We start from the raw sequence: 115,597 nt of genomic DNA, 5'->3' as shown, positions 1-115,597 counted from the left end.
GTGTGCATCCAACTTGCCCTTGAAACCCAGAATGGTGGTTTCCGTCACAACCTCCTCCGGGAAAGCATTCCAAGTGTCCAACACTCGCTGCATGAAACAGAACTTCCTGGTATTTGTCACTGAGCCTGTCGCCTCTCAACTTCAGTCCATGGCCTCTTGTCTGATTCATGTTGGATAAATGTTGGAGGTCGGTGCTGCTTGTCGGGACCTGTGGTGCACAAGCGCGCTAATGCCTGGGCCTGGACACTTCCCTAATTGGGCTGGTCGCTGGTGCTTCTCAGGGCTGTGGCCTGCTGATTACCGGCACATCGGGGCCAGCAGCGCACAAGCGCGCTGCTGCATGGGTGGGCGCCACTTCTGAATGACTGCTCAGTTCTACTGTAATCAGCAGGCAGCAGCCCTGAGAAGCACCATGGAAGGGGAGAGTTGGACCCATCCAGAGACAGGCAAACTATATAGAGCAAAACATGTGACAACATGTGGATCATCTCATGTAATATATGTCATCCAATGTCCCTGTCCTAAATTGTATGTGGGGCGGTAATTTATTCCAGTAGCCAAAACAATACTGGATATTCAATACCAGTTGCAGGAATGGCCCAGCACCGAATATCCAGATTTAATGCTGAAGGCTGAATATCAGGCCTATTAAGTTTTAAACTCTTTTTATTGCTTCCTCTTTTGAAATATGCATTCAATATACAGTGCTTCTATTTTATCAATCATCCACTTTTTCTGTATTATCCATCTTTTTGATTATACAACAACTTGCTGATCCTTTAAAAGTTGAATAATTGAAACTCTACTGTAATTTGAACTGGGAATTCACTCATTGATAAGCCAAGCATACAGAGCGAGTCAGGATCCATGATGCTGTTTGCCTTGTATATTCAGAATAAGTAAACCTAATTAAAGCATAATATTTGCTTTAGTGTCAAATAAGCTAAGGCTAACAAAATAAGAGCCCACTCCCTGCTGATACCACCCCCCAATCTTAGAATACACAAATACAGTACTCAAAATCAGGGCTTTAGTAACCATGGAAACTGTTTCACAAGCAAAACATATACGAGCACTTATTCAAACAAAATATGCTTTGCAGAATACACAGCAGATGAAATAATTGACAAAGAACTAGACAGGGCTGCAGTGCACAGGTTAAGAAGTCGCTCTTACAGTGCCTTGTTTTAAGCCTCTTACAGACTGAGACCAATCTACTCAGTCCTACCTCTCTGCGCCAAATATCTCTACTGAAACCCAGACCAGAGTCTCAGCCTATCTGTCCGACATTGCCACCTGGATGTCTCACCGCCATCTAAAACTCAATATGGCTATAACAGCTGCTCATCTTCCCACCTAAACCCACCTCTCCGCTTCCCTCGTTCTCCGTCTCTGTGGGCAACACTCTCATCCTTTCTGTTTTGTCTGCTTGTAATCTCAAGAGTCATCTTTGACCCTTTTCTCTCTCCTTCACATCCTAGATACAACATATCCTCTATAATATTACCAAAATCTGACCCTTTCTCTCTGAGCACACTACCAAAACACTTATCCACACCCTCATTGCCTTGCACTTAGACTATTGCAACTCGCTATTCTGAGGCCTTCTGCTTAGCCATCTCACTCCCCTCCAATCCATCCAGAATTCTGCTGAACTTATATTTCAGAAGAGCTGTTATACTCGCATTATCCTTCTCCTAAAGTCACGTCATTGGCTTTCCATCCATTTCCGAATATAATTCAAACTCCTCTTACTGACCTACAAATGCACTTACTCAGCTGCCCCTCACTATCTCTCTGCACTTATCTCCCCCATGATCCCCCCCCCAGTGAGCTCCACTCAGCTGCTAAGTCCCTCTTATCTGTGCCCTTTTCTTCAACTGCTAACTCCAGACTCCATTCCTTCTGCCTTGCAGCACCATACGCTTGGAACAAGCTTCCCAAATCCCTATGGCGAGCTCCATCTCAGGCAGTGTTCAAGGCCCAGTTAAAAGCCCATTTCTTTGATAGTGCTTTTGACTCCTAACTCCTCTCACCTTGGGTTCTGCATCCCCAACCCTATATGTCATATCTATCCGTCCAAGTTAGATTGTAAGCTCTTCCAAGCAGAGACCATCTATAAATGTCAAAATGTACAGCACTGCATATACCTTTCAGTGCTATATATGTGATAAGTAGTAGTAATCCTGATAGCATGGGTCACTACTGCCCATTCATTATCTCACATTAACTTCACACAATATCTGAATGCAAATTAGTTCTATAGTAAATATCTTACATTGAAAAGTTAGTACAATAGCACAAAAATCTATTATGACTCCTTGGATTGTACTGAGGTTTCGCAATATTTAACCATGTATTTATGGTTAATGAGCTGATCTACCTATGAAAATTATTGCCTCTCTTTGAGGCACTTATATTTACAATGCACATAGCACTTATCGATCAGAGAAAACCAGAACTTCAAGCTGAAAAAAGTACTTTAATGAAAACTATATAGGGTGGAATCTAAAAAATGGACCTGACACGGACCGTGTTTCGGCTAACAAGCCTGCATCAAGAGTCTGTGAAAAAATCCACTTAACAAATGGCCAACATGCAGTTAGGTATAAAACAGAACTCGTATGGCATCTTCACAACTGAAACAATTATTTGGGGAATAATGTGGATGTAATGTATGTTTCCACTGTTAATTTGTATTCCCTGTGAATGCACAGTTCTCTTTGTGTTAACCACATAGCATTGTGAAGTGTTTGCGGTATACAAATGGAGTGTTATGTTATGATGGCCATTTGTTAAGAGTGGATTCTTTCAAGGACTCCTGATGCAGGCTTGTAAGTCGAAACACAGTCCGTGTCGCGTCCGTTTTTTAGATTTCTCCCCATATGGTTGTCATTAAAGTACTTTTTTCAGCTTAAAGGTCTGGTCTTCTCTGCTCCATTTTGTGTTTCACACTAACCAGTTAGCACAGCAGTATTATCACTGCACAAGCTGATTAGCACATCCATGCGCATTCTCCAACCCTGACACGCCTCAGCCCAAAAAGATGCAAAAATAAATACTGCACAGGTAGCACCCATAGATGGCAAAACTAATACTGAATGCTTTAGTGCATCCTGCATTTGACACATGTTAGCGCCTAACACGGCTTAATAAAAGGGCCCATTTGTTACCCTGAATTCTTCTGTTGTGAAACTCCTCTCTGTAGAGCTGTGGATTCACTAAGTCCCACGAAAGCCCTCGCCACAAGCCAATGAATCCACTTAACAAATGGCCAACATGTAGTTAGGTATAAAACAGAACTTGCATGGCATCTTCACAACTGAAACAAGAACTCATTTGAGTCAAGTCTGAATACAAAAGCTTTCCACTGCATTTATTAAGTGGAATCTTTCAAGGACTCCTGATGCAGGCTTTTTAGCTGAAACATGGTCTGTGTTTAGATTCCACCCTATATGGTTGTCATAAAAGTACTTTTTTCAGCTTGAAGTTCTGGCCTTCTCTGCTCCATTTTGTGTTTCTCTTGATTTCGTGCAGAGTATATTGCTTTTTTCTTTCCATAGCTTAGCTCTTATCAACAGTATTTTATAAATTACATGCCAAATTGTCACAGTATATAACTGTCAGAAGAGCATTCACATGTGCATAGACAGGGCATGGCCAGGTGCCCACTTGTGCATTTTTAGGCAATAACATTTACACTAACCGTAGACCTAGCATAACCATTCATAGGCAAAAAAATTAAGAGTGGGAATAGTAAGTAATAACAGACAAAAAAATACCAAAGAACTCCAAACAAGGCTCACCTACTATAAAAGCCCCAGAGCAAGGCTTATTTCTTAATCTCTTTCCAATTTCTTGAGGGAAGGTTTTTATGCCGGTGGCTGATAGGGAGTTTAGAGGATATTTGAGGCTTTTCCTTCCTTCTGTTTTGGCTATCTGGTGGTTCTTTGGTATTTTTTTATAACCATTGACAGTACAACAAAAAGCACCAAACCCTATAATATTAGAACAGTCAAAAGGAGTAGGGCCTGAGACAAGATGGCATTGTAGTGGGAGGATGCTCTGAGCTTCCCTTCTGCCAGAGAAGATTTTTTTCTGCTTTACAGCTTATTTTGAGGTTGCCAAGTGAGTCCTATTATGCTAGTCCTTATTATAAATGGGGATGTGCCAATACTTTTTCTTAGAATTGTTTTCGTTAAAATATCATTTCTTCTGATTGTGAAATTGTCTCTCTCCATGGTGAGGACTAAGGGCTCCTTTTACGAAGCCACATTAGCGTTTAATGCGTGTAACAGTGCGCGCTAATTTGCCAGCCGCGCTAGCCGCTACCGCCTCATCTTGAGCAGGCGGTAGTTTTTTGGCTAGCGCAGGGGTTAGCGTACGCTAAAAATGTGTGTGCGATAAAGCCGTTAATGCGGCTTCGTAAAAGGAGCCCTAAGGGTCTTGATAAATGTTGGAAAATTTTTAATTTGTTTATAATTTCTTTTTTTAACTTTCTAATGTGATAAGACTCTTCTTTTTGTTCAATATGTATTTTGATGAAATATGAATAAATGATAAATAAATGAAAAAAAAATAAAGGAGTAGAGCCAGATAAATGGTCTTCCAAAAACAGGAGATCCTTACACCAATTTTATTGAGTAGCAGATTCAAAGAGCTCTCAATGTCCACCAAGAAAATACGACAACACAGGGCCGTGTTTCGGCACTTTAAAGCCTGCATCAGGAGTCATAATCTTATGGTGATTGTGCAGTTATATAATGAAAATTAAGAGCACAAAACATGGAAGGCACAGACAGGCACAACTTTTGTGGCTGCAGTATCAATCGCTGCTGTTACGGTCCAACTGTGTTCATAGTAACATAGTAAATGATAGCAGATAAAGACCTGAACAGTCCATCTAGTCTGCCCAACAGTCATACTCATTATCAGTTCATAATTAAATTGTCTTTCTTCAGCATGGACTGTAGAAGTCCACCTGGTGCTGTCCTTAAGTTCCAACTACAGGAGTTGCTGTCGAAACCCACTCCATCCTATCCAAATAATCTGGTTGTTTGTGGGATACAGACTGTAAAATGTCTGCTAGGCACTATCCTCACATTCCTCACTATACTCAAATTACTGGAGTTTCTACCAGCTCATCCTAAACCAAATTGCCATATATAGGATACAGACCATACAAGTCTGCCCAGTGTCAGCCTTAGTTCTTCACATCAGGAGTCACCATCTAAGTACTAGTCGACACATCAAACACAAATGCAACCATTTAAGTTGTTTTTTATACCATTCATTTAGACACCCCACTGCTTATGCTAGTATTTTAGAACAATTACGTGTTCTTATAGAACAGGCCGTGGAAGTATGGGACCTGATTCTCAAACCCGTGCCATAAGTTAGGTGGCGGTAGATGCCCTACCGCTGCCTAATTTTATTGGTTTAATTGGTGATAAACAGCATGGCAATTGTATATCCTGTACTTTGGATGGGGAAGGTGTGCAAGATATAGATGTTTCCTCACTTATAGGTAGTGGGGGAAACAGCCCTTTCTGGGGCTAGAATTGCAGGATTCTGGAAGATCCTAGCATATCTAGGTGAATCCTGGGAGAGTTCCAGAATGTGTCTCCTCCCTTATATCAATTTTCTACATGTTCTCTCTCCTTCCACTGCCCCCTTCACCCCACTTTGTCTTCTATTTCCTCCTTTCTGATAAGTATTGTCCCTACTTTGTGCCTCTTTCATTCTTCCACTATCACCCCTACCCTTCACCTCTTCCAGCTGCAACAACTGCTTTGACTTGCTCCTCTAGCTATCATTCTGTAGGAAGTCTCCTCCCCCTCATGCTGACATTATTGGTTCTCTGTCAATCCCACCTACACAAGAACTTAATCATACGGGGCGGGACCTTGCATGGAAGGATGAAAAGCATGGGGGAATCCCCTCTGAAGGCAGTCATAAAGGAAGAGGATTCCATTCTAAAGGTGGTCTGCCCTAGATCCTGGTTTTTACACAGACCCGTCTTTAGAGTCATAATAAAAACACTTCAGCCTGTGCATCAGTTACTGGGCTCTAATATCAAGTCACGAATTAATCAAAATAAAAGCCCCTTTCTGAAAGAAGGGAACTTCAAGCGGCAGCTCTGCCTCCGCCCACCCTCTTCCCCAGCTCATCCTTTCAAGTTAGCTCGGCGTCGCTTATCATGAAGGATCCCGAAACTCCGCTCAACGAAAAGTGAACGGCGCCAGTCTTCTTGTCTGCTGAGTCTGACGCCCGCTCCGGAACCAATGGGACCACGCGTTGTTCCACTCGGGTTTGCATCCTCTACCCACTTCATGGCCCGCCCCCCTCCCTCCCTTCGCCTCGCGGCCGCCGCGCACAATCCCTTCCGGGCGGAACGCGCATACGTGTCACTTATGACATCAGCGCATCCTACGCCGCTTCGTACGTCGTGCAATCTTCCAGAAGGTGGCGGGTAAAGGGGAGGGGGTGGAGGGCGCGTTGGAACCGGCCAGGTAGGCGGGGAGCGGAAGTTCCGGCCAGCAACAGCAGGGCTTTACACGATGTGTAGCCGTCTCCAGGCTTCCTCGCTCTAGCGGGGAGTTGTGTTGTTGTTTTTTTTATCCTGCCCGCACGAACCTGATTGTTAGAAGCTGGTTCACTTCGTTACCGTCCCGATCGATCCGTGCGGTTCGATGGTTGGTTCGGACCGCGATGAGCCGCCCGTCCTCCGCCGGACCCAGCACTAGCAAAGCCTGCGGCAAGCAGCAGCAGCAGCAGCACGCTGCCTCCCCCGCCGTGCCGGCCGCGCTCTCGGCTGCGTCGGCGGCCGCGGCTCCCCCCGCGGCGGCCGCCGTGATCTCGGGGGCTGGGCCGCTCTCCCCGCAGCACCACGAGCTCACGTCGCTCTTCGAGTGCCCCGTGTGCTTCGACTATGTTTTGCCCCCTATTCTCCAGTGTCAGGCAGGACACTTGGTCTGTAACCAATGCCGCCAGAAGCTGAGCTGCTGTCCGACGTGCCGGGGATCCCTCACCCCCAGCATCCGAAACCTGGCCATGGAGAAAGTGGCCTCCGCTGTCCTCTTCCCCTGCAAGGTAAGGAGGCAGCCTCCTGGAGGGGGGGGGGAAGGGGCTACTCACGTGGTTTGTTTATAAAGCCGGCCTTTCTCTCAAAACCCATGGCTAGGTTCGTCAAAACAAACTCAAAAGTAGAAGAGAGAAAAAGTTGTCAAATTATGTGTGAAAAATCTCTCATGAAATATAGAACTGAATCTCAAACAATGACTTTACTCGATACAAAAGCATTTCACTTTTTCACATATGCTCAGAGATATTATGAAGCTCTATAGCAGGGGTAGGGAACTCTGGTCCTCAGAGCCGTATTCCAGTCGGGTTTTCAGGATTTCCCCAATGAATATGCATTGAAAGCAGTGCATGCAAATAGATCTCATGCATATTCATTGGGGAAATCCTGAAAACCCGACTGGAATACGGTTCTCGAGGACCAGAATTCCCTACCCCTGCTCTATAGAAACAAGCTCCTTGGCGGAGCTTACTCACCAATCATTGCATATGACTTATAGGTTAGATGTTTTTATATTGTTCTATTCGTATGCTGATTTTTATTCTTCAATGCTTAAATATGGAGCATCACTAAAAGATGTGTATTAAAATGCATTTTAATTAAGGATAATATTAATTTAAGAAGGAAGATAGAGACATTTGAAAATTTCTCTAGGAATAACAATCTTAGATTGATTAATTTTCCCCAAATTTCAACAGTGACTCCAAGAGAAATGTTAAAACGTTATTTGTTGGAGATATTGGAAGTACCGGAAGATTCATTGCCTCCTTTCACTCAGGTCTATTATTTACCCAATAAAAATCAGGATTTTCAGGGAAGAATTCAAGGACCAATTGATGTATCTGCCTTACTTGAACTGTCTGATAAAGAAAATGCAATACCTGCTACATTGATTGTGACCTTGGCTATCACATTGGATAAAAATTGGCTTTTGAGATTATTCTTCAAAAATAAAGAGAAAAAGTTCCTTGACTTAAGATACAAATGTTCCCAGATTTGGCAAAAGATACACAAAGACGTAGAAAGGAGTTTCTATTATTAAAACCTGGAGTTTTGGCTCTTGGGGGAACTTTTTATCTTCGTCATCCCTGCAAATGTATAGTACAATATAATTCTCAGAAATATGTTTTCTTTGAGCCAAACCAGCTGACGGCCCTTCTCTCCTTGTCCCACCTGGAGAAGGGAAAGAAATGAGGGCTTTAAGATATTAGACGCCTGAACATCAGTTAACCACGTACCTGTAGTTAATATTTTCCTGTTATTCCGTTCATATTACATCATGGATCTTATGGTGGACTTGAGAGATTATGCAATATTTAGTTCCTATGTAAAATTATGAGATTTTTTTTTCTGTTTCTTTTGCTGTAATCACTTTCTGTACAAGTTTTATCTTGATTTGTTATTTGAAATCTATAAATAAATAAATATAAAAAAATGCATTTTTCACTTATCTCAAGTTTCGACTTTGAAACTTTACTACCTATATGACAGAGATTTAACACTGGAGATGGAGGAAAATTGCTAGGCAGCATAACAGGTTTGCTTCCATTCACAGTCTCAAGCGATAGAGCTTTCTCTAATTCAGGTTCCTTGAGGAAGAGAACGAAACGGGGCCACGTCGGGACTCCCCAAACTTGCTTTTGAGATAAGTGAAAAATACATTTATCCCAGGACAAGCAGGCATGATAGTCTCACATGTGGGTGACGTCATCTACGGAGCCCCAGCGCGGACAGCTTTTCAAGCAAACTTGATTGAAGTTTCAAGTTTGCTACACTGCACCACGCATGTGCATGCCTTCTTGCCCACTAGAGGGCGCATCCCCACCTCGTGGTCCTCAGTTCAGTTTTTTCCGCGGAGCCAGAAGCCCTGTGGAAATTGAGCTCTGATAGCATTGCCTTCTGTCACCGCGTCTGGGTGATATCGCTCGGTCGCTGTGCTTTAATTACTTTTTTCAGTCATTTTTTGTTTCAAAAAAAAAAAAACTTTTTCTACCGACTTTTATTTCCTCGGTTCGGCTCCGGGGGCCCCCGTGAGCCGCGGGCCGTTGTTGGTTCCGGCCTTTTCGGCTTTCATGTCCCGTCCCTTGACGGGTTTTAAGAAGTGCACCCGGTGTGATCGGTTGCTTTCTATTACCGATCCTCACCGGTGGTGCTTGCTCTGTTTAGGGCCCGAGCATCCGACAGACTCTTGTGACCGGTGCTCGACCTTCCAGGCCAGAGCGCTCCGCCGACGCCGTGCCAGGATGGCGGAGCTTTTCGCGGTCGATTCCGCGGCGGGGAAGGCCTCGACGTCGGCCTCGGCTTCGGCCCCGGCCTTGACCTCGGCCTCGGGATCCTCGACCTCGCCGCGTCCCTCGACTTCATCGAAGCCTGCTGCCCCGACCAAGCCTGCCTCGGGTAAGTCCCCGCTTCCGTCCTCAGCCCCAGGATCGACGAAGAAGCCATCCTCGGGCTCCTCGACAGCGGGTGGGTCTTCCTCGGCCCAGCCCAGGGTAGCCAAATCTAGTGCCCCAAGGGAATACTCGAGACCGAGGTCGCCCTCCAGGGAGCACCCCCCGGCCTCGGATCTACCGGCCATGATGGGGATCCCGGCCTTCCAAGACTTGCTCCGAGCGTTGATTACCTCGGAGCTGTCCGGAGCCATCGAGCATTTGCAGCAGGCTTCGGCCTCGACTGCACCGGTCTCGACGGCCCAGGCCTCGGCGGCCTCTGTCTCGGTACCCTCGACTTCGGGTGCCGGGACGGCCTCGACCCCGACCTTGCCCTCTACTTCGACCTCGGGGGCCCAGCCTGAGAGGAGCGTAAGGCCTCAGGACAAGGTGCGCCGGGTGAGGAGGATATCGTCGTCCTCTTCTTCGAAGTCCTCCCGGGGCTCCTCGCCCTCGGGCCGGCCTCGGGCGAGGCGTCGTCCGAGGAAGCCCAAACGTTCTCGGGGTTCTCCTCGGGGACGTGGTCGCTCTTCGCCACTCGGGGGCGAGAAGTTGCGTGTCTCGGAGCTCCGCCTCGACAACCCACGTCTGTTTCGTTCCCCCGCGAGAGGGGGTTCGAGAGACTCCTCGCCGAGACGGATGGGGCGTGCCTCGGTGCCTCGGACCCCGGGGGCTTCCCCCAAAGGCTCTTCGGGGCGTAGGCGCTCCCCGACCCCTTCGAGGTCGCTAGATGTGGCCTCCTGGGGATCGGGGTCTGGCAGGGAACCGCGGTATTCCCGCGAGGCTTCCCCCTTCTGTTCGGCGGGGAGGTCACTAACCCCCTCACCGCCCGCCAGAACATCCTCCTTCTCCAGGTTCGTGCACGATATGGCACGAGCCTTGGGTCTCGACTTAATGGCAGGTTCTCAATATACTAAGGAGTTCCTGGAGGAGCAGGACCTTCCCACTCCTCTGAGGGAAACTCCTCGCCTTCCTTTGAATAAGGTCCTACAACAAACCTTCCTCAAGAACTTGGACTCCCCTCTTACAGTCACTGCGGTGCCGTCTAAAATGGAGTCCAAGTACCGGACCATTCCATCTAAAGGGTTCGATAAACCTCAACTCTCGCACCAGTCGTTGCTTGTGGAGTCGGCGCTTAAAAAGACGCAACCCTCCAGAGTCTCGGCGGCGGTCCCGCCCGGTAGGGACAAGTTTGGTCGTCGCCTCTATTCTAATTCCCTCATGGCGACCAGGGTCCTCAATTACGCATTTATGTTCTCATCCTATCTGCGTAGCATGCTGAAGGACTTGCCTCAGTATCGGGAGGTCATGCCTGATTCCCATCGAGAGGGGTTTACCACGTTCATGTCCAACTTGTCTCAATTGCGGCTGTACCTGTTCCACGCGGTGTACGACGCGTTTGAGCTCGCTTCGAGGGTGTCGGCCTTTGCGGTGGCTATGCGCCGACTGGCGTGGCTCCGTACCCTCGATATGGATCCTAACCTGCAGGAACGCCTGGCCAATTTACCATGCGTGGGTTCGGAATTATTTGATGAATCCTTGGAGGCGGCGACCAAACGTTTGTCGGAGCAGGAACGCTCCTTGGCCTCCTTGGTCCGTGCGAAACCTCGGGCCCCATCGCAAAAATCATTCCGGCCGCCCCCGAGAAGATACCCGCAGAAGTCTACGCCGGCCTTTTCTAGACCTCCGGCTCGGCGCCCACCCCAACAGGGTAGAGGGGGACAACCGAAACCTCCGGCGCAGGGAGCGTCCAAGCCGGCCCCGTCCTTTTGACGGGCTGTGCGGATGGGGGCAGGCCCCCTCCGCAATATCGCCCGACCCCCTCCCGATCGGGGGTCGACTCAGGTCCTTTTATGTGGCTTGGACCGAGATTACATCCGATGCATGGGTGCTCCGGATCGTCTCCGAGGGCTACTCGCTCAATTTCTCAGCCACGCCGCCGGACCGTCTGCCCGGAACTTGTCCGTGCAACCGGAGCCAACTTCCCCTTCTCCTTGTGGAGGCCAGGGCCTTGTTGAGCCTACGGGCGGTGGAACCGGTACCCCCAGAACAACGGGGAAGGGGGTTTTACTCCCGTTACTTTTTGGTCCCAAAGAAGGCAGGGGACTTGCGTCCCATTTTGGACCTCCGGAAGCTCAACAAATTCCTGGTCCGGGAGAAGTTCCGTATGTTGTCACTTCCGGTTTTATACCCTCTGTTGGAGGAAGGGGATTGGATGTGCTCCCTGGACTTGAAGGAAGCCTATACTCATGTTCCGGTGCATCCCGCTTTCCGCAAGTTTTTACGGTTCCAGGTGGGGGATTTGCACCTTCAGTATCGGGTCCTCCCCTTTGGTCTGGCTTCGTCCCCTCGAGTCTTCACGAAGTGTATGGTGGTGGTCGCGGCAGCCCTGAGATCTCGGGGGCTGCAGGTCTTTCCCTACCTCGACGATTGGCTGATCAAGGCCCCAACCAGGGAGGGGGTTATCTCAGTGACCCAACAGACTATCATCTTCCTTCAACGTCTGGGGTTCAAAGTGAACTTCCCCAAGTCTCAGTTGGGTCCGACTCAATCCCTGCAGTTTATCGGAGCCGTGCTGGACACGGTTTGCCTCCGTTCCTTCCTCCCTCCTCCTCGGTTGGAGGCCCTGCTTCGATTGAGTCGCCAGGTTTTGCTGATGCCCGCAGTTTCTGCTCAGCGCATGATGGTGCTCCTGGGCCACATGGCGTCGGCGGTCCATGTCACTCCGTTCGCCCAGTTGCATCTGAGGCTTCCTCAGTGGACCTTGGCCTCTCAATGGCGTCAGGATTGCGATTCAGTCTCTTGCCCGATAACGGTGACTCCTTCTTTGAGACGCTCGCTCCGTTGGTGGACAAACTCTTCCAATCTTTCAGGGGGTTTGCTCTTTCTCGTTCCATCGCAAGGTCCTCACAACGGATTCCTCGGAGTACGTGTGGGAGGCTCATGTCGACGGTCTGCGGACCCAGGGTCTATGGTCGGCAGAGGACCGTCTTTGTCACATCAATGTGTTGGAGCTTCGTGCCATTTTTCTGGCGGCTCGAGCGTTCTGCCACCTGCTCCGCGACCAGGTAGTCCTCGTGCGGACGGACAACCAGGTGGCAATGTATTATGTAAACAAACAAGGGGGAACGGGTTCTTGGGCCCTGTGCCAGGAAGCCCTGCGCCTTTGGGAATGGGCGGTCTCCCAGAACATCTTCCTACGGGCGGTTTACATTCAGAGAGAGAGGAACTGTCTGGCAGACAAACTCAGTCGTCTTCTCCAGCCGCACGAGTGGTCGTTGAACTCCCGGGTTCTGCGCGAGGTCTTCGACCGCTGGGGGACTCCTCAGGTGGATCTGTTTGCCTCCCCGGAGACTCGCAAACTGCCCCTCTATTGTTCTCGGATGTACTCCCCGGATCGTCTCGAGGCAGATGCCTTTCTTCTCGACTGGGGAGGGAGGTTCCTTTATGTGTTCCCTCCTTTTCCTCTAATCTTGCGAACGTTGGTGCATCTCAAATCGACCAGAGCCACTATGATTCTCATTGCGCCTCGTTGGCCCAGACAGCACTGGTTCTCCCTGCTCCTTCAACTCAATGTCAGGGACCCTCTGCTTCTGCCTGTTTTTCCCTCTCTGCTGTCTCAGAGTCGGGGTTCGCTGTTGCATCCCAATCTGCAGTCTTTGCATCTGACCGCTTGGTTCCTTTTCCCTTGACTTCGATTCCTGTTTCTCAGTCGGTGAGGGAGATTTTGGAAGCCTCGCGCAAAGTCTCGACTAGGCTTTGTTATTCCCAGAAGTGGACCAGATTTTCATCCTGGTGTTCCTCTAACCATCTGGACCCGAGTTCAGTTCCAGTGTCTTCGGTGTTGGAATATTTGCTGCATCTGTCTAAGTCTGGACTGAAGACGACTTCCATTCGGGTGCATCTCAGTGCCATTGCGACATTTCATCGGCATCTCGAGGGTCGATCTCTCTCTCTTCATCCTCTAGTGACTCGTTTCATGAGGGGTCTCGTGAATGTTCACCCTCCTCTGAAACCTCCTCCGGTAGTTTGGGATATTAATGTGGTCTTAGCTCAACTCATGAAGCCTCCCTTTGAGCCTGTCGACAAATCTCTCCTTAAGTTTCTCACTTGGAAGGTGGTCTTTTTGCTTGCGCTCACGTCCGCTCGTCGGATTAGTGAGCTGCAGGCTTTGGTTGCGGACCCACCTTTTACTGTGTTTCATCATGACAAGGTGGTTCTTCGCACCCATCCTAAATTTTTGCCTAAGGTTGTGTCTGATTTCCACCTCAATCAGTCTATTGTCCTTCCGGTGTTCTTCCCGAAGCCCCACTCTCATCCTGGTGAGGCGGCGCTTCACACGCTTGACTGTAAGAGGGCGTTGGCTTTTTATCTCCAACGTGCCAAGTCTCATCGGAAGGTTCCTCAATTGTTTTTGTCCTTTGATCCTAATCGGCTGGGACATCCTGTTTCCAAGCGCACCTTGTCCAACTGGCTAGCTGCTTGTATTTCTTTTTGCTACGCTCAGGCTGGACTCACGCTCCATGGTCGAGTCACGGGGCATAAGGTCCGGGCGATGGCAGCTTCTGTTGCTTTCCTCCGATCTACTCCGGTGGAGGACATATGTAAAGCCGCCACTTGATCTTCGGTTCATACGTTCACCTCCCACTACTGTCTGGACGCTTTGTCCAGAAGCGACGGCCGGTTTGGCCAGTCAGTGTTACGTAACCTGTTTTCCTAAATTGCCATCCTCCCACCTGCCCTTTTCTGGTTGGCTTGGAGGTCACCCACATGTGAGAATATCATGCCTGCTTGTCCTGGGATAAAGCACAGTTACTTACCGTAACAGGTGTTATCCAGGGACAGCAGGCATATATTCTCACAACCCGCCCTCCTCCCCGGGGATGGCTTCTTTGCTGGTTATGGAACTGAGGACCATGAGGTGGGGGATGCGCCCTCTAGTGGGCAAGAAGGCATGCACATGCGTGGTGCAGTGTAGCAAACTTGAAACTTCAATCAAGTTTGCTTGAAAAGCTGTCCGCGCTGGGGCTCCGTAGATGACGTCACCCACATGTGAGAATATATGCCTGCTGTCCCTGGATAACACCTGTTACGGTAAGTAACTGTGCTTTTTATACACATCTCTTGGTTATGCTCTAGCTTTAAGCATTGAACAATAAAAATATCAGCATATGAATAACAGAACAATATAAAAACATCTAAGGTATAAGTCATATGCAGTGATTGGTGAGTAAGCTCCGCCAAGGAGCTTGTCCCATAGATCTTCATATTCCTGAGCATATATGAAAAAGTGAAATGTTTTTGTGTTGAATAAAGTCATTTTTTGAGATTCAGTTATATATTTCATGAGAGAGCTAGGTTTGTGACAGGGTAATAATATGTTCTGGCAAAAACTGCACCCTATGCTCATAAATGTAAAGGAGTTCATTTTTCTATATTTATCCCTCCCTGTATCTTGCAACAACTTTAAGAAGAATGCTTGAAAGAATAAAAAAGCTTTTTAGTTTGTAAGTGCTTCTGCAAATTCTGAGACCTTGTTCAGATGGGATTTAAGATGTTTCCTCTGACATGCTCTGACCAGCAGGCAACTCTAATAAAAGACATAAGCGTAGTTAGTTGTTATACTTTATTCTACTGCTTTTCTGGACTTTCCACAATCCTAATTTAAATCTGTTCAAAACTTTATTCTCTTGCACTTTTTCCAAGAAACGTAAGGTGTCTAGTGGTCGATTCATGGTATTTAACTTACGGATCTAATCAGAATTATGGGCTGTTAAACCAATTTTTTAATTAGCTTTCTATTTTTTGTGCATTTCCAGTTATTTCATGACTATTTCTCTTATTACTCACTATTACTCTGTAAAAAGATTTGGCGCTTTTAAAAGGGGGCTGTTAACAATAGGCTTTGTATAATACTAGACTAGGCAAAAAGACAGCAGGGCTCTTCTTCTATTCTGAAGAAAAAACAGGAGACAAGCCACTCGCAGAAAAGTAATTAACATTTCCTTTGTTGAGCAAGAAAGCTAAATGTGCTTGGGAAATAGGATGAAAACACAGGAAGATAAGATGACTTACTAAGAGTTGCACAAAGCAGGTGATGGGAATTTTGAATTCACATGGCAGAACATCACTTGATTTATGTAGTTCATTTTGTTTTCTATGTCCCAGTTGAAATTCTTATTACCATGTGCTTATCATCAAGGCTTACAGGTAGAGCCTACCTTGTAAAATGCCTAGGATATAAAGATCATTGTGAAAATATTTAGTAAACTATGACTTACCAGTGTGATTATGAGTTCTGTCTCTTTAAGGATGAGAGCCTAGCAAAAACACAGTATGTGGTAATCTTTATTTCAAGGTACCGTATATACTCAAATATAAGTTGATCCAAGTATAAGATGAGGTACCCTTTTTCCCCCCAAAAAGAGGAAGAAGATTGATTTGAATATAAGATGGGGGGGAGGGGTTAACGTCCTCTGTCACCTCACTACCTCCCCTGCCAGGCTCTGCACTCAGCTTCACTCCCTCACCTGCCAGGCTCTTCAACCTGTCACACCTCCCTGCCCTGTACCCTGTCACCCTTTTCTCCCGATATTCTGCAGGCCTTCACCGAGCCTGCCATATGACTTGGTGGTCCAGTGGTAGGCTGGGATAGGTGGGATCCCTCCTATTCCAGCTGACTCTTAACAGATTTTTTAACCTCCCTCTCGCCTGCACTCGCTTACCTTTTTTAATCCCTGGTGGTCCAACGGTGTATTGGGAAGAAGCAAGCTTTCCTCGCTCATGCCCAGTGCTGAGCCCCTCCGTCCCTGAATGGCTACCTGAGTTATCGCAGCCCAGCGGTGTACTGTGCAGGAATGAGCTTTTTGCACTCCTACCTGGCCCTGAGCCACTCCCTGAATGGCTGCTGCCAGTTCTCACAAGTCCTGTCCCCATCCCTTCCCCGTGAGTTTTGTCGCTGTTCCTGTCTCTTCCCCATTCCTGTAAGCTCTGCCTTAACTGAACGAGCCTTGAACACTTATGATTTTAAATTGCTTGAGGCTTGTGCAGATGAGGATTTTGCTTGCAGGAATGGGGCAGGGACAGGAAAAGAATTTACGGGGATGGGAAAATGAGTTCCCGCGGACACGAGGAAAAATTTGTCCCCATGCCATTCTCTATTATTTAGTATACTAGTGCATGTGACTACCTCATTGCAATAACACTAGAAATATAGACTGCATTAAAAAAGCATAAACTCAACCTCATGAATTGTAGTTATCTTCTTATGCCGCTGTCAGCATCCCATTTATATTTCGGGGATAGTGGCTGTAAATGAGTGATTTTCATGTAGTTTAGTACTTTTGCCCCCAAGTTGGAAGAGGTGGAGAAACCCAGACAGCTGTGAATGAAATTTTGACACTAGATGCTGACCCTGGTTCTGATTGAACTGGAAACCTAAAAGAACAGTATAAAACTGCTTGTTAAAAAATATATATATTTTTGTAAAGACTGCTCAGTATACCTGAACTGTCAGTTCCGTGTTTTAAAAGCTCATTATCCCAGGACAAGCAGGCAGCATATTCTCTACATGTGGGTGACGTCATCCACGGAGCCCTGATGCAGACAGCTTTTCAAGCAAACTTGATTGAAGATTTCAAGCTTGCTGGTGCTGCACCACGCATGTGTGCCTTCCTGCTCCACTAGAGGGCGCATCCCCTCCTCATGGTCTTCAGTTCTTAGTTTTCCACGGAGTCAGAAAGCCCTGTTGTTTTTCTCTCCGTGTCTAAGTGCCTTTCTAGCACTGCGGCTTCTTTGTTTTCTTGCAGGAGTCGCTGTGCGCCTTTTCTCTTTGTGTTTTTGCAAACTTTCGTGTGTTTTTTGATTCGATTCGGCATCCGGGGGCTCCCGGGTTGCCGTGACCGCTTGGCCTCGACCGGCCGCGGCCTGTCTGTTTCCTTATGTCCCAGCCTCTTACCGGGTTTAAAAAGTGCTCGCAGTGCGGTCGGCTGCTGTCAATAACCGACCTGCACCGCTGGTGCATCCTGTGCCTAGAGGCTGATCATCCGACCGACTCTTGCCCCAGGTGTCTCCTTCCAACCAAGCGCAAGTTCCGCTGCTTCTTCTGGAGGCTCGTGCCCTTCTTTGCCTTCAGGCGGTGGAGGAGTATCCCCCTTGTCAGCAGGGGCGGGGGGTTTTACTCCCGCTATTTCCTGGTCCCCAAAAAGACCGGGGATCTCCAGTCTATACTAGACCTCAGGAAACTGAACAAGTTTCTTGTTCGGGAGAGGTTCCAGATGCTGTCACTCCCCGTCTTGTATCCCTTGCTGGACAAGGGGGACTGATTGTGTTCCCTCGATCTGAAGGAAGCTTACACTCACGTTCTGGTGCATCCAGCTTGTCGCCGGTTCCTTCGTTTTAAGGTGGGGGACCTGCATCTTCAATACCGGGTCCTCCCTTTCAGGCTTGCTTCGTCCCTTCGAGTCCCAGGGGCTCCAAGTCTTTCCTTACCTCGACGACTGGCTGATCAAAGCCCCGTCGAGGGTGGGGGTTATTTCAGCGACCCGTCGGACTATTATATTCCTTCAAAGTCTGGGGTTCGAGGTAAACTTCCCGAAGTCTCAGCTGTGCCCCACTCAGCCTCTACAGTTCATCGGGGCCGTGCTGGACACGGTTCGCCTTCGCTCTTTTCTGCCTCCTCCTTATCAGGCCACTCTGGTTCGGCTGAGCCAGTCAGTTTCCCTGCGGGAGCCGGTCTCAGCCAGGCAGATGATGATTCTGCTGGGTCACATGGCCTCCACCGTCCATGTCATGCCGTTTGCCAGGTTGCACCTTCGAGTTCCTCAGTGGACCTTGGCGTCTCAATGGCGGCAGGATCGGGATCCCGCTTCCCAGCACATTGCGGTGACTCCTTCCTTGAGATGCTCGCTCCATTGGTGGACCAACTCTTCCAATCTTTCCAGAGGGTTGCTCTTTCTTGTGCCTCCGCATCACTAGGTCCTGACGACGGACTCCTCGGCGTATGCCTGGGGGGCTCACCTTGATGGTCTTCAGACTCAGGGCTTTGGTCCAGTGCAGATCGTCGTTGTCACATCAATCTGCTCGAACTTCGGGCCATCTACCTAGCCCTGGTCGCTTTTCGTCATCTGCTTCAGGGACGGGTTGTCCTGGTGCGCACGGACAACCAGGTGGCGATGTATTACGTCAACAAGCAGGGGGGCACGGGTTCCCTGTCTCTCTGCAAGGAGGCCTTTGGGATTGGGCGTTCCGCCACAACGTCTTTCTTCGTGCGGTTTATATCCAGGGAGAGTGCAACTGTCTGGCAGACAAGTTGAGTCGCCTTCTGCAGCCGCACGAGTGGTCTCTACATTCTCAGACTCTGCGTCAGGTGTTCGTTCGCTGGGGGACTCCGCAGATCGATCTGTTCGCCTCCCTCCTGAATCACAAGTTGCCTCACTTCTGCTCGAGGATGTACTCCCCGGACCATCTCGAGGCGGATGCTTTCCTCTTGGATTGGGAGGGCAGGTTCCTTTATACGTTTCCACCTTTCCCTCTTATTTTAAGGACGCTTGTGCACCTCAGGTCGGTGCATGGCGACATGATTCTGATCGCTCCTCGGTGGCCTCAGCAGCCATGGTTCTCCCTGCTTCTACGACTCAGTGTCCAGGAACCCCTGCTTCTACGACTCAGTGTCCAGGAACCTCTACTTCTGCCTGTTTTTCCTTCTCTGCTGTCTCAAAGTCAGGGTTCACTGCTGCATCCTAATCTGCAGTCTCTTCATCTAACAGCTTGGTTCCTTTCTACCTGACCCCTTCTCTTGGGTTATCTCGGTCGGTGCAGGATGTCCTTGAGGTTTCTCTGAAGGCTTCTACAAGGCAGTGCTATTCTCAGAAGTGGACTTGTTTCGCCACATGGTGTGCTTCGCAGAGGGTGGATCCTTTGTCTGCTTCGTTGTCCTCGGTTTTGGACTATTTGCTTCATTTGTCTCAATCTGGTCTCAAGACCAATTCGGTTCGTGTCCATCTTAGTGCGATTGTTGCCTTTCATTGGCAGCTCGATGGGAAATCGCTTTCTGTTCACCCTGTGGTTTCTCAGTTTATGAAGGGTCTCTTGCATGTCCATCCTCCCCTCAAGCCTCCACCTGTGGTTTGGGATCTTAATGTGGTTCTTGCTCAGTTAATTAAACCTCCTTTTGAACCCATGGATAAAGCTCATCTGAAGTTCCTGACTTGGAAGGTGATCTTCCTGCTTGCACTCACGTCTGCTTGCAAAGTCAGTGAGCTGCAAGCGTTGGTGGCAGACCCGCCTTTTACTGTCTTTCATCATGACAAGGTAGTCCTACGGACTCATCCTAAGTTCTTGCCTAAGGTGATTTTGGATTTCCTCCTTAATCAGTCTATTGTTCTTCTGGTGTTTTTTCCTAAGCCCCATTCTCACCCTGGGGAAGTGGCTTTGCATACTCTTGATTGTAAGAGAGCGTTGGCTTTCTATCTTCAATGCACCCAGTCGCATCGGAGGGTTCCTCAAATTTTCTTGTCCTTTGATCCTAATCGGTTGGGACGTCCTGTTTCCAAGCGCACCTTGTCCAACTGGTTGGCTGCTTGTATTTCTTTTTGCTCCGCTCAGGCTGGTCTCTCACTGCGCGGTCGAGTTACGGGGCATAAAGTCTAAGCGATGGCGGCTTCTGTCGCTTTCCTCAGGTCCACACCGATTGAGGAGATCTGTAAGGCCGCCACTTGGTCTTCGGTTCATACCTTCACCTCTCACTACTGTCTGGATTCTTTGTCCAGAAACGACGGCCGGTTTGGCCAGTCGGTTTTGCGTAATCTTTTTTCCTGAATTGTCAACTTCCCTCCGTCCCTTTTTGGTTAGCTTGGAGATCACCCACATGTAGAGAATATGCTGCCTGTTTGTCCTGGGATAAAGCACAGTTACTTACTGTAACAGCAAGGTAGATGGCCCGAAGTTCGAGCAGATTGATGTGACAGCAGGCAGATATTCTCGCAACCCTCCCACCTCCCCGGGGTTGGCTTCTTTGCTAGCTATCTGAACTGAAGACCACGAGGAGGGGATGCGCCCTCTAGTGGAGCAGGATGGTGCACACATGCGTGGTGCAGCACCAGCAAGCTTGAAATCTTCAATCAAGTTTGCTTGAAAAGCTGTCCGCATCGGGGCTCCGTGGATGACGTCACCCACATGTAGAGAATATCAGCCTGCTGTCCCTGGATAACACCTGTTACGGTAAGTAATTGTGCTTTGTCATTGTTTTATTTAGCTCATGCTTTTATGGTCATAGGGCTCCTTTTACAAAGGTGCGCAAGTGTTTTTAGCACACGCTCCGGATTAGCGTGCGCTATCCGAAAAACTACCGCCTGCTCAAGAGGAGACGGGTAGTGCGCGTGGCATTTTAGCGTGCGCTATTCCGCGCAATAAGGCCCTAAAGCACCCTTGTAAAAGGAGAGCCCATAGTTCTTGCCCAAAGTCACAAAGAGCATTGGTGGGATTCGAGCCCTGACTTTCTGATTCTCAGCCACTACTCTTATCAACTACTGGACTACTCTGCTACTCCTTTTTGATTTTGCCTTTTAAACTTCTAGGACAGTGTCTTTCAAACTTTTTTAGCTCCATCACACTAAACTGAGCAAATGTTTTTCACAGCACATTATAATTGAAATTGTAACATTGCAAAACCAACGAAAAATTAAATTTGAGAATTATTTATTTAAAGTTCTTTAATCTATGTATGGGTAATTGTAACAGTGAAACTAAATTAGATAGAATAGAATTGCTAATCAGTGCTTGTTTTTGAGTGCAAATTAATTCAAAACACAGCTCAATAGTTGACAAGCAAACACGCATTTCATCATCCACCATCTGCAGTCACTCTTTTACTTGATTTAATTTCTCTGAGAGCTGAAAAGCCAAGTTCACAAAGATAAGGAGATCCAAACGGTAACAAAGCCTTGATTGCTTGCAGTGTTTCTCAACTTCTTCAAGCCAAGTATCCCCTAAGTTGAACAGATATTACATTACATTACTGATTTCTATTCCGCCTCAACCTTGCAGTTCTGGGCGGATTACAAAAGAGACATCTGGACATTTCCAGGATGATTACAAAGAGACTTCTGGACTTTTCCAGAAGAGTTACAAGAAGAATAACATTTCCAGAAGAGTTACAAGAAGAATGGTGTAGAATAGTTTAGGGAATGGGATGTGGCAAGGAGGATTGGGCTATTCCAGTGGATATACAATTCGGGATGCTGTACAGATAGGATATAGTGCAGTTTCAGTATATATGCAGTTAGGGAAGCAGTTGACAAGCTTGGGCTTTGAGGGGAAGGGTAACTGGTGAAAAAGGGAGGATGGGGGAGTCAAACTGAGGGGAATCCAGGTTGGAGTTATGACATCTGTATAAATTTTTTGAATAGATGGGTTTTGATTTCTTTGCGAAAAGCTTTGAAATCGCTTGTTGTCATCAGCAGGTTGGAGATGGCATGGTCCAATTTCGCTGCCCCAGCCCAAGCTCTGCCCCTGACCCCACCCCCATAATAGTACTAATTGTAATGCAATTTCTCCCATTCATTTTTCATATACACACAATATAATCTTATTCATAATGGTAACCAAAATTTAAAAAAAACACAAAGCACTCTGAATGCAGAGAAAATGTTAATTATCATTTATATTTGTTGTTTTTTTTCTTTTCAAAGAGGTCAAGGCAGATGACTTTAAAATATGTAGTGTCACCTCAGTAACAACTATGGAAAAATAGACAAATATAGGGGTCCTTTTACTAAGGTGCGCTAGCCGTTTTAGTGCCTGCTAAATATTAGCACTTGCTAAATGCTAACATGTCCATAGACTGTAATGGACATGTTAACGTTTAGCGTGCGCTAAAACAGCGCGCCTTAATAAAAGGACCACATAGTGCAAAATATAGACAACAGATATAAATTCTCAAAACTGACGCATTTCGATCACTAAATTGCAAATAAAATCATTTTTCCTACCTTTGTTGTCTGGTGATTTCATGAGTCTCTAGTTGCACTTGCTGCTAACTGTGCATCCAATATTTCTTTTTCTGCCTCCTGTATGCTTTCTCTCCTCCAAAGCTTCCAGTAGGGAGAAGAGCTTAGAGGGGTCAAAATTGCCATTCCATTGTTGCTGACAAGTTGGGGGGGGGGTCAACTTGTTGCCCCCACATACACACCAGGTTCTGCAGGAATTTGGTTGGCAGGGAGAGATTGTTTGGAAAGAGACTGGTGGTCATACCTGTTTCCTTCGAGTCCAGCTGCACCAATCTGAGCAAGTGGGAATTGTGGTCCTTTTAGCCAGAGGTAGGAGAACTAAGTTTTCTATTGACCCCATTAGGATATAAACTATTGCCTCCTGGAACTTTCTAGTATGCTACTGCCAAAGCAGTGAAAGGCCCTTGGAACCACACCCTAACCCCATCTATCTCTGCAGCAAAATTAAGTAAATCAATTAACCTATACACCGAGCTATGCATAGTGGTTTGCAAAAGTCTGGATCCACTTGTAAATTTTGCATTCTTTCAACTTTGACCCAATAGATTTGTCTGTGTACCACATTTGACTATTAGAATCAACTTTTTATTCTAGCTCGGCCTTAAATTTCTGAGTTTAAGTTGACATGTTAATCATTTTTTTGTGTAAATTGAGTAATCTTGTAGGTGGCCTTGTAAAAGGCTGTTTTTGTGTCAGTGATTGCTCAGTATTTGATGAGCCATCCTCTGTGAGCCACCCTCTGTTCTTGATCACTTATCTACCGTGTTGGCATTGAATGAACCTGTTTGATTAGGTGATCATGGGTGACGACGCAGTTTCAGGCTGCAGTGAGCGATTCGGTCAACTCACATTTTGATGTTGCATGTCTCTTGGTTATCTCCCAGGCCACCTTGTGCCACAAGTTCTCGATCGGATTCAGATCTGGAAATTGGGCAGGCCAGTCGATTGACTTTTTGTTGTTCTGATGCTTCCAGTTAATCATCTGTTTGGAGCAATGGCAATGTGTGTTATCATCTTGAAACAGGAACTGGCCTGGAAACAGCTGCTGAGCTGTTGGTACTTTGCACTTTTGCAGTATTGTGATGCAGCCCAAGACCATGACCTTAAAGGATGCTGCACAGTGAGGTTGAGGCACTCGGACTTGAATTTCACTCCAGGAAAACTCCTCACGTAGGTATGGGCCTGGTTATCAAACAGGTAGAAGGTGCTCTCATCACTAAAAAGCACCTTCCCCCCCCCCCCATTTTACGTGTCCAGCTTGAGTGCTTCTGCGCTTGCTCAATCTGGTTCCACCTTTGGATGTTGGTCATCGGTTGCTTTTTGCGTGCTTTACAGACACCGGTGACAAACTGTCGATGAGCTGACACTGACATGACGCTTATGTGACCACTCACGCAGTAGCTGAGGTGTAGTCAACTTACGATTGGTCAATGAAATGCGTCATAGTGCAGAGTCTTGCATGATGTTTATGCATATGGATGACCGGAATGAGGTTTGTCTACCAATGAAACTGTCACTTTTTTCTTTTGTACAATCTTTACTACCATACTGTGACTGCAGCCAACTTTGGCGATCTAGCAGCACAAAAATCCTTCCTTACTCATCACTGACACATGAACATGCTCCTCCAACATCAAGTTTCGAGTCTTGCTCATGGCTGTTGCAGAAAGTGTATGAAATCCAAAAAGCCTGCATTTTTTATAGCTGCCGTGTTACCAAGACGGCTTGTCTGTAATTGCCTGGCTAACTGGTCAGAAATAATGCATGCTGATTGGACAGTCTTGATCCAGTTTTGAAGCATGACCTGTAAAAGTTATAGTAGCTATGTTCCAGTATAAACAAAATTGTAATATTATAAACAAGTGATCTTAAAAAGTTGATTCTAATAGCCAAATATATACTTTTATAAGGTAGAACAAAGGCAATTCTATTGGGTCAACAAAGAAATGAAAATGTCTGAAACTTAAAAGAATGTAAAATTCACAAGTGGTTCTAGACTTTTGCACAGCACTGTAGTAGTACTGAAAAAACAGAGAATTCAGTGAGTCTCCAAGCTGCAATATTCCTGAGCAGGTCCATAGATGGAAATCAGCTGCCAGTTCCCATAGGCAGTACATCTGCCAGAAGGCTTCTCCAATCATGTGGTCAGGCCGATGTGGTCCCACAGCTGTCCTTGGAAGATCATTGTCCCCTTGGACTTTCTGAGGTGGATCTGCCTTTTTGTACTCGACATTTCTGATCTTTTTTAAAGAGAATCTTAGTTCATCTAGTGCTATAGAGAGGGGAGTAAGGACTGAGCTCGGTGACCACCCAGCGGACATTCTTGGGTACTAGCTGGGAGTTTCACGCTCTGTTGTCCTTGACTAGCGGAATGAGGGCAAGAGTGAAACTATTAAGCTTAACCACAACAGTAGTCCAAAACCTGAGCACTGGGGAGCTAGGCCTAGGACAACACCAGTGTGCTGGGGGTAGAGAAAACAGGAAAGTTCCAGATGGCAGTTACTAATTATCCCAGGAATGTCATTGGAAACTTAGCTCTCTACATCTACGGTACTGGTAGGAAAGGGACACAGTCCCCATTTATTCAGATTGGTAGGGCTTGAATGATAAGGAAATCCAGATTATAACTTTTCTTAATTTCTTTATTGATATTTTGAACTTGACAATGTATACATTTGAAAAATCGAAAAAAAAACAAAAAACTATATGAAAATACACTATTAACATCAGAAATATTACAATAAAAATTTTAAATCCCTTCTTAACCTATAACAGTAATGATATTATATTATACTCATCAATATTATAGAATATTATGAAATTTACACCCCCCCCACCCACCCTGGATGTGCAAAGGAATCTAACATAAAGAAAAAGGAATCACTTTAATTATAATGTGACAAAATTGGTTAATGGACCCCAAATCCCCTTAAAGGATTTAACAAACCCTAAACGCTCTGCCATAATCTTTTCATATTTATATGTTGCACATACAGTTGCCCACCAAAAACTAAAATTAATCCTATCATGATTTTTCCAATTAGATGTGATCATTTGAACCCCTATTCCTGATAAGATCATGAAAAGGCGACTATTATTTCTATCCAAAGTGGGTTTATCATGCAGAATCATTCCAAAAATTATTGCTTCATATGTCAAAGGAATAGAGGATTGAAGAATATTATTAATTTGCCCCCAAATCGACTTCCAAAAGCCAAGTATCAATGGACAAAAAAATAAAAGATGATCCAAAGTCCCAATATCAATATGACAATGCCAACATCTATTAGATTTAGAACTATCTACTTTATTCAACCGAACTGGAGTCCAAAAAATTCTATGTAATAAAAACAACCATGTTTGTCTCATAGATGCTGACATTGTACATCTTAATCTCCAAGTCCAGATTCGGGGTAGGGGGTCGCCGTGGCCAGGAGGGTTTGGGCTCCCTCCTGGCCCGATATTGTCGGGGAGTTGGGGAGTCGGCCGGGAAAGAGGGCTTGGGCTCCCTCTTGCTCCGATCGTGGATGCGGGTGCGGGTGGGAGCGCGTGCGAGCGGTCGTTCGGGGTGGGGGTGCGAGCGGTCCTGCTGGGGGGGGTGAATCGGGCGTCGGGCGGGGTGGGAACTATGTAAAAAAAAATTTGTATACCGCGCTCACGCGTATAACGCACGAGGGGTATGCGCGGTAGGTAAAAACGCGTATAACGCGCGCGTTATATGCGTGAAAATACGGTATTGGTACCTCTGTTAATTTATCAATAAATTTAATAGTTTTCCAAGTATCCAATAAAATTATATTGTCCTTAGCATATTTATGAAATCTGATACTTAATACATGTGGAAGTCTCATAGGGGACACCAAATTCCGTTCCAAATATAACCAATTTGGTTGATGATCAATAAGCTCATGGAGGATCCAATATATACCTTGACGCAATATATAGGCTTGATGGTACCTATAAAAGTTTGGAAAATTTACCCCACCCTCCACAATTGATTTTTGCAACGATACTAAAGCAATTCTTGGTTTTTTCCCAAGCCAAACAAATTTTGTCAAAATATTATTTAATTTTTTGTAAAAGGACTCTTGAAAATAAACTGGTAACATACTCATTTGGTAACAAACTATAGGCAAAAATACAAACACTTGCCAATTGCAGGATATCACAAGAAGAGGAGAGGAAGAAAATAAGTAATATGTTTGAGACACAGATGATTATCCTGAAGAAAGAAGAGATGAGAATTAATATAAGTGGGGCTAGGAAGAGAAGGAAAGTAGGGGATTGATTATGCAAGAGGCAGGAGGAGGGGAAAGAGAACTGGGGGGTGAGGAAGAAAGGGAATTATGCTAGTGTATGAGAAAGAGAAGGTGCTGCTGCATGAAAAAAGTTGGAAACTACTGTTAAAACAATGGGCTGAAAAGCAGGAAAAAAGATTTAAGATTCAAATCTCACTCTTCTTACCTCTCTCCCTATCAACATGATTTGTAACTTGGATACTTCATCTCCTGTTGACTCACTCAAGTTTTATGTTTAGGTAGCAAAGAATGCAGTGGTGCTTGAAATGAAGCATACAACAAAGCACAATACTTGTGACTCTTCAAGATTTGGGAGTGGGATGGAGTGTTATGGTACTTATAAACGTGTCCTGCTTTTTTTTTCCTTTTTTACAATTCTTGGACCTGATTTTTTTGCGTTTATAAATAAGACATTTGTTCAGCTTTTTCCAAAAATATTAGGTCTAGTATGATATTAAATTTCTACCTTGTAATGCTCACTTTCAGGGCCTTTCAGTATAGATCATTTCCTACCCCCAAAGACACTTTGTAGGGAGGTCAAAAAGCAGCCATGTGCAAGCTCCCAGGAGCTCATCCTGAAAAATCACTAGTGTGTGATACAATTCTAGTGCTCTGAGCCATTAGATAGCATTTTGGTATGACCGTCTGATTCAACCACTTGGAAATGTCATTAATGGATTCTGAACTGCTTGATTGTTAGTCTGTTAACTTTTCATTTACAAGTTGCAATCAATAATGCAGATGCCTTTGTTTCCTTCCCTTTTTAGTATGCCTCAACAGGATGCTCCCTGACACTCCACCACACAGAAAAGCCAGACCACGAAGACATTTGTGAATATCGTCCCTACTCTTGCCCTTGTCCTGGTGCTTCCTGTAAATGGCAGGGCTCCTTGGAAACAGTCATGTCCCATTTAATGCATGCCCACAAGAGCATCACCACCCTCCAAGGAGAGGATATCGTCTTTCTCGCCACAGACATTAACCTGCCAGGAGCTGTCGACTGGGTCATGATGCAGTCCTGCTTCGGGCACCACTTCATGCTAGTATTAGAGAAACAGGAGAAGTATGAGGGTCACCAGCAATTCTTTGCTATTGTACTGCTTATAGGCACACGCAAGCAAGCTGAGAATTTTGCATACAGACTTGAACTCAATGGGAATCGACGAAGGCTTACTTGGGAAGCAACACCCCGCTCCATTCACGATGGGGTGGCTGTAGCAATTATGAACAGTGATTGTCTGGTTTTCGATACAGCTATAGCACATCTTTTTGCAGATAATGGAAACCTTGGAATTAACGTAACTATTTCTACATGTTGTCCTTGATATAATGGTGTTTTTGTAGCATATGGTTGTTCGATACAATGCTTTGCATTGCATTTATTTTATTCTATTCATGTATGTCTTCACATGATGTATGTAAGTCAACATCTGGTGTTGATATTCTGTTTTGATTTATGTCATAAGAAGCTAGACAGTGAAATATATATATCTATATATATATATGAATTAGTGTGAGTTCAGACTGGAAATTCTTGGGGGCATCTATGAATATTGTGTTTACCATAAAGGGAACTCTGCTTAACATTTTTGTCAGTTTATTTTCCAGTCAGGTGACAATACCCCCTTCCTCTCCATCTTCTGCCCCCCCCCCTCCCACCCCTGCTTGTTGAATGATTGTTATTTTTATTTTTGTACAGGAGTAATAGAGTAGTCAGTGTTTTTCATAAATGCACAATAGGAAGGGCTTTCTCTTCACTAAGAAGCCCCCTACTACCTTCACAAATAAAACAAATGGTGGGCCTGTTTTAAGGTAAGCAAAATTTGATCCATTTAGCTTTAAACTGTTAAAGCAAAAAAAAAAAGGGGGGGGATGATTCCTTTGAACTGACTGATCAGTAAGCTACCTGAAATCTTGAGCTGTGAGTCCCTGTTTTAAGCATCGTGTTTCCATTTGGCATGCAAGTTTTTATGTGGAACCTTGGAGTAGCTTTATAAAACTTTGACAGGACTGAAAATGAGGCAAAATTATATATTTAAAAAAAAAAAAAAAAAAAAAACCACCACCAAAACAAATTATTAATTCAGTTCTATGGCAGCTGTCTTAAAATGGCATTCCAAATTGGATCTGGAACTTGTGAAAGCAGAAAAGGAAGTTATGATATACCAGTACTCCTGCGGTTAGAATTTGATCACACATCAGTTGCTTGCGCATGGCTTCCTTTAAAAACACACTTGATTATTGTTATTGTAAAAGACTTGATTAGATTTATATAGTGAAAAAGCTTTATGGTAATTGTAATGTCATCCATATTTAAGAATTATTGCCATATTTAGTTTTTTAATAAACATTTTACAAAACTGACATTTACTGGCATCCTTTTATTGATCTTTTATCATCAATTTAAATTTGTATATTTAAACATATCTATTTCAGACTATTTTGACTCCTGTGCCCGAAATATATACATGTTGAATTGAAGAGAAATGATGGTGGGAGAATTTGGGTAAAAAATAACCAGCAACAAACTGAGCAGGGAATGTGGCTCCCTGCCAGGGCTGGCCGTTGCACTAACCACTGCCTATATAGTCTCGGGACAGGAGAGGGCATACTGTTTTGTCGTCATACACTTCAGTATATTATTCCAAATGTCAGCAGAGCTAGGCCAAATCTTCTACAATGTGAGGTAACTCCCAGATAATCATTTATGTGCTGAGAATTTTGTGAAGTGAAGCCAGCAGTTTGAGATGGGAATGAAATCTAGCTTAAACACTGAATATTTGACTGCTACCTGAGCCTAAGATATTTGTACTCATGCTAATACAGCACTCATAAAATACCACTCTTTAATGTTGTGTATGTGTGTTGCATGTGGACCGGGTCTGATTAGTGCATCCATCTGAGGATAATCCTAGCTATTTTAAAATAGGAGATATTTCCATTTCTATTTTGGATAAAATCCGGAATCTTGGAGTCCTTTTAGGTTTGTCCATTGAATACGAGTATGAAATTTAAAATGTTAAAATCATTCAAGTAGTGTTTTGTAAACTGAGAAGAGTTAATAGAAAGTAATTTAAAGTTTTCCAATTTTCACAAAGTAATTCAGAGTTTGATTATTCCTCATTTTAATTATTGCAACAAATTATTAACAGGATTGCTGAAATACATTCTGAAGGCCTTACAGGTTACACAAAATTCAGTAGCCAGGGTGCTTTCAGGTTGCTCACTTTTCTGCTCCTCCTTTTACTCACTGCTGTGGACACACTGCTGTGCTCCCTGACACTCCACCACACAGAAAAGCCAGACCACGAAGACATTTGTGAATATCGTCCTTACTCTTGCCCTTGTGCTTCCTGTAAATGGCAGGGCTCCTTGGAAACGGTCATGTCCCTTTTAATGCATGCCCACAAGAGCCCAATCCTGGTCCTAATCAAGTCTCACCCTACTCCTGGTCCTCCTAATCAAGCCTTTGTAAACAAGGTAAGGGAGGGCAGGGTTACAACGGCAGTGGGCATCCCTCCTGCTGCTAGGGTTGGGGGGTGGGTTGCTAGTGGGCATCCCTTCTACTGCTGGGAGGGTATTGTTTGGTGGAGGGAGTGGGCATATCTCCTGCCGCGGGGGGGATGCTTAATGGCAGCAGCAGGAGGGAGTGGGCATCCTTCCCTCTGCTCGTGGCAAAATTTTTCAGCAGGTCTGAACTGTCAAGCCTTACTTTCCTGTCAATGTGTCAGCACTCAGTCACTGACCAAAAATTAAGGCTAGGACAGCTCAGACCTGCCAGAAAATTTTTCTTGCAAATGTAGGACAAGGAGGTTAGGGAATTACTCAGCGATAATAGAGAATTGCCCAGAGTACTAATTTAAATATTAACGACCTTGTTGTAATACATTTTCATGGCAGTGTTGGAAACTGCTAGGCAGCTCGCAAAAGACCACGGTAAGCTGTTTTGATAATCCGCCACTAAAAGACGTGAACGTTAAACGGCTGGAACCGGTTTAGTTACCACATTAAAGTTTTGAGAATCCCTCAGTGAAATGGGAACAGGATTGGGACTTGTATACTGCCTTTTTATAGTTTTTTACCACCACACTCAAAGTGGTTTATACATTTCAAGCATTTTACCTCTCTGTCCCCATATTCTCCACTCTGTAGCAGAGGCATTTTTCAGGGCAGGGATCATATTTATTAAACAATCTCTTCTTGGCTCTGAACAAAAGGTTTTGTTCTAACATGAGCTAAGATAAAAGAAACAAGGGCAGGGGGGAGCTCCCTGGTTCTGAAACCCTATTATTTAATTTTTTGCTAGAATTAGTGAAGGACCTTAGCATTTCAGGCAGGCAAACTTCAATGTTGACTTGGTGAACATCAAGCCATGTCTTACTGTTCTTTTTGAAAATTAGTAAAGTCTGCTTTGACAAATTTATCACATAATTAGGCCTTCTTACCATTGTAATTATTTTACCATTTTTAATCTTATGATATGTATGTACTTTGCTGATTGTTCAGTTTCTTACGTTGTAAACCGCCTAGAACAGTGGTCTCAAACTCATGGCCCGGGGGCCACATGCGGCCCGCCAGGTACTATTTTTAGGCCCTCGGTATGTTTATCGTAATCACAAAAGTGAAATAAAACAGTTTTTCGATCATATTTCTCTTTAGCTATAAATTACAATATTATTAAGACTTAGCCAAAAGGAAAGATTTATAAACTATAAAGACTTTTACCCAATGCAAAATTGTCATTTCTTTAATAAGACATAAACTATTTTTTTCTGAGGCCCTCCAAGTACCAACAAATCCAAAATGTGGCCCAGCAAAGAGTTGAAGTTTGAGACCACTGGCCTAGAACTATTGGGTAAATAAATTTATTATCATTATTAACAAAAGAGCAGCTCCCAGTCCGGCGCGCGGAACAGCTCACGCCTTGCCTCATTTAGCCTGGCAGCGCGAGCGCTGACGTCAGCAGTCCTTCAGCGCCCCGACTCGTCTCCGGAGAAACGTCAACAACAAGCGGCTCGGAGATAAGGATGCCTGCGGCGGCACCAGGCCATGGCCCTGTGATCGGCCAGTGCCGGTAGCGCCTCAGGTGGAGGTCCCGCTCAGGGCTAAGAAGAAAAACCTTCGGTAGTCGGACATGAGCGGGAAGGAAGACGAGGAGAAAACGGCGGGGTCGCAGTGGGAAGAGGGTAGCACGGCGTCAGAAGGTTATGCAGTGGACGGGCAAGGTAGGGGGACGAGCGGGATCAGGGGCAATGCCCGAACGCGCACGCTCGGACGAGGAGGCGCCAGTGCTGTTGACCAGTACAATACTCCCTTGCTCTGTTAGACTGCGCTGCTATCGTTTGGCCACTAGGAGGCGCAGGCTGTCCGGATTGTGGGAATAAATATTGTTCAGCAGCTGCAAATCCCAGAGCTGAAGGGAAGCACGTTCCTAACTCTTGTTGACAGTGCACAAGGTGGTTCTGCGCTGTTATGTAATATAACAGAATTACCAAATACTGTATTCTACTCTCTAATTTAACAGTGAGTCAAAGTGAGAAAAAAAGATTGTAATTCAGTATATTTATGTTTACGTATTCCACGTTCATCTTTTATGTATTTTAACAGGAGCCACATATCACTTCTGAGCATTAGGTTGCTTCCTGTGTAGATCAGTAAAAAATTTTTAAAAAACCCACCTAAACTAAGCAAGTTGGGCAGCAGAAATGTAGGGGGTGGAGAAGGGATTATTCATGAAATGATATAAGCTAAGCAAACTTTAGTAGTAAGAAATGAAATTGGTCTACTAATATACAGTTCGTCACTCAGGAGTCCTTTTATCAAGCCGCGCTAGCGGTTTAACGCACGTTAAATCACGCTAGCCGCTAACGCCTGCCTTGAGCAGGCGGTAGTTTTTGGGCCAGCGCGGGGGTTAGCACGTGATTAAAAGCCACATGTGTTAACACCGCTAGCGCGGCTTGATAAAAGGAGCCCTCAGTCTCTGGATGGCTGTCCATTCAGTGGTATAGATAGGGAAAATACTTAAGAGTACCTGATTACTAAGCATATTGTAACCCGCTTTGGGTGAATCTCTTCATGAAAAGGCATCATTTTGAAGGTGTAGGCTCCAGAATTGTACACAATATTCTAAATGAGGTTTCACTAGAGTACAGTCAAACCTCGGTTTGCGAGTAGCCCGGTTTGCGAGTGTTTTGCAAGACGAACAAAACATTTTCGCAAACGTGTCTCGTAAACCGAGTGTTGACTCGATTTGCGAGCATCCCCGATAACCGGCATCGCTCCCCCCCGCTCGCAAAGGGCCCCCTCCCGCTCGAATCAGCAACCCCCCCCACCCCCCGCGAGAACAGGAACCCCCCGCCCGACCAACTTTAACTCACCCCCCTTTTGGCACCGGCACGCAGCCCACAAGTGCCGGTGCCGCTTGAAGATCTTCTTCCCAGTCTCTGCCGGCTTTGAGCATGCATCTGCGCATGCTCAAGCCCTTCTAATTCTCCCTCTCGCCTGTTCTCACAGGGGTTGCCGGATCACGTGGGGGGGGGGACTTTGTGAGCGGGGGGGGGGGGAGCTGCGCCCTGGCCTCAGGGGGGGAGTGGGGGGGGTGGGAACGTATCAAAGCGAGTTTCCATTATTTCCTATGGGGAAACTCGCTTTGATAAACGAGCATTTTGGATTATGAGCATGCTCCTGGAACGGATTATGCTCGTAATCCAAGGTACCACTGTATTATATAAAGGCATCACTACCTTCCTTTTTTCTGCTGGCCATTCTACTTCCTATGCACCCAATCATCCTTCTAGCTTTCACTATTGGCTTTTCTACCTTTCTGGCCATCTTAAGATCATATATGCAATCATAACCAAGTCCCACTCCTCTTTTGTGCACAAAATTTCTTCACCCTCTAAACCAGTGTCCTGCAAACTTTTCGGCCGGCAGCACACTAAATCAGTTAGCGAGCCTTAGTATAAAGACCCCTATAGAGTTCCTATGAGCATTCAGCGCAGCTCCCTGCGCTAACAACCGCTATTGCGGTTTAGTAAAAAGGGGGGCAATTTTGTTATGAATGGAGCTGTTCTTTCTAAGTGCTGCCTTTATTTGGTTTGATGAACTTATAGATCTGTATATATTTTAGTCTGTAGATATTTCAGTAGATGAAAATCTTTTTTGCTGTTACATGGGACAATGTTACCGTTTATTTCTCTTTTTAATAATTCCACACTTTTGCCCACAGTACTTTATGAACAGGAGGAAACATCTTCTAGGACTTTAGATACATTAAATCTGTAAGTATAAATGATTGCATGTTAAATGATAATAGCCTAACCTTACTGATTACTGGACCATCTCTCCAGGAAGTTGTATTGTTATCTTTAAAATGTAGTCTATTTCAGTTTTATTGAACTATAAATGAACTGAGTAGAAATAAATTAAAGTCCTTGAACCTGCATAATTTGCCCCACCCCCTTTTACATAGCCACGCTATCGGCTGCCGCTGTGTTAACTACCCCGAAGCCCTTAGAGTTTTAAAGGGCTTCTGGGCTTTTGCTGCATGGCTTTGTAAAAGGTGAGGGGGATAGATTCCATACCATTTACTTTGTTGTATTTTGGCAATATGATGCCTTTCTTGACCAAAATATACTTATTTGAAAAAGAATAAAGGGACCCTTTTACTAAGCCATGACTGTGATAAGGCATATGGGGACAGACTTAAAGATCTCAATCTGTATACTTTGGAGGAAAGACAGGAGAGGGGAGATATGATAGAGACGTTTAAATACCTGCATAATATAAAAGTACATGAGTCGAGTCTCTTTCATTTGAAAGGAAACTGCAATGCGAGGGCATAGGATGAAGTTAAGAGGTGATAGGCTCCAGCGTAATCTGAGGACAGGCTATACGCAGGAAACGAAGATGAGAAACTTACTGAGTTGACGGTCAGTCTAGAAGAGGTATGCAGGCAGATTGATAGGCTTAAAAATGATAAATCCTCTGGACCGGATGTCATCCATCCGAAGGCAATCAAGGAACTGAAAGGGGTTATAACTGAACTGCTTCAACTAATAACCAATCTGTCGATCATATCGGGAAGGATTCTGGAAGACTGGAAAGTGGCGAATGTTACACTGATCTTCAAGAAAGGTTCGAGGGGAAATCCGGGAAACTACAGACCGGTGAGTCTGACTTAGGTACCGAGAAAGATAATAAAGCCATTCGGGTTTTCAGGATAGCCCTAATGAATATGCATGAGAGAGACCTGCATTAGAGAATGACACGGGGACCGTTTACCATGGTAAATCGTAGGTCACCGCAGTAAATCCGCAGGAATGGAGACATTTGCAACTGGTTTACTGCAGGAATGGGGGACAAGACCTTTCACCGCCCCGCGGGAATGGGGACAAGACCTTTTACCGCCCCGTGGGAGTGGTGAAAAGTCGTACTCCTGTGGTAAAAAAAATTGCGCCCATGTCAGACTCGGCATCTTCTCCCCAGTTCATCTTGCGCCTATTTTACCTTCAGGAGCCAGCCATGACAGAAGGAACCTAAAACCAATGCCTGAGACCAATGTGATTTGAAGAATAAAATTGCCAGACAACAAAAAGAAAAAAAATAAATTTATTTTATATTTTGTGATTAGAATATTTCAGATTTGAAATATGTATGCTGCTAGAGCTGGTATTAGACATAACTGGGGCGGTGAAGGGGACGGGACGGTGAAGGGGACAATGGTCCAGTGACGGGGCAGTGACGGGGACAGATTTTTTCCCCGTGTCATTCTCTAATCTGCATATAATGGAGGTGCCAGGCATGCAAATCTGCTCCATGCATATTCATTAGGGCTAGCCTGAAAACCTGACTGGTCTGTTGGTCCTCCAGGACAGGGTTGGGAACCACTGGTCTAGAATGACTCACCTATCTATTGGAAAAGAGCTCACCAAGGTAAGTACACAATCTCCTTTTTGATTTCATGGGTAGAAAAAGTATTAACACACAAAGGGCCTCTTTTATAAAGCCAATTAGCATAGGCCGCTGCGGTAAATGTCCTGAAGCCCACAGGATTTAAAGGGCTTCGGGGCTTTTGCCATACGGCAATCGCTAGACATCTGTATAAAAGAGACTTAAAGTGCCCTGGCATCTAGAAACAGTTTAAGAATATACTTTACATCTTCAGATTATTCATAAGCAGTGTTTAATACAAATATAATTGTTTCCAAAGTATAAACCTAGACTACTGATTCAAAATATTTTTACTTCAACTGTAGCACCTACATATCTTCAAATATATTTGATCCCTTTCATGGTACTATGGCTCCAGGAATTTCAATATCATCACAGACAGAGGACAGCTGGCTTAAACGACATTATTACAGAAATATGGGTAAGATGTTATTTGTTATAATTATATGACATCTATGTATCATTAGACTATCTATTTTTATGTAACAATGTAGCATCTCACTTCTCACTGCAATAGTTCAGATCCTTAAAGAAGAAAACTTGGATTTTGTAAAAATATGGCAGTAATAGTTTTTCCAGAAATGTAACACACATTCTGTTTTATTTATTTTAAAAAAAATTTAGCCTACACTATCTAACCATTCTAGGCAAGTTACAAAATTTAAACATACGCAGTCTCTGGCAACCAAGCACATTATCAATATAAACAAACAATAACATAAAATAAAATAAAACAATTATAAATAAAAATAGAACTAAAATAGAAATACATCATCCTGCAGCAATCACAGACTTGGCTAGATTTCAGGAGAGTCCGGACCCCAAGAGGTATCAGAAAGCTTCTGTATAAAGATAAGTGTTCAGACATTTTCTAAGCTGAATAACAAGGTAATCTGTCTATTCTCACTTTGAAGCAAATTCCACAATATTCATCACCTTATATAGAAAAATGAAGAATGATAGGTAGACAGTTTAACAGTCTTAAAAGACAGAGCTTCCAATAGTAGCTTATCTGATGATCCTAACATTCAAACAAGAAGCCAGCTGATAGGGGCTTCATTATTCAATGCCTTATGAATTAAGGTAAATCCCATTTGCAAAACTGCAAAATGTCTCTCTTGTTTTTGCAAATATGGCCTTTTTCCAAATGTGTTTCTATCTTTTGGAACCATTAAAAAAAAAAAAATATATATATATATATATATATTTTGCCTAGAGAGGAGCAGAATGGTGACCAGAAAAAAAGTACATGTGAAGAGCAATTATATTACTCAGCACCTGCATTTATATGCCTCTTGCATGTGCAAAATTACAGAATACTAGCATGATACGTGTGTACTTTGTACGTGAGCGTTATTTTATAAGGGCACGTGTAAATGGTGTAGAGCATAAACGCATAGCATGTATAGACATGGCCAGGCAATGGTTGGGACTGCCACTTACATGTGCATGTCCTTCCCACATTTACATGACTGCAATTATACCAGGTCTATGGGCTTGAAAATGTAAGGTACACCTAAACCAGGTTATTCTATAATGGAATCTGGGTGACTAGCTGCCATTATAGAATAGGCTCTCATCTCCTGGCATCAAGGCACCTAGTTATAGAATTGCCACCTTCTATTTTTAGACTCCAGGAACAAGCCTATTCGGAGCCTGTGCTATAAAGAAAAGTAGATGCCTCCACCCAAACGCCACCCTTTTGAATACCCACTTGCAAAGTATGTGCAGATGAATATTGGAACTTATAGAATAGCGCTTAGCCAGAAACTGATAATTATTTGTACATGTTCATATATGCACTAAATAAGTATGTGCATTCTTGTTGCCTAAATTTAAGGAGCTATAAAATTACCCCCTAAAAGTATAATTCACTTGAGAATTCGTGCTAAAATCACAAAAATGTAACAAGAATCGTTCATTGTCATCAATCCCGCCATGATCGTCATCCTTTTTCCATATGCTTTTCAAAGTGGGTGTGATTCTGCTTAGATTATTAGGCCCTGATTCTATAAACGGCGCCTAAATTGCTAGGCGCCATTGGAAACGGCACCAGCCAATCAGAGTTAGGCGCTGTTTACAGAATCGCACCTGGTGTCACCTAACGCAACATATGAAATGATAGGCATTCTAACGTTGGGTGCCGGTATATAGGCAGGGCTTTTCTCTGACCTAATTTATTGGCAGCTAACACAAACGCCTAAACTAAACTTTAGGCTTATATACCGCATCTTCTCTATAAACCACAGGTGTCAAAGTCGGTCCTCGAGGGCCGGAATCCAGTCGGGTTTTCAGGATTTCCCCAATGAATATGCATGAGATCTATGTGCATGCACTGCTTTCAATGCATATTCATTGGGGAAATCCTGAAAACCCGACTGGATTACGGCCCTCGAGGAGGGACTTTGACACCCCTGCTATAAACAATAGAGCTCGGCACGGTTTACCAAAATTAGTAAAGAGAACAAATACGATATGAATCAAATGAAAAACCAGACAACCTTCGTGATTTTGTATGTTTGATTGCCAAATAAATTTCTTTACAAAGTTCATCATGTGGTTTAAAAGCAGTAACAACCATTTAAAAGTAAAATTGTGTTTAATTTCAGGTGGAGATGTGCCTAGGCATTTGAGTGAGGAAAAATGCCTCTCGACTTCGTGTTCCTCTGAAAAAGGTAAAGAGTTATAAAATTATATGAAGAGCTTTCGTTTTTGGCATTCAGTTTGGCACTCGGTTCTTTTATGAAATTATTATAACAATTGTTTGTCCACAGAGATATACTCTGCTTTGGCACGAGAGTTCAGTGACATCAGCATTTTGTCTGACACAGAGGTACGTCGTAAATTTTTCTGTGATTTTAAATTTTCTATATTTAACTATGAATGTTGTTTGACTGCATTTCATGTTCTCAATTTACAGTTTACTGCAGCTTATTTAGTACTGTTGGAAGAATCATTGCGTACACTGCCTAGTGTTGGCCCACCAACTATTTTGGCTTACAAACCAGAATCATCAGAAAAAGACAGAATATTTCCAGAATTGGAGGTATTGTTTTCCTTAATTAATATTTAAACAAAATATGATCTAAGAATTGCTTAAAACTTCACAGTATTTCATAGTGTCTTGCCAATGAAATACGGCAATGTAAAAAGCCAATGAAATACGGCAATGTCCTTTCCTTTCCATCATCTGAACAGTTACCGGCGTTATGGTCGGGAACTTCACTGCTCTGCCGGTGTCAAGCCTTCCTCTCTGCCGGCTCCTCTCTTCACCAAAGCGGGAGGAAGGTCCGATGCCAGCAGAGCAGCGAGTTAAGATTGCTGACAATGAGGGACCGTTGTACTTCTTGTAGTCCACCAGGGCCTTCCCTAAGGACATGGCAGAGAGAAGCCCTGGCGGAGCATGCCGCAAAAAATTTCATGGGGGGGGGAGGGCGGTCAGGTCCGAAGATGCTACACAGAGTTATGGGAGCAGGGCTGGCATTAGGGCCCCGTGTAGGTTGGCATGCCTTTCCCTTTCTTTCATCGTTGACCCACCATCACCCTATCTTCTCTGTCCCACTGACCAAACTGTTGCTCACAAACTCCTCCATGCTTTCTTTCTGCCACAGTCCTAGCCCAACAGGAAATAGGAAGTTATGTCATTGGGGGTAGAGCGTGATGGAAGGAACGCATGGAGGAGGCCTCAGGCAGTGCTTTGGTCATTTTGTAAGCGGGATAGGGAAGACAGGGTGACATCAGGTGGTAGATGTATGGAACAGTCTCCCGGAAGAGGTGGTGGAGACAGAGACTGTCTCCTTGAGATGCAAATCTATCTCATGCATATTTATTGTGGATATCCTGAAAACCTGACCTGGCTCCGGCTCTCGAGGACCAGAATTGCCTATCCCTGCCCTAGGCAGCCAGTTAGCTTTCCTAATGGTTAGGTTAGTCATTCAAAAGAAACGTTTTATGTATCTATTTATGTATTGTCTTCCATTTTATTAATTGCCTCTTATCAACAGATCTGAAGTGATTAATGGCTTAAATCGCAGCAAAGGGATTTCTTTAGGCACTACAGATAATTTATCTACAGGGTAATTAAGGAAGGTGTAACATCTCTGTTCTTGGAGGCTTTTAAGATTAGATTACACAGCTCTCTATCTAGAATGCAGGTACACTGATTTCTGCTTGGAGTCAATGGAATGGCTTAGATCAGTGGTTCCCAACTCTGTCCTGGAGGACCACCAGGCCCTATTGAATATGCATGGAGCAGATTTGCATGCCTCTCACTTCCATTATATGCAAATCTCTCTCATGCAAATTCATTAGGGCTAGCCTGAAAACCTGATTGGCCTGGTGGTCCTCCAGGACAAGGTTGGGAACCAGTGGCTTAGATGGCATTTTGTGATCACACCTTTATTTGTGGATGATAAATGATATTGAGAGATTTTATTTCTTCATGTAGATGTTACAGGACCATTTTACATATGTGCCATGTGAATTCTGCGGAAGACAGTTGAAACCCTTTCCTACTTACAAACAATATCTTATGGATAGTTCTGAAGAGGTAAGATCATTTAAAATGCTATAATACAGCTTTGGAATGTTTGCTTTGATATGCTTAGTAATGTGATAGTCAGTTGAATCATTCTGAGCACATATTTAGTTTTAGAAATTTCCATGACTTTTGTGCATGTATGCAGGGGCTTCCATGGATTAAACTATAGGATCTATGCACTACATTATACTTAATGTCAGCATGCCCACACTTAGAATTAGACACTCAAATGCCTCCCTCTTTGTAATATACATATAAATGTTCCCAGAAGTGTGATTGGCACTTATGCCTGCACACTTCTGAAAAACACACACTGGTTGCCTATCCCCCCTAGAATAACCTTTAAATTAGCACTTCTAACATTCAAAATCTGCCAGTCAAAATAACCTGTTTTCCTGGACAAGCTGCTTACTCCTTATGCCACCTCAAGGACACTAAGATCAACAGATCATAATCTATGATCTATCCCATCCTTAAAAGTTATTAATACAAAATGAGATGATAGTTTTTTTCAGTATCAGCAAATATAGAACTACCTACCATCCTACATCAGAGAAGAAACGCGATTAGAAAGATTTAAAAGATCCCTTAAAAGTTTTCTTTATAATGATGCCTTCAAGACTTAAATTCAGAGATAAATCACAGATCCTTAGTTTAGCACAGTGGTCTCAAACTCACGGCCTCCCAGGTACTATTCTGAGGCCCTCGGTGCCAATTCGACCAGGTCTCCTAAAGCAGGAGAGGCAGCGCTTCCTCTTGCTCGCCGTCCACTGCCGCTGCTGCTCCTGCTTTAGGGGGTCCCTCGGGTCAGTCAGGAATTGCTGCAGTGCTTAGGCGCTCTTTGTAGCATCCTCCAGCTTTCCCCTTGGCCTCCCAGTTTTACCTTCAGCTAATTGTGGCAGCCTGCAGAGAGGATTGCCGGTGCTGTAGTGATCCTTGCAGACTGTCGTCATCCTCCACAGCACATTCCCTCTGCTGCAATCCTGCCCCTGACATCAGAGGAGGAGCGGGACCGCGGCAGAGGGAATGTGCTGCAGAGGCCAATGGCAGCCTACTAGGATCATTATAGCACTGATGATCCTGTCTGCATGCTGCCGTAATTAGCTGAAACTAAGACCGGGAGGCCAGGGGCGAAGCCAGAGGACGCTGCAAAGAAGGAGGGAGCATGCAGTACTTCGGGGGATACCAGGCCTTCAAGGGGGGGGAAGCCTTTGTAGGAGGGGCCCCTGGTGTAGAAGTACACAGAGGGAGGGAGGGAGGAAAGGGGGGGTTCAAAGAGTTGTGCATATGTCAGACTGGGGGAGGTAGGGAGAGGGGGGAAGAAATAATGGGTCTAAAAACAGAGAGAGAGAGAGATGGTGGACAATGGGGTTTAGGGAGGGAAGGAACAGAAAAGGAGAGAAGCTGGACACAAGGGATGGTGTGGAAGGAATACAAATACTGGATAGGAGGGTAGTTGGGAAGAGAAAGGGAGAGCTGGTGGTGGGGAAGGAGGGAGAGATTCTGGATGAAAGGGTAGTTGAGAAAAGGAGAGATGGTGGATCTGGGGATGGTGGGGTCCATCGCTGCAGTTGCAGGGATGGAGATGAAAAAATGGAAAGATGCCAGACCTCTGGAGGAGGGAAGGGAAACGGAAGGGGAAGACAGAGATGGAAGATGGATGGTTAGCATGGAGAAAGAAGAAAACGACAAATGGGCAGGAGACCCTGGCAAGCGAGTTATCTGATTTGAATAATGACCAGACAACAAAAAGTATAATTTTATTTTCTGTTTTGTGATTACAATGTGTCAGATTTGAAATGTGTATCCTGCCAGAGCTGGTATTAGACCACAAACATAAGCTAGCATTTAACAGAGAGAGGAAATGTCTTTTTTGTTTGTTTATTTTGTTTACACCCACAGCACCAGTGTGGGTAGGAGAGGGCAAAGGGGGTGGGGTGGGTGAAGAGGCTATAAAATAAACACACCAGGATGTTTAAGAAAACACCCAATTGGGCAGGAAAATCAAATCGAAAAATCGATTCAATAGGCTGAATTGAATCGAATCAAAATTTTTTTCCTGAATCGGGTAGCACTAGTTACAGCAATGAGGCGGACAACGTTCCAGAATGTAAGATAACCATTGGAGGCAGTGCACGTAATCTTGTGAACTCTTGCAAAATTCGGCACCTCTTCTGGTGGTGGATGCTTGATGTAAAATGGTGGTTGTGTCTGGTGCTGGAGAAGGTGAGAGCTGAAGGCAGTTGCGGACGCAACCACTGGACACTTAGATTTTTCCCTCTACAAAAAAGCCTAGAGGACTACACCAAAATCTTGTCTCTTGCAGTTGATACTTTAGAATCTAAATCACAATTTTGCATGAGGTAAAACTCTTTATAGTTTATAAATCTTTCCTTAATTGCTTCTGATCATTTCAGCTATACACAGCTGAAAGCAGTGCAACATGCAGAAAATGAAAAACTATCTAAACTTCACTTTCTGCATGTTGCACTGCTTTCAGCTGTGTATAGCTGAAATGATCAGAAACAATTAAGGAAAGATTTATAAACCACAACGAGTTTTACCTCATGCAAAGTTGTCATTTCTTTAATAAGATATTAACTATTTTTTTCTGCGGCCCTCCAAGTACCTATAGATAAGAACATAAGAAATGCCACTGCTGGGTCAGACCCAGGGTCCATCGTGCCCAGCAATCTGCTCACGGGGTGGCCCTCTGGTCAAAGACTAGCACCCTGAGACTAGCCCTACCTGCGTACGTTCTGGTTCAGCTGGAACTTGTCTAACTTTGTCTTGAATCTCTGGAGGGTGTTTTCCCCTATGACAGACTACGGCAGAGCGTTCCAGTTTTCCACCACTCTCTGGGTGAAGAAGAACTTCCTTATGTTTGTACGGAATCTATCACCTTTTAACTTTAGAGAGTGCCCTCTGGTTCTCCCTACCTTGGAGAGGGTAAACAACCTGCCTTTATCTACTAAGTCTATTCCCTTCAGTACCTTGAATGTTTCTATCATGTCCCCTCTCAATCTCCTCTGTTCGAGGGAGAAGAGGCCCAGTTTCTCTAATCTTTCGCTGTATGGCAACTCCTCCAGCTCCTTAACCATCTTAGTCGCAAAGATTTACGCAAGTTAATAAATAGTCGCAAAGATTTATGCCAGTTAATAAATAGAGACCAAAAATTTCTGTAATAGATAGATAGTACCTAAGCCATATCTCAGAAGGTGAAGGATCATAGAGAATAAAAACTGCAATGATCTAAGAACTCTTACTGGAAAATAACATTGCAATAATAAGCTGAAATAACACTTTTAAAAACAGTGTTTGACACCTTAACTTTAATGTTCCGCTTAACTCCAAATAAAATAAATGTAATATAATCTCAAATTCTTTAAGCTCTGATATCCTTGCTGCTGTGCTATGCAGTAATTGAATCCTTTGTAAGCTTCTCTCAGTTAAGTCATGATACAATGAATTATAATAATCACTTCTTGTAATCTCATCATGGATAATGGTTGTGAGATCTTTTCCATTTAAGACTGGGAACAATGCCGAATCATTCTGAGATAAAAGTGCTTTAGACTGTATTTGATATCCCTTTTTCTATAGACAATGCTTGATATAGACACATACCAGGGCTGCACATTGCTTCTTTGGTCATAACTCTACTCCCTCTGGTCAATGACATCAGTGGGAGATGGAAGAGGGCATGAAGGCTTACAGAGAGCATGGAAAAAGGGGGAGATTTCTGCAGGAGGAGGAGGGGCAGAGAGAATAGAAGGATTTTTTAAAGCAAGCTACCCAGTTTAACTTTCATGTAGGGCCAAATGTAATACCACAGGAGAGAGAGGAAGGAGAAGTAGAAAAATGAAGGGAGATCTTTCTCGTTTTCATTCTTCCCTTCACTACCCAGAGTTCTAGGTTTGCATTTCAATATTATGCCATGCCACTCCAGCCTACAGACAGCTCTTGTGGGGAAAGAGATTGTTAATGATTTGTTTTTATCAAGCCAAGGCATGCTTAAGTCCCTTCCTAAAGCATATTGATGGTTTACAGAATGGAAGAGGGATGTCTAATAATGGGGAAGACCCCTATTACTCAAATCCACAAATTAAGTCTGAACACAGCAAGGAATCTAAATAATGTACCTTTTGTTGGTGCAAGCTGAGGACTTTAATTATTCAATTTTTCAGTAGCAAACCAGAAAAATATATCTTATGCTGAAAAACGGCACCAGGTTTCACAAAAGCTCAATGTGCAGTGGCAGCTAAGAAAGCAAATAGAATGTTAGGAATTATCAGAAAATAAATGGAAAACAAAGATGAAAATGTTATAATGCCCTTATATTGCTCTATAATTCAGCCACACCTCAAATATTGTGTGCAATTCTGGTTGTCGTATCTCAAAAAAGATATAGCGGCATTAGAAAAGGAACAGAGAAGAGCAAAAAATTGTTATATCACAAGTCCAGATATAATCAGTCCAGAAAATTAAGGTGGAAGGAGAGATCTTCGCAGTACTCTATTCCATTTGAGTCACACGTTAAGAGGAGGTGCTGAAAAGTTCTCAACCCAACCATGGAAAACCATGGGAACTTAGGGGAAAGTGGTACCAGAAAAGAAATGGATTAGACCAAAAGTTACACCAGAGTTACTGTGGACTGAATGGCAAAGTTCAATTAATGAACTTGATTATTCATCGTCCGATACAGTGGTGGAAGGTTGGCAATCGTCATTAGCTGAGGCATTAGATAGGGTGTCACAAAATGATTGTGAAAAGGAAGCAAAGATGTGGGTGACATTTGCCCTCTGTACTTCAAGGCGTGCGTAAGAGGTTGCATAAGAAAGAGAGAGAATGGCATAAGTGCAGAACTGAGGAGTTGCGAGCAGAATATCTGCATCAGTTGTCAGATTATAGGGAGCAATTAGATATGCACAGGCAAAAGTTCTTTTGGGAAAAGTTGAGCCGTGTCCTGAATCGGCCCCAAGAGTTATTCCAGCTGGTTTGGAATTTAACCAGCAAAGATGAGATCTCCCCACTAGACATACCGTTTATAGTGGATGAGTTGAACAACTATTTTGTGACAAAGGTAGATAAAATTATAAAGGGTATTCTGCAAATTAATGAAGAAAAAAGGATTATGGCAGAGTGTGGAGCGATGTGTCATCTAGAGATCAATGTTCACCGACGATATTGCAAGATTTGCAGGTAGGGCCTATGATTACACGGATGATGAATTTAAGTTTAAGTGAGGGATTTGTCCTGCAGATGTTAAAGATTTCAACAATTAAGACCCTAGTGAAAGATATGAAATTAGGAATGGGTGAGTTAACAAACTATAGGCCAGTGCTATTGAAAATCCTTGAAAAGTTGGTGTATCTGCAGCTGGATCACCATCTACAAGCAAATAATATCTTGGATGTTCACCAATATGCCTTTTGGTCCCATCATAGTATGTATACATTGATAGCATCACTTACTGATGAAATACAATGCGGATTTGATCATGGAGAGGAATAAATCATGGTGTCATTTTATATCTCTGCTGCATTTGACATCCTGGACCATGATAACTTATTGGAACATATTTCAGCATGTGGGTTAGGTGGCACAGTTCTATCATGGTAGAGGTCATTTCTCCAAGAACAGAGGCAAAGGGTTTATGTGCATGGAAGGATGTCAAACCCAAAAGAATTAAAAATAGCAGTACCACAGAGTTTGTTGCTTTCAGCAGTGCTGTTCAATGTATATATTATACCGCTTTGCCATTTATTATGTAGCCATAGAGTATCTTATAGGGTATACGTGGACGACCTATTATTTTTCTTCCCTAAGGGAGAATCGATGATATTGATAGGCTAGATTTTCTTATGACACAAATCAGACATTGGATGTGCACCAATAAATTGATGCTCAATGTACAGAAGACAAAAATAATGCATTCAGCTTGAGCTTCACAGTCAGTCTCTACCATCAGTTTGGATCCTTAATTCAATAATTCTGTGGTCCTTAGGATTTCGGTACTTAAGGATAAGTCTTGATCCTCAGCTGTGTTACACTTTATCAGAAAAGTCTATTTTAAGCTATATCTTTTGAACAGGCTATATCGCTATTTGCCTTGGAACAATTACAAAACCATCCTGCAAACAATAGTGCTGTCGACTATGGACTTCTGTAACATAGTATTGTTGGGTATGCCTCAAATTATGTTGAGCTCTCTGCAGGTAGCTCAGAATTCCATTATTAGAACTCTGTTTAGGCTGAAAAAACATGATCATGTGTCTGAGTTCTATTATAAGCTGTACTGGCTGAGAATTGAGTTTCGGATCAGATATAAGCTCTTACTTCTGACCTATCTGAGTGTGCAAGGTTGTGCTCCTGGCTACCTGGTGCAGTGTATAACCTCATATAATTCTCTACCACAGTTATGCTCCTCAACGCATCGTGAACTGATGATACCAGCAAGAAGAGAGGTCAGATTTCAAACAGTCAAGAGAGAGTTTCTTTCATGTGCTGCCCCTGAAGAGTGGAATAAATTTCCATCTTACATTAAGAAGCAGGCAAGGGTGGGGGAATTTAAAAAAAAAAAAAAAACTATTGAAACGACATTTGTTTTGTCTCATGAAGTATGTAGGCTGAGTATGTATTTGTCTTCTAAATTCATGCTGTGGCTGGTTCATTGGTGTTTAGTGTGAAAAAGAATATGTAATAGCCCAGTTCTATGGATATGATGGTTCTGATTATGTATTGTGAAACTTTTATATTTTTTTAGATGCTTGTATGTAATTTTATTGTGTATGTTGTTTTGTGCTCCGCCTTGATAAAGGCAGAATATAAATAAACAAACAAACCAAGAAGAGAATGATGTTGACATGGTTTAATCAATGGTTTTAAAAATGTCAAAACATAGATTTTCATTTCTGCAAATTGACACTTAACAAAATAAGATAACAATCTTTTCAGCTACAGTGGCAAAATAATGCTCAGAATTTAGGAAGTTGGTTGGATGGGCTGAGAACTTTTCAGCACCCCTTAATATACTATTATCCTAGGACAAGCAGGCAATATATTCTCACATGTGGGTGACGTCATCTATGGAACCCGGTATGGACAGTGCAAAAGTGTATTGTCACTTTAAACTTTTTGCAAGTTTTGAGACTGCACATTCACCAGTGCCTTTCTGCCCAATGTCAGCTCGCGGGACTATCAGTTCTTAGTTTACCGCAGAGCTAAGAAGCTGTGGCATTTGGAGTTCTTCCAAAAGTACGTCAAACTTTTATTTTTGTGCCTTCCTGGTTTTTTATTTCCTCATTAGTTAATTTTTTATTTGATTTTCAGTCTTTTTCCTTCAAAAAATTAAATTTTTTCCCAAGGTTCTGTTTTTGGACTTTCAACTCATCCCCAAGCCTTCCCTTAAGCTGGGAGTGTCGAACCTTTTTCAAATTCATTTTTGCTCAATGTCCCTGGACCATAGAGTTCTTCAAACTCATGTCAGCCGTCTTTCCTTCCATATCAAAGTGTTCTAGTGGATTCAAGTGGTGCGCTCAGTGCAACAGAACCATTTCAATCACTGAGCCACATAATTGGTGTGTTCGGTATCTTGGTCATTGTCGGCACTACTCTCAACTTCAAAAGAGGTCACGGAAGGCTTGACAGCTCCAATTCAAAAAAGTTTTTGGTACATCGGGAGCTTTGAGGATGTCCGCAACCTCCGATGCCGATACACAAGTTCCATCTTCAACATCAAAGCCGGCACTGACATTGACTCCTTGCTTGACATCTACATCATCACTGTTACAACCATCAGGAGATGCCAGTAAAAAGATTAAGAAGCATAAGCATGCTTCCCCTCCAAACATGCATCAGCATTATCCTAGGCATCCACACCATCAACGCATTCAAAAGATTGACACATGGGAACAAGGTCATCATCTTCATTGGTAGTGTCTCCTTGAAAGTGTGCCTCTTTATTGAGGTCACAAATGTCTTGATACCCAGTACCATATGTACCGATGGCTAGCACGGTAATAATGCCTTCCCTCCAAGATCAAATCAGGGAGATACTACAAAGGGAGTTGGCAGGTGTGTTACAGTTTCAAACAGTTCAAACCACTGCAATAACACAACTGCCCAAGCAATGCTCTTCGCAGACATTGAGAGCCAGGTCTCGCATTCCCCACTGGCATAATTTGAGGTTGAAGAGAGAGAGGTCATCAATACATCAAAGCTCTTCCTCTAGATCTTCATCACATCAACATTGTAGAGCATCTTGAAGTACATCTTGACATCATAGTCAATGCTTTTCTCCATCTCAACAGAGACCTTGACATTCTTCATCACCAACATCGAGGAATATGACTCTGATTTGTCACACCAATCCTCCTCTGAGTGTCCAGAGCTCTAGGCCAAAGAGTCATAAGGAATTTTGTCAGGTCCATCTTCTCCACCTCCTCACAGGAGATCACCACCAGAGAGTGATTTTAAAGATGGAACAAAATGATTGCAAAAATAAAATCACTAAACAACAAAGGTAAGAAAAATAATTGATTTATTTTCATTTTAGTAATTAAAACATGTCAGTTCTGAGAATTTACTTCTGCTGTCTAAATTTGCCACTGTATGAGTATAGAAGGAAATATGAGGGAGGGACGCTTTATGTGATTAAAAATTTTAATTGCGATTAATTGTGATTAATTTATGTGCAGCCCTAATATTAATAAAAATAAAGTTTAAGAAAAGTAATAATTCAAAACTGTGTTATGTGTTTACTCAGGTTCCCTTTGTCAACATTTTGTTTAAAAAGCTCAGAAACCATTCAGTAAGACATACATGAAATAATAGGGGAAATCTGCGTGGTAATGGCCCCGAAGCCCATAGAGATTTAAAGGGCTTCGGGGCTGTTACCACGCGGCAGCCGCTAGCGCAGCTTTGTAGAAGAGGGGGATACTTTTTCACATCACTGTATATGTGATATGTACAATTAGAGTGATAGATTTTAAGATGTGGAGAAATTTCAAGTAAAAATGCCATTTTACTTTGCAGTTTTTCTGTTGTAAGCAGTACCAGAATTTGTACGAGTTTCTTGCCAATGAAGAAAAGAATTTACTGAATGAAGATGAAATTGAGCCTATCTCTACTGGACCTCGTAAATCCTACATTAGTGAGATTGAAGGACAAGAAAAGCTTCTCCATGACAAACAAAATATTTTATGGAGTAAATCTAAAACTGAGGCACTTACCGGTGCCCAGGGTGACCTTGAAAGACAAACACGACCAGCAAAAGAAAGTCAGAAATTTCCCCAAAGTAAACAAATGAAACTGCGGCAGGAAGAGCCTCTATCTGTTACCTCCCAAAAATCCCTACACAGTGAACTTGAAAGACCGAGAGGAAAGAAAAAATATGATCTTTCTGATTATTCTGATAATGAAAAAGATAATATGGAGAGAAAGAAGAAAGTCAAAAGTCTTCAAGCTCATAAATCTCATGAGAGAAGTCTTGAAAGAGCAAAGGAAAAACAGGATCTCTCTGACTTTTCCGATGATGTAGATCATCTGCAAAGGGGAGATAAAACCAAAACTATTAAAGCTACCCCTCGTAAGTCTTTTTCCACTAAGCTGAAAAGACAAAGAGTAAAGAAAGAACAGGATTTCTCTGACTTTTCAGATGATGATCATTTCCAGGAGAAGGATGAATCCAGTACAGTTTCAGTTGCCCTTCGTAAGTCCCAGAAAAAGGATGAAACCAGCTCGCTTTCCAATGGTGATACCTCTGACATTTCTGATGATGACAAAGATCATGTGCAAAGAAAGGGTAAAACCAAAACTCTTAAATCTACCCCTCGAAAGTCATATGGCACTAAACCGAAAAGGCACAGAGAAAAGAAAAAACAGGATTTCTCTGACTTTTCAGATGATGATCATTTCCAGGAGAAGGATGAATCCAGTACAGTTTCAGTTGCCCTTCGTAAGTCCCAGAAAAAGGATGAAACCAGCTCGCTTTCCAATGGTGATACCTCTGACATTTCTGATGATGACAAAGATCATGTGCAAAGAAAGGGTAAAACCAAAACTCTTAAATCTACCCCTCGAAAGTCATATGGCACTAAACCGAAAAGGCACAGAGAAAAGAAAAAACAGGATTTCTCTGACTTTTCTGAGGATGAAGATCATTTCCAGGAGAAGGATGAATCCAGTACAGTTTCCCTTCATAAGTCTCACCATGAAAGGCAAAGAATAGGGGATGAGCAAGATCTCTCTGACTTTTCCGATGATGAAGATGATTATTTGCGAACAAAGCATAAAGCTAAAGCTGATAAGCTTAAAAGACAAGTAAGAGAAAAACAGAGTCTATCAGATTCTCCTCTAGATAAACAAAAAAAGTTGTTGCATAAAGACAAAACTGAGTCTGTCTCCAGTGCCTCCTATATGCTCCACGAGGATGAGCCTGACAGTTTATCAACAAAGGAAAGGCAGAAGTTGGCTAAGCCTCGCTATGATAAACAAAAGAGTTTGCAGCAAGATGACAAATCTGAGACTGTTTTCAGCACCCAGCATAAACCTCACCAAGATGACCTAGATAAACAAGGACTACAATCAAAGGAAACACAGAAGGTCCAGGAACTTCCCTATAGTGAAGAAAAGAGACTATGGCAAGAAGATATCTTAGATGCTCTTGATAAGTCCTATAGCAAACAGCAAACAAAGGAAAAACTTGCCCAGAGGTGATGTTTACTAATGAATGAACTAATTAGTCTTTCCTAGATAAAATTGTATAGTATAAGAAATATATAACCTTAAAACAAAATGGAAATGTTTGAAACTAAGAACCCTGTTTAAAGTACAGTAGGGGGTTTGCAGTTACCAGTAAATGCCAAAATCAATGTGCAGTAACTGCAAAGCTTCCATAGTAATTATTGTGGATGCTCCAGCATTATGTCATTCAGTTAGTACAGTGGTCTCAAACTCAAACCCTTTGCAGGGCCACATTTTGGATTTGTAGGTACTTGGAGGGCCTCAGAAAAAAAATAGTTAATGTCTTATTAAAGAGTTTGAGACTACTGAGTTAAGGGGAATGGTTAATCTGCTGGCTGGGTTGGAGGGCAGAGGGGAGAACAGGACAATCAAGCCATTGTGACATCACTGATGAGGTTGGCTCTTATTGGTGGAATGAGGCATTATGACATCACAAGCTCAGCTCTGCTTCCCAAAGACAAACAGGATGTCATGGTTACAGTTTAGCCAGTGGTCTCAAACACAAACCCTTTGCAGGGCCACATTTTGGATTTGTAGGTACATGGAGGGCCGCAGAAAAAATAGTTAATGTCTTATTAAAGAAATAACAGTTTTGCATGAGGTAAAACTCTTTATAGTTTATAAATCTTTCCTTTTGGCTAAGTCTTAATAATAATATTGTAATTTTTAGATAAAGAGACATATGATCAAGAAACTGTTTTATTTTACTTTTGTGATTACGATAAACATACCGAGGGCCTCAAAATAGTACCTGGGGGGCCGCGAGTTTGAGACCACTGGTATAGAAGAAATGTCTTAACCGCGCATTAACTGAATGGCAGATAACAATGTAGTTAACTACACTTCTTGAGGTAGCATTGACTGTGCTGCATTACCTTCTACATTAATAGTTAATATGCATTAACTACCTGCACTTTAATTGTAAGGTACGTTACCTGTTCACTCCACAGCTCTTTCTTTGTGAAGTGGTTTAACATGAAAATTGATACGTTCTAACTGTTGAGGTGCTGTATTAACTGTTTGCCAGGCCCATGCTGCTAGTTCACTGTATTTTCCACATGAACCACCAAATAAGCTTATGCTGGGTTTTACTAAATGGCACTAGAGGTTTTTTGTTTAAATTTGTTTTTATGTTTTTATTAACAAGAAAGAACCACAAACCAACAAATGCAAAATGGCTGACAAGAGCACTAGAGGTTTTTAACACAGGTTGCTGAGGTAAATGCTCCGACGCTCATAAGAATTTTACCGTGTTTCCCCAAAAATAAGACCTAGCATCATTTTTGGGGTAGGTCTTAATATAAGCCCTACCCCAAAAATAAGCCCTAGTCCCAAGATTCACCAGCAACTCTTCAACTCGCCCTCCAGCCACCGCTGCTCAGCCAAACCCTGCTGACCCTCCGTCCTTCCCTCCCCGCCGACCGCAACCGAGCCCTAACCTTCATCTGAAGCTGCGTCGGGCCAGCAGTACTCTAAACAGGCTGCTTGGCCTTATCCGTCGGGGGATTTCACTCTGCCGGCCTGTTTAGAGTGTTGCTAACCTAGCGCTGCTTCGGATGAAGGGTTCACTCGCGGTTGGCGGGGAGGGAAGGATGGAAGGTCAGCAGGAGTTCGGCTGCGTGGGGGGGGGGGCGAGAGGGTGCTCAAGGGTTCTGCTGCAGAAAGGATGCTGCACATGGGATGGGAGGGAGGGTAGGAAGGATAGAAGCTGGGCGAGGGAAGGATGAGAGGGAGGGAAGGATAGAGCTGGGTAAACTTCTGCTGCACAGGGGGATGGGAGGGAGGGGAGGAAAGAAGCTGCACATGTGGGGGAGAGAAAGGAAAGAGGAAGAATTGGGGTGAAGGAGAGGAAGGGAGAGATGATCATGTGCATATCCTGAAAATAAGTCCTAGTGTCTTTTTTGGGCCCCAAATGAATATAAGATACTATCTTATTTTTGGGGAAACACAGTATGAGCATCGGAGCATTTACCTTGTCAGCCCATGCTAAAAACCTCTAGTGCCATTTAGTAAATAGGGGTCTAATTATTGAAGAATATGCTACTAGAATAAACAAAATAGGCATGTTTTCATATATCACTTTTATGTCTAATATTCCATTTCCCTCCTTCTCCTGCCAAAGCACAGACAGTCTCCTGACATATCTGTGAAATCTCTCTTTCTATGGGCAGATTTGGCTGAAATTTGATGGCACTTCAGTAAGAGACCTGCCTCAAAATTGATAATCCCCTTGTCCTCCTCCCTACACACAAAATAAAAAAACAGCTAGGCCGTTAATCCACAAAAACTAAGGTGAAAAATTATGGCTTATTATTTTAATTTTTTTTTTTTTTTTACTGTCACACTAACATAAGAGCATAAGAATTGCCATATTAGGGACATACAGTAGGTCCTTTAAGCCTAGTATCCTGTTTCTAACAGTGGACAACCTAGGTCACAAATTTCTAGCAAGATCTCAAGGAGAAAACCAGATTTTGTGCTGCTTATCTTAGGGCAGTGTTTCTCAACTCGGTCTTGAAGTACCCCCTTGCCAGTCAGGTTTTCAAGACATCCACAATGAATATGCACAAACTTGATTTGCATACACTACCTCCATTATATGTAAATTTCTTTCATGCATATTCATTGTGGATATCCTGAAAACCTGACTGGCAAGGGGTACTCCAGGACTGAGTTGAGAAACACTGTCCTAGGGATAAGCAATAGATTTCCCTAAGCTATCTCAATAATGGCTTATGGATTTTTGTTTTAGGAAATTATCCAAACCTTTTTTAAACCCTGCTAAGCTAACTACTTTTAACACATTATCCAGCAACAAATTCCAGAGTTTAATTACATGGTATTTATTGTCCACACCATTTATTTATTTATTTTGCCTCTGAAGCAGCCTATTTGGGCAAAATATGGCCACGTTGGGCAATTATATTTTAATTTGATCAAGTGTTCTAGTACTAATAAATTATTAGATTTTACATTATATCGTATCTGGTCTGCTACCATAGTTTTTCATCAAAATTGATAATGCCCGATACCAAATTGCACCACTATTATTTTCTCTAAATAATGTGGTGTTTATATATTCCTCTTTTAATAGTTTACACAAGTTAACACAATGCTACATCAAAGCAACCGCAGTAAGGGCAAGATGTGCAAACAAGATTTTCCCATTTTAAGGGCAATTCTGTAACTAATTTCCTGTAGGTAAGTATCCCTCTGTGCACAAATGTGTGCCAAAAAGTATCACTTGCCTGCATTAACACCCTAAGCTCTATTCTATAAGGGTGCATGAAAGAACTATAGTGTGCAGTTGTAATGGGGAGCACACACATAGGCAGAGCTATCACTTGCACATGCAACTTACGGAATACTGTTAAGTCATATGTGCCCCTGTTGCATTTGGATGCCTGCACTTACACCAGCTTTATGACTGGTATAACTGCTTGCCCCTAAATATAAGATGTGCCAATGCTGAGTTACACTAGTATTCTTTAATGGCATCTTGGTACCCAAATGCCATTATAGAATAGTCACTCCTCGCACATCATCAGGGCTCTTACAGCAAGGCCCCCATTTATAGGCTTGTCACTTTTGTGCCTATAAAGAAAATACTTAGGGCTCCTTTTACTAAGCCACATTAGGGCATTAATGCACGGAATAGTGTGCGCTAAATTGCATTGAGCTGGTGTTAGTTCTAGCCGTGTAGCACGGGTTTAGCACGCGCTAAAATACGTGCGCTAAAAACACTAACGCAGCTTAGTAAAAGGAGCCCTTAGTGGTGGTTATTTTAGAAGTTTTATTCTTGTTTTGGACATCTGAAAACTAGCATTTAGATGTCCATACAGCATGGACATCAAAATCTTGATTTATATGAGGGTAGATTCATAAGTCATGGCAACTATTTTTTTCTCTTGAAAATACGCCAACACTGGAAATATTATTTATATATATATATATATATATATATATATATATATATATATATATATATATATATATATATATATATATATATATATGTATATATATATATATATATATATATATATATATATAATGTTTAAAAATGTGTGATTATGTACTTCTTAATGTTGCCACCAGATAAGAGATGAGTGCAGCAGGCATCACTGGTAGGGGAGAAGCAAAAAACATGACATTTGAAATCATCATTTTATTATGGCATACAGTGTACAACAAAGCACAAGTGCAAACTGTTTAAACTGTTAACATCCTCCCTATTCTCCCGATCTCAGTCCATGTGACTTTGATCTGATTCCTAAAGTGAATAAGCATTGTGTGGGAAACATTTTGCTAATGAATAGGACATTTTAACTGCATTTCGGTGAGAAGTGGAACACATTAGCAAATCAAATGCAGTTGATTGTATTCACTGCCTTCCCCATTGGTGGCAATGCACCATGGACAACCTGGGAGACTACTTTGAAGGATGTAACAATGAAACTTGTACTTTGGTGTTTGGAAGACATTGAGACCATCACACTGCGAGGAGATACAGTGCTGGTGGGAGACTTTAATATGCCCAATGTGGACTGGAACAAACCATCCACTGCAACCAGCGGCAGCAAAAGGCTACTAGCCTCCATGCAAGGAGCATGCCTCAAGTAGATGGTATTGGAACCCACCAGGGACCAGGCAATCTTGGACCTGTTTCTCACCAACGGAGACAGTGTCACAGAGGTATTGGTAGGAGACACCTTGGCATCCAGCAACCATAACATGGTTTGGTTCCACCTCAAGAAAGGATACACTAGGTCAAATACATCAACTAAGGTCCTAAATTTTAAAGGTAGACTACGTCTACCAAATGATGCAAAATCAAAGCACGACGGACAATGTAGAGGAACTATGGACGACTCTGAAATCTACCCTGCAAAAGCAACCGACATATACATAAAAACCGAGAGCAAATGACGCGGAGATCTCAGAACTAGTAAAGCAAAAAAATAAAGCTTTCGTTAACTACAAACAATCACAACAACCAGAAACTAAAGAAACCTATCTGGCCAAATCCAGAAAAGTTAAAACAAACTCAGGATGGAAGAGAACATAGCTAGGCAGGTGAAGAAAGGGGAGAAATCCTTTTTTAAATACGTTAGCGACAGGAAGAAGAGCACAAGCAGTATTGGGCGGCTAAAGAAACCTGACGGCAAATTTACCGATTCGGACGCAGACAAAGCAGAACTACTCAATAACTACTTCTGCTCAGTCTTCACCTGCGAAGCACCAGGATCTGGTCCTCAGCCACAAACAAAGGGGAGTTCAGAGGACCCTTTCCGGGACATGGAATTTACTGCGAGTAAAGTCTACCACGAGTTATCAAAACTAAAAGTAAACAAAGCTATGAGCCCGGACAATCTACACCCTAGAGTACTTCAAGAATTGAGTGATGTCCTGGCAGAGCCATTAGCTGTGCTGTTCAATCTTTCCTTAAGCAAAGGAAAAGTTCTCCTGGAATGGTAAACGGTAAACGGTATTCCCTCAAAAACATCGAGAGTGACCAACGTTATCCCGCTCCACAAAAAGGGATGCTGAAAATTATAGACCGGTGAGTCTCACATCAATAGTGAGTAAACTCATGGAAAAGTTGCTCAAGAACAGATTGGACACATTTTTGGATGATGAAGGATTAAGGGATCCCCACCAGCATGGCTTTACAAAGGGAAGGTCTTGTCAATCCAATCTGATAAGCTTCTTTGACTGGGTAACAGAAAAACTGGATGGGGGTGAGTCCCTGGACATCGTGTATTTGGACTTTAGCAAGGCTTTTGATAGTGTTCCACACCGTAGGTTATTGAGCAAAATGAACACGCTAGGACTAGGAGAAACACTGACAGCATGGGTAAAAGACTGGCTTAGCGGCAGACTTCAAAGGGTAATGGTAAATGGTATTCCCTCAAAAACATCAAGAGTGACCAGTGGAGTGCCACAGGGCTCGGTGTTGGGCCCAATGCTGTTTAATATCTTCGTAAGGGATCTGACTCGGGGACTTCGTGACAAAATCGTATTATTTGCCGACGACGCTAAACTTTGCAACGTTGTGTGCAGGGCAACAGAACCTGGCAGCGCTACCAGACCCAACACTATGGAGCAGGACCTACTTCTGCTGGAACAATGGTCCAGTACTTGGCAACTAAACTTTAATGCCAAAAAATGTAAAGTAATGCATCTTGGAAGCAGTAATCCATGCAGAACATACACCTTGAATGGTGTAAAATTAACAAGAACTACTGCAGAAAGGGACTTAGGAGTACTCATCCGGGACGATTTGAAAGCTGCAAATCAAGTGGAGAAAGCTTCAGCAAAAGCTAGACAAATGCTGGGTTGCATCAGAAGGAGCTTTATTAGCCGAAAGCCTGAAGTCATACTACCATTGTACAGATCCATGGTGAGACCTCACCTGGAGTACTGTGTCCAGTTCTGGAGGCCGCATTATCGGAAAGATGTGAAGAGACTGGAGTCGATCCAGAGAATGGCCATTAGGATGGTCTCAGGACTTAGGGATCTCCCTTATGAGGAACGTCTGACCAGACTGCGCCTATATTCTCTCGAGGAGCGCAGAGAAAAGGGGGACATGATATAAACATTTAAATACATCACAGGCCGCATTAAAGTGGAGGAAGATATCTTTTTTCTTAATGGTCCCATGGCGACAAGAGGGCATCCGCTAAAACCTAAAGGGGGAAGATTTCATGAGGACACCAGGAAGTACTTCTTCACTGAAAGGGTGATTGATCGATGGAATGGTCTTCCACACCAAGTGGTCGAGGCCAGTAATGTGCTCGACTTCAAGAGACGTTAGGACAAACAAGTGGGGTCGCCACAGAGTCATGCTTAAAAGATGGACTCTTGGGAGAGGAGACTCTAGAGTAGGCAAATTTGCTGAGGGAGGGTTCTTGAGTGAGCAGACTTGTTGGGCCGCCGGCCCTTTTCTGCCGTCATACTCTATGTTTCTATGATTCTATTTTGTACACTAGTATGCCATAATAAAACAATGATTTCAAATGTCGTGATTTTTTCTTCTCCCCTACCAGAGATGCCTGCACTAATCTCTTATCTGAAGCAAAATTGAAAAGTACTTGTCATACACTTTCAAACACATATATTAGATTTCCAGTGTTAGTTCATTTTTGAGAGAAAAACAATAGTTGTCATGAATCAACCCTCGTATAAAGCCAAGATCTAGCCATCTAATACTGCAGGATGACCATATGACAAGGGGCATATTTAGAGTAGGACTACGGAGGGGCCAAAATATGGGTGTCCAACTCCAACCACATTAGAGGAAGGGATATCCATATCTAAAAAGATGAATGTTGTTTCAAGTAAATTCTGTACCAGAGATTAAATATCTTTCCATGGTCTGAACAAATAATTTATTCTCACCATGTATTAATTGGCAAATTAAGGCATAGTAATTGGAAATCTTCCTTTTTAACTATTGGAGGCAGATCTCCATTTCGCTCTAACTCTATAAAAAGAACTTCTTAGGAAATAGACGTTTTGCGATTGCAACTATTTTTAATGCAACCTCGGCGTATTCTAGCCATTAAAGGAAGCCTTCTGGAACACGGAACGTTCTAGAACATTCCAGGAGGCTTCCTTTAACAGCTAGAACACGCCGAGGTTGCATTGAAAGTAGTTGCAATCGCAAAACGTCTATTTCCTGAAGAAGCTCTTTTTATAGAGTTAGAGCAAAACGGAGATCTTCCGTCGTATCACTTCTGGATGGCCGGGTAGAAAACTAGACCTGAGCTAAGTACTATAGATAAAATCCCAAACAAGGGTGCAAATATATACATACATGCATAGTTCACACAATGCCATTTTTATTGGTGCCCATAGAGGCAATTGTATTTAAAGAACAAAAAAAGAATAATAGTAAAAGTTTCTATATAAAATAAAATTAGAAATTAAAAATATAAAATATAAAAAAGAGACATTTGGACCGATGATAGCCCACATGCAGGTTATTAGCCAAGACTGGTTCTAACGGCAAAATAACTGCGGGCACTTGAGATCCAGAGTCTCTTATCTGAAATATTATTTGCACAGACATTCTTGATCTAGCATTAGCCTATTCCTAGATTACTGTAACATCATCTGTTTAGCAGGATTACACAAACAGTTCCAGAAACTAAGCATTATCCAAATCATCGCTTTAAGGCTCATATTCCACCTGAAAAAATTTGATCACATAACACCATTTTATAACAGACTTCACTGTCTGAAAATGGAGAACTGAGTACTTTTCAAATTCGGTTGCCTCCTCTATAAAGCTCTTAACAGTCTATTGCCTAAGTACCTTACCAATCAATTCTCATTTTCCAGACCGGACGATCCACCAGACCTCAGTCATTCTTTGTCTTCCCCTCGATTAAAGGTTTTACCCGCAAAAGATTCATCACCAGACTCTTACCCTATCAAGCAGCTTCCAAAGATCCAGAATGGAGTCAATTGATCCAAACTTCAACCTCTTACATGCATTTCAGAAAGCTCCTAAAAATGTTCCTCTTCCCCAAATAAGACAACCAAACTTCACTCCCACTTCACATTGTTGACCCAAGACTCGCCCGTTCCTACTTATTATTTCACCCCTTATATACCTCTTATACTCCCGCTAAAATGTTATGTGTTAATTTACAATATTCCTTCAAACATTATATTTGATGTTTCTCCTCTATCTTTATCCTGTAAACCACCTTGAACTGAAAGGCCTATGCGGTATATAAATAAGGATTTATGTTATGTTATGTATATAGAATTACAAGAATGGAATGGTTGAGCTCCATAAATGTTATGTTTCTTGCTTGATTTGCATTTTATTGAATTCTTTATTCCTTTCAGAGGCTTGTTAATGTGTTCACTACATTACTGATTCTCACTGATTGTTTAACTTCATCTTAGTAGGCCTATTTTAGGGAGTTCCCCGTATCCCTCCTTCTCCTTCCTTCTTCTGTAGGGCTGTCACCAGATTTGGTATGAACTGAAGGGGGAAGCAGAGACAGTAGGGGAGGAGGAGGAGTTGAAGGGATGTGATTGACATCTTCTGGAGTATGCTCGCAAGCACAGATGGGAAACCCTATGGTTCAGAATACTGGAAAGATATTATCAAGGTAAGACTCTAATCTCTTTTTATTTATATACCGCAACAACCACATAGTTCAGAGTAGTTTACAATAAAAGAAACCGATCAACACCAGGAAGATACACACAGAAAATTATCACAATGCTCAATGACTGCACATATAATAATAAAGGATATAATAAAAATTGCCTACATTCACACAGATTTATCCAAGTCACTGGAAATTTCTCAGATTCATAATAAGGAACCACTACATCCACTATCATATACTTTCTTTTCACTTTGCATCAGCTTGTCAGGTATACACAAAGGCTCTGATTCTATAAACAGTGCCTAATAAATAGGTCCTGAAGAACAAAGCCTTTGAAGACCAAAAGTGAATATCACTGATTTAAAACAGGGTTGGGCAACTCCGGTCCTCGAGGGCCGGAATCCAGTCGGGTTTTCAGGATTTCCCTAATGAATATGCATTGAAAGCAGTGCATACAAATAGATCTTATGCATATTCATTGGAGAAATCCTGAAAACCCGATTGGATTCTGGCCCTCAAGGACCGAAGTTGCCCACCCCTGATCTAGAGGGTAATTCTTTAACTGCCCACAGTGGGTACTTTGCCTATATACTTTGTTCCAGTTTTCAAAGTGAAAGCACTCATGGCATTTAAACTGATCATAGAACCTTTTGTATAAAGGGTAAGAATACATTTATTACAAAGAGGTTTATCTTAGGTGCTTGTTTATTTTTCAGGCTTCAGGAAGGATATTTAGGTAGGCAATACGGATCGGAGATTTCATTCTCTTCTGAGGGTAAGCATCTTCTCTTTTCACCTTCCTATTGTAAATTACTTATTGCTGATAAAAGACTGTAACTCACAGAACTTATTAAAGTGAAATACAAAAGTGAAAGAGAGGGTACTAATTGTCATAGAAGGAAAAAGAGCCCTGGGGAGGTGCAGAAAGGATTTGGTTACAAACTTTTGAATTTAATTACTAGCTGACACTGATGAAATTCACACATAATATTAGTCACTCTCCTTGCCTCTGCTCAGCCTGACCTGTCTCCTCTGTTCTGAATATTTGCCTGCTCTGCATGCATTGCCAAGCCCTAGCCCTGACACAAACATGTCCAGCAGTCTACTACTGATCATGTCTATAGCACTACCTGCAGCATTGTACATTAAACACACAAGAGACAGTCCCTGCTCAAAAGAGCTTACAATCTAATTATAACAGTCTCCCAGTCTTCTCTCATCCCCAGCAATCACTCCCATCAATCACTTGCCCTTTATCTCTTTCAATACCCTATCCTTGTCCCTAAAAGTCTGAGTGCTGAAGAAGGGTTTGAGCATTACAGAAGGTTGAGTGCTGCTGGGGGAAGGTTTGGTTGCTGCGGAGGGGTTGAGCCAGCCCTTTTCCTCACCTTCCTTTATCATCTTTCCCTGGTTTTATCCTTTTCCTTTGCCTTCTCTTGTCTGTCTTTCTATCCCATTTCCTTATGTTTTCTGTCATTCCCTTTTCTTTTCCTTCTCCTCTGACATCTTGCTTTTGCTGTCAGGAGTCTCTAAGCTCATTACTGCACCAGAACTGAAGCAGAGTTCATTGTCTTGACTCAGAGTGAAGGATCTCAAGAGAGAGTTATGAAGAGGCATCTCTCCTACTTGTTTTTCTGATCATGTAACTGATCTTCATGAATACAGTGAGGATACTACCATCAGCGAACTGCTGCCTGTGCTCCAAAGCCCAACATTTTACTATGCTGGCATTACTTCCAAGTGCATGACAGTGTACAGTACATATGCATGCTGATACATTTTCCAGCAACAGACAGCCCACAGCTGCCCAAATGATGCTATTGCAAAAGTCCAAAAAAGGTACCATTCTTTTTTTTTTTAATATATCTTTATTTAGTTTTTCAAAGCTAACAAAAATGCAATAAAATATCTATACAAATAATAGTAATCATATATGCATTATAATCAATCAGTATCCATACAACAATAAAAAAACCCACCCACCCAACATTTTCATTAGGGAATAGAACCATGCAAAAGAAATACCCCCTTCCGCCCTCCCTCCCCCTGAGTGTGTGTGCATTATACCAACAGAAATAAAGAAAAAGACAACTATAATGAATCCACAAAAGTCGTCAATGGGCCCCAAATTAACTTGAATCTCTTAGTATGCCCCAGCATATCTGCATTCATCTTTTCATACCTATAACTTAAGCATATATTCGCCCACCAAAAAGTAAAGCTAAGGCGATCCCAATTCTTCCAATTGCGAAGGTACCATTCTTAATTCAGAGCGCAGACACTGAACTTGGAAATCAGCCCCCCCCCAAAAAAAAAATTAATGCTCTGGGTTTTCTGGATCATTTATTTGTCAGAATCAAGTAGGTAAATTATTTCAGAACAGGAATGCAGCCACATCAATCCCCAGGTCATTTTACTTCTGGTAGTTTATAAACAGTTTGCTGGGTCCCAGTGCCATCTGTGTGTAAAAATACTATAATTGCCATTCTCTGTGCAACTCAACCAGGGCAAGGGTATTAAGTGCCCTAATTAAAACTGTAGCCTTGCATCTCCATCAGTTACCATTCAAGCCCTAGGGCATTCACTCCCTTAGATTTTGATAATTAAACTCAATCATGACCACACCACCACCTTCTCAGAACAATCCTGTATAAACACATAGACATTATACTTTCAAATGTGGAGGGACATTTTCAAAATGTACATGTAAGTCTGATTTGAACGTATGATGCTAGACATCCAAAGTCAGCAGTAAGAAAATGCCTATTTTCGAAAGGCAAACCACCATACATCTAGAAATAATTTTTTTTTAAAGTCCTCTATCTGGACGTCCATCTTTATACCACATTTACCAAAATTTCATCCAAGTCCCAAAATGCCTAGAACAAGACCATTTGGACATGGGAGGGGCCAGTCCTGTAATGGACTAGCCATCCAGACATGGCAACAGAGCAGTGGGGCAACTTAGAGGGCATAAAAACATAAGATTTGCTGCTGCTGCTGGGTCAGACCAGTGGCCCATCATGCCCAGCAGTCCTCTCATATGGGCGGCCCTTAGGTCAAAAACCAGTGCCTTATTTGAGAATAGCCTTAGCTGCGTATGTTCTGGTACATCAGGAACTTATCTAACCTTTCCACTATAACACCCTCTGGAAGAGCGTTCCAGATTTCTACCACTCTATGGGTGAAGAAGAACTTCCTTACGTTTGTACGGAATCTACCCCCTTTTAACTTTAGCAAGTGCCCTCTCGTTCTCTTCACCTTGGAGAGGGTGAACAATCTCTATTTCTCTACTAAGTCAATTCCCTTCAATATCTTGAATATTTCGATCATGTCCCCTCTCAGTCTCCTCTTTTCAAGGGAGAAGAGGCACGGTTTCTCTAGCCTCTCATTGTACGGCAACTCCTCCAGTCCCTTAACCATTTTTATTGTTCTTTGGACCCTTTCGAGTAGTACTATGACCTTTTACATGTACGACGACCAGTGTTGGACGCAGTTATTCCAGGTGGGGGCGTACCATGACCCGGTACAGTGGCATGATAATCTTCTCAGATCCGTTTGTGATCCCCTTAATTGCGCAGACGGTTTCAGTGACTTGTCTACAAGTACTCCCAAGTCTCTTTCCTGGGGGCTCTCTCCGAGTATAGCACCGGACATCCTGTATTCGTGCATATGATTTTTGTTACTGACATCCATCACCTTGCACTTATCCACGTTGAACCTCATTTGCCATTTTGCAGCCCATTCCTCGAGTGTGTTTATGTCTTGTTGTAGGTCTTCACAATCCTTCTGTGTCCTCACTACTCTGAATAACTTTGTATCATTCGAAAATTTAATCACCTCACTTGTTCCAATTAGAGAATGACACGGTGACAAAATTCATCACCGTTCCTGTCCCCGCGGATAACCGCGGGAAACCATCTTCATGTCATTCTTTAAGGAGATAGGAAAGAATCAGAGTATAATTGGGCACAACCAATGACCTGCAAGCTTTGCTTTGAAGAATGCTGGTGTAGAAGGACAGAGGTTGAAATAGACACTAGAAAATGACATGGGATTATTTCCCGCGGTTATCCGCGGGGACGGGAATGGTGATGAATTTTGTCACCGTGTCATTCTCTAGTTTCAATTTCTAGGTCATTTATAAATATGTTGAAGAGCATGGTCCCGAGCACCAAACCCTGCGGCACTCCACTCGTGACGCTTTTCCAGTCCGAGTATTGTCCATTTACCCCCACTCTCTGTTTCCTATCCGCACTGCTTTGAAATTCAGATAAAGGGTGCCAGGTAAACATTTCACCAGAACTCCCTTATAGGTTATGGTGAGACCCCCAAAACCCACTATACCCACCTGTCTACAACCTCAATAGCCCTTATGGCTGCAGGTGGCACCTATATGGCAGTAAAGCAGGGTTTGGAAGGCTCACATTTTCCACCATGAATGTAGTGATTAGAGTGGCTTATGGGACTTGCTACTCCTCTCTATGATTCACTCGCCCACCCACCAGGCTACTTAAGACACCTGTGTGGAGCTCTACTAGGCTTTCCTATACCAGGTGCTGATGTTCTGGAGACAGGTATATATTTTTTGTATTCTGATCTTTATGAGTGTGAGGGGGTCTGTGAGCACTGGGGGAGTGTGGGGGTATCTTACCTTGATGCATGCAGTGGTCATCTGGTCAGTTAGGGCACCTTTGTGGCACATAGACCCTTCTAAAACAGGTCTAGTTCCAAACGTAGATGTCTTGCAAAATGTTTGATTATCGCAGCAAGACGTCCATGTCTAAACCACCCTTGAGGCTGCCCAAAGCCTGCCTATAACAAGCCTCCTCCATGCCCATCTTGTGCTCTGAATATACAGAAAGACGGTTTTGATTATCAGCACTTGGATGTCCAAGTGTTGATTTAGGATGCTTTTTGGACGTCTTACTTTTGATTATGGGCACCTCAGTTTCTTACATATAAATATACTGCCCGATTATTCAGCCTGTGGCAATCAACCGTTTAAAAGCCAATGATAACACAAGAAGAATTAAGCCAAGATATTCAGTCCCAAGGCATGTCTTGGCACGGTCACTGAAGCCCAAATTCTCTATAGTGCACCATAAGTTAGGTGCCCTACTACTGCCTAACTTAATTTGTCTATCTTTTTGTGTCTTCTACAGCACAGCTCAGTCTTTTCAATTTTGATGAAGTTTTTTTGCCAATGAGGTGAGCTCAACCACCTTTAGAAACCACTTTTTGTGGAAGTGGGAGGACCCTTGTCTGAGGCTTTTTTTCCTTCTATTTCAACTTGTTGTAGAGCCTTTGCTGTTCTGGTATCATATAATTTGACATCACGCATCAATTTAAGTGAAAGTGTTACTATTTATTACAGTAATTGACCATGTCATTTAAAAACAATCAAAATCTAATTTAAAATGTAGTCACTTGCAAGTGCCTATAAACAATGGCGTCCAACTCCCGTCCATAGAGGCACCTACTGGCACCTACTTCTAAAGTAGGTGTGGTTTACGCTGGAAGAGGACGTAGGTGGTAGAAATGTAGGCCTGTAAAACCCTAGCCTACATTTCCAGCACCTACTTTTGACATGGCCACGATTCTCTTAACAGCGCCATTGCGTGATTAACACTGGAATGCTCTTCCGGAGGCTGTCGTAGGGGAAAACACCCTCCATGGATTCAAGACAAAGTTAGACAAGTTCTGTGGAACTAGAACGTACGCAGGTAGGGCTGGTCTCGGTTAGGGCTTTGACCTGGGGGCCACCGCGGGAGCGGACTGCTGGGCACAATGGACCGCTGGGCACGATGGAGCACTGGTCTGACCCAGCAGCAGCAATTCATATGTTCTTATGATCGGCACCACTTTTCTAAGCAACCGCCACTAATGGCACCATTTAGAGAATCCAGCCCTGACTATTTATGGTAAGCTGCCAACCTGGTATTCAGTGCCATCACCCACATAGTTAAAAGCAGGTAGAGATAGTACTTCCTTTTGTGGACACTGGCACAGGTAACTGCCTACTCTTTCCCTACTCTGCCCACGCACTGCCCCAGCACTATCTGGACAGTACTACAACAGTCAGAGCTGAGTGTCAGTGGCACTGCCTGGTTAAGTGCCACTGAATATCAGCGACTGGGATACTGAGAGTTGTTTAAGCATGCAGGAACCTCTGCTGCCTGTTTAAACCACACTGAATATTGATCCCACAGATATGGACAATGCAAAAGCCATTTACTTGGGCAAATAGGACATTCAGAATGTCTCGCCCTGCTTGCAGGTAACAAATATATTGTTAATGGTTCTTTTAATTTGTGGGGCTGTCAGGACCTATTGTTTTGCATTGACTGCAGCTTCTCTTTGCCATCCCCAAACAGCTGTCACCAGTAGACAACTGCTTAGCTTGCCTAATCATTAAGCCAGGCCTGCTGGCCATATATCGAGAAAACATTCTACTTCATGCGAGCTTTTAGGGCTTTATGAATGTTTACTCTTAGGACTAGATTCAGTAAATGGTGCCCAAATTTGGACACTGGAAAAAAAAAGCGCATGGTACCTGGATCCACGCCCAACTTTTGGGTGCAGGGATTTACACTAACTAAAACCTGTTATAAATCCTCATGCCTAAATTAGGTGCAGATTTCCTGAATTCTATAATACTTTAGTGAATGGCCCTGATCCACCCATGCCCTTCCTATGGCCATGCCTCTTTTTTTAGTTATATGCTATAAGATTTGCGCACACATTTTTTTTTTTTTTAAATTTTATTTCAAGAAAGTAGCACTCAACAAAATCCAAATACAATAAGCCAATATATAAACAAAGCATCATAACAAAATACAAAAACCTCAAAAAGCAAATAATGTATACCATTCTTAAAAAAAAGTTTTCCATTTTTCACCCCTCCCCCCAAAAAAGCAAAAAACAAAAACCCCATCCCAACCCCCTCCCCCTCCCCAAACCAGAACAAGATTAGCAAAGAAAAAGGCCCTCAATCTGGATGTTAGTGACATGGAGTAGCTCCAATAAATCACAAGACTGCTGACTATGCTGCCCGTCACTGCACATAACTATCCCATACCTTGTGATAACTACCCAAAGCATTATGTCAACTTAGACATCAGTTGGAGGTATTCCAGCTGACGATATATCTCATAGCAACCAGGAATGCCCGGTGACCGCTAACGATGAACCCAGGCTAGCCTGGCATCCGTGAATAATAATAACAGTTTATATACTGCAGGACCGTGAATTTCTATGCGGTATATAAACTTCTGTTCAGTTTTGGTAAAGCCAGGAACACCCACATTCAACAAACACATCAAACACACCGGATAATGTTTCTGTAATACACGCACCAACATACATCCCACCATTCCTTAATCAGTGGGCACCCCCACCAAATTTGCAGGAAATCCCCCCGCCAACAACGATCTGTTCCCCACCCCAAAATACGCTGCACCGTATCATAAAATACCACCTATAATATATCTTATAGCCATTCTCTACATAATTAATAGATAGAATAGGTGTAAATAAACCCTTATAAATAACCTCCCAAGTCAGGAAGCGCACACATGTTTATAGCACAGTGCATAACAAGATGCATGTGCAAATGTAAATTGTTGCCAATTAACAGTAATAATTGATTGTTAGCGCCTAATTATTGGCACTAATTGACTTGTTATTCAGTTAAATTGAATGCACAGGTTGGCTACATGCCTAAATTTGCACATACAATGTTTAGCGGCATATGGTAAACAAAGGGGAGAGGTAGGTGAATGAATATATATAATGATTGAATGACATTAGAAGACTTCTGCAAAGCTGTAGTTTGTTTGCCTTTACTTGAGCTGCTCTTAGCTTTTAGCATTCCCTGAATGTAAAAGTCATCCTGTGCAAGTCATTTTCATTCTTCTCTTGCTGTTCTTGGTGTTCTCTCAACCTTCCTTTATAGACAAAATCAGGCCCATCAACAAAAATGAAAGAAAGTTGTTAAGAATGGGAACAAGTGAATTTCTGAATGGGAGTTACTTATAATGCCCTCACATTTTTATTTTCTAATTGTATTGTAGAATCTTCTTCTCTATATCTCTTTTTTTTCAGTCATTCTTTGGTTAAGGGCTGCCTTGCTGTTTTCTTTGTTTCCGTTCAGTGTTAACATTAGCCTAGGTCAAAGGTAGGCAATTCCGGTCCTCAAGAGCAGGAACCAGGTCAGGTTTTCACAATAAATATGTATGAGATGGATTTGCATGCACTTGAGATGCAAATCTATCTCATGCATATTTATTGTGGATATCCTGAAAACCTGACCTGGCTCCGGCTCTCGAGGGCTGGAATTGCCTACCGCTGGCCTAGGTCATGTTCCCAAGGTTGTAAAATGTGAGAGAAAACTTTAAAAAGTCTGAGGAAATGATTGGAAAACTTGCCCAATTTCCGTACAAAACAATCTGATGAAATTAATGTAAAAGAAAACTACTTATGGTATATAAGATCAATGAGACAAAATGTGTAACACATATGTATTTCAAGTACTTTCTAGATTCATGTTTTAATTTAATTTTTAATTTTCCTCAGTTACAGCATTAGAGTCACAAAATTTGAGAACAATTTCTTTCAATCTTACCGATCCGCCCAAAGACAAATGGACTTTGACTGCTGTACAATGGGATGAAATGTATACAGACCAATCTTATTACAATATTACTTGTGATTTTTCAGTTGCATGTGAAAAGGTAAAGTCCTTCTATTGGTGAGCTTGGTATCTTGTACTTTATAATGTAGATTAGAATACATTTTGGGGGGGGGAAAGAAGCTTCCTTCCAGATAGAAAGTATTGATTTTTAAAAACAGGTGTTCGTCAGCATGTTCTGTATGTCTTCCACACAAATCGTGCCCAGTGAAGGGTAATGGAGTTCAAAGAAAAGCCATATCACTTATTCCTGTTGGCTGTGGAAATTGGTATAAGTACATAGTTAGTATAGTTGAAAAAGAACAGTCCAGAATTTTTCGTATTTTGGCAATAAAAAAATTCTGCAAAATGGTAACAGAATAAAAGCCAATTATTTGCTGGAAAACAAAAAATATATAATTTTTCTATGCCAAGGAGCAATTTGAACAGATTATTTAGTACCTATTAATTAAATGCCCATTGTGATTCTCATTATGGGCTCCTTTTACGAAGCCGCAGTAGTGTTTCCCCTGCGGCAAATGCACCAAAGCCCATTCAATTCCTATGCATGGGCAATTATTCTGATAACAAAAGGTATTTCCTTAATCACACATAAGGTTATGCAGGACCCCAATAGTAGGTATGTTATTGCCTTAGTAACTTTGAATCTGACAAAATTTGTCCTTTAGAATGTTTATGCTCCTATCAACATTTCAAATGGCAAAAAAAGATTCCTGGACGTATGGAAATCTTATCTTTACTCTGTTTTACCAAGGGCACATAGCCAAGTACTGAATAAACTTCAAGATCAGTTTCATGAGAATTGTTCAGGTCCCCGAGGGGTGGGTTATTGTTGTTTTACCTGAGGTCATAAGAGTCAAGGTCTCATGTTCTATCTGTTCGCTCTGTGCTGAGTTTTTGAGTATGGAATTCTTATATACTGACTGAGTTGTTAAGCTTGTTCATGATTTGTATTTTTAAATACTGTACATCGCTTTTCTGTACAGTGCTGGGGGAGGGAAGAGGTGGGGTAGAAGTTATCAATGTTTCAAAAAAGTTGGTTTGTATTATTTCTATAGACTATTCATAGAATTCTTTAATAAAAGAGATTTAACGTAATTAAATGCTCATTGGATCTAAACTACCTAGTTACAGGTTTAGCTGGTACTACATTTGATGTGTAGCTTCCTTACTGAAATACACTGCAGGTTCCACTAGGGCTGCACGTTAATCATGATTAATGTTGTGATTAGCTCATTAATTATTAAATGCAATTAAAAAATTAATCACCTGCAGCCCACTTTCTGCCTCCCCCCCCCCAATGGTCCAACATGTCTCCCTCCCCTCCTGAATCCAAAGTGGCTTTCTCTTCCCGCATCTCTTTGAAGGCAGTCTTGGCCTTGCAGTGCCAGCAGCAGCCATACAGAAACACTGCCTGTGGTCTGCACCAGACCATTCCCTCTAGCCCAGCCCGCCCCTTCTGACACAACTTCCTGTTTTTAGAAGAGGCAAGCCTGCTCAGAGGAAAGGGCCCAGGGCAGAATGCAGGCGGCCTTTCTGTATGATTGCCACTTGTGCTGCAGGGACAAAGACTGTCTTCAAAGGTATGCGGGTGCAGGGGGAAAGAGTGAACTGTAGTTGGGTGTGATAGGTGAGGAGAGAGAGCTACAATCAGGTGCAGGGGGAGGGAAAGATGCTGAACCATGCAGGTCAGGGGAGAGAGAAGGAATTAAGAGTGACCCAGGGGAGGAATGGGAAGAGAGAGAGAGTTGGAGCTGGGGGTGGGGATAGAGAGTGAGAGAAATTTGGACCTGGGGATAGAGGGAGATAGTGAATTAGACCTGGGTAGGAGGGATGAAGGGAGAGAGAGTTGGACCTGGGGGTGGACGGGAGGGACAGAGAGGGTTGGCTTTAGGGCTGGAGGGAGAGAATTAGTTCTGGGGGTGGAGGGTGGGAGTTGGACCTGAGGCTGGGGGAGGGAGAGAGTTGGACCTGGGGTACAGGGAGGAAGGGAGATATAGAGTTGGGGCAGGAAGTGGGAGAAAGGAAAATATTGGGAGGGGGCTTTGGAGACCTGGGCCCCTTTCTTTGGGCTCAAGCCCCAGGTGCCTTCCAAAGCTGCAGTACCTATTCAATGGCTGGTAGGATAGCTGAAGCCCGACAGCCAAAGAAATCAATTTCCTGAGTCGCCTCACTTCCTCCTCATACTGCCTCAAGAGAGAGGAAATCAGTGGCATGCCTCCAGCCACAGACACTTGCATTCCCTAAGTATGTTTAGTTTGTGCATGAACTGAGCCTGTCAGAGAGTGCTGGCATTGGCAGCTGAAGGATCCCTTGAGGCAGAACAAAGAGGAAGGAGGCAGCTTTGGCAGTGAGGCTTTAGCATCCCCACTAGCAAATGTATGATAACTAATGTGGGGAGGAGGGAGAAGAAATGCAAGGCCTCCCCGTCTCCTCCTGTCCTTCCCCCCCCCCCCCCCCCCAGTGGACAGCTGGTTATACCTCTCTTTAATTGCACAATTAATTACGAAATGAAAATTTTTCAGCAAAATGCAGCCCTAAAAAATACACTTTGTTATCTAGAAGAAGAGCTCCAAGCTGTAGAAACTGCTTTTAGATGGTACTCACTGTCAGTAATAGCAGCCAAAATTTGGGATTTCTTTGCAGATGATGCCAAGAGAGTTCTTAGAAAAATACTACAAAGAAGGAGGGAAGTTTCTTACCTTATTCCCTGATGGAACAGCACAATTATTGTATCCTTGATGTGTAATGTTAAGAACATAAGAATACTCAAGAAATATATATAAATGGACTGTGCTTGAGAGTAATCCTCTCAAGAAAAGTTATAATTTGATAAACACTGGTGAATCATCTGTTGTTGGAGAAGTGATACATCAAGTGCCTGCAGCTATTTATGACGTTGGAGAATGACATGGGGACCGTTTACTGCGGTAAACCGTGGTCTGACCAGTATGGCTGTTCTTTAAAGAAGCACTTGAGCACTTTTAAGCTCACAATCCTGCTTTTTGAAGCTTTTTGTTTGATTCAACTTTAAGAAAACAAAGCTAAGTGTACAATTAAAGAGAGGCATAACCAGCCCAGTATCCTGTTTCCACAGTGGCCAATCCTAGTCAAAAGTACCTGGTAAAAACCCAAATAGTAGCAACATGCTACCGATCCCAGACAAGCATTGGCTTCCCCCCATGTCTGTCTTAATTGCAGATTATGAACTTTTCCCCCCAGGAATTTGTCTAAACCATTTTTAATCCCAGCTATGTTAACTGCTGTTACCACATCCTCTGGCAATGTGTTCCAGAGCTTAACTATTCTCTAATTTAAAAAAAAATATTTCCTCCAATTGTTGTTTTTTTTTATGTGTTAAATTTTTTTTCCAATTCTTTATTCATTTTTCCATCTTCCACCAAGTATACAATATTACATAAATTGAATCATACACATCACTTGAAATTCTTTCTAATATCATCTAAATACATAAATTTACCCTCTCCCCCACCCTCCCTTTTCACAGATGTTATAATCTAAATTCAATATATATATGCTATATTCACAAATACTGATTCAACCTATATTATAACTATATACCCCCCTCCCATAATTATAATTATTGGTTTTAAAATTATTTCCCTTTAACTTCATCAAGTGTCCCCTAGTCTTTGTAATTTTTGCCGGAGTAAATAAAATCAATTTACTTGTACCCATTCTATACCACTCAGCTGTCTCTTTTCCAAATTGAAGAGCCCTAACCTCTATAGTCATTCCTATATTAGAGGAGTTCATCCCCTTTATCTTCTTGGTCACTCTTAGAACCTTTTCTAATTCTCCTATATCTTTTTGAGATACGGTGACCAGAATGGAACATAAAACTCAAGGTGAGGTTGCACCATGGAGCGACAAAGAGGCATTATAATAATCTTAGTTTTATTTACCATCCTTTTACTAATAATTCCTAGCATCTTGTTTGCTTTTTTGGATGCCACCGCACATTGTCTTTGCTGGGTTTCCTGTCACATTACAAACCATAAAATTTTACTGGCTTGATATCCAGGAAAACTAGTTCACTACTGCTCTGGTCTCGGGCTTATCATTTAACCCTCCATTATCTCACAAACAAAATTAGATTGTGAGCCTGACAAAGGTTGAGCCACTGCTGGTAAAGATGTGAGAAAAATCAAAAATAAATACAGTGGTATCTTAGTTTGTGAGCATAATTAATTCCAGAAGCATACTCGTAAACCAAAGCACTCGTATATCAAAGCGAGTTTCCCCATAGAAAATAAGGGAAACTCGGATAATTTGTTCCACATCTGAAAAACAGACACCCACCCCCCCCCACCCCCACACACACCCGAGGCCACTGGCACTGCTGGCTTCACCTAACCCTGAGAACCGGCTTCTCTCCCCCAACATCACATCCTAAAAATAGCACACAGACACCCCTGACTGAGGCCACTGGCGCTGCTCGCTTCACCCCACTCCGGGAACCGGCTTCGCTCCCCCCGCGGCCCACCACCAAACCCTTACTTGCAGCGGACACCGGCACGCACCAACCCACAGGACATACGCGTGCCGGTACCAAAAGAGCCTGCTGCACCTGCCGTTGATCCATGCTGGGCTGCTGCGGGGCCTTGAGCATCTGTGCATGCTCGAGGCCTTCTGGCTCCCACCCTCTCCGAGATTCTCATGAGATTCTCGGATTCTCATGAGTATCTCATGACAAACTCATGAGAATTTCGGAGATGGTGGGAGCCAGAAGGACTTGAGCATGCACAGATGCTCAAGGCCCCACAGCAGCCCAGCATGGATCAGTGGCAGGCACAGCAGGCTCTTTTGGCATCGGCAAGTGCATGTCCTATGGATTGGCACATGCCAGTGTCCACTGCAGGCAAGGGTTTGGCGGGGAGAGCGAAGCCGGTTCCCAGGGTGTGGGGTGGTGTCGGGGCTCGCATTTTGAGACATTTTTAATACCTTTTAGGATGCTTTGTTCGGGAGGGGGAGGTAAAAATATGTCAATTTTACAATAGGTATCTATGTTGAGTCCTACATTTATAAACTGTGTCAGAGGCTCTAGACATTTTGCCTAAAACATCTATATGCTTACATCCATTACTTTTTTTTTTCTAAAAATAGCACTACATATAAATAAATTCTATAAAAAGTATGCCAACATTTAGGTGCTAAGAATGTTTGTAAATGACCAGAACACCAGCATACACACATGTATGTGTACACATTTGCAAATAACAGCCAATATTCCGGCTAACGCTGTTCCATAAAATAATGCCTAAACAGAATGGCACATAGTTGGATGGTGGGCATACACATTGGGTAGAGTCTGGGCAGAACATAGTCCAGACACACAGTTACATGCATAAATTGTAGAATAGTATAATATATACATGTTTTTCAGCAATCTATGGCTGGTGTAAGTGGTCACACCTAATATATATATGGGTATATTTACCCTGCTATGCTAGTGTTAGTGCCTATATTTCTTTACAGTATAGGCTTCAAATAGATACCCCTTTATATACTTGCCCTCATTATGCATAATACTTCATACGTAAACAGTCTGTTTTAAAGGATCCTGATTGATCTTCACAAAAGATTTATAGTTTTGCACGAGTTCAAATTAAAACCTGCACAAACAACTTTTCCGCTGTTCTTTCACTTTTTAGAACATCGACTTGTTCACTGTAAAATTTAAACTTGTGTGGAGTGGCATTTTTAGAAAAGACATCCAACTCAAAATAGGACATCCAAATTTGTATGTCACATATGACCATCCATTTTAGAACAAGATCTGCTGACATACTACAGCCTATTCTAAAATATATGAGAAATAGACGTCTAAGTGCTGGCTACATCCAGCATGAACATCCATTTTACAAACTGAAAAAATGAAACTGTGAACAGCAAAACAAAGGATGTGGAGGTTTTTGTGGCAAGAGGGGAACATCTGCATTATAACATGGCTATGTAGATATCAGTGGTTGTAACAGCCGACTAAGAAACAGCTCAGAGATCAAGATGTTGCCAATTGAAATCCACTGTAGCTGTTTGTAATTTTCTTTCTTTCTTTCTTTCTCTCTTTCTTTCTTTCTCTCTCTCTTTCTTTCTTTCTTTCTCTCTTTCTTTCTTTCTCTCTATCTCCCCCCCCCCCCTCATTCTCTCTCCCTTCAGGTACATAAAAATATCTGCGATGAATTCCCTTACTCCATCCAGAGAAGCATCTTTCTTTAAGCTGGACCATTCCTTCTTGCTCTGCTGACTCAGATGTTGATTCTTTCCCAGTTAGATAATTGTAATTCAGTTTATTCTGGAATTTCCATTAAACTACAGAACATAGATGTCCTTTCCTGAACTTCCATAGTTTGGCCCCTTACTAGTCCCACCCAAAACACAGCCAGACCACATTTCCTTGCCGTATGGGTGTGCTGCAATTTTGGATGGCCAAAACATCAATAGAGCTTCTAAAATAACCACCATAGTATGCTAAATTAATTTATACAAGTAAAAGCATAGTAGATCTTGAACAAATGTAAACTTTGTTTAGGCATGATCATTGCAAAAGGAGCATCCAGAATGTTCTTTACATATAAAGTGGCACTTATTTCTCTCTCACCTAATAGAAAACTGGCTTGTTTTCCAAGATTCAGCTATCTTCCACTTAGTTTGCCATACACCTTTATAATGCAATCAAGGGAAAGCTAATTCAGTCATGCTAAAGCAACATTAGACTATAATAACCTATGCTATTTTGCAGCCATTTTCAAGATGATAGTGTCTTTGGAGGGGAGTGATTAAATATATAAAGGTAAAGGAGATGAGACTTGATATATCACCTTTTCTATGGTTACCGTCAAAGCAGTTTACATATTTTAGACAGGTACTTATTTTATACTTGGGCAACTGAGTGTTAAGTGACTTTGGAAACAGCTGGGGATTGAATCAAATTCTGTCTCTAAATCCCATCCAGTGCTCCTCACTTATAATTTGTGTTTTATTTATGTGGTTTGCAAAGTCTTTGGAACCCTTCAGGAGCGCAAAAAGCCTACATAGTCATGTGCATAATGTCTTATAGTTCTGTTGTACCAAATAAAGACTTTATAGACCTTATCGAAATGTAGCTACCCATCTGGAAATCTGGCCATCATTGTTATTGAAAATGACATGAAGGATTATTGCTGCATAGTTTATGCTGACAAGCCAAATAATGCTGATTTTCTAGCAATGTTCGACTCCAATGGGAAAGGTACTTGCTACTATCCAAATGGGACGATATGGTATGTTCATGCTTATAGCCCTCACATATGTTTATTGATTAAGATTACTATGAAACAAATCTATAGGTATTTTACAGTTGGCATTTCAAAAAATATCACTTCATTTTTCCTTTTACTTATTGTTGTTTTTGCTCTGGCAGGTACCTCATGCTTCTTGTGGACTTCCAACTCAGTTGTAACTGGTCTCTATAAGCCTGTAGCACCCAGGTTTTACATTTGGCAGTGAGGCACTTTCCACTAAGCCACTAGCATGACCTTCTTTTTTATGGTTTTAGTTTTAAACTTCTGTTGGAATGCCGTATTTTCACGCATATAACGCGCGCGTTATACACGATTTTACAAACCATGCATAACCGTGCGCGTTATACGTGTGAGTGCGTTTTACAACTTTTTTTTTCAATCCGATCAGCATCCCCCCTACGAACCGGCATCCTTCCCCCCCGCTCGCGTCACCCCCCCCCTCTCCCGCGATCCTACATCCCCCCTAGCACCACAAAACATCTCTTACCTGATTGGGCACCAGCACCAGCACCAATGCAAAGGATGTGCCAGTGTCAGTGCCCGAAGATCCTCCCTCGTTGGTTTGGGCTGGGCTGGGCTGGGCTGGGCTGGGCGGTGCGGTGCGGGAGAGATCCTCCTTCTTCCTGCGCCGGGCTGGACTAGGCTTTGAGCATTTGCTCCGAGATAATCTTGGAGAGAGCGAGACCAGAAGGCTTTGAGCATGCGCAAATGCTCAAAGCCTAGTCCAGCCCGGCACAGGAAGAAGGAGGATCTCTCCCACCCTGCACCGCCCAGCCCAGCCCAAACCAACGAGGGAGGATCTTCGGGCACTGGCACTGGCACATTCTGTGCATTGGTGCCGGTGCCGGTGCCCAATTGGGTAAGAGATGTTTTACGGTGCTGGGGGGGATGTAGGATCACGGGGGAGGAGGGGTGACGCAAGCGGGGGAGGTGGAGGATGCCGGTTCGCAGAGGGGATCGGGTAAGCGAGCGGGGGGGAGGATGCCGGTTCGGAGTAGGCGGAAGGAGGTTTTAGCATGTGCGGTATACGCGTGTGCGCGCTATATTAAATTTTTTTTGCATAAATTTGTGTTCCCCGTGCACTATACCCGTGTGCGCGTTTTACATGGGTGCGCGGTATATGGGTGAAAATACGGTACTTTATTGGTGTCATAATAGTAAATGTAGGGCTCCAGTACATATAGCTGAGTGTCACAGGTAACGTTGTATGAAGCGTTTAGTAGAATTCATTCTCTCTTTTTAATCCAGGTGCAGCCAAGCATTTCTAAAAAAATACAGGACCACATTAGTAACTCATGCTTGATACAAGGGCTAGAAGGGAGTACTTGGTGCTATGATTTGTAAGTAGGCGAGTTCTCTTGTGGCTCTGGGATAAAACCCCCACTATTCTAAACAGAGTTCTGTTACGTCCCTTCCAGATTCCATACGCTAGGCTAGGTGTTCAATCCCAACCCACAATCTGGGAGTTGCAGAAATCCAGAATTTTTCTGAGCACATGCTACTCCCCCCTTATACTGAAAGCTAGAGCTATATCCAGTTTCAATTTCTGCAAGCAATCCATGCAGAAGTCTTTTGAATTGCTCTGCTGCTTTTTCTTGTTTTTTTGCTTAAAGTTCACTTTTTCAGTGCCTTGAGACTCCTTTACAGAGGTCCCCTGTCAGAGGAAAGGGCGCAATCCTGCAAAGCCGCACTGTGGCTTCACAGAGAAACTTTGGATGGATCTGTGGAACCAGCCTGCTGTGTGTCACCCTTCTTAAACTCGGGATTCCCCTGGGAGTTTGCTTGCCCGCTGACCTTGTCATGGGTTGTATGCATCTGGAGGGACCCCCCCCCCAGGTTTCAGGGCACAGGCTGCATTTCTTGCCCCTAATCATGTGGCGAGGATCCATGGGGGCAGAGGTCACAGTCAGTTTCTAGCCGACTGGCAGTCCAAAGATCTTCAAAGCTGGTCCATTTGGGTATAATATTAGATACTACACTATCAATGGAATTCCAGGCAAATTTAAGAAAAAACTTAATAACTTAAGCTGGTGCAATCATATTTTCACGAAGATCTACTTGCTCTGCTGGTTCAGATGTTGATTCTTTCCCAGCCAGATTATTTTAATTCAGTCTATTCAGGAATTTCCATTAAACTACAGCTGAGGTTAAAACAATAACAGAATTAAAGAAAGCATGTAATAAATGTAGAAACATGACCTAATAATCCCTCTCCTTTACAAAGCTGTGCAAGCATTTTAGACACTCATAGAAATTCTACGAGCATTGGAGCTGTTACCGCCATGGCCAGTGCTAAAAATAATAGTGCAGCTTTACAAAGGAGGAGGAATATTACAAGTCTTGGGGGTATCCAGGACTTGGTACCTGCAGGCTACAACTTAAGAGGTAAACATAAAATGAAAAAAAAAAAAAAGTAGCCAGATTATTTTAATAGGCAAAAAATTAGAAGGAACCTGGGAGACTGCATAGAACTATACAACTAACAAAGATAAACCATAAGAATACAGTTCTAACTTATTATTGTATTTCTATATATAGAATTATTTTCATTGTTAAATTTCCAGTAATGTAAATAAAACTACAACTCCTGAAAGTCTAACTGGGTTAGTGCAGCAGGTTCATGATGACAAGGTATCATCCAGAAAAGCCATGCCAATCTAAGAGGCCAGATGTTCAGGTAATAATCATCCTAGTATTGGTAGCTATTTAGGTTATTATAAGGCTTGGTGGTACAAGTTGTGGGGAAAAAAACTTGTTTTGGATAAGGAGAGACAACTTACATATTGGTATGTGGATTTACTGTATCCTTAGCAGTCTGGATTGGAATAATTGGACAGCCTGAATGGGAAAGTTGACCTTTTTTTTACTGTCATCTGCCATACTACTCTGTTTCCTGTGCTTCAGTTCTTTTCTTTTGACTTTTTTTTTCTTTTTCTATTTGGACATTTTGCTGCTGAAGCATAAGTATTGCTTTGACTTGTTATATATATTTCAAAATTATGATTTTTTTTTCTTTAGGATAAATATAAATGCTGTAGGAGGAGACTATGCAGATGACACAGGCAACCGAGTGAAGACATGGAAGTGGAAAAACAATCTTAATTCAAGCAATCCTCCTCCATTTAAACCAATTTTTATATCGCTGAACCTTAATATTGGGATCAGAATACTTGGCCAGGACAAAATTGTTGTCTCTTTTCTTGCAATGGGAAGACAGGCAAGATTCAGTGTAGGAGCTAAAGTAGAGGTAATTATAAATATTTCCATATTTCTGTAGAATTTTATATTGTGTGTCTTATACCACAGTTGTTTTTCATAGAATAGTAATCATCACTGGTGTGAAGAAATGCTATCTGATTTGTTCTTAGGTCAGTTTGCATGCGTTATGCTAAACAGTTAAAAACTCAGCTGTTTATTACAGCATTCCTGTGATGTATTTTCCTGATTTTGGAGCAGAAAAATATAATTAACAGTGAAAATGTTATTTTGTGATGTTTATTTTATGTATGTTTTATTTTTGTAGACCATTTCGTTTTTAGACAGTATATAAATATTTTAATAAATAATAAGAAATTTGTACCCTATAGAGGCTATAAGAACTTGAAAGTATTTTGGGCTGCACAGATTATACAGAATATGTTTTGTTTACTATAGGTCAGTGATCCCAACCCTGTCCTGGCAGATCTGCATTCCTATCATCTTCATTACATGCAAATCTCTTTCATGCATATTCAGTAGGGCTATCCTGAAAACCTGACTAGCTGGTGGTCCTCCAGGACAAAGTTGGGAACCACTGCTATAAGTGACATACATGTTACTCTGAAATTGCCACAAAAGAGGCCATGCTAGAAGAATGCCTTCTAAACTTGTGGACTTTCAGAGATAATATTGTCATGGCAGATTAATGGTCTCTGGCTGAAGCTATATAGGACAGAGGATGTATCAAGATAGTTATTCAGAGCATGGGATTATTATCTCATATCAGTCTGGTCTTCCAACATTCCCTGTATGCACCAACTTTTTAAAAATATCAGTAAAGCAAAATAGCTCGAGAGCAACAGCCATGATGAAATTAGCTTGCTTGAGAATTATTGTTGCAGTGCATCTTTCCTTCCACATCCTCTCTTCGATGCATTCATACACCTGACCATTTATATGGTGTACACTGAAACTTTAGCTAATTGGAAAGCAATTTGTTTGACTTCCAAACAGTCAAACTGTGAATGTTGGATTCATATTCTGCCTGGCTAAAATATACTTTTGAAGCAGTTTCTGGTTTCAGTAAATCTATCCTCCTGGAGTTTTCTATCAAATGAGAAGATGGAAAAGAATATATTAATGATGGGAAAACAGAAATTCTGAGTGCATTATTTTACTGCAGGTCCTCTTTTATGCAATGGATTCTAGTTACTAATAAAGATGTAAAAACAGTGAATTAAGTGCTGGGATGATCAGCACTAAGGTATAGTATTCTGTAAAGGGCATTCTGTGCAAAATAACCATTACAGAATAGTAGCTTAGTATGCATTTTGCACTTGCCAAAAGGCTGGTGTAAACGCTTACACCTAACTGATTGCAGCTAGGCACACAAATCAGGATTTCTATAACATCAGGCCTAATTTTTGGGATTGCCCCTTTTCCACCCATGCCCCTCTCAAAGCCATACCCCCTTTGGAATTGCACACTATGAAATTTAGGTGTGCATGTTATTAAATAGGGCGTAGGGCACATAACTTCTAATTATAGCCAATTAAGTGCTTATTAACACTAATACTTGATTGTTTTCATCTTATTGTCTATTTAGTTTATACGTAGATGCAACCAAATTTGCATACCCAACTTTGGCAAAAATATACAGAATCCAGCAGTTTGTGTGCATTATTTTCCTGTAGCTGTGACCTAATTACTAATAACACATGTGTTAATGTGATAGTATACTTTAGTGACTCTAGATATGTGTCAAAGTCCCTCCTCGAGGGCCGCAATCCAGTTGGGTTTTCAGGATTTCCCCACTGAATATGTATGAGATCTATTTGCATGCACTGCTTTCATTGAATGCTAATAGATCTCATGCATATTCATTGGGGAAATCCTGAAAACCCGACTGGATTGTGGCCCTCGAGGAGGGGTTTTGACACCCCTGCTCTAGATGTAAGTATATTGCAGCTAGTTTTATAGCCTGTTACATTAGCGGGTGCTAGAATAGATGTGTAGACTTAGGCATTTCTCTCTTTCTTTCTCTCTGCCCCCTGTCTGTCTTTTTTTCTTTCTTTCTCTCTGTCCCCTGTCTGTTTTCCCTTCTCCCTTACTTTTACCTCCCCCATGTCCAGCAGCATCCCTTCCCTGCTCCCCCTGTCTAGCAGTAGCCCATCTCCATTCCTTTTACCCCTTCCCTGCTTCCCCTGTCCACCAGTAGCCCTTCTCCGTTCCTTTTACCTCCTCTCTGTCCAGTAGTACCCCTTCTCCCTTACCTGCTCACTGTCCAGCATTCGCTAGGCCGGGCAGCCTCAGGGCTTTTGCTAGGCTGGCCCGCTTCGCATTATCGAAGTGGGGCAGCCTAGCAAATGCCCCGTGGCTGCTGCCGCTGCTGGTCCGGAGGTGAGAAGGAGAGGCATCGTCAGAAGTCAGCCGGCATCGGAGATCGGGGCAGAAATGTTGCTGGGGAAATCGCCACACGCAAGGTTCCTACTGCGCATGTGGCAACACGGAGTCACAGATCAGGGATCACGGCCACACAAAGTTTCAACTGCGCATGCGCTCTAAGGGTTTTATTATAGCGGATATATATTTAAGTGTCTTTCCTTCTCTTTCTTTGTTTTTTCTGAAAGGTCACTGCAACTGAATCCCTTCCACTCAAACAAGTATCGAAAGAAGATCTTCTGCTGTTTGCTAGTAAAATAAAGATTCAAATTTTACTTAATAAACTTAATGAGTTTTTAAACTGTCCTTCCAATAGACAGTGGACTAAAATAAAACCACGTTCATACCTGCTCTCCCAGACACAGAAACTCATTTACCTGTGTAAGCTGTCTAAGTTAGGTAGGGATGTCGGCACTTTAGTGCAGACTGTAATTGATGAGAACAGCAGACCGATGTAATACTTGGAAATTCACTGGTCTTCATATTGATTTGATTCCAACCCCATTATGGCTGAATGGTGTCTCCTGTTCATGTTTGAAATGTATGTATGAATGACATAAGTAAAAGTGTCACTTCTTACACTTTTACATGCTGTGCTGTGGTTTCTTGTGATCACACATTGCTAAGATTCACATTTTAGTGAATCCTTTTCCTCTCAATGCACATGGATTTGCATAGCATTTTGCTAAAGACAAGCTGTTAGCCACTACCCAAATCTAAACCGCTGTAGATAAGTTGGTTACCTACTTATGTCAGTAGGAACAAGATTGTACAAGTTAGTTTTATTTTTCATTTGTCTGCAAATTGAAAAAAAATGTATTTTAATGTCTGGAGGATTGTTTTTATTGCTATGATAAATGCTGAAGAAAATAAAAATGATTCAGATTTTTATTTATTTCTTTATTCATTTAAAATTCAGTAACATGAGGAGCAAAATATTTCTTTGAGAATATATTTTTGAATACATTTCTTTTTTTTTTTTTAATTCTTTATTCATTTTCACTTCAATTAACAAGTATACAATATGATTTTGAATACATTTCTGACAGAAAGGAAGAATTATGACAGGGTTCCTCCTTACCTCTCTGAATCCCCCTTTTTTTAAACTCATTCATAGGCACCTTGAATCCTGTGTGCAATTCTGGTCACCACATCTCAAAAAAGATATAAAGGAATTAGAGAAGGATGAGAGATGGGATGATTTCCCTATGAGGAAAGGCTAAAGCAGTTAGGGCTCTTCAGCCTGGAGAAGAGATGGCTCAGGGGAGATATGATAGAGTTCTATAAAATACTGAGTGGAGTGGGTAGATGTGAGTCACTGGTTTACTCTTTCCAAAAAACTAGGACTAGGGGCATGCAATGAAGCTACATATTAAGTAGTAGATTTAAAACAAACCAGAGAAATATTTCTTCACTCAATATGTAATTAAACTCTGGAATTCATTATCAGAGAATGTGATGAAAGCAGTTAGCTTAGCCAGGTTTAAAAAGGTTTGGATAACTTCCTAAAAGAAAAGCCAATAAGCCATTGTTAAGATGATTTGGGGAAATCCACTGCTTATTCCTAGGATAAGCAGCATAAAATCTGCTTTACTCTTTGGGATCTTGCCAGGCACTTCTGACCTGGGTTGGCCACTGTTGGAAACAGGATACTGGGCTTCATGGTCCGTCAGTCTGTCCCAGTATAGCAGTTCATATGTTCTTATGTTGCTAAACAAGATGTTTATAAAACCAACCAGCACAGCACTTCAGCCTAGCATGACATAGGAGATGGACAGTTGAAGAGACCAATCTTGTCACCTCACTGCTCTAGAGGAAGTTTCCGGCCCCGCCTGGGAGCCAATCATTGGAAGTCAGGTCTCCATGGGGGCATGGAGGAAACATTGACAGATCCAACCCCGTCTTGCGATAGACCGGGGGAGAGTCGGCAACAATTTAGAACCTGAAGCTTAATAAAGCAGTTGTGGCCCATCTATGTCATGCTAGGCTGAGGGCTGTGTTTTATAGAGGCTTAAATAAAACATGGCTATGCATCAGTTTTATCCTTCGACAGCGATTATTCTAGGAAAAAAAATGAAATCTGTGGCAATGGCCAGAAAATCTCCTAATAACAGGTCATCATCACACAATGAGTTAGAAAAACAAAGAATTGTCCGTCCGTGATCCTTTGATCTCAGTCAGCAACCCCATTGAGCGTTACACGTGGTTTTCTGTTTGTCCCCTGAGGAAGGCATTCCACATTGCTGAAACTGGGATCCTAGTCGGAACATTTAGCTCTTACATCTATATCCAAGTCAAGTAATTAAATTGGGACTCCTTTATTCCAATAAAAGTAACTGGTTTTATAGACATCTCGCTTGCCTTTTTATTTGTTTGTTGCATATTGAGGCAAGTTCTCTTCTCTCTTCTGTTTGGTTTTCACCTTGCATGGGTAAAAGCAGCAAAAAGTGCCATGTGTGCATGCTGTTTAATAAGGGTGTGTGTAAGTGACATAGCACATAACTACCAGGGGAGTGAACACGGCAGAACACATGTACATGTGTATCCCAAAAGGCACAATCGTATTTAATCACAAAAAACTTCAATTCAACACGTATTGTAAATAATGTTAGGTAGAAGGGATTCATTCATACCAAAACGGACAGAAAAAGACTGTTGACAAAATCATAAAACGCAACGGAGAAAAATAAACCTCAATTGAGAGCAGCCAGGACTACACAAGTGCCTTAAGCCGCTCTCATCATCACGGGTTTATAAAAAAACTCCGTACAATTATAGATAACTTTCATACATCAAAGTATTAGATTTTTTTCAAATTTTCAATCTTTTATCTTTTTCTTCAGTATTTTTGATATGGTTCAAAATATCACTTATTAGATCTGTCCAAAACACAAAGGAGAATTCATTCCCAAACACCTACAATGTGGCAATCAGCTCAGCTATAAGCATGTAAACTTCGTTAAGCTGCGTGACTTTTGAGAAACCGAAATATCAAATATCACTCATCTGGAGATGTGAAACTTCCTAGTCCCGACAGAAAAGACTTTCTGTTTTGCCCGAAAACGGCTACTTCAGGGGATCCATGTAACATGTTTTCGGGCGAAACAGAAAGTCTTTTCTGTCGGGACTAGGAAGTTTCACATCTCCAGATGAGTGATATTCGATATTTCGGTTTCTCAAAAGTCACGTAGCTTAACGAAGTTTACGTGCTTATAGCTGAGCTGATTGCCACATTGTAGGTGTTTGGGAATGAATTCTCCTTTGTGTTTTGGACAGATCTAATAAGTGACATGTGTATCCCACACATGCACAAATTATAGAATACCATAAGTTGCATGTGCCCTTTTGCCCCACTTAAATATGCCCATTTCTGCCTGCCATGGACCTGGTGTAAGAGTCATAACTACATTTAGACACACCGATGCAGATTTACTCTAGTATTTTGTAACAACTTTTCCTGTGCTGCATCTGGGCATCCCTTTATAGAATTGCTCCATTTGCTGTGTGCGAGATTCATATTTCTACTCTCTACTGCTCTTTTGTCAGAGTTGCACACATCTTGTCATAGATTATCATTAGCAAATTGAAAGTTTATTTCTATTCCAGAACACTTATAAGGGTATAATCAAAACACATAAATGTCCAAAAAACCACCTAAGTTGGCACTTGGACATTTTGCTCACCAAAATGTCTAAGTGCCGATTATTGAAACTAGAAATTTGGACATCTTGCAGGTTGTTCATCCTCCAGAATGTCTTAAGTCTAAAAGAGGTGTGTTATGGGCATGTTTTGGGTGGGCGTTAGGATGGGTTACACTAGGATGTTTTGCAGTGATAACTGAACCATTTGCATGACGTCCTACATGGAACTTAGATGTTTTTGCTTAGACTTGTTTTAGAAGCGTCTAAATGCCCAAAAGGAACCCAAACTCACCAGATGATCACTGAAGGGATAAAGTAATGACCCTCCCACACTCCCTCAGTGGTCACTGATCCCCTCCAACCCCCAAAATTTCTAAATAAAACAGTACATACCTGTCTGTAGAACAGCAGAACCTGGCATGGGAAATCCTAGTAGAGCATCACACCAAGTGTCTTAAGTAGCCCAGTGGGTGGGCTAGTAAACCTTAGAAAGGAAGACCCAGGTCTATAAGGTACTCTAACCAATACATTCATGGTGGAAAGTATGAGCCCACCAAAACCCTACTCTACTGCCATATAGGTGCCACCTGCAGCCATAAGGGCTGTTAGGGTGGTAGACAGGAAGGGTATAGTAGTTTTTGGAGGGCTTAGCATAAATTATAAGGGGGTTATGTGAGATGTACATCTGGCACCTTTTATGTGAAGTTCACAGCAGTGCCCCACTGCTCTGTTAGCATGTCTACGTGGCTGGTCTATTACAATGCTGACCCTTCCCCGGTCTAAATAGTTCTGATTTGGATGTTTCTAAATTGGTCAAAACTGGTGAATAAATTTAGACATCTTGGTGGTCTAGACATTTAGCCGGCAAAGATGTAGGGGGATAATGCTGATATTCAGCAACTACTGAATATCAAGTGTCACTGAATATATCAATGGATAGGCAGGCACCTGTGATTTCATCAGGCAGGATGCTCTCTTGCCTGTTTAGCTCACTGTGACTATCAACTTCTACATTAGTTAATTTTAAGAGACATCACTAAGGATGCATTTTGGACAGCATCAGAAAATAAAAGGTGTAAGCCATATTTTCAAGTCTATACACAAAACACAGGCAAAAAAAAGACTGGATACTTTCAACCCACAGCAACTTCTCTCGCATTCCTCTTATCCTGTTCCCAGCATTCTCCTCTCCCCCCCCCCCCCCAATAAACAGAGCATCCATCTTTCCTTCTCATTCCCCACAATGTTAGTGATTCTAGACTCTGATATACTTAAGCGACATGAAAAGGTTGCAACTTATTCAAAATACAGCGGCCAAGCTGATATTTGGTAAGAGTAAATATGATCACTTTACTCCTTTGTTGAAAGCCTTGCATTGGCTCCCGGTTTATTGGAGAAATCAATTCAAGTGTGCTAGCATAACATTTAAAATTCTATATGGGATTTTTTTTCCTCCCGCTGATTCTCATTGAATTCTCAACAGCCTCTATATTCCAGGTGAATTAATAAATATAAACTGGCCTTCCCTTCTATTAAGGGAATTAAAACCTTAGGCAAGATCTGTCGATCTTTTGCTTTTCTTTTTGCAAAAATTTGGAATAATCTCCCAGTTGATGTTAGACTTCTTCCTTCCTTGTTGACTTTTATGAAAACTTTAAAAATTTACCTATTCTAGAAATTTCTAACTGATTCTTCAACATAAATAACAATTGCAAATGATGATTCCTGTACTTTAATATCATACATTCCATGTCCTTTTATTTAATCTTTTGTAAACTGAATCGAGCCCCTTTGTCGGGATGAATCAATATATAAGACCAAAAATTGGATTGGATTGGGTTCAGAGTGCCCTTGCAGTGCACAGTCTCTCAGGGATTGGAAGAGGTGCTGGATTCTGACACACCAGGCAGTCTCTGCAACCATGCTTTGTGCAAAATGAGCCTGACTATATTAGAATTCTGCCCCTGTGCTAAGACTAGGGAACAGCTGTCTGGAAGCACATAAGAACATAAGCATCGCCTCTGCCGAGTCAGACCATAGGTCCATCATGCCCAGCAGTTTGCTCCCGCGGTGGCCCCCCAGGTCAATGACCTGTAGTGATCTATTACTCTAGAGCATTTTGTACTGTATAGTAACCCTCTAATTGTATCCCTGGATCCCCTTTTCCTTCAGGAACTTGTCCAGTCCCTTTTTGAAACCCAAAGTCGTACTCTGCTCTACCACCTCCACTGGAAGCGCATTCCAGGTGTCCACTACCCTCTGAGTGAAGAAGAACTTCCTAGCATTTGTTCTGAACCTTTCTCCCTTCAATTTTTTAGAGTGCCCTCTAGTTCTTGTTGCCCCCGCCGGTCTGAAGAATCTGTCCCTCTGTACCTTCGCTATACCCTTCATGATCTTATAAGTTTCTATCATATCCCCTCTAAGTCTCCGCTTTTCCAGGGAAAAGAGCCCCAGCTTCTCCAGCCTCTCAGCATATGACAGGTTTTCCATGCCCTTTATCATTTTTGTTGCTCTTCTCTGGACCCTCACGAGTATCGCCATATCCTTCTTAAGGTAAAGCGACCAGTACTGAACGCAGTACTCCAGATGCGGTCGCACCATCGCCCTATACAGCGGGAGGATAACTTCCTTGGTTCTGGTAGTGATACCTTTTTTCATAATGCCCAACATTCTGTTCGCCTTTTTTGAGGCCGCAGCACATTGTGCCGCCGGTTTCGTTGTTTTATCCATCAAAACCCTCAAGTCCTTTTCTAGGTTGCTTTTCCCCAATATTATCCCCCCCCCCCCATCGTGTAACTGTACATCGGGTTCCCTTTCCCTATGTGCATAACTTTACATTTTTCTACATTGAAGCTCATCTGCCATTTATTTGCCCACTCACTCAGTTTGTTCAGGTCCCTTTGAAGTTCTTTGCATTCCTCTACAGCTCTAACCTTAAAGTTGGGCTGATGTGACAGTTTGAAGTACACTATATTACACTCATCTTAAGAATCATTTTTCTCTGCTTCATCTTCTGGCAGTTTTAAAATGTGATGCTGCGGACAACTGCCTGTGTTGTCTATCGCAAAATCTGGGCCTGTGCAGGCTGATTTGGCCATATTTCCCAATTTAGGTCATGAAAGATAAGGCAAAATCTTTTTCAGGAGGTCACACTTATAGGACTAACTGCTGGCAGGCAGTAGTAAGAACAAGGACAGGTGATGAGCAGACAAAACATGTAATCTAGCACAGATTGACAGCTAGGAGAAGCCCTTAGTTAGAGCTGTGTACAAAAGAATGGCCAAATAGTTCTTATCTGCCTCAGTAGTTAAAACTGTTTTCCTTACAATAAGGATGGTGTTAAAACTACTACTAGAAGTCTCAGCAGCTATTTTCATTGCTGAAAGAGAATGGGCAGGGAAACAAGGTAGGCCTGGAGTCTTTCCTCTGGGTCCGGGAGGGGGGTTGATTGTGCCTGTTTGGGGAGGAAGGGGAAACGTTCTCTTTTCTTGCAGGAGTCTCCTGGTTTGGGAGGGGGGGATGGGCTGGGAGGGAGGGAAGGTGATAGGAATGGTACTTCAGGGGGAACTCAAATATAAACCGAGACCCCCGAAACAATCTGAATAATCAGCCATCTGGATAATCAGCGTTCGGATAATCGGCGTTCTACTGTATACCTAAATAAAACATAGACTGCATAACTGCACCTTTATATTGCTTTTAACACATTAGGCACCCTTTTACTAAAACTTAGCATGTGCAAAATGCTTTGTGCATCCTATGGTCAGTTTAAATGGTCGGTTTAAAAAAGAACGACCATATTAGTCCATATTATCGTTTACTTCATTGGCTGCCTTTGGAGGCAAGAGTATTATTCAAATTTTCCTGTATCTGCTTTAAGCTGATATCGGGATTGTCTCCAGCTTACCTTTTGCCTCATTTTGTGTTGCAAAGACCATCAAGAGAAACTAGAAACTTCTACTTATTTGCTTATCCAAAAATTAATGGGTGTAGATATAAGACCTTCTTAGATAGGACTCTAGCATTTCAAGCTAGTAGGCAACAATCTTGGTTAGGTAAATGTATTCAGCAAGCTATGTTATCCTATCGCAGTTTTTGGAAATTAATTAAGACCACTTTGTTCGATAAGTTTATTACTTAGTGAGTTTTATTATTGAAATTCTAGTTTACAAATATTTGTATTTTTTGCTGTATTATTCTATTTCACTGATTGTCCATCTCTTTTTAGTGTAAACTGCCTACAATTTTTGATTATTGTGGTATAAAAGAATAGTTATTATTATTATTATTTTATACCTATGCACTTACCTCCAGATTCTATATACTGTGATTAGAGTTGCATACACAAATCTGTGCATATTCCTATTTGCATGTGCAACTTAATTAGTTAACAATTAGTTAACAAGCCAATCTGCATCAATAATTGCCAATTAACAAGCAATTATTGACACTAATTAGAATTTTCGCACACAACTTTCTAAGCATATTCTATAAAGTGATGCGCATAAATTCTAGAGTGTGGATTTAAAAGGGGGCAGGGTTAAGGGAGGGGCATGGGCAGCTCTTGAGCATTCCTAAAAGTCAGATGGGCCATTTGACCTTTATCTGCCATCTTGTTTCTATGTTATAGAATATTTATTTATATACAGTCAAACCTCTGTTTGCGAGTAACACGGTTTGCGAGTGTTTTGCAAGACGAGCAAAACACTCCCGCAAACCTTAACTCACAAAATGAGTGTTGACTCGCTAAATGAGCTCTCAGCTATGGTGGCCCAGGGGTGGGCAGAGGTGGCCTTCCTTCAGGGTGGCTTCCTTCCCTCGGGGTCCCTTTGCAGCTGCCCTCCCGCGTCGGCCAATGCCTCTGCCGTCCGCCAACACCTCCTGGTTCCCGATTCAAGCCGGCCACCATCCTGCAGAAGCATGCGCAGGACTTCTCAACTCCTGAGTCAAGCGTGCTTGTACATGATGTGTGCGTTGTCTGGGAAGCGGCCAGCTTGACTCAGGAGTTGAGAGGTCCTGCGCATGCTTCTGCAGGATGGCAGCCGGCTTGAATCGGGAGCATCGGGTAACACAGTAACATAATAAATGACGGCAGATAAAGACCAGAATGGTCCATCCAGTCTGCCCATTAAAAATACATGATTAAATTAACTTGTCTCTTCTTTGATATTTCTGGGTCATAGATTGTAAAGTCCACCTGGTATTGTCCTAGGTTCCAAATGCTGAAGTTGCCATCTAATCAAGCCATTGTGACATCACTACTGAGGTTGGCTCTTAGGCATTGGTGGAATGAGGCATTATGACATCACAATCTCAGCTCTGGAATGTTGCTACTCTTTGGGTATCTGCCAGGTAACATAGTATATGACAGCAGATAAAGATCTGAACAGTCCATCCAGTCTGCCCATTAGTTATACCCATTAAAAATACATTATTAAATTAACTTTTCTTTGATATTTCTGGGTCATAGGCTGTAAAGTCCACCTGCTATTGTCCTAGGTTCCAAATGCTGAAGTTGCTGTCCAAGCTCACTCCAGCCTATCCAACCGTCTTGTTTCCAGGACATCTACCATAAAGTCTGGCCAGTAACATCCTCATGTTCCAAGTTAGTGGAGTTTCCATTGATGTCCTTCCCAGCTCAATCCTACACCAAATCATCACATATGGGACACAGACCACATAAGTCTGTCCAGTACCGGCCTTAGTTCTTTAATTTGGCACTCAAGCATTTTTCCCTGTCTGTTCCAGAGGGCTCACAATCTATCTAATATACCTGGGGTAATGGGGGATTAAGTGACTTTGTCCATGGTCTCAAGGAGCTGCATGGATTTGAACCCACAACCTCAGGATGCTGAGGCTGTAGCTTTAACCACTGCATTTTCATTGGCATAAATGGATGCACCTAAATTTTAGCCATGTGAAGGGATGCTTCACATATTCTAAAACCGTGCCTAACTCCAGATGCAGTTTATAAAACAGTGCTAAGCCTGGAATTTTTTTTTTTTTAAGTAACAAAAATAGAATTCCTCCCTTAGCACATTCTGTCTGTCAGCATGCTAACCTTTAATTAAAAGGGACCCTTAAATAGTGCTTTCATATTTACTGTGGTTAGTTGCTAGAATAATATATTAAAAAGGGACATCCAAAAGGGAACAGCTGACAGCATTTGGAAACAAACTGTCGCTACAGGATTGAGCTAGGCTGCAGTTATGCAAAAACTTTGCATTTTGGTGTGGAATCAATGGCCTTGCTCTTCAATATGGTGCAAATGGGATTGTTTAATTTTGCCACATACTTTACACTTTATTATATGGTGAACAGAAGCTTTGATTTATATCTTAAAACACGTATTTAACTATAATAGGATAATCAATTTTAAGATCACTGTCCATGGGGCGAGCAGGTGTCAGAAAGCAGCTTTAATAAGTACATTACCTTACAAATGAAAGTAATGTGAAAAAGGGATCCAAAGGTGGTTCTTGGACATTTAAAAACGCAAGCTCACATATTCAAAATGGAAAGGATAATTGCCATGCAGCAGGGAAATTTTAAAAAATTTCAGGTTATTTGGGAGCCATTAACAAGATGCTGTAAAGATTGAAATTACTGCATAGAATAAATATTATCCCCCCCCCCTTTTGTTCATACACTTTCAGGGCGGGGTGGGAATAATTTATGATTTCTTTTGCTTATGAATAACTGTTGGATATAAGGGAGGGTTATTTGATGCGAGTTAGAACTTGATGATATATTAAGTGGTTAAAGTATAAATGATTGCATTATATGTTACACTTACTGTGAGCTTTAAAAATGAATAAAGATTAATTTAAAAAAAATGAAATAAAAATGCAAGCTCCTGAAACACAGAGGTAATGTGCCTGTGCACCTACCTCAGGTCAATTTCACAGACGTCCCGTCGAGAAGGGTTAAAACATGGACCTGACAGACCTCGCAGATCTAAAACCGCACGTCCTTAAAAATCTGAGGTCCGTGCCACTTGTAGTTAGTTTCTGGCTCTGACAGACCCTGATGACAATTTAGCGCTGACGGATCCATCTCAGCATAGGGAGGGAAAAGTATTAGGATCCGTCAGCGCTAAAATGTCATCGAGGTCTGTCAGAGCCAGAGACTAGTGCTGGAGCGGCTCTAAAATGAATCCTTTAAACCGGTTTCCTGCAGCCCCAGTAAATTTAAAAATCTGAGGTCCGCGGCTCTGACAGACCTCGATGTCATTTTAGCGCTGACGGATCCTAATACGTTTCCCTCCCTATGCTGAGGCAGATCCGTCGGCGCTAAAATGCCATCGAGGTCTGTCAGAGCCAGAAACTAACTACAAGTGGCACGGACCTCAGATTTTTAAGGACGTGCGGTTTTAGATCCGCGAGGTCCGTGAGGTCCACGTTTCCGTGCTGTCAGCTGAGCTGCTCAAACCTGAATTGTTGGCCAGCTGATCATCAGATAAACCTTCTAAACTGGTTTCTCCGCCATTTACGAGAGGCTCGGAGCATCTAACATTGGCAAACTGAAGCACAGCTATATCAGAAACAAGACATGGCTTTACAGTCTTTCTCTTGCAACTAAGGATTTGGGGGAGATGCCTCCTTATGTCTTGACTGTAAAACGTGTAAATGAGCGGATTGAGGAGGGAATTTGTTTCTCCCAAAATAAATAACGTGTCTTTCAAGATGCTCAGCATGTTGCAGGAGCTGCAGAAAGCTTGCACAAGGGCTGCAATGTAGTAGGGCCCCCAAAAGAGAGTGAAGCAGACGATGACCATGAGAGCTGTCCGGGCTGCCTTAAAGTGGTAGAAAGGAAATGCGTGAGCCCAGGAGACGTTGTTTCTCACCCGGGTCCTCTCTAGCCGCCGGTGGTGGAAGTAAGCGATCCGTCCCACAGAGACATGAAGGGAAATCAAAGTGACCAAAGCCGGCAGGAAGACGCCAAAGCACAGCACGTACAAATACTCTTTTCTGGCCGCGTAGAAGAGCCCGCAAAGTCCCTGATAATTGGTCTCTTGCAAAGAAGGCAGAATCAAAGGTAAATGGCCAATAAAGAAGGAGATCAGCCACAGAACTGCGATCAGAGCCGTCACCGATCTCTTGGTCATGATTTTCAGGTAATAGAGAGGCAAGCTCACGGCCAGATACTTATCTAAGGAGATCAAGATCAGAGTCAAGATAGAACCAACGGAAGGAGTGATGGTGAAGCATAACCTCAGAAGGCAAAGGGTCAAGCTGCTGTCGAAGTCGCCATCCAGCAGGTCATCGAGGGACTCTGGGATGCACATGATTCCCACCAGCAGGTCGGCAGCAGCGAGATTCAGGATGAAGATGTAACTATTGCCCTGCCTCGCCTTCATGACCTTGATGAGGATGACAATGACCAAGATGTTAGCCGTGGGGATTAAGAGACTGAGAACTGCGTGCACAACAGCATAGGCGAGACTGGCCATCTTCCTGGTGGTGACTTAGGAGCAAACAGCAACCGAGGTAAGTCTACAAACCAGCCCGTTCTCTTAAACTCGGTGGGCATCTCCTCACGAACATCTTTTTCCCCTTTTAGCTGCCCCTCATTATATTTCATCGAATTCACTCTAAGTGTTCATGACAGAAAGGCCCATTAAGTTCAAATTGTCCAGTTTAGTTAAACAGAAAAGTGATTCAGACCTAGCTTAGGCCATAAATCAAGTCATCTTAGTTTAGTTTTGTTTTTTTTTCCAAAAGAACTTGCTTAATATCCAGTTTAGTAAATCTTGCTCTTTTGTTTCCCAGCTCCGCTGTAGAAAGAGCAAAGCAAAGACATCCAGGCATCTTCCCTGGTTCTGCCGATTAGATTCTCAAACAAATACTTTTGAGTGGGAAGAAGAGAATAACACAGAAGGCGGGGGGGGGGGGAAGGGGGGGGGGAAAGCTGCTGCTTTACTTCCTGGAGTTGCCTCTGACGCAGTCAACCAGCAAAGACAACTCTTGGGCAAACAAAAAGAAAGTGTTAGCTATTGATAAGGAAAAGCCATGGACAAGCAGGCAGCATATTCTTACAGATGGGTGATGTTGCCCACAGAGTCTGGGCATGGACAGTACAAAAGTGAAATATCCCTTTAAAAACAATAGGTCAAAGTTGCCTTCCCGCACACTGCCAGCTCGCGGGACTGCCAGTTTCTAATTTCCCACAGAGCCTAGAAGCTGATTCTTTCAGTTTCTCTCACCTTGTCATATTTTTATTTTTTTTTATAAATCTTTATTCATTTTCAAGCCAAAAATAAGTGCAACACAGTCATCTTACACTTTAACAGCACTTAAATTCAATCAGAATTATATTCTATGACAAATACATATATCATCCCCCCCCCTTATATTTATCCAAAAATTTGCACTCAAAATTAAAAAAAATTATAGATGTTTTTCATAAGTGGTTTTTTAGCTAAGCACTTCTTACTCATATCTAATATATGTCCATTTTCTAAGTATTATTAAACTTTAAAATTGGATTTTTAGTCCGTTTTTCTTTTGGCCCTTATCAGCCTGTCTTCAGCCTGGAAGCATCAAGTCCTTTTGTGGTTTCCTAATTCTCGACCTTTCCCAGCATCTTCGGTCTTTTGACCTCGCATTGGCAGTTTTTTCCTTCATATCTAAAGCTCCGAGCGGCTTCAAGCAGTGTGATAAGTGTAAAAAGACCATCTCTAGTACATGTCCACATAATTTATGTGTTCAGTGCCTTGATCCTCAACAAGATTTATTATGCCCACTCTGTTCTACATTATGGAGGAGGTCGCTAAGAGCAAGAAGATTACAGTATGAACAACTTTTCAGTCAAGAAAGATATAGCGGCACTAGAAAAGGTTCAAAGAAGAGCGACCAAGATGATAAAGGGGATGGAACTGCTCTTGTATGAGGAAAGACTAAAAAGGTTAGGGCTCTTCAGCTTGGAAGAGAGATGGCTGAGGGGAGATATGATTGACGTCTACATAATCCTGAGTGGAGTAGAACATGTACAAATAGATTGATTTTTCACTCCATCAAAAATTACAGACTAGGGGACAGTCGACGTTATACTTTTAAAACCATTAGGAGGAAATATTTTTTCACTCAGAGAAATAGTTAAGTTCTGGGACGTGTTGCCAGAGGTTGTGGTAAGAGCAAATAGTGTAGCTGGTTTTAAGAAAGGTTTAGACAATTTCCTGGAGGAAAAGTCCATAGTCTGTTATTGAGAAAGACATGGAAAAAATGGAAAAAAACCTAAAAATTTTTAAAAGCAATCTAAAGTGCTTTCTTTTTAAAGATGCTTTTAACTGAACCACTATATTTTAGCTATTAATTTTATACTGTTCCCCAGTTCCTAAGTGTTATTCCCTTAAATGTTTCTTACTTTTTCTATTACAATTGTATTTCTCCCCCCTTCCCACATGTATCTAAGGCCTACGGGTCAATATTTACCCAGTTTGTACAGTTGGTAGTCCTGTAATTTTTATAGGAAAGTATGTTCAATTGTTATTTTTGTTTTAATGTTAATGTTTTTACTTTGTACAACGCTTTGTAGAATCGAAAAAGCGTTTAATCAAAAACTGAATAAACTATAAACTATAAACATGGGGGAAGCCACTGATTGTGCTGGATGAGTTCCATGCCCTGGATCGATAGCATGGAATGTTGCTTCTCCTTGGATTTTAGCCAAGTACTAGGGACCTGGATTGGCCACCATGGGAACAGTCTACTGGGCATGTTGGACCATTGGTCTGACCCAATAAGGCTATTCTTATGTTCTTATGTTAACTTTACTGACAACAGAAATGTCTTCAGATTCAACACTGAGACATTTACACTGATACTGGTAGCATCAACATCTAATTCCACTGCTGCTTCTTCAATGCTTAGTCCATCAGGGGAACCTCGTAAAAAAAAGCTAAGACGCTAAAACACTGTTTCTCCTCCAAAACTACTTCAACACACTCTTAAGCGTCAGCGCATCGACACTGGCTCACAGGCACCATATGTATTGATTACAGTACAGGTCCAAAATAATAAGCCTACTACATCGACAGTTATGCCAGCACAGGGCCTGGCACCAATTGTACCAAATACTATACAGGTGCTGCTCCTTGTGCCATTGGTACCAACTACCATACCAGTACCAACTCTTGCACCATATGTACTGAATATCATACAGGTGTCACCTATTGTGCCATTGGTACCAACTACCATGCTGGCACCAAAGGAGTTCCTACTTTCTCCCTCTTTCCTAAACAGAAGCCCTTCATCTCGGATCCACCCATAGGCTGCCGACACCACCCTGGACCTACCTTATCATCCTAGTGATTAAGGCCTAAATTCTGTAACCAGCGCCTATAGTTAGGCACCTATTTTGGAGGCGCCTACCTAGATAGGCACCTATTTAAATTGAATAACAAGCTCAATTAGGCTTTTTAATCAGCACTGATTGAAAAATAGGCGCCTATCAAGAAAGCGTGATTCTGTAACAAGGCACCTCTAAAAATTTAGGTGGCCTTCAAAAAAATAGGCGCTATGCATGTTAGGCGCCTTCTTACAGAATTACTGCTCTTAAGCGTGCTTAAGCGCTCGCATGGGTGCCTAACTTTTAGTCATGCCTTGAGTTGACCTATTTATTGGGCGCCTCCAAACTAGATGCGCAAATAGGTGCTGCTCAGCGCAATACACTAAACAGCACCCAATTTTACTTGAATCGCGCTGAACAGTGCCTAAGTAGGTGCCTACTTTTGGGGCGCTTCTTATAGAATTTGCCCTTAAGTGGCTAGTTGGGTCTAGATCCAGTCACTCCTGCTCATCCTGTGTTCACAATCAAAATGGCTACTGTGACCTAGGGTCTAGAAGGGGCAGTCTTATATTCAGGAGGGCAGGGAAGGGAGGATGTGGAAGCTCCTTTGGTTTGGGGAGGAGGAGGAGAGCCATAGAATACAGAACAAAAAGTTTTGATTTCAGCCAAAACTGCACCAATATCCTCAGCTGATACTAAAGGCCAAATGTGGCCATGTAAATGTGTGGTGAATGTAAAAACAAAAGGGAGCCCACACTTTTTAACTTATGACATGTGTTACTGTGCACTTATTGAAGTCAAATTTTAGTAAAGATTCAGAAATGCATTAAAAATAAGGCAAAAGCAGACTCATTTTCTGCAAACCACCCAAAGCGTGAAAAGACCTCAGAGTGACCTCAGTGTCAGGGGCCTGGATATAGTGACTGTTCCATGCGAAAGGACCTTCATCTTCAGCTGCAAGATTCAGAAGAGCTACCGACTACCCAAGATGGTGGATGGACTGTTCGGCTGAGTGCTTCGCTGCAGAGCTCTCGTTCATTGTTGTCCTTTTCCTGAATACTGACCTGTGGTAATGCCGAAGCGGAGGGGCCGTAGCGGTGTTGGAGCCTCGTGGTGTTCGGCCCTGGCCAGCCTTGCCAGCATAGATCAACTTTTGCACCAAATGCAGGAGACGCACTGTGGCGAAATGGAGGCATTCTCCATGGGCCTAGAGACTACCTTGAGCCCCGACGCCAGAGTGCCTCCTCCTTCTCCTCAGATCGCCAGCTCTCCACGGCTGGAGGAACCATCGGAAGGCGGTGAGGGACTCCTCCCGGAGGCTGCTGGAACCAAGGAGGGGAGCATGGAGTTGGATCCCATCTCTACAGGGGAACCTGTTGGAACCTGAGGATTTGTCATCACCTCGGTATGTCCGAGAGCAGGAGAGCCACAATCAGGAGGACATATCGGTTGGTGAGAGTTTTATTTTTAAAGAACCTCTTATTACATTAAAGAAACCCCAAGAGGTAACTCTTGAGGCAATTTGGGATCTCGTAGCGGATCTAGCTAAATCAATTAAGCCCCAATTGCCTCAGTTGGAGCATAAGGTTCATATCCAAGAAAAGGAAATTAAGAATATTAAAGTTGACCTGCAAGATTTAAAAAACTCAACATTGAATTCTTCCCAGGAAATGAAAGTTACTAAACAAGCCACTGAAACACTGGTGAGAGACAATATTAATTTAAGAAGAAAATTGGAGTCTCTAGAAAACTTTTCCCGTAATAACAATCTTAGATTAATTAATTTTCCCAGGGTTGCGGCAGTGACTCCTAGCGACATGTTGAAACGTTACTTGAAGGAAGTTTTAGAAATCACTGAGGAACTATTTCCACCATTCACCCAAGTGTATTATTTACCTATCAAAAGGGAAGAAAAACTGAAGGAAGATGATCAACAATTGCTTAACTTTACTATGGTCTTGAAGCTTTCAGATAGGGAAGTAGCAATGACAGCAACACTTCTTCTTACAATTAGTTGCTTTAGCACCTGATAAGAACTGGTTATTGAGACTCTTTAAAAATACACAAAAAGAATTTATTGGGCATAAGATACAAATGTTTCCAGATTTGTCACGAGATACACAAAAACGTCAATGTGAATTTTTGTTGTTAAAACCAGGAGTTATAGCTCTAGGGGCGACTTTTTTTTCTTCGTCACCCATGTAAATGTGTGATATTGCATCAAATGCAAAAATATGTATTCTTTGAACCTAGCCAACTCACAACCTTCTTGTCAATGACTCACTTGAAAAAAGGAGGAAAGAGATTGTTTGACCTCCTAGCTCAGTCTTGTAGTTTTCTAATTTGTAATTCTTTATTATAATTTTTGCTGATTCTACATCTTGGATTAATGAGGACTTGAGTTAAAGTTAAGCTATATATATATATTTGTTATGATAGCAGATAATAATCTGTTTTGTATTGCACTTTGCATTGTATTTTATTTTCTGCTTAAATTTACCTTTCTGTACAAGTTTAGACTTGGTATGTTAATTGAAAAATGATAAATAAATAAATAAAAATAAGGTAAAAGCAGTACATGTTATCACATCCAAATGCTGTTGCTACATCTATATATATATATAAAATCGGAGGTATGTATGTGTGTATGTGTCGCGATCACGCAAAAATGGCTTGACCGATTTGAACGAAACTTGGTATGCAGATCCCTCACTACCTGGGATGATATGTTCTGGGGGTCTCGCGGCCCACCTGCACACGTGGACGGAGCTACAAACATAAAATCAGATTTCACCCATTCATGTCAATGGAAAAAATGTAAAAAGCTGCCATTCTCACAGTACTTGACCGATTTGAACGAAACTTGGTATGCAGATCCCTCACTACCTGGGATGATATGTTCTGGGGGTCTCGCGGCCCACCTGCACACGTGGGTGGAGCTACAAACAGAAAATCAGATTTCACCCATTCATGTCAATGGAAAAAATGTAAAAAGCTGCCATTCTCACAGTAATTCAAAAACGGCTTGACCGATTTGAACGAAACTTGGTATGCAGATCCCTCACTACCTGGGGTGATATGTTCTGGGGGTCTCGCGGCCCACCTGCACACGTGGACGGAGCTACAAACAGAACATCAGATTTCACCCATTCATGTCAATGGAAAAAATGTAAAAAGCTGCCATTCTCACAGTAATTCAAAAACTGCTTGACCGATTTGAACGAAACTTGGTATGCAGATCCCTCACTACCTGGGGTGATATGTTCTGGGGGTCTCGCGACCCACAACTCTATGTTGCTTGCTCAAGGGTGGGTTCACCCAAGAATTTATATGTTCTTGCTCCTGGAAGTGAAACTAAAAATGTTGTTTATAATCAAGTTTTGCGTTAGTTGTATTGTATTCATTTTGTCAAATATTTCACATTATATTTTGAATATATGTGTGTGTGTGTATGTATGTATGTTCCAGCATAACTCTTCAATGCATGGACAGATTTCAACCAAACTTGACATACACATTACTTACTATCTGAGGACAAACACTGTGGGGGTGGGAAGGGGGGATATGTAAAAATGATTGAAAATGACAGATTTTAGTATCTACCCCATAGTGTTTTCAGGCTCACAGATGAATACTCAGCATAACTCTGAAACGCATGGAGAGATTTCAACCTAACTTGGTACACATATGACTTACTATCTGGGGAAAAATATTGTGCAGGTGGGACGGGGTAAAATACTGTGGGGATGGGAAGGGGGTGATGTTAACATTATCAAAATCGACATATATTAATGTCCAACCCATAGTTTTCGGGCTCGCAGAGATGAATACCGACACTCCCGATGCCGTTTAAGTCTAAGTTCAGCCCCATAGAGAGGGACATTCCTTTGGGACATGTGGAGGGTAGGGGGTTGGGACATGTGGGGTGGGTAACGTGGGGGGTGGGACATGTGGGACATAGGGGGGTGGGACATGTAGGGGGTTGGACATTTGGGGATAAATAAATATCCGGGCAACGCCGAGTAATCAGCTAGTACCTTATAAAATACAAAACTCGAAATTTGATTGAAACATAAGTTGACCAGTATACCTTTACCAAAAGTTTATTTGACCTTTTTTTCAGTTAGTAACCAACTCCTGCAAAGTAAACGATACGGTTAATTTCAGTCATAGCATTTGTTCAAAATGTCCTTCTCATGTAAACACACAAGTGCAAGGACCTGTAGATCGCTGACTTATGGCAGCAATCAATCTTGTTTTGAGCAAGTGCTTCCCAAGCAGTCACTCTTCTTCCAGTTTGCATCAGTTTCATAAATCTTTTTAAGAGGCTTATTTAATATTTGAGAAATGTATTCAATATTAAATTCTTTGTCAGAAATTCAGCAATACCTCATTTTGCATTGTAATGTTTAGTTTGTTGCAAACGTTTGGTAATAACTTCATCTTCAGAAACATAATTTTCATAGTGTAAACAATTACATCGTACTGACATCACTTTTGCGTGGTACTAAAGTAATTAAGCAGTGAGTTCTGGCAACCCATTATGCAAAATGTTGCTTATTTTGGTACAAATTACCCAAATTTAGGGTTCCCTTTATTTCCAATCACTATGGAAATATAGCTATAACAGAGACCATTAAGATACTACAGTATATAAACAGAAAAACTGTAAACATGGCTGTTACAGAGCAATAATTGCTCCAGATGGGAAAAGGTGAGGAGAAATCTAAAACCTGTCAACTTCAGCACCACAGACAGAGACAGCAGGGCAATGGATGTAAGCCGTCTCATCTTCATACCAAGAACCCAACCATTTTTAATAATGGCAGTTTTCTTCTGAAAAGTTTTATTTTTTTGTTAAAAGTACATATTGAACTCCAGTGTCTGCGACAGAGATATGTGGCAAGGCAGATTTTAAAACAAGAGATTTTTTTTTCTTAAAATTATATAGATTCCTCACACCATTTGAGATAAATTAAAAAGGTACTTCAGTGGACATTTCAAGATTCAAACACTTTGGGAACGTTTTACTACTTGGGATCTGGTTTGGCCACTGTTGGAAACGATACTGAGCTTATGGACCTTTGGTCTGTCCCAGTATGCCAAGTCTTATATTCTAAAACCATTCAGAAATCACCTTCATTTATAAATGGACAGAAGCAGCAAGATGCCCTCAGCTTATAAAAGTAACAGAGGTCTTCATAGTTCATTAATAGTATTTGCTTTAAAATAAGGAGCATTGTAAATAAAATTTATCCTTAAAAATCTGCTTGAAATAACATACTCCAGAACTAGTTTTAAACATTACAAAATGATCTATCCCGTGACATGAAATCTTAACCAGCCTAAAGTGTAATGTTAAATTAAACAAACTGTGGAAATACTACTAAAGGCCTTTTAAAAAGTGTTTGCATGAGTTGGAAGGGGCCATGTTCCAAAGAAAATTATTCTGGTCAACATGGTGTATATGCAATACTAACCTCCGTGTTTTATATAGAAATGTTCTGTTCACTGATTTTACATGTAACAAGCTATTTATAGAAACACTCACTATAAAACTATTTTGTAAGCCATCAACTCAAATATACTTTACATTTTCTCTTTTCTTTAAAATGTTACATTATCATTTAGCTCACATTTATTATACATTTGGATCCTAGTCAAATAGACAGAATGGGATATAACTTGTAATCTCTTGATAAGAAGTGGAATAAGAGTGCCAGGTAAAGGTTTAACAATCATCACTTTGTAATGGTTTGAGCTAAAAATGTTCATTGTATCTAGGCAATAAGAACATAAGAAACGCCCTCACCGGGTCAGACCGAGGTCCATCTAGTCCGGCGATCTGCACACGTGGCGGCCCATTTAGGTACTCCTTTTTGGAGACCCGGATTTACCGTTTCCCTCAATATGATATGCAAGAAGGTGTGTATCCAACTTGCGCTTGAATCCCAGTACAGTAGTCTCCTCCACAACCTCCTCCGGGAGTGCATTCCAAGCACCCACCACGCGCTGTGTGAAACAGAACTTCCTGATATTTGTCCTAAAACTGCTGCCACTCAGCTTCAGTCTATGTCCTCTTGTTCTCGTCACATCAGAATATTTCAGTAATGGTTCTTTTTGGTCTATTTTATCAAATCCTTTTAATATTTTAAAAGTCTCTATCAAATCTCCTCTTAGTCTTCTCTTCTTGAGGGTAAACAGCCCCAGCTTCCTGAGTCGATCTTTGTAAGTCAAATTTTCCATTCCTTTAATAAGTTTCGTGGCTCGCCTCTGCACTTTTTCCAGCGTAGTAATATCTTTTTTAAGGAATAGAGACCAGTGTTGGACACAGTATTCCAAGTGCGGTCGTACCATTGTTCTATAAAGTGGTATTATGACCTCTTCCGTTCTACTCGTAATTCCCCTCTTAATTATGCCCAACATCCTGTTCGCTTTCTTCGCCGCTGCCGCACATTGTGCCGATGGTTTTAGGGTACTGTCAATCAGTACCCCCAAATCCCTTTCCTGCTTGCTTTTTACTAATTTCACCCCCAACATCTTGTACTCATATTCCTTGTTTTTGTTTCCTAGATGCATCACCTTGCATTTGTTTACATTAAAGTTCATCTGCCACTTTATCGCCCAATAGATTCTTGCATTTTTATACGAGTCTTGTAGAAAAATATGTGGGATCCTAAGAAGATAAAGCACAGCGATACGTTTTATGTTGTTACTCATAAAGGGGTCTATATATTAAAGACGAACTGCCCGATATTCAGTGCTATTTGGCTGGCCAGGACAAAGAATGAAGGAATATCTGCCAACATTCAGTGGAAAATAGCTATCTCCTGCTGAATATGCCAGTCAGTGGCTAGCCTGGTGACTGGCTATCACACAATATACTGTTAATTGGCTGGCAAGCTAAGTTCAGCAGCCAGATAGACCGGCATAAAAAGCAGGTTTATCTTTGGCTGTTAGAACTTAGCCAGCCAGCCAATGAATACGAGGGTAAATCAAAAAGTAAAGGCAAAATATACTTAACAGTTTTAATAGAACAGTGAGCAATTGAACTTATCACTTTTCCACATAGTCCCCATGCAAGATGACGCATTTGTTGTATTGTTCAACTAGCTTCTGCATTCCTGCAGTTTTTTGACTGCTCCCGAAGCCAGGTAAGCACCTGGCTTTGTCTTTTGCTCTCCAGGTCACAGTGGTGCACCCATGTCTCATCACCGGTGCCAATTCTCTCCAGAATACTCAGATCTTCTTCATACTGTCTCAGAAACTGGGTCACAACCTCCGCACGCTGTTTGTACAGATCAGTAATCTGTTTGGGAACCCATCGTACACAGAGTTTCCTGTATCCCAAGTCATCCTGCATTATGGCAAATGCAGATCCATAGCTGATATCCAAATATGCAGCTAATTCAGACACCATTATCTATCGGTCTTCTCAAATCAAGGCATCTGCCCTGTCAATGTGCTCTTGTGTGCGCGATGTTGATGGGTGACTGAAGGGCAGAACATGATTTAAGCACCGCTAAACATTATTCTCCAAAAACTTAAAGACACCTGGAATGTAGGCCTTTGAACCCCTTACCTATATTTCAGGTACTTGTTTTTACATAGGCCCCCGCTAGTCACGATTCCATAAATGGTGGCCAAGTATAATTGACATGTGACCAGCACCATTTTTGTAGGCGCCAGCCGTTTTAGGCAATGCTGGTTTTTCAGTGGTGTTTTTGTGTCTGTAGATGATTTTAAGTGATTACTGTTACAGCATCAGTTCTCCATTATCTTGCCCTTTGACTATTGTATGGTTGACTGGTTCATTGCTTTGGATCTCTGATGGCTATTCTATTAGCCGAAACAGACTGTATAGGGTCCTCTATCAGTGTCTATTGCTGTTTGATGTTTATCTTATTAGCATATACGACTATTGCATAATTTGTGAACTGCATTGGTCATTTATTAATTTTTGGAATAAACATTGAACTTTTCTCAGTTATTACATTCACATTAGGCTAGTGCTCTACAGCTTATAAGCTGCACTCATCAGCAATACTAAGTTTTATACATCACCACTAACCAAAAATCTCAGGATGGTTTCCAAATACCTAATAACTGCCTTATTCGACAGATGTATCGCCTAAACATTAACTTAGCTAACATTAACAACACCAAAAACTAATTTCCATTTCTTTTTTCCTAATATGTCTCCACTGAAATCCTTAACAAATTGTATTATGTAATTCGCCACTTTTTCTAAAAGGGCCCTTCTGAAATTGTAAACAAACTGTATATTGTAATTTGCTGCAATTTTAAGATTCTGTATACTGTAATTTCACTGACTATCTGCATATTGTAACTCACCGATTGTCCAGCTCTCTTCAATTGTGAACCGCCTAGAAGTCACACGAATGACGGTATAGAAGAATAAAGTTATTATTATTATTAAAAAGCTCAAATAAAGCTACATAGCATCAGAATTTACATTAATAAAATTACTGCATAAAAAATTAAGAACGTGATGTATAACAACATATATTTACTAAACAGCCAGGTCTTTAACAACCCATAAAATTGCATGTGGATGGGCATTTTTGATATGATGTCCAAATCACTCATTGTTATGATGCACATTCAACTTTTTTTTTAGTATAAAAATCAGGAAAGTCTTAAACAAATCTGTGCTAAAGATTTAAACTCAAGCATTTTCAGTGTTTTTTGTCCTGTAGTGTTATCTTTTACCAGGTGGCAATGCTAAGCAAATATTACCACTATATTGTTTTATACACAAATGACACACAACCATTCATAGCTTAGCAACGTATTAAAAGCAACAGCAATAAAAATGAGAAGTGATAACTGGTTTTCCATCCATCATGATAACCCTGTTTCAGGCAGAGGATTGCACGTTTTCACCTCTCAGAGGATACAGGCTTACTGTTCAATGAGAAAAAACCCCCAAAACTCAGTAACCTGTTTCAGGCTTCAGATTTTTGCAGAGAAATAAAATATTAGCTTATGAAAAGGCAACAAATGTTTCTCTGCTGAGATAGCAGCTGAATGATAAAATCTTTACTGTATTCTAATCATCTGATCACAATTTTAAGACTCCAAACTATGTGACTCTACTGTCAGAGGACAGCCATGAAATATTTGTGGTGACCCCACCTTTGACCACTCTTCAACCTGACCCAGGAACCTCCCCCCCAATCCCCCCCCCAAAAAAAACAAAAAACAAAAAACTTTCTCCTTATTTTTCTACCCATTTCCTCCTCCTCTCTTCCCTTCTTCCTCCCCCCTTCCTGTACCCCAGAATTAACTCCCTTTTCATTTTACATTCTTCCCACCTTTCTTTCTTGCTTCCCCAACCCCTCCTAGCATTCACTCTCTCTATTCTCTGTCCTTCCTCCTCAAGATACATTTACTCTACCTCTTTTTCCTTCCCTTACACTCACATCCTCATATACTGTCTGCACCTGCACAGCACCTCCTTCCACAGGGCTGCAGCTCTTCAGCTCCCAGGACATACCTTCTCCCCTGATGAACCTCAAATGGACTGTGTCTGTCCATGGCCAGCAGATGTATGTATGCATGCTAGTCCACCCATTTACAACTCAAATTCCAGCAATAGACAGATACCATTTCCCAAGCCCTCAAGCTCATATTTTTCCCCTTGTGTTTCCACAGTTTTACAGAAGAGGGCACACTGAGAAATGTTTACAAGCAGTGTGTCCTAGCATTACCTAGCAATATTAATGTTATGGCCTGTTGACTATGGAGAAAGATAAATTATATATCCTGTTTCCTATCTCTGATGATCATGGTGTGCTGTCAACTAATGAGCATGTGCATCTTTTGTAACTAATTCGCAGCTCGACTTACTTGCCTCAACATTACCCTGGTCAACAAAAAAATGTTTTTCTTTGCTACTAAGAACTTAAGAAGTGTTCTTAGTTGATTTGCTTTTACGCTTGTACTGTACATTTGTCTCTTTGCAAAAACCAACACTAGTCTCACATCATACTGATATTGAACTTTTCCTGATATCTGCTTTCCATCACCTTGATATCTTGATGAAATCTTTCCCCATGCTCATCGCTGACATCACTAGGATTGGGTGGGAAGAAGTCGAGGTGAGAATGTAAGAAGTGCATTTTGAGTGAAATTCTGGCACCCATTAGCTGATATGCTGTCAGCACGATCTCCACAAGCTCAGCATAATTATCTGATCTGTGATTACCAAGAAAATGCTGAACCACCAGAATAAATACTTCCCATGCTGCTGATTCAGCTGGGTTCAGCTTCTGTTTGAACACATCATCAAGGATCAGTTCACGGATTTCAGGTCCAACAAAAACACCTTCTTTGATTTTGGCTTCAAACGTTACTTCTTAGGTGCTGATTGTGTAGTAAATTGTCCGCAAACATAACAGAAATTATCAGGATGGTTAACACAACCTCGTTTTAATAATTATAATACCTTAGACCAGGGGTGTCCAATCTTTTGGCTTCCCTGGGCCGCATTGGCCAAAAAAAAATTTTCTGAGGCCACACAAATGTGCAAACGCTGCAGCAAGACAGAGGAGGGAGCCAGCAAGATGGTAAACACCCGAGGGCAGCAGAGGAAAACACTGCATCATCCTCGACCAGGGCCGCACAAAATACTTCACGGGGCCACATGCGGCCTTTGGGCCACAGGTTGGACACCCCTGCCTTAGACAAAAACAAAATATAAAAATTCACAGGTAGAAAAAGCAGCACAATCACTTTTTAGTATAAACTTTCAAATTACTGGTACAGTTATGTGAAAAAAATTAGACACCCCATGAAATATTCAGTTCTTTCTTAAGAAATGTTCACATATCAATGTCAAATCTCTGGAAAAGAAAGTGATGTAATTGCAGGTAAACAACAAATTTTTTCCTTTATTTGTGAAACAAAAGATATCCACAAAAATGTGTATTATAACTGAGGAATAAATAAGGATACCCCCACCTATCCTCCTACTTAAAGTGGTTCAAATCACACACAGGCGTATCATATCAGGTGCATATGATCAGAACATCGTTATTCAGCATTTTGAAGGTCTGCACTACTTAAACCTCAGACCTTTACCCCCCTCTTTTACGAATGCATAACACGGGTTTTAGTGCCGGCAGTGGCAGTAACTTCTCTGGCACTCTCAGAATTCCTATGTGCGTCAGAGCAGTTACTGCTGCTGCCAGCACTAAAACCCGTGCTATGTGTTCGTAAAAGAGAGGATTAGTTTGGTGTGCTCATGACTGCTGCGGTGAGAGTGAACACCAGGTGAGATCAAGAGAGCGGGCCGAGGCCTTCAGAAAGAAGATTGTAGCAGCTTTTAAATCTTATAGATCTCAAAAGAATTTGACATTAGCCATTCCACGGTCTGGAAAATAGTGTACAAATGGAGGACTTTCCAAACAACTGCCAACATGCCCAGATCTGGCTGTCCAAGCAAGTTGACCCAGTTGACCCCCAGAGCAGACCGCAAGATGCTAAACAAATTCTCCAAAACCCCTAAAATGTTATCACAGGACCTACAGCAGGCTTTTACTATTGTTGATGTGAAAGTGCATGCCTCTACAATCAGAAGGAGACTGCACAAATTTAACTTGCATGGGAGGTGTGCAAGGAGGAAAGCTTTGCTCTCTAAGACAAACATCAAGGCCAGACTGAAGTTTGCCAGAGAGAACGTAGACAAACCCCAAGACTTCTGGAATAGTGTTCCATGGATAGATGAGTCCAAAATTAAATTATCTGGACAGCAGAAAAGAGGACATATTTGGTGTATACCAAATACAACATTCTAGGAAAAGAACCTCATATCAACTGTGAAGCATGGAGGTGGAAGTGTCATGGTTTGGGGATGCTTTGCTGCAGCAGGACCTGGCCGGCTTACCATCATAGAATCCACCATGAATTCTACCATGTATCAGAGGGTGCTTGAGGAACTTGTAAAACTAAGTGTAAGAAGAAAAAAAAAGCTGAAGCGGAACTGGACCTGCAACACGACAATGACCGAAAACATACCAGTACATCCACCAAGGACTGGCTGAAAACTAAGAAATGGAGAGTCGAGTCAAAGCCCTGATCTTAATCCTATTGAGATGCTGGGGGGTGATTTGAAACAGTCTGTACATGCAAGAAACCCCTCAAACATCTCACAGCTGAAAAAATTCTGCATTGAGGAGTGGGCCAAATTTTCCTCAGACTGATGTCAGAGACTGGTAGATGGCTACAAGAAGCATCTCACTGCAGTTATTTCAGCCGAAAAGGGGTAACACTAGCTATTAGGGTGTCCTAATTTATTCCTCAGTTAGAATACACATTTGTGTGGATATCTTGTTTCATGAGTAAATCAAGGAAAATTTTTATTTACCTGCGAATGCATGACCCTGTCTGGAGATTAAGAGAAGCCCCAGAAACTCCAGGGACAGAGAACACCAAGGGTCTCTTCCTGAACTTGCGTTTGCCTGTAGCAGGGACACTACCGTCTCTACCACACTTTCGTACACCCGATGAGGTGGAGCCTGGATCAACCAGCTGTCCCAGGAAGGGCAGACTTGCACCCCCTGCTGGCCAAAAGCTGCCACAAATACCATCACTTTGACAAAAGTGCAGGTGCCGTCGGGAGGCCAAAGGGCAGAGCTGCTAACTGGAAATGCTGTTACAGAATATGGAAACACAGAAACCTGCGATACTCTGGGCAGACTGTAATATGGAGGTAAGCCTCTGTGATCTATCTCCTCCCCAAGATTCATAAAACACTACACAACCCGCCAGGCAGACCAATAGTTTCGAGTAGAGGATCAGTATTAGAGCCACTATCAGTATTTTCGGATGGATTTTTGAATCCTTTAATTAAAGACAATTTTTCCTATATTCAAGATTCTGGCGATTTTCTGAACAGGTTAAGTTCTATCACAAATGTGAATGAAATAACACATATGGTGACATTAGATGTAAAATCTTTGTACACAGTGATCCCACAGAATGAGGCCCTTGAATTTGTTAGGCATGAGTTAGATGAAAGAGCAGGGGCACCGAGGGACCAATATGCAGACCGGATATGCAGTCGAGGGAGGTCTGCTGTCTTCCTGGAGCCAGAATACGAGATGTGACCACCTGTCTTGATAGACTTCTCAGGCCCCAGGACCACTTCCCCATGCTGCTCATCCACATCGGAACGAATGACACTGCAAAGAACACCCTGGGAGGACATAACCAGTGACTTCAGAGCTCTGGGAAAGAGGCTGAAGCAGACAGGAGCACAGGTAGTATTCTCTTCAATTCTTCCTGTTAGGGGCAGAGGAAGGGACAGGGAAGAACGTATCCTGAAGACGAATGAGTGGCTACAGCGATGGTGCCGGGAAATGAACTTCGGATTCCTGAATCACGGAGAGGCACTACAAGGACCAGACGGACTCCACCTGACCAACAGAGGCAAGAACGTCTTTGGACACCGACTAGCCCACCTACTTCGAAGGGCTTTAAACTAGGTAAGTCGGGGGTGGGTACCCACTTTTACACCGGAGCAGTAAGTAACAATCCTGATGTGGCAAACCAAAACTTCGATTCTAAGTATAAGGTAAGTACCCTTACTGCAAAAGAATCGCTAGGGGACACTTTAACTCAAATGGGTTGCTCTCTACATGAGCTAAATAAACAAAAAGAGTGGAGAGCTATGTATGTTAATGCACGCAGCCTGGGGAACAAATTTCTAGAACTGGAAACAGAAATAGTTAATGCAGACCTAGACATAGTAGCGATTTCCGAAACATGGTTCGCAGACTCTCACGGGTGGGATATAACTATACCAGGATACAACCTGATTCGGCAAGACAGAGAGGGTAAGTTAGGAGGAGGGGTAGCACTTTACCTCAAAGAAAATATCAAAACAACCAGGATCACGGATGTCAAGTATACTGGGGAATCCATCTGGGTAAACCTGGCCAGAGGCGGAGAAAAATGCCTGTACCTTGGTGTAGTGTACAGACCTCCAAGACAATCGGAGCTCAAGGATGCTGATTTAATTGATGACATTGAAAATATCACCTTACGGGGGGACGTTGTTCTATTGGGGGACTTCAACATGCCTGATGTAGACTGGAACACACTCTCAGCGACAACTTGTGATAGCAGGAGGATATTGACGTCCATAAGGGGAGTACGGCTCAAACAATTGGTACTAGAGCCCACTAGAGCCCAGGCCATCCTGGACCTGGTACTTACGAACGGGGAAAGTGTCTCAGAGATCTCGGTGGGAGAACCGCTAGCCACCAGTGACCATAACATGGTATGGTTTAACCTTAGGAAAGGCTTTCCTAGATCATAAACAAAAACAAGGGTACTCAACTTCCGGGGTGCTGACTTCGCACAAATGGCAGACTTCGTCCATCAGACGCTTCAGGTTCAAGAAAGAACGGATAATGTGGAGGTTATGTGGTCAACCTTGAAATCGACCCTTCATGAGGCAACTATCCGCTACATAAAATCAGTAACTAAACAACAAAGAAGAAAGAAACCCCAATGGTTCACTGATAGGGTCTCGCGCCTCGTCAAGGAGAAGAAAAGAGCATTTCTCTCATACAAACGCACCGGGGAAAAAGAAGCAAACATTGAATACAGGACAAAGTCTGCAGCGGTCAAAACGGCAGTTAGGGAGGCCAAACTTCGAAGGGAAGAAACTCTAGCGAAGAACATCAAGAAAGGGGACAAATCATTCTTCAGGTACATTAGTGACAGGAAAAAGAACGCAAACGGGATAGTACGCCTTAGAACGCCAGACGGGAATTATGTGGAAACAGATTCTGAAAAAGCCAAACTACTGAATGATTACTTCTGCTCGGTCTTTACCTGCGAGGCACCAGGACACGGGCCACAGCTGGAAGCAATGCAAAGCAAGGAAGACCCATTTCAGAATTTTGAGTTCACACCAGCTGATGTTTACAGAGAACTGTCAGGACTCAAGGTGAACAAAGCCATGGGACCGGACGAGTTGCATCCAAGAGTGCTCAGGGAACTAGGCGATGTTCTGGCAAAACCGTTAGCCATGCTCTTCAATCTCTCCCTAAGTACAGGGAGAGTACCCCTGGACTGGAAAACAGCAAACGTCGTTCCTCTGCACAAAAAGGGTTGCAGAGCAGAGGCAGCGAACTACAGACCTGTGAGTCTCACATCAATAGTGTGTAAACTCATGGAAACTCTACTCAAAGGTAAATTAGACTCGATATTGGATGAAGGGAATCTAAGGGATCCCTGTCAACATGGATTCACAAGAGGCAGGTCATGCCAATCTAATCTTATAAGCTTCTTTGATTGGGTGACAGGAAAACTAGACTCAGGAGAGGCTCTGGACATAGTATACTTGGATTTCAGTAAAGCTTTCGACAGTGTCCCACACCGTAGACTATTAAACAAGATGAAATCAATGGGGTTGGGTGAGAAACTAACTGCATGGGTCAATGATTGGCTGAGTGGAAGACTTCAGAGGGTGGTGGTCAACGGCACCCTCTCTGAGACTTCGGAGGTGACTAGCGGAGTGCCACAGGGCTCAGTCCTGGGACCATCCCTTTTTAACATATTCATAAGAGACCTAACCCGGGGGCTTCAGGGTAAAGTATCACTGTTTGCCGATGATGCCAAACTGTGTAACATAGTAAGTGAAAGCAACCTCAAGGACAGTATGACGCAGGATCTGATCACGCTGGAAAACTGGTCCTCGACATGGCAGCTGGGCTTCAACGCTAATAAATGTAAGGTCATGCATCTCGGCAGCGGAAATCCATGCAGAACATACTCCTTGAATGGAGAAACGCTAGCTAGGACGTCAGAGGAACGGGACTTGGGGGTAATCATCAGTGCAGACATGAAAGCTGCTAAACAAGTAGAGAAGGCCTCATCTAAGGCAAGGCAAATGATGGGATGTATCAATCGAAGCTTTGTCAGCCGCAAACCTGAAGTCATAATGCCACTCTACAGAACCATGGTGAGACCTCATCTGGAATACTGTGTGCAATTCTGGAGGCCACATTACCGGAAAGATGTGCTTCGAGCTGAATCGGTCCAGCGGATGGCCACCAGGATGGTCGCCGGACTCAAGGGTCTCTCATACGAAGAAAGACTGGGCAAACTGCAGCTCTATATCCTGGAGGAGCGCAGAGAACGGGGCGACATGATTGAGACATTTAAGTACGTCACTGGTCGCGTCGAGATGGAAAACGATATATTCTTTCCCAAGGGACCCTCGGTCACAAGGGGGCACCCCCTCAAACTCAGAGGGGGGAAATTTAGTGGTGACACAAGGAAGTATTTCTTCACGGAAAGGGTGGTAGATCACTGGAACAAACTTCCGGTGCAGGTGATCAAGGCCACCAGCGTGCTTGATTTTAAGAATAAATGGGACATACACGTGGGATCCCTACGAGGGTCAAGTTAAGGAACTGGATCACTAGCACTCAATGGGGTGGGTCAATAGAGTGGGCAGACTTGATGGGCTGTGGCCCTTTTCTGCCGTCGTCTTTCTATGTTTCTATATGTTTCTATGATGTAAGAGAGTACCTACTGAGGTGATTTTGTGGTGTGTAGAAGTGGCAATGAAGAACAATTTCTTTAAATATGAAGATAGATTTTTCAAACAGATATCAGGGGTAGTAATGGGGGCCACTATGGCACCGTCAGTTGCCAATTTGTATATGAAAGCATTTGAAAAACGATGGATAACACAGAATGAGTTTGCAGACCATATTAAATTATAGGTATGCTTTATAGATGATATATTCTTGCTTTGGGTGGGCACTGATGAGAGGCTAGAGGAATTTTACGTTTGGCTTAACAACAGACATACTGCCATTCAATTTAGTATGGATAAGTGAAACCTCTATAGCCTTTCTTGATTTATTCATCACAAAAACGAGTGTAGCCTTTGAAACTAGGATATATCATAAATCTACAGATAGAAACACATTTCTCCACTACACCAGTTGCCATCCACTGAGACTCAAAAGATGGTTTACCCATTTCACAATTTCTGCATTACAGAAGGAACTGTTCTACTTTAGAGAACTATAAGATTCAAGCTAGGGAGCTACACAAGAATTTACAACAGCGAGTATACCCGGATAGAGTATTGAAATCTGCATACACTAGGGCCAGATATATTAATAGGGATCTACTGTTGAAGAGAAAATTGAAGCAGAAAGATGATTGGTGTCCCACTAGTGTCCTTACCTTTGGAGACGGTGGGTGGGAAAGGTAGTTGAAATTTTGAGGAGATACTGGTCAGTAGTTCAGTTGCAGTCCCCCTTCATAGGAAAGAATTTAAGAGTAGCATATAGCCGTCAGAGAAATCTCAAAGAGACTGTGTGTCCATCAGATACATCTAGAAGATTTGATACAGTGTATGTGCTGGGAGAACATAAAAAATGTGGAAGGTGTAAAACCTGTGATACACCATTAGAAGTAATGGGTTGCTTTCTACATCCGCAAACAGGGATAAGCTACTGGTTACAACACAAAACTTCATGTGACACGTCCTATGTTGTTTATGCCATAATTTGCCCTTGTCAGAAAGTTTACATCGGGCAGACCACTAGAGCACTCTGGACCAGGATAGAACACAGGAGTTGTCTGACATGTGGCAGGATGGAGGAGCCCTTGGTCCAACACTACATGGCTCAGGGCCATACAGCTATGGAGTTCCAATGCCTGATATTAGACCGTGTACCACCGATGACAAGGGGTGGTGATAGGAGACTTATTCTTTTGCGCAAGGAACAAAAGTGGATTTACCGTATCAAATCAGAGGAACCGAATGGACTGAATGCCAAGATTGAATGGCATTTGTTTCTTTGAACATTGCTGTTATACTTCATTACAGGAACTTGTTGAAACATCCGGAATCTGTTGGGCGAGCTCTTTGATTGAAATCAGCTGTTTCATTTACGTCATAGACGTCTTCACGTCAACACGTTAGTATATAATCAGGCTTCTCAAGGCAGCTGCCGTCTTCACCGAACTGAGCTAATGAATTGAGCCTAGTAAGTTTTATGGACACAGAGAGCAGTATTTTCCACCTAGCTCACTCTAACGTTGCTGTGTTTTTCCACGCAGGAGTCCAACGCCCTGACGCAGCCTTTGCAGTGAACGTCGGCGGGAATGGACAAGTGAGGACAGCAAAAAGTTATTTTGAGACAACCTTTGAATACACCCTGCCAAAGCTAAGTTTTGAGAATCTTTAGAACATCCACTGTTTGAAGTTGAAGATTTTGGATTTTTTTGGACACAGGAGGGGGAGGGAGGCCGATGAGGTTGTTTCCCTGTCTAGTGCGACTGATAAGCTGAGGGCTGGCAGCGCACGGGGATCTGAGGCCCCTCCTTTTATATATGATTAAAATTGATTTCAGTTGATTTAGAGATTGGGCTAGTGTAGCAAACACTGATCACTGGTTCATACATTAACAGTAAAAGTGCTGACAGAGAGTTAATGTCTCCGTGTATCCCTGACAACACCTGTGGAAGGAACAAAGAGTACCATGAACCCCTCCCAACTTCCAGCGAAACTTGTTCACAGGGAGCGACTTAGGACGGTGCTCGGCAGCATCTGTGTAGAGGTCATCCAGATCTATGCAAACAAGAAGCTGGCCCTTGAAAAGACATCTGCTGAAGGTGGTCCTTGAGGAAGTGTCCTCATTCCAAAAACTGATCCAAAGAGTCCGGCGCGCAGACACTACACCAGCAGAGAATGTACTAAGAAATCAAATAAGATCATAAAGGCCACCTGGCTCCTAATCTATACCAACCATCACCACCGGAGGACAGGCATGCATCTCTA

The 115,597-nt window shown here is 42.4% G+C and overlaps 3 protein-coding genes across 3 annotated transcripts; 2 read left to right on the top strand and 1 right to left on the bottom strand.

The window, feature by feature from the left end:
* The first annotated feature begins 6,129 nt into the window (after window positions 1-6,129).
* SIAH2 (siah E3 ubiquitin protein ligase 2) lies at window positions 6,130-29,179 on the top strand. Its single transcript, XM_033958241.1, has 2 exons — window positions 6,130-7,092; window positions 27,583-29,179. Exons 1-2 carry the CDS (start codon window positions 6,712-6,714, stop codon window positions 28,138-28,140), a joined length of 939 nt encoding a protein of 312 aa, XP_033814132.1. The 5' UTR covers window positions 6,130-6,711; the 3' UTR covers window positions 28,141-29,179.
* Window positions 29,180-31,793: 2,614 nt separating this feature from the next.
* ERICH6 (glutamate rich 6) lies at window positions 31,794-82,688 on the top strand. Its single transcript, XM_033958240.1, has 15 exons — window positions 31,794-32,040; window positions 34,044-34,095; window positions 36,073-36,188; window positions 38,377-38,442; window positions 38,542-38,600; window positions 38,688-38,813; window positions 40,215-40,316; window positions 46,727-46,774; window positions 49,344-51,022; window positions 60,904-60,962; window positions 68,765-68,922; window positions 71,526-71,611; window positions 76,007-76,162; window positions 79,202-79,430; window positions 82,012-82,688. Exons 1-15 carry the CDS (start codon window positions 31,950-31,952, stop codon window positions 82,279-82,281), a joined length of 3,297 nt encoding a protein of 1,098 aa, XP_033814131.1. The 5' UTR covers window positions 31,794-31,949; the 3' UTR covers window positions 82,282-82,688.
* Window positions 82,689-84,634: 1,946 nt separating this feature from the next.
* On the bottom strand, window positions 84,635-93,916 carry GPR119 (G protein-coupled receptor 119). The gene is made up of 2 exons (XM_033957779.1): window positions 92,896-93,916; window positions 84,635-84,702 (listed from the first exon to the last, which is right to left on the bottom strand). The coding sequence occupies exons 1-2, from the start codon at window positions 93,914-93,916 to the stop codon at window positions 84,635-84,637; spliced, it is 1,089 nt and encodes a 362-aa protein (XP_033813670.1).
* Window positions 93,917-115,597: the final 21,681 nt, after the last annotated feature.

This window comes from Geotrypetes seraphini, chromosome 9 (assembly GCF_902459505.1).
Source record: "Geotrypetes seraphini chromosome 9, aGeoSer1.1, whole genome shotgun sequence".
NCBI classification, from domain to species: domain Eukaryota; kingdom Metazoa; phylum Chordata; class Amphibia; order Gymnophiona; family Dermophiidae; genus Geotrypetes; species Geotrypetes seraphini.
The sequence above is the reverse complement of the archived record's forward strand: the minus strand, read 5'-3'. Positions and strand labels throughout refer to the sequence as shown.

Excerpts from the sequence above, each read along its gene's own strand:
- GPR119 (XM_033957779.1), bottom strand. The coding sequence starts at position 93,916 with ATGGCCAGTCTCGCCTATGCTGTTGTGCACGCAGTTCTCAGTCTCTTA. Across the intron at positions 84,703-92,895 it reads TCAGCTGGCCAACAATTCAG|ATCTAATAAGTGATATTTTG; the intron begins GTTTGAGCAGCT and ends TGTTTTGGACAG.
- ERICH6 (XM_033958240.1), top strand. The coding sequence starts at position 31,950 with ATGAGCGGGAAGGAAGACGAGGAGAAAACGGCGGGGTCGCAGTGGGAA. Across the intron at positions 46,775-49,343 it reads TGATACCAGCAAGAAGAGAG|TTTTTCTGTTGTAAGCAGTA; the intron begins GTCAGATTTCAA and ends TTTACTTTGCAG. Across the intron at positions 60,963-68,764 it reads GATTTCATTCTCTTCTGAGG|TTACAGCATTAGAGTCACAA; the intron begins GTAAGCATCTTC and ends AATTTTCCTCAG.
- SIAH2 (XM_033958241.1), top strand. The coding sequence starts at position 6,712 with ATGAGCCGCCCGTCCTCCGCCGGACCCAGCACTAGCAAAGCCTGCGGC. Across the intron at positions 7,093-27,582 it reads CTGTCCTCTTCCCCTGCAAG|TATGCCTCAACAGGATGCTC; the intron begins GTAAGGAGGCAG and ends TTCCCTTTTTAG.